Source organism: Urocitellus parryii, chromosome 1 (assembly GCF_045843805.1).
Source record: "Urocitellus parryii isolate mUroPar1 chromosome 1, mUroPar1.hap1, whole genome shotgun sequence".
In the NCBI taxonomy this organism is placed as follows: Eukaryota; Metazoa; Chordata; class Mammalia; order Rodentia; family Sciuridae; genus Urocitellus; species Urocitellus parryii.
In genome coordinates, this window is record NC_135531.1 from 257,500,419 (window position 1) to 257,644,597 (window position 144,179).

Below are 144,179 nucleotides of genomic sequence, written 5' to 3' on the forward strand. Positions count from 1 at the left end.
CAGAATGGCCATTAGAAGGCCCAGTGGAGTAGAATTTGCTACCTGGTCAAAAGAAGCAAAAACTAAAAAGAAGAGGAAGAACAAAGATGCTGGAATACAGCAAAGGAATTAAATGATCTTTTTCTTGCAACCCTGGAGAGGACTTTAAAATCTCTGGCCTAGAGAGTTAAACATGCAAATATTTTATTAGGAAAAAGTTCTGGAAGATAGATGAGAAGACAGATAACAAATAACAAACCAAAAGATTAGGAGAGCCCACACACCAAAGAAAGTCTGAGCCCAATGGGAAGGGGAGGATGGTCGGATGCACTCCACATTAGCATGGGGCCCCACACACTACCACTACTGTGTAAAGAAAGTTTAACAAGCCTATCAAGACCACTGGGGAGTTCTGCCAAAGTCAGACATAAGAGTACTGTGTCTCCACAAAAGGGTTCAGGTTAATCTCCCTGCTTCCTTGGGCCATCCCCTTGAAATTGTTTTCACAGAACATGATGATATTGGCACACATTCAATAACCTGGGACCCCGGTTCTTGGAGCCCTAAAAAAGAATAGGGTGGCAAGCAAAGCAAAGGTTTATTGAAAGGCAAAGTACGTCCCAGGAGAGCAGAGCGGGCCAAGCTGCAGAGTTACTCAGGGCCCTGTCTACACAGCGGAGTTCATTTTTATTGGGTTGTGCTATTTCTCCCCTGGCTGGATTAGGGGTTTAATGATACCTTGATTGACATCTGAGCCTGACATAATTTGTTTTCTACTATGCATGCTAAGTTTCTTTTTCCCCTAGAAAATGCATATGGGGGAGCAAACCACAACACTAATGATGTTAACTACAAAAAAAGTGAACTTTCGGTCAGTCCTTCAGATTATGCACATGCCAGATGGAGGACTTTCCCTTTAACACCTTGAATTCCCCACATGAACGTCTAGCTTCCTCCCTTTAACCAGAGATGGTTCCGTTTTCCTTTACAAAAGGGGCTTCAAATGGAGGGGATTCATTTTAGACTGCCGCAGCTGAGCCCTTGATGGATGACACTACCAGTAGTTGGTGGTCTGTAAAGCACATCTCATGATAGCCACAGGATCCTTAGGAGTGTATACATTTGGTATTTAAAATGCAATTTTGTGAATGATGCCTCTTACATTACTCTGTGATAGGGATCTGTATCTGATACTTTTCTGGAGTGAGTGAAAGAGGAATAATTCCCTTGCAATAACCCACAGGAGAGATTAATTAAAAAAAATTGTATAGAATATGGCACTAAAATGAACCAACATATCTCTAGAGTGGCCCTTCCGAGTTTTCTTTTCTTGGCTAGTGATCTCCAAAATGGCAGGGGCCACACTGGAGTTTGGGCAATGTATTGCAATCTACGCCAAGAGGGCACAGATCAGTGCTGATGAGCAGTCCCAGTTCTGTCCCACTCAAATGGTGAAACATGAGAAAAGTCATGTCACTTTGTTGGGCTTTGAGTTTTTCCTTCATTAAATGCTGGGGCTGGATTAAACTGCCATTGAGAACTCCTTTAGCTGGAAAAATATTGAGTTTGAAATGGTTTCTATGTGAATAACAAATAATAGTTCAACAAATTAATGTATTCATTAAATTAACTTGTAATTTAGAGAAGTGATAAAGATTTTATTAAAAGTATATAGAGGAGGCTGGGAATATAGCTCAGTTGATAGAGTGCTTGCCTCACATGCACAAGACACTAGGTCCAATCCCCAGCACCACACACACACACACAGGGAAAAAAAAAGTATATAAAGGAAATGAAGAATGTTGCCTTAATTATCCACAAAACTCATCAGGTTGTGTAGAGTCTGGAGAGGAAAGGGAAATGTAAGTTACTTCAAGTAACTGAAATGGGTTTCTAGTCGATTAAGTCTGTTCCTGCCTGAGTAGCACAGCAAGGAACACCTGCTAAGGTCCTTCCTAAACATGTACAGGCTACACTGTCTTACAATTTTTGATGTGTAATTTTTATTCCTAAAAATCTTTCTCAATATACAAAGCCTAATCCCTGACCACACATCTCATCCACAGCCCAGTTATGCCAGGCCAGTAGAGTAAATTGCAGACAGGCCAAAGAAAGTGCCCAGAGACAGCATGGGAGACATATCTTCTACTGGGGAAAGCTCATAAGAGATCAGAAACTGCTCCAAGAAGAGTTCAGTGGTGACAGACAGACAGATCGCACCTCTGTCCCTCCTGGTGCTTTGCCAAGCAGCCCCTCCTCTCCCTCACAGTGTTTTGTTCAGTGACAACTGACTGGATGAGTGACACATATCCTTTCCATGGTCCCCTCAGTTCTGCACCTGTCCCTATTCAGAGTGGGGGGTCTATTGTTAGGTTGCAGGAGCAGTGACATCATCAGCGTCAGCTTGCTTAGTTTGACCAGCAACCCAAGAAGCAGCTGTCCTGCTGCACATACAAGAAAATAACTTTCCACCAATACACTACCTTGCCCTAGTTCCCAGCATGCATGAGCAAAACCCAGTGTTCTTCAAGGTAATGGACTTTCTAGCCTAGGCTTGCTCTTACTGTTCCCTTTGGTTGGCCAGGCTTTTGAGAACAGAAAAGGGGAATTCAGGCACATGGTATTTCACTGTCCCCATTTTCTTTCGTAGTGATACATTACATCATCAGAATAATTTTAAGAGAACATTTAAAAAAGTCTATCTTTTTTTTCTTACCTGATACATTTTTAAATCTAATATGAATCATTGACTCTAAATCTGTTATGACCTCTCCCATTGGCTGGCTGGTGTTAGAAAGATTTCGAGTGTCAAGACATTTTCTTGGGTGAATAAGTTGCTACAAAATTATCCTGAATCTATATTTGAATATGGGTGGCCGTTTTAAACTCATCAAATTTGATAAAGATTTAGTATGCCTTAGCTAAATTTAATGTTCTGGTTTTAAAAGATGTTTCAGATTTTCCTCAACATGAAGTACCTGTCATTTTTGTCTACTCTTTAAAAATAAGAATAATGTAATTCCAAAGAGAGAGAATGAAAAAAATTAACTACTGGAAATGACAGATCTAAATAATGAAAAATATTTTTTGTTCTTAGAAGTTTACTCACTTTGAAAATAATAATGAATAAAAGTTTTAGACAAAGACAACATAATATTATTTACTGGTGTATGGTGTAGGAAAACCTAATCAATACACATTAGTGACACTAAAACACTTTCATCATGAATTAAAACAACTAGTTTAGTGTAAATGAGCCCCTATAACAAACAGAAAAGCCTTTAGTGGGGGGATGAGATTCTCGCAATTCTATGACAAATAATGTAAGTAAAGAAAGCAACAGTTATTCATATCCACTTTGTGATAAAACATATCACTCATTTAGGAAATGAAGATATGTGCAACATACCTAAGATAAATTTAATGTCACCAAAAATTTTTACCAGGAAATAAACTGTGCATAGTATAGAAATCAAGTATGATTACAGGCATTGACAAGTTCACCAGTAACGGGCTAAAATGTGAGTGTATGTAATATTTCTCTGATTTTTCTTGGACCATGTTACAGTCCATTAGAGGCTCCTTGCTTATGTGACTCTAGGAACCCTGTTTCCTAGCTCCCCCAAACTGGGAAAGACTATGGTTTTTTAAAAAAAATGAAAATTTGCTTCATTTATATTCAAATTAAAATTGAATTTTTAATTTTTTTAATTTCTCCAAATTCTTGTTTGTTAATATTTAATTTGTATATACTTCCTTTGTTTGTGTATGTGTTGTTTCTAATATTTTTGCCTGCTAAAATGTTGTGGTTATCATTATCTGCTCTCTTATTACAATATTTTATATAAATATCATCTCGATTTTCTGTTCCCTTTGTTAGATCACCTCTACCAGTAGACAAGTCCAGAAGAGTTGTGTGCAGAAGCTAGTTCGTTTGCAAGGTTAACTAGATTTCTTGGTCAGAAGTCATGTCTTCTATATTTTCCTTTTGTTGGAAGGTGTGTGTGCATGTGTTAAAGGAAATGTTGGTATTAATTTGTAATTCATCAGTGTCTTTCATTTCTCTAGGGAAATTCCCATTCTTTTTTTTTTTTTTTTTTTTTTTTTTTTGCAGGAAGTCTTTCCCTCACCACAGGATCTCCACGGGCTTCTCCTCCTTCATTGTCAAGGTAACCCTCTCTCCTTAGTACAGGACTGTCTTCTCAGGTCCCATGTCTCAGAACTTTCATGGTTTTGTTTTGCCCAAAGCCAATGATCCAGAGTATACAATCTTTCTCAGTATTTTCCCTCTTGAAAGAAGACTTGCTTTGGAGGGGGCGTGGAGGTTAACTGTATCTGGTTTTACCATCCCCTCTTCCAGGTTCACCATATCTGACTCCTCTTTTTAAAACCATCTTCACATTTTCTGAAGTCTTTCTATGCAGATGTGAGATCTGGAGGTGGACTGCTGGATTTGGATATTCAATTTGCTGCTTGTAGGTAACTGGGAGAAAATAGTATATTTTTATTCTTAGGTTGACTAAGGCATAGGCTGTAGGTTAAAAAGTCGTTGGCTTTTTTTTTTTCTCTTACAATAATGTTCATGTCTCATTTCTGCTAGCCAGCCAGGTTTAAAATGGATTAATTATACTTTCATTTCTTAGAAGCAGAAGTTCTACTCTTCAAATGCAACCTTCTTTTTTTGGGTCTGGGAAAATCATAAACTTAACTCAGAAAACTCAACATGATCAGAAGGTAAGAGCACAAAGAAGGAAGATTAAGAAATTATCTTAAATTTCTTCAAAACCCTCATGTTTATTTATAGTATATTTCAGACTTTGCTGACCAAAAAATGTGAAGATGGTTTTAAAAAGAGGAGTCAGATATGGTGAACCTGGAAGAGGGGATGGTAAAACCAGATACAGTTAACCTCCACGCCCCCTCCAAAGCAAGTCTTCTTTCAGGAGGGAAAATACTGAGAAAGATTGTATACTCTGGATCATTGGCTTTGGGCAAAACAAAACCATGAAAGTTCTGAGACATGGGACCTGAGAAGTCAGTCCTGTACTAAGGAGAGAGGGTTACCTTGTAGGTAACTGGGAGAAAATAGTATATTTTTATTCTTAGGTTGACTAAGGCATATGCTGTAGATGATTTTATTTGTTGTTCTTATTATTTGTATATGTTTGAGAATATGAAGAGACATTAGGATTTAGGTGGTACCATCTGGCAAGCTAGAAACTAAACATGAGAGTTTTGAAGAAATTTAACCTTTACACTCTAAAGGGCCAAGTGTAAGTATTTCAGACTTTGCTGACCAAATGCTCTCTGGTATAATCACTCAAGTGTGCTGTTGTAAGTTGAAGTCAGCTAGAGACAATATGTAAACAAATGGAAATGGCTATAAAGCTTTATTTGAAAAAGATTATTTACAAAATTATATTTAAAAATGCTGGCAGTAGTCTGGATTTACCCCTGCCCCAGGTAAGGGACAACTATATAATATACTCCAAAGTACCAGCCTTCCACTGAGATTCCCCTAATCTGATCCACCCACACACCCAGGAAGGTCACCAACTAAGGAGTCTAATTTACAAATCAAGTTTAGCAGAACAGAATTACTTTCAGTTGCCTAAGACATGCGTTTTATATTGTAAACAAATCAAATTTACAAATATAAATTTCTAAACTTCTATAAAGAAAATTTTCTCACAATTTAAGAAAACAAAGAACTAAGGAAAGAATGAAAGAGAATGTGTTGCAATTCATTTCATGTGACCCTATCCTTAGACACATTTGTGAAACTGTAGGTCATCTGAAATTATTTTGTCCATGTAACTGGTAGGCAATTTTATTTTACCTTACTAGATTTTCTATAAAACTTGGCAAGAATAAATGTCTTTTGAGAAAAATAAGAATTGTTAATTTTATTTTTTATTTTTAATTAATAAATATAGCTTATGATGTATATGGTGTTTTCACCCAGAACAAATAAATAAAACATAGTTAATTCTGGGGAAAAAGAAAATTGAACAGCAAGTAACTTATTCTGTAGAAGGTTGACATATAAAAGTATATTTCTGAAAAAAAAATATTCTCTAGTATATTAACTGAACTGTCTAAAAGGAACATACAGCTCAAGGAAAAGTTAAGTAAAATTTACCTATGCTTTCTAAATTATCCAGGAATATAAAGTTTATCACTTGTCATTTTTCTGTAATGGACATGTGTGTACACTTATAATGGACACAGGCAGCAGCTATTCCACCTTCTTCTTTCTTAACTGATCAATAAAGCCAATAAGGAGAGAGTAATTCTCATATCTGATCAGTTCCGTGGCAATTCCATTCCCCTTTTACTGAAACCTAGACTAATGTCAATCAGAACATGGCATTTCCCTAAGATTATCATCTTTCTAGACTGCCCTTTATTTATATAAAGATGAATGCCCTTTTTATTTTTTATCAGTTTGAGTCAGTTTTCTGTTGTTTTTGTTCATATGTCTCCTATCTATACTCTATTTTGCCAACAATTCTTTGATGCACTATTATTGCCTGATGTGTTTTATAGCTAATGAAACTGAGGTATTCAAAGGCCATATGACATTAAAATTCTGGAGCTGCTTTATTCAACACTTAAGATCTTCCATGCTTATCAATATATAGTTGAAGTGCAGTGCTGTAATACATTTTCATTTTGCATGATATGTATAGTGTTTCATAAAGTTTTTATTTAGAACAATGAACTGAGTTATTTACATATTAGTCAAGCATTTATTTATTGCTGTGGTAAACAAGCTAAAACCTTGAGTTAGAAATACAATTCTCACTGGGCATGGTGGCATATGCCTGTAATCCCAGTGGCTCAGGAGGTTTACGCAGGAGGATGGAGAGTTCAAAGCCAGCCTCAGCAAAAGTGAGGCGCTAAGCAACTCAGTGAGCGCCTCTCTCTAAATAAAATACAAAATAGGGCTGGGGATATGGCTCAATGGTGTACTGCCTGCAATCCCAGTAGCTTGGGAAGCTGAAACAGAAGGCTCGCAAATTTGAGGCTAGCCTCAACAACTTAGCAAGACTCTGTCTCAAAACAAAAAAATAAAAAGAGCTGGGGATGCAACTCAGTGGTTAAGCACCCCTGGGTTGAATCCTTTGTACCAAAAAATAAATAAATCTGGTTTCTATGGTTTGTTGGCTGTGATCGGGACCAAATGTATAATGTGACCACCTGTTTTCTTTATCTGTTAAATGAAGAACAGTAAATATCTGCTACATAAGCCTGCTGAGAATATTAATGGAAGTAAGTCACATAAGGGATTTGCACAGTGCCTGTTGTATAGCTTTTTCAGTAAATGTGAACTATTATTTTACCAGGTTAACACATGAAATAAATATGACCTGATTTTTTCAGTACATACAAAGTTCAGTCAAATGTCTACAAATGTGAATGGTTTATCTCTCAGTAAGCACTTGATGGTATAGAGCAAGGATAGGACACCTGATTTAGGTATAAAAGAATGTGCTTTGCTTCAAAGCAGCCCCCTTTTCAATGTCCTACATTATTTCTCAATCTAAAGACATGTTAAAAATAGATTAACGGGTCAATCTCTTGTGTTTCCTGAGTCTGCTCCATCCCTGTAACTCTAGTAGTTCTTTTTGCATCACATCAGTTGCTCTTTCTATGAAACCAAATGGGTGACAAGTAGTCAACAGGATTATGTATTCATCAACCTCAAGCAATATAGTCAAGTCTTGTTTCCAGCTCTCCCATTATGCCATAATTTATTATAGCAACATTATTTAGCAATAGTATATAGCAATGGATTCAACCACTAGGTTTTATAAGCCTGTCATGACACTTTAACCATGCCTTTCCATATAAAAGGAGAATCTAACCATGACCCATCATTTGTGGAACACACATAGCATACAGATTTCTTATTAATCTTTTGCAGGAGATCATTTAGTGTAATTGGCTGTCAGAGAGTACATCTGAAAATTGCTACCACCTCAAGGTATGGAATTTCGTGACTGTTTCTCAAACATTAAGTACTATTAGAAAAAGTCTTGCTGCTCTCATTAAGAAGATACAAACCAGAGAACCATAAAGTCTAAGAAATTGCAGCCACAGTCTTAAGTCAAAGGCAGGTCTAAACCAGTAAGTTAAGAGAACAATTCAAACTTTCCAGGTCAGGAAGGTAGTTGGTATAAGTGGTGTAAACAGCCTGAAGGAAGCCTGAAAAGAGGGGTACTCACTGCAACATTGTTTATAACAATAAAGAGTTGAACACTACCTACTGGGGCCTGCTTGAAGTACCAATTATAATACTTCCTTATGCTGGAATAACATTGAGTCCTTATGTACTGTACTTATGTACATAAGAAACTCCTTATGTACTGTACTTATGGAATGATCCCCAAGACAGAGTGTTAACAAAGCCAATAAGAAAACAGTTCTAAGAAAAATACCTGCTGTACACGAAGAACTATAAAGTGTATAAAACACTGTACTACATGTGCAAAAATAGATATCATAAAAGGTATAAAGTTATAAAGGTATGACACTTTTAAAGTTATTTATGAAGTTACATAGTTTGTTTATCACTGTTTGTAGAAAGGTAACCAAGCGCCTGATTACACCGATTGAGTCCAGGGAAGGGAACTAGATAGCTCAAGGACAAGGATTTGGCGAGGAGGGTTTGCACTTTGCTTTTCACTTGAATTCTGCATCCTACAATTTTACCACAAACTCAAATTATTAAATGGAAATGGCAGTTTAAAAGAAGCTTAGTTCAGGGCAAAACACCATCCATGCACTACTTTCTCATGACTTTCAGAGGTTGGCTTATTTCCAGCTCACCTTTCAGAAACTCCCCTTTTTCATTAATTTATTATTAATTTTTTGTTATAAACACCATCTCTAGAGAGAAACTATCTCTGTTGATGCCATCCAACAGGACACTAACAAAATGTCTTGTGCACATGTGGTCAATTTTTTTAAAATAATTTAAAATTACAGTTTCACTTGGAAAACATAGAAAAGCATAAAGAAGACATTTACTCCTTATCCACATGTGTAGCTTGTGTCACATTGTCCCAATATTCTTTATATTTCATGTCATTTCTTTTTCTCAAATTTCTTGTCTCTCATGGGACTTTGCTCTCACTGCCTTTCAGGTGGGGATTATCCTCTGATTTTCTCTTTCTGCTGTTGATTAATTCTATCACATCTTCTTTCCTGCTCCTGGAGAAGGCTTCCACTGTACCCTGAGCCATAGACAATAAGGCTGTTTTTTTTTTTTTTCCTGCTATTTTTGTATTGGAACACCCACTGAAGATTCAGTGATTATGTTGTGGACCAGAAACGTGAAAAATAACATAAGGCACCCAGAACTCCAGATTTCTCTGATAAGCATGAAATTTTCATTAGCTTCTTATATGGAACTGAATATCTATGATATTAATAGTCTTACCTGAAGTCACTAATGGGCTACTTTTTCTTTTAATAAAATATATTTTTTTCTGTATGCAGGATTTTTTGAAAAATAGCGTTGTTAAATAATAATACTGAAACTTACTGAAAGTTCCATGCTATACATACAAATGTGCTACCTTTTATGCATGTATTATGCATGGCAGTAGGTTAGGCACTATAGTTCTCTGTTTGGCCCTAAGAGACAAAATGATACAGTAGAAAGAGTGTTAGACTAAAACTGAAGAAAACTCAGCTCTATTCTGAATTTTGACATCAATATTCTGGACCACATCTGCAAAAGGAGGATGTGCAGCCAAATGATTTCCAGTATGCTTTCTAGTTCCAAAATTATCATCATGCTCCTTTGCCCCTGAACGTAGAGAAGATGAGTTTGAGCCTCATGGAAGTGTTCCCTAACCTACAGTGAGGTGAGGCATTAAATGCTTTCCCAAGGGAAGTTAAGAATTCTTTCCCATAGGAGATTCAAAGGGAAAATCAACTCCTTAGACTAGCATATGTACACTCTTTTGAAAAGCATGAAGATGGGTTATTAGAGACACTTTTAAGGTCCCTAATCAGGACATCTTCAAATTCACTTGTAACTGTAGTAACAAAGGAAAGCCATACTCTAGAGCACAGGTCTGCTGGGTGACCAAGATGCTTAGTACAGCCAGCTCCATGGAGACAGGAACCTCTCTGCCCCCTGCTTTTCAGCAAGAGTGTCTATGCTAAAATATTCACCAAAATCATGGATCATAGTTTTCTGACTTTATTACACCATCATTTAGTCGGACAATTAAACACACACACACAGTAGAAGTTTATTGGATACTTGGGAGGTAGGCAAGTTGCTAGATTATTTTATCATCTAATCTGCATAACAACCATCAAGAGCAACATTCCTCGGTCTTCTCATGTATAAAATGGGGGAGTTAAACCAGTGGAGTTTTATAAGAATCAATGAGATAAAACTCACAAAGCACTGTGCACAGTTAACTTCATATTAACTTGGTAATGAGGACATGTTTTAAATATGCCCACTGAATTAACTCCAACTAACTGCAGATAAATGATTTTTATTTCCTGCACAATTGCCAGTGAACTGGGTTAGTTTTGTAACAAATTTTTCAGTAAACAAAGTACAGCACATTCCAGGCCAAGCAGGAAAAGTAATGCAGCTGAACACAGTTGTTGAGATTAACACATGGACAGCGAGAACGTGCAACAAGAGAGACCTGGTTCATGTGGGAGTAGCAAGAGAAGTAAATGGAGTGGGATGTTCACTAGTTCCATGCAGTGGAGAGAAGGGATATATTAGTCAAAGTGGCCAACCCCCCCCCCAAATTTTCAGCATCTTAACACTCTATAAAACTGATGACCACTTTAAAGAAAGTACTAAATAATATATATACTCCTTCCCTCATATTATAAAATCATTGATCTATAGTTATCCCAGATATATTTTTGGAGAAAAAAAAATAACACTCTATACAGTTTGAGAATACATTTTTAATATTCCCAGTCTTTTCTCAGTTCATTATTTTTAATTTGTTTATTTGGAAATACATGATTGAATCTCTCAGGACTTTAAAAAAAAAGAATAACAGAGAATTATACACACAAAATATATTTGGCATGAAGTATTTTATTTGTTTTTAATAGGGACTGGTACATTCTTTGGCATTTCATAAAGCTTTTCTGTGTATTTACTTTCTATCTTTTTTTGGCTATTGATAAAAGAAGCCTCATTTGTAAATACCTTGGAAATTGAGTGCTGTTCTGGAGGGCCAGTCTTTATGTTGTGAATTGGTTCAGCAGGCTGCTTTTGTTTATGTTCAGTGAATGAAACATCCTGGCAATCTCCAATCAGTATTATATCTCAGGTTTGGACTTGTTCCTATTTTACTCTCACTTTCTTTTAAAGGATTGTTCCAGATCTTTATCAGCAGTCATGATGAACAACTCACCTTGTGGTATCATGGCCCTCTAAGTAACTGTGACTGTTCAGCTTCTGGGTGAAATACCCAGTTGACTCAAAATTCCAGCTCAAGTAAACATGAGCAGGTAGATTTAAAATGAGGCCACAGCAGGTGACATGAATTCCCTCATTTTTCTTTCACTCATTGTAAGAATGAAAAAGATGCTAAAAGAGAGCAGTAAAATGAACTTTCATTTAAAAAAAGCATACATGAAGGCTTTAAATCCCCTCATGAAAGGATGAATATGGATTTATAGGTGAGGGTAGGCAGAGCAAAATAGGTACTTCTCACTAAGTGATTTCACTCTGTTTCCTGCTAATTTTTAAAATATTTTTACATTTAAATGAATTTAAATCTAAAACAAGACCAGGTGCAATGGTACATGCCTATAATCCCAGTGCCTCAGAAGACTGAGTCAGGAGGATTGCAAGTTCAAAGCCAGCCTCAGCAATTCATCAAGACCTTAAGCAACTTACAGAAAACCTGCCTCAAAACAAAAAAGTGGTGGGGATGTGTCTCAATGGTTAAGCACTCCCGGGTTCAATCTCTGCCACCATAAAATAAAGAAATAAAATAAAACATGCCATTTACTTTTATATAAGAATCAGCCAAGAAACTTTTTGCTCAAATGTTTTTTTTTCTTCTCCTATATTTGAAAATGTAGGACCAACCCATACATAGAAGCTCAGCATCTTTCTCCAATTGAACTGAGGGTACAAGAAAACTTTGTCTATTACCTTGTCTATGTCTATTACCTTGAGTGTGTGATGATGTTATAGGTGCTTGTGCATATCTAACTACATCAAATTGAACATGCTAAATATTTGGAGTTCTTTGCATATCAATTATGCCTCAATAAAGCTGGTTTTAGAAAGAGAATAATAGGAAGAAAACCATGTTTGTAAAAAATTTTAGAAATTAGATATTAACGAGGGTAAAACTGTGAAAAGAAATATTCAATTACTTTACTCAAGACTGCTATTTTATAAGATGAGGTAGTTTAATTGTCAACATTCACTAAAATGATGAGAGTCTGAAAAGAATTTCTCTAAGGAGCAATAGTTCTATGCTAATGTAATTTGCATCAAGCAAACAATTGACTTGCCTGTTAAACTACGTAGTAATCTGAAAAATCAGGCAATTCTAATATATTCCTTTCTGGTGTACTAATTTCCAGTTAAGAAAAAATAAAAGGATCATAAAACCAGTCTATTGTTGTACCTGCTGATATTTACTTTTACCTTTTTAGTAGGAACAAGAAATGAATAGATTTTTGTGTGTGTGTGTTAAATATGACCTCTAAAAGCACTGGGATATCTACACTGAATACTCTGAATACCCTCATTTTGCAGAAAAGGAAATCAATAAGTTTTTGTGAGTTAATTACTGTTATAGAACTAATTATATGTTAAAGGCATTTAATGCACTAAAATACATCATAGGCCAAATGTTTTAAAATATATTACAAAACCATTAGAGCATTTTAGTAATATTTTCTTAATTTTAGGATTTAGCCTTTAAAAAAATTTAGCAGACAATGTTTTTTTTTCTGATTTTACTATAGTAAATAAAAATCATCTGCTATTTTTTAGATATCTAGGTCAACTATATTCCTGTTTTTCATTTCTCTTAGAAAAAATATCAGACTAAATTTTACTGAGAAATCAGATTTGCATTACCTAGTGTTGATTTACAAAAGGCTTTTAGAGAAAGAAACATAGACAAACATTTTCCCTGAGTTACAATATTCTTAGATTTTTTTATTACATTTTATCAAAGAGATGGTGCTTCATAGGACATGAAATGGCAACCATACAAAGAAATGGAGAGCAGGATATGAATCATAACCTCTATAAAACATTTGTGTACTTACATTTAATTTCTTTGGGCCTCAATTAATTTATTTTAGCCAGAAGTCTGCTATAATAAAGAAAGGTAAAGACTAAACTTGTTCCAGTAACAAACAAAAATAACCACTACTTTTCCTTGAGTGCTTTTTAAAATTTTCTTTTCCTCTTATTTTTACAGAATTATTTAAAAACAGATAAAATGGTATACACTTTAATCTCTTTGTTGGAAAAAAGTTTAGCAATTTTAAAACACAAAAGTAATCTTAAACTTTAATTGTAATTTTATTTCTTTTCCTCATATTTTTGAGTTAAGAGTTCTTTTTCATATATATGTATATATTATATATGTATAAATATATAAAATATGTAACAGACACATATATATCTCTAACACATACACATATATAAAACAGAATATATCTTAAAAATCTATGTGATCTAATATAGCTCTACTTTCCTCTTTTTCTTGTCTTGAAATTGCAAATTTTACTTGTATTTAGCATGGTAAAATGAATGACAAATGTTTTGTACATTTTTGTATAATCTGCATTGCACAACTGCTATCACAAACTACTTTAAAAATGAATTGCCTTCAAACTATTTTTTCACTGTTAGTATGAATGCTACAAATTTATTAAAAGAAAATAGTTGCATTAAATGCAAAGATGGATTGTAATGTAAGGCCTTAATGGAAGAGATCTGTGATGGACAGAGTTACTTTTTCTGCCTCAGAAAATTAATATTCATCCTAATAACACTTTGTATTTATTTGCCAACCTTCTTTGAGAACCTGGGTACATTTCTGTGATCAGTGTTAGGGAATTGCAGCTGCCTCTTATTGAGACAAATTCAATTACAGAAGTTTACTGTATAGCATATGATTTAGAATAGAAACATAATGTGTTGCCTTTAAATATTTTATTGTTAGGATGACGTGAAAAGGCTTCACAAAGGAACACAGATACCAGGAAATTTATTATTTGGATCTTGTCTTGGGAATAAAGAGCTCTACATTGATCAAAATTTCAAATAACAAAACAGTCAGTTGGAAGAAGTAGGTTTTGTCAAATCCTTATGGGAAAACTTGCTATTAGCCTTTAGGAGAAAGTAGTTTGGAGAAACTGGTGATTTGGGTTTTTTCTATTCTCTTGCCAAAAACACACTCAGTAATGCATTCTTTATTAAATAGTGGTTCAATCCCTCATTCTACCTTGCATCATTTTCTGATGGACTCTCCACCTCCACTCCATCAAAGAGCTTGGAGGGAAAGCATACATTCTTTAGTAAAGCTTTTCAGAAAGAGGACAAAAATAGATTATATTCCTGTTAAGATCTGTGCTCACCGTTTCCTACACTGTTGTCTTCTTTTTATTCATAAAGGAAAAAAAAGGTTTTGACCTCACTATTGCTTAATATACAGAGTGATGACATTTGTTTTCAGTCTCCTATGAAGTTTTATTTAATAAGAAATCTGGAAATATTGCTCAATGGTAGAGCACTTGCCTAACATGTGTCAGGCCCTGGGTTTAACTTCCAATATAAGTAAATAAATAAAAAAGAAAGAAAAGAAATCTGCTCAGCACAAAGTTTTATAGGTTATAAGATTGAGAGTATAGTTGAGTTTTTATTACATACATATATTTTTTAATTGTTGATAGACCTTTATTTTATTTATTTATATGTGTTACTGAGAAGCAAACTCAGTGAGTGTCTCACACAAGCCAGGAAAGTGTGCTACCTCTGAGCCACAGCCCCAGGCCTGTGTAGTTGAATTTTAAAAGCACCACGAATAACTATATTAATCATCAATAGTTTTTTTTAAATAAATAAACCAATAGTTCATTAATTCATCTTGAAATAATGGCTAGAAAGAACTATTTAGAAACCTTTAATACAAAGCCCCAAACTGAAGTCAGCATCTAGATCAGGCGGTGACTTTGTCAAAGCCCCTTTCTGAGCACGGCTCTTTGCCAGCAGTTCACAGCTTTTCCTGGGCCCACATTTATAGGCTGATCCCTGAATGTCCAGAACCTTCCATATGGTATCACCCTCATTCTTGTTCTCTGTGGCACAGTGTCCTGACCCCACTTTTCCAGACTTCATTATATCATATCAAAGGTTATTAGATCTATCTTTCTTTCTATTAAGATCTTTCTTTTCACAAGGAAATACCTAGCTATTCCAGGAGACTCACATAAACATCTGTAAAAGGTGACAATGTCACTATGTGATGTAGTGAGTAGATAATGTATTTGTATTTTTAAGGGTATCATAAAAGACATGATGGCTAACAGCACTGGTTTTAATATGTTTATTTTTAAAACATTATTAAATAATAAAGTTCCATTTTCAAGTAAGGTTTTGTATAAAATACAAAAAATGCTCTGACTGGAGTTGGGGGCATGAACAGTAGTATTCCCCTCTCTTCCTCTGTCTAGCACTCTGAGTGGCCCTAGTACATTCCTGAGAAATTTCTGCAGTTCCCCATACACAGTCTACACACCAGCTGATGAGTGCAGTGGAGAAACAAAGGGTGTGCCCATTAAACTAGTACCACATGCTACATACAACCAGTGGCTCACAACAGAGGTTAATTTTGCTTCCCACCCCGCAAATGTGGGCATTTGGCCATGTCTGAAGACATCGTGGGTTGTCATACCTTGGGAATACTGAAGGGTATGCTACTGTGGCATCTTGTGGGGAGAGGCCAGGGATGCTGGTTAACATGATGCAATGCCCAGATCAGGGCACAGAGAATTTTTAGGCTAAAATGGCACAATAGCATGGTGTGGAGAAAGCTAGCTTTAAGGAGTGTGGCTGGAGCACCAGGAACTACTGGAGAAAGCTGGGTAGGGAAAACTCCAAGCCCTGGAGCCAGAATTAGAGAGCCAACAAGATCTGCCCCAGGGCTGTGAGAACAGAGAAAGCTCAAGCTTTGCAAGATTGTGGGATGACGAATTTTGTTACATACCAAAGTTCACTTGCATTGAGATTCCCTCTGGTCTCAGGGAGCAGAGATGAGGCCAGGGTTTATCAGGGCTTCCTCCTGGCCAACCTCCGGTCACAGCCTCTCCATTAGTTATCTGATCCTTCTGCTTATCAGCACATAGGATCACAACAAGGTTATCTTGGAGGAAAACCCCATTCTCCCTTAAGCATTCAGTGGAGAAAGTAAATTCATCCCCAGGTGCAACATTTTCACATGAAAAAAAAAAAAAAAAAAAAAAAAAAACACTCTCTAATCTAAACGCCCCCTGCTGTGGCCCATTCTAACATCAGACCTTGTCACTAGCTGCTTATTACGGAAAACGAAGTCATTTTGAAATCTTAAAAAGTAAAGAAAATATTTAATTTCAGTTATTAACTCGTTAAGCATCTTAATTTTCGTTTCCCAGTCAGGCTTCATTTAAAGGCCCGAGCGGCATCAAGTGACACTGCTAACCAGGTCATCAATTCGAAAGCTCTGGAGATTCTAAGAGAAAACATACAACAACCCCCCCCCCCACGGTCATTCTATAGAAAAGAGAGAGACCTGCCCCTGCCCCCCGCGGGCCCCTTTTGTGCTGTTCTGCCAACGCAGCAGCCCTCCACTATATAGACCGCCCGCCGCGGCCCCACACACTGAGCTCGCTCCGTCCGCCTCCACCAGCCATGGGCAAGGTGAGCCCGGAGGGCGCCCGGGGCCCGGGGAGGGGCGCTGGCACCCGGGGACCCGACGCCGCCTCAGGCCTCTGAGCCCGCGCCTGGCCTTGCCTTGCAGATCACCTTCTATGAGGACAGGGGCTTCCAGGGCCGCCACTATGAGTGCAGCAGCGACCACTCCAACCTGCAGCCCTACTTCAGCCGCTGCAACTCGGTGCGCGTGGACAGCGGCTGCTGGATGCTCTATGAGCAGCCCAACTACTTGGGCGGCCAGTACTTCCTGCGGCGGGGCGACTACCCTGACTACCAGCAGTGGATGGGCCTCAGCGACTCTGTCCGCTCCTGTCGCCTCATCCCCCACGTGAGTCCGGTGACCTGGTCCCTTCCTGCCCTGTGATCCAGTGATCCAGACGTGTTGTCCACACCATGGACTAAGGGTGGGATGGCTGTCGCCTTCTTTCTGGCCATAACTATAGTCGCTCTCTGTTTATTAACATCTTCAAGGTTTCCTTCCACTGAAAAGTATATGGTGCAAAGCTTTTAACTGGACAGTTTGTTTTTACTTTGCTAAATCAAATTCCGCTCTGCTGGTAATGCGTAATGCAAGGTTTAATTCAGAACGTATTGGCCACAGGGGATGAATGGGCAATAGATAACTTTGTGCCATCAATTGGCCTTTAGGCTGGTTACATGGCCCTTTCTCACTTTCTTCAGATGGCGAATACGGGAGAAAAGGAGGTTCAAGATAAGGATGAAAGCAGGTTACCTGACACCTGGCGAGTGGCCCCTCCCTCCCAGGTTAGAATTAACTCTTATGAACATCAAGGTTCTCTGGCCTTTTGATAAGACCAAACAAGGAAACAGCAAGATTCAAAGAGCTCCTGGAAAGCCCTCTGTTATCCAAATCAAGTCCCAGAGCCAGGAATTCCACAGTGGATTCTCTAATATGGAAAATGAACTACTTTTGTGAAGTTTGAAACCCCTCAAAGTGTATAATACCCAGATAGGACCTAGAATGCAATTAGGAGCCTAAACACCTACTGATCGCCCTGCTTATCAGCACATAGGATCATAGTGAGGTTCCTTTAGAAAAAAATCTGGGTCCTTTTTTAAGCACCCTGTGGAGAAAGTAAATTCTTCCCTAGGTCCCATATTTTCACATGAAAAAAAATGCTGTTTAGTCAAAATACCCCCTGCTATGGCCCCATTCTGACCTCAGATCTGGTCACTACCCTCCTAATTAGAGAAAACAAAGTCATTTATAAAATTTCCACTTTTTAATCCTGACTTGTGACTCCAGGCTGTAAGCTCTGGACTTCATTTTCTTATAAAAGAAGGAAGGGCTTATCATGGTAGTTCACACATGCCAGGCTGTCATACAGATCCAATTTGGCTGCACACATGTGAGTCCTTTGCAAGCCATAAAACACTAACCCTAAGGAAGATACCTTATGAGCAATCAGTTATACCTCATACTGAGTGGTTTATGAGAATCCTGCCTTGAGGACAAAGAAGAAAGACACTGAGACAACAGGTGCCTGCTGGGAAGAAACAAGCAAATGTAGGAAGAGCAGGAGCTCAAGAGAGAGGATTTGCTCAGCACAAACAGCCTCACTTCCATGTTTCTAAAAATTCTATACTTTTGACCCTGTACAGGCCTTCTTCATGAGCTTGAACTTAAGTTTTTGTCCATCACCTGAAACTGATTAGCAGAAGCCTATGTTAGAGCAGGGATCCCAAGCCCAATCTTGAGATACATTTGTTATCCTGAAACAGAAAGGGACAGCAGGGCTGCCCGGGCTGAGCTTTTTTCCTGAACTGCAGCCAGTCTGTGCCTCTTATAGGAAAAGCAATCTGACTTCCTCTCTGAGATTCAAAATGATGCCTTTTGCCAGAGGTATATTTGTCTTTTTACTCTAATGTCTAATTATTTTGTATGGCATGCAAGGAAAGCCTTAGTTAGACCACCACAAATCTAAGACAGAAAGAACAAAACAAATACATAAAAATGATTACTTCAAAATGGTCTTGAGCATGGTTCCTGCAGCTTGTGGTACCAGAAAACTCTAAGGAGCATCCTTCATGTCAAAGGACTGGTGGATGGCGCCCTCTTGAGTTTCACTTTTGTAGAGGTGCTGGTTTGGGCAGTCTCTTAATTTGGTCACCTCGTTATGAAAAAGTAAAGAAGTGCCCATACGCAGGGGCGGGTGCGATAGGTTGCTAAAATGCGGTCAGGTTTTCTGATGTCCCCTCGTCTGCTCTTGCTGGACCCACAGTCCAGTTCTCACAGGATCAGGATCTATGAGCGAGAGGACTACAGGGGCCAGATGGTAGAGATCACCGAGGACTGCTCCTCTCTTCAGGACCGCTTCCACTTCAGTGACATCCACTCTTTCCACGTGCTAGAGGGCTACTGGGTCCTCTATGAGCTGCCCAACTACCTGGGGCGACAGTACCTGCTGAGGCCGGGGGAGTACAGGCGCTACCTCGACTGGGGCGCCCTGAGTGCCCGAGTGGGCTCTTTGCGGAGGGTTATAGATTTCTATTGAAATATTTTACTATTTTCTCCATCTGTAAACTAATAAAATATTTCCTGTGTTTCATGCAATAATGGACTCTTCTGGTCCTTTCAGCTTCCTTAGAAAAGCTCAGCAAAAATCAAGCCAAGAATTGTGTGGGTTTTATTACAAGCGTCTGTAGAAAAAGCAGTGTGAGGTGACACTTATCCAACTATTTACTAGTTATGTGTGATAGGGCAAGGCACTTAGCATATCTGTGCCTCCGTTTTCTAATTTGTATAAATGGGAATAATAACACTCTTCTCCCAGTAAATTTCCGCTATAAATCAAATAGGTTATCATTTTCACATTACTGACTTTAGCTTGGCATATACTAGTTTTCCCGGGAGCTATTTTGTAAATTTGTATGTGGAACGTCTGGTTACCACTCTTCTTAGTTGATTGGGTGATTTCGTTAAGGAGGATAGTCAAGTGAAACCGCATGGGAGGAAGACAGAGTTATAGATCTATTTGTTAACCTAAGATGTCTAGCATATCTGAGATCTAAATATATGTGAGTGGCTAAACAGATTTATTAATATTTTATGTGTCTAAAACACAAATATAGAAATCAAACACCACCTCAGTAAAGAGCCCAAAGACTCTTCTAAATGTGGTTCTCCTTAAGAGAGCTAGACAGCACCATGATGGTGTTCCCTGGTAAAAATTAGTATTCACACAATATGCGAGTCAAGGCTGAAGGCATGTGATCAAGAAAATGAAATGCAATAATGCAAAGTTTAGAAGTGAATTATCGACTGAACAAATAGTTTCCCTTATTGGATCAATCATTATGAAACCTAGTTCATGAATCAGCATTTGATACTAATCCTAACACTAGGAAAGAACCAAGAAACTTTGGGGGACTTATTATTTAATGAAATTCAGTATATTTTTGCAGGAGGAAGGAGTTTATCAAGTGAAATCTAAGTAGGCATTCTATTATAGTGAAGCTTTTCTTGTGAGAAATACCAGACATTGTGTGTTTACATGGAATAGAGAAAAAAATAAATTGCTACTCAGCCAAGGCGTTTGCCTTAATTATAAAACTAGCAACCTCTTGTTGAAATAAGTTCATGGTGAACTAAATGATGATGATTAAGAAAGAACCACTGGAAATAATTTTCTACTTGAATAAAAATGTCAATCATCTAGCAAATATATTATTTTCAAAATCCCAAACATTAAAGGAATAAAATTGCTAGATTATTTATGCCTAACATTTTATTTAATAACATGCACAATGCTCCAAGATATTTGAAGAAGCTCTGAAGAAATTTTCAAACTTCTCTGTCCAGTGCAGTAATTACTAGTCACATGTGTCTGTTGAACACTTGAAATGAGTCTAGTCTGGATGAAAATGTATCTTAAGTGTAAAATACTCACTAGATTTCAAAGACTTAGTATGCAAAGTTAAATGTAAATATCTTTTAGTATAGTTTTATATAATTTAATGAAATAATAACATTTTTATATATTAAGTTAAATAAAATATATTTTCTGTGCTTTTCAAAAAAATTTAACATGGTTACCAGGAAATTTAGGATCACATTTATAACTCTCATTACATCTGTATTGAACAGTGATCAGCAAGATATCCAGCTAAAAGAAAGATTGAAATTTGTATTCAAACAAAGCTCAGCCTTTGGCATTTTGGTTCAAGATATTTTGAAAACTGAGTATCCTATAAAATTCTGGAAATTAAGAGACAACAGATGCCATGTTTAAGTTTCATACAATCACAAATTCCCCTATGAAGAGATGTTCAATTAAACTTAATTTTTGCCTATAGCTGATAGAGACAATGGGGCTGGAGTGAGTCCCACCCACCCTATCTCATTATGTGGTTGTGACATCAGCTACATAGAATTGAAACTTGAACAGCAAATATTGATTCTATAGGCACAAACCACTTCTTTTCTCAGCTAATTCTCCTCTCTCTCTCTCTCTCTCTCTCTCTCTCTCTCTCTCTCTCTCTGTCTAGGGACAGCCCTACCCCATTTTCATTCTGGAGACTAGTACATTTGCCTCTCCTACATTCTCACCTTGTATAGATAACATCTCAAACACATCTGTATCCTCTAAAAAGCTCTAGCAGAGTATGCCTGGTTCAAAGCAAGCCCAAAGGTGATGAATGAAAACATCCAGAAAAGGAGAAAGCATTTGTGAATTGGTGGTGTCTGAGGAGTTTGTAAGATATACAAAATGTTTTTGAGAGAGAGGGACCTGGCCTAAATGAGGCAGGAGGGCTAAACCTAAATGCCCCCAAGGCCAAGAAGGTAATAGGAACGTGGTGAGCTGCTAGTAGACACAGGCAAGAAACCATAGGGCCAATCCAACCAGACAGTACATGACCTACCTGAAGACATTGTGACTCAACAATTCTCAAGAAGATAGAAAATGTGATTCAACAGAATCTAAGGACTACTCAGTTGCTGTCACTGAACAGATGCGGTCTTCCCTGAAAATGAATACCTCAGGCAGAATGAGACAGGATGATGAGCTTTCACAAAGAGCAATCGGAATTATCCTTTGCATTCCACTATGGTCTGGTGGCTATGGAATCTTCCTTACTGTGACTGGTTTCTCGTGTGTTCAATCCATTCTCCACAGAAACCATCTATAGCCATAATTTCTAAGTGGAAAGAAAAATCTGTCATTTACTAACAACTATAGTCAGGCAGGAAGGAAGTGGTCACTCATCTGTCAATATCTGGCTTCTATCCCCCCTGGTCTATTTGGTCTGCAATTTACATCCAGAAATGAGGGCAACAGAGGACACTTTGAGTATCTTTTCCCAATTCACTTTTTGTTTTATCTCCACCCTGTCCTTCTAGTTCTTATTTCTATTCGTTCACTTTATTTTTTTCAACTATTGAAAAAGATGTGACAACACAGAGTCCAGGCTGGGAAGATAATTAAATCAGAGGGACCCCTAGAGGCTTTCTGCCCTACCTATGTTCTGACACATCCATAGATTAGATTTAGTTAGATCTAAAAAATAAATTCATATTCCAAATAGGGGGTAATGGCAAAATCCTGCATTTCAGTTACAGGGGAATTCAAAGAGGCAGATATTCCCTGCAATATGCAAGCCCTGATATTTTGTAGCAGTGTTTGAAAATGTTTGTCAAATAGATGAGTGAGAGTAGCTTTTTATGAAATTTGAAAAACAAAACCTAGAGAATTTGGGAAGCCCATGAACTATTTATTAACATGCCCAGCAGAAAACCTGAATACTGCAGGCTGTTCTTTGTGAACAAAATGCTAATAGATCAAAGATAAAGGAAAAGGCATATCATAAAGGGATACTGTTTTTTTCTAATGAGGTGATGGTTTTCAAAATTCAGTTGGAGTCGTTTTTTAAAAAGATAAAGCCTGTGAAAAGTTTCCCAGAAATCTGAACGTGCAATTATATTTATCCTGACACATTTGTAGCCAGAGAGATAGGATCTGTCAGACTGGCTGACAAGGAATTCTCAAAGTCATGGAAACTAGAATTTTGATAAAAGACTGAATGCTGAGTGATAAATTCTTTATAGCACTTGAGAGATAGTTACTTTAGTAAGAGTTTAGGGTACAAATAATTTCTTAGGAAACCCTCTACCATGGCCTGCAGAGGAGGTATACATCATACTTGCTAATTAAATGAATGCAAAAGCTAAAACATTTGATTTATAACTAACATACAATGATAATAGCAAAACCTTACAAATAGTGTACATTTCACACAAGGACTGTGTCTGATACACGCACACTGGGAATGCTCACTTGAAGTTTATTTCACACATTAGCCAAATCAATTAAAAAATACCAGATTAAAGGGAGAAAGAAGGAGAACTCAGAAAGTAGAGTAGAAGTGCCTGTAGGATGTATTACTTCTTTGCAGTTTTTATGTTTACTTTGTGAAAATGAAGATGGCGGTATAATTTCTAAACTACTTTCTCAGAAATGCTTAGACTGCCTCTTAACGATGAGAAGAACACCACTGCTCCTCAATCTACATAAAAACTTATGCCTTCCCCATGTCTTTGCCTTTAACTGTAGATGTTTTGCATTTTTGCAAATCAATATTCCCAGTTATGAATAGTTCATCTCCAATAAACGTGCCCACCTGATAGCTCAAGTTGTTGCATGATGCAGTGAAGTGAGAATATTCCTTGTGGTAAGAAATATTTGAATGAAACTCCTTGCTTCATGCACAGACATGCATCTTTGAATATATTACTGAACCTGTCAAAGTCTTGATTTCTTTGTGTAATGAACAAAGTGAGAACTTATATGTATTTGCCTTGTATAGAGTCAAGTGCAGACTACAATTTAATAACTGTGGGTATTTTTTCCTTTCCTCACTGAAACTTATTACTTATGTTATGGTTTAGATGTGAGGTGTCCTCCAAAAGCTCATGTGAGAGACAAAGCAAGAAAGTTTAGAGGTGAAATGATTGGGTTATGAGAACCTTAACCTAATCAGTGTATTAATCCTTTGAAGAAATTAACTATAGGCAGTAAGGTGTGGTTGGAGGAAGTGGGTTGCAAGAGATGTGCCTGGTATATATTTTTTCCCTGGTAAGCCAAGCTTCCAGTCAGACTCTCTCTCTCCCTCTCTCTCTCTCTCTCTCTCTCTCAATCTCTCCCTCCCCCTCCCCCCCACACCCGAACCCGTCTTTCCCCTTCCTGGTGGCCATGTCCTGAGCTGCTTTCCTCTTCCACCATGATGTTCTATCTCACCTTGGACCCAAAGCAATGGAGCCAGACATCTATAGACTGAAACCTCTGAAACTTCTCTAAAATTGTTCTTGTCAGGTCTTTTTGTCATAGGGAGGAGAAAACTGACTAAAACACTCTAGAAACCTAGTGGTTTATGGTAAAAAGATTTACTATGTTGAAAAATCTTAGATTTCAGAGATTCATATTTCCTTATTGGTAAAATAAGGGTTATGAGAAATGTGATACCACCTAACATTGAATCTGGTATGTAATAAAAGCTAGTTCTAATTTCTTTGTTTTTATAATTTAAAAGGATTAAATATTTGGATTTGGACTCATATTTGACCATACAGATTTACAAAATATACAAATCTGAAGCTTCTACTATTGTGATTGATTTTATCAATTGAGTTGCCATCAATACATTTTTTTAAAAAATTCGAAAAATATTGTAGAACAGAAAATCTGGGCTCTCAGAATTCTAATCTTTTTCACTAGATATTAATAGGATCATACCAAATGTCTCCTATTTTAATTCATTAGTAAATTATTTCAGCCTATGAAATATCTTTAGAGTATCATAAAGCATCTACTTTCACAGTCTCACATTTTCCTTTGTCAAAAACATGGCAAGCTGAACAACTGAAATTGGAACAATGGCAACTTGCTTTGATTTGGGAAATAAGCTTCTGGGTTATTCTGTCTCTCCGTGTTGCAGAAAATTTATTGTCAGTCAGTACATGTGATAAGAACCACATACCAGGGTGAAAGGAGATTTCCCTTTGGGGACCAGGAAAAAAAGCACTGGACAAAAGACAGATCATGTAGTAACTGAAATGGTGTCTTTCTGGGCATCATTGTTGACTGAGGGAGAGGGCTGAGGATTTCATCAGGATTTATTAATGCTCTAAAAATATCACTGAGTGTTATTTGGACTCACAAATAATGTTCCATTGCCTCTTCTCAGGAACCATCAGGATCAAGGTACAGAAGTGACCAGGTAATTACTAGTGGAAAGGGGCAAATGGATGGAGGTCTGTCGCTTCTTTCATCTGGCTCATTTATTTATTCTCATATTTTATCCTACTGTTCCAAAAGGGGAAATATAGCTGACTGTGAAATATGGTTTTGATATCATAGAATCAAATAACAATACTGATATTGATTATTGTAAAATCAGTCATTATAATTCAAATGATACTATTGTTTCTGACTTCAAGGCCCACCATGCACATGTAATTAATGTCATTTATTTAACTCTTATTTTTATTCACTATCTCCTTCTGTTGTGGAAGACAGACTATCATAGTCCAGCCCCTCCAAGAGCCATGTTCAAATTTGAAACCAGGTAAATGGTAATTCTGTTGAGTATTTTGACAATAAATTTTGCTTCAAGCATGCTGTTTCTGAAGTACCATACTTTATTCAGGCAAATTTTCTTGCACATTATCAGTCAATTGTTTGAGGAAGAAAACTACATGTTATGTGGATAATTTATATTTTTATTTCCTATGACACTCTCTCCTCTTCTCCTCTGAATTTATTGACAGTATGGTGTGGAAGCGGTAAGTGCTCTTGGCTGACGCCCCAACATCTGTCACCTCCTTGCTTCTTCTTATGAAACACCAACTGTGCTCAAGTGTTTAGCCTGTCTGTTGTGTTCATTGCCTGCTTTCTGTGTTCAATGATATTCAGGGAAGCCAATGTCCATCCCCAGCTTAAAAGTGGGGACCAATCCTAACTCCTTCAATACTGCCTGTCCATCCAATAAAAGAAGTCAGTTTTAAGCCATATGGCTTGTGACATTCTCCTGTGGCTGATACCAGACAAAGGTTGGCATATGGCCTAAGTGGCTCAAATCCTGTAATCGAAGCAAATCCCGCTATTTTATTGTGGTAGAAAAGCTCTCCCTTTATCCTGTGGGGTTACCTGTGTTGCTATCATCTTGGAATCTATTTGGGTAAATTGAGCATTTGAAAATTCCAGAGACTATTCCATTTTAATAAAGCCAACACATGGAGAAAAGCAAAGCCAAGAAACGAAATTGCAGAAAAGCCAAAATTGTATTTTAACCACGCTTATAGCTTGTCCTCTCTCTGAACCTCCTATTACATGAGATACTAAACATCCTTAGGCTGTGAACTAATTAGAGGTAGAATTTCTTTTACATATAGCCAAAGGCATTGTTAATTATACAGATAAAAAATGAGAAATCCCTCGTGAGTTTAATTGAATTACATTTGTCCAAATCCCAGGCACCAGGGAGTTCAGATTTGGGCATATCACCAGGTTTAACTTATTATATTGAAGAGCTTCAAATCTGCAAATTTAAATTTTTGCAGAACTGAACTTTCTTTTGATTTCACTGGATATGAATGAAAAGCCAAATAGCTTTGGACTTTTCAAACACTCGATTTATCTTTTTTCCTTATGCTATTTTGAACTGAATTTTCTTGTCCTTGCATCTAAAAGCATTTTACATGAGATTTTTCTCTAAAAAATACTAGTTTGATTATATTTCTGATTGAGTTTTCGTATTTGTGTCTGTGATCAGCATCCTAATGAATAGAATTATTTGCAAAAGTATTTGCAAGATCTGAAAAGGCTAGAAACCCATTCATTAAAACAAATTATCTCTAGCCAGGAAATTAAACCCAAGGTAAAAAAAAAAATAAGAAGCATATTCTTTATCTTTTCAAGTTTACAGTCCGTGGAGCACCTGTCCTGGTGTCCTTCTCTTGCACAATTCAGGCATGGACAGTAGCAGATTGGCAGCCGCCCACTGAGTTTTCTAAGATAACAGGGGACAAGCCTGAGAAGTAAGAGATTTCCTTGAACCCCACCACTGTTGTGTGTTTTCACCTGCCTCAGAGGCATAAGCAATCCATGCTCTACATTAGAAAAATAACAAAAGTTAGTGCTTGCACAATTTTTGTCTACTGATATGACTTATATTTTGAAAATAAAAACACTAAAATTAGTGCTTTTTTTTCAAATTAGTTCTACTTGGGAGTAATTTACACTTTCATAGTGATTATCCCATTGTTAAGAAATATTTTTAGAATTATTCTCTTTTTAAAAACCTTCGATAGCATTTGATATATTCTTTCGATAATTGCAAATTATCAAATTGAGTAAATTTTCTATTAAATATGCAACCAGCTTATTCAGCAGCACCAATAATTAGGTGGAATGAATGAAGTGGATGATGAAATGGGGAAATACATCTTTTGACTTAAAAAAAATGAAGTGAAGCTAAGAAAAGCCTCATTCAAGCATACAATGAATACATTTTCTTATTTGAAGAATCCTGCTACTAATCCCAGAGGTGTAGGGGGAAAATGTTCCAAGAGCCCAAACAAAATTTCCTAAAAGCATGCCAGGCTAGTATGAGAAACATATTCTTGTGATTATGAACATTTTCCCTTTGTTAAAATTATACAAACAACAATAAATGTTGGTGAGGATGTGGAAGGAAAGGTATACTCATACACTGCTGGTGGGCTGCAAATTGGTGCAACCAATATTGAAAGCAATATAGAGATTTCTTGGAAAATTGGGAATGGAACCATCATTTGCTCCAGCTATCCCTCTCCTATCCATTCATCTATTGAAGGGCATCTAGGTCTATACCCAAAGGACTTAAAAACAGTATACTATAGGGACACAGCTACATCAATGTTTATAGCAGCACAATTCACAATAGCTAAACTGTGGAACCAACCTAGATGCCCTTCAATAGATGAATGGATAAAAATGTGGCATATATACACAATGGAATATTACTCAGCAATAAGAGAATAAAATCATGGCATTTGCAGGTAAATGGATGGAGTTAGAGAAGATAATGCTAAGTGAAGTTAGTCAATCTCAAAAAAAAAAAACAAATGCTGAATGTTTTTTCTGATATAAGGAGGCTGATTCATAGTGGAATAGGAAGGGGAAGCATGGGAGGAATAAATGAACTCTAGATAAAACAGAAGGGTTGGAGGGGAAGGGAGGGGTCATGGGGTTAGAAATGATGGTGGAATGTGATTATCCAAAGTACACGTATGAAGACACAAATTAGTGTGAAGATACTTTGTATGCAGCCAGAGATATGACAAATTGTGCTCTATATGTGTAATAAGAATTGTAATTAATTCCACTGTCATATATAAATTTAAAAAATTAATTTAAAAAATGTAAATATTCTGGAGGGGCAAAGTTGAGGAGTAACCTGTGACATGAACACTTGATCAAAAATAAGGTGATGAGAAAAGTGGGGATGGAAAAGATAATAATAACAAAGTGATTGTTGGAAGGACAGAGGTTGTATCCAACAGAGAAAAATATCTGAGTTCAACCTGAAGCCTTTCCTGGGCCTTATCCACAGGGTAGGAGAAGAATGGGTACTGCACTGGACTGCCAGACCACAAAAGGCTCTGACAGGTAAGAGGAGTGGGGACACTGCAAATGACAGAATCTACTGGACCTCACTTTTGAGTAAATTAAATATGCCTTCTGCTCTTTACCTTCTTGTCTTTGGACTCCTAAGATTCAGTTTTGTTCAAGACAATTATGCCTTTATGAAAAAACTATTATGCCTTTATGACTTAATACCCCACAGGTAGCCTTAGGCTTCATTCTCAGGCCCAGCGATTTTCTATGGCATAAATGGAACAAAAAGTGATCTTTTTTTTTTTAACTAGATAAGGAAGATTTGACAGAACTGTTTGCATATTTTTCAGGATTTTTCCCCAAATATTTATCATGTCTGTTACAAAAGTAATGGGGATGAGATATATATATATATATATATATATATATATATATATATGGAGAAAGAGATATTTAAGTCTAAAACAAACCCACTCCCATTTGCAGGCAAAACACAGCACTTCAGTTGAGTATACTTCAGGCATTTTAGACAGTGAATTAATTGTCTCCAAGTTCTCTGGCATCTACTGGAAATAAGGGAAACATAATAGGCTACATAACTTTTATTTCCAGCAATATAAAGTGATTCATTCATTTCTGGAAGTAGATTTTTGTTTCGAATGAAAACCCCAGCTTAAATTTACCCTGGAAACTTTTGTTCACAAATAGATTTTTTGTTGTAGAATACATAGCCAGCAGAAGGCTTACAGGGAATAAGTGGATGTTCCCTTTAACCAAGTCAGATAAAATCTATGCCAAGAATAACATGACTTGAAAATTGGGGGGAAACAGATAACTATTCCAACTCAATTGAAAATGCAAATAATTGAATTTAAATTTTAAAAAATATCTGAATGGATATTTCTCTAAAATCAAATGCCAATAAGGATACGGAAGATGCTCAATATCACCAGCCAATAGGAAATGCAACCCCAAAATATAATGAGATAACACCCCATACCCACCAGAATGCCTATGAAAAAGGAAAAAAAGACAGTAATAAGTGTTGAGAGATATGGAGACATTGGAACTTTCATTCATTGCTGGTAAGAATGTGTAGAAACTTTGGAAAACAGTCTTGTAGTTCCTCAAATAATTAACTACAGATTTATCATTTTATCAGAAATTCCAGTGCTAGATATTTACAAATCATTTTTCCACACAAAAACTTGCAAACCAATATTCATAGCAGCATGATTCATAATAGTCAAAGGTGAAAAAAATACAAATGTTCATCAAATGATGAATGGATGAAGCAAATGTAATACATTGATAATGTAGAGTGTTATTCCACAATAAGAAAGGAAGCAGATCCATGTTACAATGCAGATAAACTTGAAAACTTTAAACTATGAAAATAAGTCAGTCACAAGGGATGATATTATGTGGTTGTTACTATGAAATGACCAGAACAGATATATCTATAGAGACAGAAATTAGATCATGGTTGCCTAGGGCAAAGTGGATGAAGAATTGGAGGTTATATAAGCTATACCTTGATAAAGCTGTTAAACAAGAACACAGAAGAAAGTTTTAGGGTATATATATGGCTTACAATGAATACTATGGATAAAAATCATCTTATAATTTTAAAACAAATTCTTCTTATATTAATATCTTTCTTTAATTTCCTCCTCTACAAGTTTCTTATGTTTAATGCTTTAGTAGTAAGGTTGATTTTTTTAAAAAGATAATTTTTTTTCTGAACAAATGGATATGCAGAATACATAAACCATTTATAAATATCCAAAGTCTTACACAATCAATAACTGATGTGCTAACAGAAGACTAGATCTGATTTTTAACCCAGGACTTTTTTCCTAGTAACCCAACTTTCCAGTTACCAGCTCAAATACTAAAGCCCAGAATTTGAAATTGTACAAAAATGCAAGGAAATATGGGGATGTGCTATTAAGATAAAAATGTATATATTTTGACCACAAATATTTGGAAAATGCGATATAAATGGGTCAGAACTCATTCAAGTTAAAGTTAATGGCATCCTTTCTCACCTCAAATTGTGATTTTACAAAGATCTGTTTCATATGCTTCATCAGGGAACAATTTCTTAAAAGAAGACACAAACTGTTTTTTGAGTAATTTTTCCCCATTTCTCACACTCATTGATTTTAAAATTATATTTTGAGGCTCAGTGCATTATTGGGATAAAGAAATACTGAAATGGAATAAGAGGCCACAAAGAACAGAGTGCTTTAAAACAGACAGGGTTGCTGAAGGTTGAAGAGGTCTTTTGGGTGGTCCATTTAAACGTTCATTTCAACCAGTATTGTCCTTTTTAATAGCTCAAAATCAAATGAATTCTGCAAAGGAAATGGAATGTTCTCTGGTTGAAAAGAGGGAGAAATAGGCAAATTTAAAAAAAAGTTCTCTTTCTTTTAACTTCTTATTTTCTTGTTCCCATTCAAATTTATTTTGTCTGATCTCCCCATCAATGTCTGAGCTATGCTTCAAATTTCTGGGCTATTTACCATGTAGGAGAATTCCCTCTACATAGTAGAAACTCAAAAATGGTAGTGTTCAAGGTGCTGGTCATTTCTAGTATGCAGTGAGTTTTCAATGCCCCTGATTTTATGCTATCAGCACTTAAGTTGTCAGCATTCCCAGACTTACATCTTTGTCTCTCTCATTTCTTTTTACAAAACAAATTGCATTTCTACTTATGAGGATTCACCTCTATTTTTGGGTCATGTTTTGTTTTTTATTAAAACCAACTAGACAAAAGTATAAATATTACTTTGTAGTTGTTAGACTTGGATGCCTTGACATGATAGGAGAATGCAAAGGACTTGGACAGGTAATCTATAGAAAGAGCATTCTTTTGAATTTCAGAAGGAAAGGAACTACTAAATGCATGTTTACATGTTGCTTCAATTAACCATGTCTTTGCTGTGTACATACTTCACAATTTGTCTGATCAACAATGACCAGGTAAATCTTGACCTCTGACAACTGAAATTAAAAGGAAACTATATGCATTCTCTTCACATCTCCGTGATTCTGCCAAGTAGTAACCATCAAAATTTGGCAACACATTTTTTTTTTACTTCAAGCAGAAAAAACAGAAAGGATGAATATTTGAGCTAAAGAAGAAAATAAAGCATGTTAATGGCATGTGACAAAACCTGTAGTGACAAATTTTAGACAAATAATTTTGCAAAAGAATATGTGGTCACATTTTCTCATTTTTAACATTCCTTTTTAAATTGAACTCTTGTCTTCTTGTTTTTATAGTATCTGTCCTTTTTTAAAATTGACAATTTCACTTTACTTTTGGAAATATAAATAAACTTTCAAACAATAACTATCAATATCAATAAATTTTAAAAGTTTTTTTAATGAGGACTCATAGAATGACAAATTGCTCTTATATTTAAAAATTGCTGTGCACATTTAAAACTCACCTGAATACACCTGGCAATGTTTTGAACTATTTCTTCTATTATTACATCTAAGATCTACTTCACCCTTTAGAAAGCCAAATTTTGCTGCTGTTTTGATCCTTCAAAAGCTAGTTTTCAACCCATATCCCTTACAAGGCTTTTCAAACTAATCATTGGCAGCTTTTTAAAAATTCTCCTCTTGGCTTTCAAACTCACATTCCTTCTGTGTGTGGGCGGAGGTTTTCATGCATGTTAATCGATAATTAACTCTTCAAAGAAGTGAGCACCTGTTTTTCAATAATTAATTTTTTATAGAAATTTTACTTACCAAAACTCTGCTTCAAGGGCATTATGTAAAATGTTTGATTTCTTTAGCTACTTTACATAGCATCTGATATTTGTGTTTAGTTTTGTGGAATGTCATCTGTTTTCTTACCATTAATTAATTAGTGTTATAATACCTTCTGGGGATTTTTTTTTGTCAGAAAAATAGTTATCTATGTCAGTACTATTATCTTTAATAGGAAGGTTAAGAAAGATGAAGATATTTGCTTCAAATTACATAATAAGTGGCAGAGCTAGGATCTTAACTTAGGTCCACTTAATCAAAAAGAACTTGGTCGTAACCAGCATGAGGTCCTCAGAGAAATAGAGGTTTATTTCTTGGGGAAAAATGTGGTTGTTATGGTTAGGATTAGGTGTTCCCCTAAAATCTCACAAGTGAAACAATGCAAGACAGTTCAGAATAGAAATGATTAGGTCATGAGAGATTTAATAATCAGTGAATTCATCCTGATAGGGATTAACTGAGTGGTAAATGGAAGTAAGTAGGGAGTGACCTAGAGGAGGTGGGTTATTTGGGGAGTGCCTTTGTGTTTCATATTTTGTTTTTGTTGAGCAGAGATCTCTCTCTCTCTCTCTCTCTCTCAATCTCTCTCTCTCTCTCTCTCCCCCCCCCCTCTCCTTATGTGATGTCCTAAGCTGCTTTCCTGTGTCACACTGTTCTACTATGATGTCCAGCTTTATCTCCAGCCTCAAGGAATGGAGTTGGGCATCTATATACTGAGACCTCTGAAACCATGAACCCCCAAATAAACTTTCCCTCCTCTATTTTTCCATTTAGGCCATCTGGTCATGGTGGCAAAAAGCTGACTAAGACAGTAGTACTGAGGCCAAATCAATGGCAAAAGAAATACATTAAATAATTATTTAAAACATTTTTTGAGATCTTGATGGGCCTTTACTTTATTGATTTATTTTTGTGTGGTGCTGAGAATTGAATCCAGTGCCTCACACATGCTAGGAAAGTGTTGTACCACTGAGCCACAACCCCAGCCCATACATTAAATAATTTTTACAAAAAAAAAAAAATTGAATCATCTGGAGGCAGAGAAAGGCAGGGTCAGATTTTAATAAAATTGAAGGTCAAAGCCAGAAGTCAACTATTACTAAAGTGAAGAAATTACTTCATCCTTACAGTGAAGCAGATGAATATATGAACTTGCCAGTCACATATAACTTAGAAAGTCTAGACTGCATAAAATTACATTTGGATATAAGTCAAAACTCCTCTTTTCTCAATTTTGGTTCTATATTTTAAGTTTAGATCACTTTAAACTCACATTGAATATTCAAGAAAATATAGACTAAAATATTTCTCATTAATACTAAAGCAAGTAATTATTTAGTATGAGAAAATTTATAATCTAAGCCACCTCAGAAACTTTTAATATGCAGTATTTGACATGTCAAGCATGTGTACCCTTTTTTATATCCACGTTTATGATTTTTATGACTTAGTTGCCTATGGTTATATCTAGATGAATAAAAAAAATTCTGCTTGATTGATTTTTAGCAATTTAGAGACAAAGGAAAAGTTAAGTTAAAAACTTGAGGCACTATTTATGTTTTGGAAATGCTAATTTAAAAAAAATAAATTAATAAACCTTAGAATTTCTCCAACTTGAAAATATACCCAGGATATGTTTCTTCCCCAGGAACATATCCTTAGTATCACACTGACTTGCTCTCTGGTATACGAAAATGAAAAACAATATATTGTGTTGAGATAGTAAAATCAACTCAGTATCTGTTTTCTTTAGAATAATCGGATGCATCCAGAAACATTGCATCCAGACATAGAACAACATACATTTTTGCTATTATTTTTACAAGCACAGTGACCAAAACAATCTATGTTATTATGCCTCATCAATCTCAACTAGCTTCCTAAATTTAACAAATGTAAATTTTAATTTAAAATGTTTGAAAGAGCTGAGTGAAGTAATGCATGCCTGTAGTCCCAGCAACTCAGTAGGTTGAGGCAGGAAGATCAAAGTTCAAAGCCAGCCTCAGCAATGTTATGAAGTGCGAGGCCCTGTCTCAACATTTTAAAAAAGGGCTAAGGATATGACTTAGTGGTCAAGCACCCCTGAGTTCACTCCCTGGTACCTAGATATAGATAGATAGATAGATATAGATAGATATAGATATAGATATAGATATAGATATAGATATATAGGGAGAGAGAGAGAAAGAGAGAGAGAGAGAGAGAGAGAGAGAGAGAGAGAGAGAGAGAGGATCTCTGGGACATTAATGATTAAAGGTCTGCTCTGAAGAAACAAGAATATAATACTTAGAATTCGCAAATGTTGTTTGGTTCTTAATTTTGATATGTATTTATTAATGTAAGGGATTTTAGTTTGTTTCAGGAACAATATGTAAACTTATCTGATAAATGTTATCCAGGTGAGTTTTTCCCGAAAAAAAAACCAGAATGTCCTGTTTACTTGTGAGTTTGTTTAATGCAATAATTTTTCTCTTTGGCTAATATTTCTTCAACCTGTCTTCATGTTCTTTCATCTGTTGTGTTCATCTCCTCTGCTGATAAGTCTAACTGAAGAATTTTTTTTCACCCTTCATATTACATATGTTTATTTCCTAGCATTTCTATTTAAATCTTGTAGTTTTCTCTCTGGTAAAATTTCCTTTATTTTCATAATTATATTAATGTTCTTGCTTGCCAACATCTGGCTCATTTTTGGATCTGTTTTGTTAATTACTTTAGCTCTGACTGTGTTTTCCCTGTTTTCTCATGTATCTTATAATATGTAATTGAATGCTAGACATTTTTGTTAATGAGTTGGTCAAGAGAGATGTAAATATACTTTATGCCTAGAAATTTAGATCCCTCATCTTCTGTGAGGCTGTTAATACAGAGAACAGGCAAGGTAGTCTGTAGTTGACAGAGTTTAAGTTTTATCATTGTCATAATTACTCTCATAGCACCACAAATGTCAAATATCTCCCAAAGTGTTCTACACTTAATTTTTTTTTGCTCTGAAGTTCCAGAGAGTTTATCTAGGTATTTATTCACCATCCTCAAATGTGAAGAGCGGTGACTCAAACCCTGGTCTTATTCCCTTATGGCTACCTTTGCACTGGGAGCTGCCTATGCAAAAGTGCACGGTGAGATGCCCCGGTTGCTATGGTAACACCAGCCAGAGGTGGCTATGTGCAAAGATGCCCAGCTTTAACCATCAGAACCTTGGATTCAGACCCCAACTCCCAGAGGCAAAGAATTCTGGGCATAACAAGATGACCTCCATGTCTCACAAGTTTTGCTGCATCCTTCAGACTGCTTGCTTTGCTAAAACTTTTCACAAATAAACTTCTAATGATAAAATCTATATAATAAACATGTTGAGCTAGCTCTGGTGTCAGTCAAGCCTCACCAGAGCTTGGCTGAACTACCTGGACCCAGCTTTTTCTCTATGTGTTTTTGTTTGTCTTTTCTTTATCCCTTCATTGACCCTTCAGTGCAAGAGGAGACACTCAAAGCTTAGAATGTCCTGCATATCTGAATCGCCAAGGATTTTGTTCCATGCTTTTGTTCTCCACCCAATCTTAAATTGCTATGTTAATCTATTTGTCAGTCTATTCAGCAATCTATTCAGCAGTCTATTCGGTCCTCTACTGGGTAGTAGAGGACTCTGCAGTTGTATTGCTCCAGCCTCCATAGGGACAGCTTGATATTGACTGGCTGCCATATGTATTTACTAATACCAATATCTTTTAAGCAAATACAGTGCCATATAGAAATTCATTTAAGTACTTATATATTTTTAAATAACAATAATTTATTTGTAACTACTGTAGCTTTATCTAACATATTTTTACTCCCAAATTTCAGTCTCCACACCATACGTTTTTCTAAACTCTGTACTCAAATATTCAATACGTGGTCAATATCTCTGCTATGCACAGAATATTTATGAACTCCAAAGTTCATATGTTGAATACTAATCCCTCTCAATGTGATGCTTTAGGAGGTGGGGCCTTTGGACAGAAATTAGGGTTAGATGAGGTAAAAAACTGGACCTTTACAAATGAGATGAATATCCTTAAAGAAGTCCCAAGAGAGCTTGTTTCTCTTTGCTCTTGTCCATGTGAATAAACAACAAATCCAGCAGGGTGAAACTAGGAAAAGAGCCCTTCCTGGAATTCAAACATCCTGAACTTGGACTTTCAGACACCAGATCTGTGAGAAATAAATTTCTGTTGTTTATATAACACCCAGTGTATGGTATTTTGTTATACCATGACAGATGAAGACAAAGATAGTGACTTCATTAAAAGCAAGTTTACTGTACATGCTGGGGTTTACTTCTAGGTTCTCTATTCTGTTCCATTGTTCTATGTGTCTGTTTTCATGCCAATACTATACTGTTTAGATCACTGTAGCTTTGTAATTTTATTTGAAATCAGAGAGTGGGATGTCTTCAACTTTCTTCTTTTTCAAGATTAATTGGGCTATTCAGAGTCTGTTGTAGTTTCATGTGTGTGCATGTGTGTTGTGTATTCACACACACATATATATACATATATAAAACACATGCATATACATATGTACACATTTATACATATATGGATATATGTGTGTATGTTTGTGTGTTTAGCTGCTCTGATGTTACATGCAAATATATTTATAATGATTTTATTTTCTTGCTGAGTTGTTCCTTTTATCATTACATAATGTCTTTCTTTGTCTTTTGTGACCAAATTGGCAGTATTTGGCCTAAAGTCTATTTTTATATAAGAATAACTATCTCTGATATTTTTATTACCATTTATATGGAATATCTTTTTCCATATGTTTATATTATCTTCTCTGTGTCTTTAAATCTAAAGTAAGTCTCTTACAGACAGAAAATCACTAGATCATTTTTATGCATTCAGTCACTCTAAGGCTTTTGAGAGGGGAGTTCTATTCATTTTCAGTCAAAATAAAAGTTAATAGATGATGACTTACTCTTCTATTTTGTAGATGTATTCTATCTCTTTTAGTGATATTTAGTTTTTTTCTTTCTCTCTTGTTTTACTTTATAATTGATGTTTTCTAATAAATTGCTTATTCTTTTCCTTTTAGTTAAGGAGCACTTTTAAGCATTTCCTTTGTGGTTACCACGAGGCTTGCATAAAATTTCTTGTGGCATTATTTATGTCTATTTTAAGCTAATAAAAACTTGACTTCAATCACACATGACAAATTTACTCCCCCTACCCATTTGCTTTGTCTTCTTGTAGTCCCAGTTTACTTTTTTAAATATTATGCACTCCTTTAAAAACTTTCATAGTTTTTTCTCAATATTTTGTCATTTAGATTTTATATTTGTATTAAAGGTTATTTATACCACTATTATAGTATTGCAGTATTGTCTGTTTAGCTGTACATTTATGTTTGCCCATTAATTTGTGCATTTGCATGTTTTAATACTGCTGTTTAGCATTTTTCAATTTCAATTTGAAGAATTTTCTACAGTATTTCTTATCAGGTATGTCTACTGCTGCCATACACCCTCAGTTTTTGTTTGTCTAGGAGAGAATATTTTCTTTTCCATTTTAAAGGGTAATTTCAATCCCACTCTCCCTGGGTCTACAAGGTTTTTGCCAAGAAATCTGTCCGTAATCTTATGGAGATTCACTTGTATGTGATGAATTGCTTTTGTTTTGCTACTTTCAAAATGCTCTTTTTGTGAAGAGACAACCACAGTGTGAGAGAAATGTTTATAAACCGTATACCTGATAAGGAGCCAATATAAAAACTACATAAGGACTTAGAGCAGCTCAATACCAAGAAAATGGCCTGATTTAAAAAATGGATAAAGGATTTGAACAAACATTTCTCAAAAAAAGATATGCAGGTAGCCAATGGGTAAATGAAAAAAGGTTCAACATCACTCATTACTAGGGAAATGCAAATTAAAATCACAATAAGAATATAATCTTATACCTGTTAGATTAGGTTTTATCAAAAACATGTAAGATAAAATGTGTTGTGAAAATTTGAAGGAATGGAAACAATTGCACATTATTGGTGGAATATAAATTAATACATATATTGTGGAAATCAGTGTAAAAGTGCCTCAAAAAATGTAAAACTTTGACTCACAAATGATTCAGCAGTCATACTTCTGAGAATATATCCAAAGGAACTGAAATCAATATGCTGAATGGATATCTGTATATTCCTTTTTAAAAATTTATTTGAATTGGTTATTCATAAAAGCAGAATGCATTTCAATTCATTGTACACAAATGGAGCACAACTTTTCATTTATCTGGTTGTACTCAATGTATAGTTGCACCATATATGCAGTCATACATGTACCTAGGGTAATGATGTCCATCTCCCATTCCACCATCTTTCTTCCCACATATCCCCTTCCTCTTTGCACGAAGTTCCTCCATTCTTCCCATGCTCCCACCCCCCACTATGGATCACCAGCCACTTGTTGGAGAGAACATTCAGAGGGTTCATCACTAATGTATAGAAATGCATTTGATTGGAGTATTTATTTTATATTCTACTACTTTACTGAATTAATTTATTAATCCTAGAAGTTTTCTGGCAGAGTTTTTTGAATCCTCTAAGTATAGAATTATGTCACGGACAAAAAGTGATAGTTTGAGTTCTTCTTTTCCTTTTCATATCCCTTTAGTTTCCTTTGTCTGTCTAATTGCTCTGGTTACATTTTCAAGGACTATGTTGAATAAGAGTGATTAGAGAGGGTATCCCTGTCTTGTTCCAGTTCTTGGAGGAAATGCTTTCAATTTTTCTCCAATTAGAAAAATATTGTCCTTGGGTTTAGGATAGATCACTTTTACAGGATAGCTGTATTTTCATATTTAATACAGCATTATTCACAACAGGAAATGTATGGAATCAGCCAAAGAGTCCATCAACAGATTAATGGTTAAATAAAATGTTATAATTTAATTTTAATCTTTCCCCAGACAAATGATATGTGGTATGATACTCTCTAGTGATTCCAGACAGCAGCAATAAGCCACAGCTTCCATTCATCCATGTAACCTTGAAAGTAACAACTGATTCTCTATAATGTACTCTATTGCATTAAAATGTTATTATTTAAAATGTCTGCACTATTATTTAACAAACTACAGTAAACATTCAGCCCTTTCTTTCAAAATAGGCTTTATATTAGGTGATTTTATCTCACTGCCAATGTGTAAGTGTTCTGACCATATCTAAGTTAGGACAGGCTAAGCTATAATGATCACATTAAAGGCATATTAAATGCAAATGGTATCAACTCCATCAATTTATTGGGATGACCCCACCATAAGCCAAGATGAATTTGTATTTCTGCCTCTGTTGAAATTCATTTCTTCATGTATTGTTTCTTTTTTTTTTAATTTCAGTAACTTGTCTGTGTTCTCTTTTAGCTCACTATGCTTCTTTAAAATAATTATTTTGAATCATTTATCTCTGTTTGGTTATTGTATGCCCTTGGTAGTGCCATATTTCCCTGATTTTTCAAATCCCTTGTAGGCGTCTGTTTTCCTCACATTTGAAGCAGTTGCCTCTTCCAAATTTCATAGTCTGGTGTAAATAGAGAAAACTTTTCTTCTATAGGTATATTGAATGTGATGCATGGTTGTTCTGGTTCCAGAGCTTTGTCTAAGAATACTCAGGGACAGTTCTAGTGAAATGTGGTAATGTTGTTTCAGGAAGACAGATAAAGGCTGGGTCTGGTGGTATATGTTGTGCATATGGTTGCAGTGGTCCCATGGATGCACATGCTCAGCTTTTGCAGGCATTTGGTTCCTGGGTTGATGTGCACAGCTGTGATGGGATCCAGGTCCAATAGACACACACATGAGCATGTTTATTGGTGGCATAGAAGTTACAAGATCTATGTGCAGGCACATTCTTCACAGCAAGTTCCTGTTCTCATGTATGGACATTGGCAAAATTACTGAAGCTCCAACCAGCAGCAGTTCAGTATCAAATAGGAAAGTGGTTGCTTGGCATCTCTTGCTCCAAATGGGTTTGCATCAGAGGTCCATATCAACAAAGTCCATAAGAATCCTCTGCAGCGGTAGCTAGGTTTCTGGAATCATGGCTGCTGAAGTCAGCCCACTACTCACTCTCCCCCATGGAGAGAACTTCTGGCCAGTGGGATTCTTTATTGACATTGTGTCAGCCTGGGAGCGGGGCAACAGCTCCTCACTATACTCTCAGCAATATCTTTGTCCATAGATAGTTGATTTAATCATACTTTTTTGGAAGTGAGGACTTGGATTCCCTACTCTGCCATCTTGCTCATACTTGCTCATGTCATTCTCCAAATAAACTTTAAAACTTTTCCTGTAGCTGTATCCTTTTCCTGATATGTTCTTCTCCAAAACTCTTTTTTTCTAAATCTTTTGTTTATTTTGACACAACATCTTTATTTATTTATTTTTATGGGGTGCTGAGGATTGAACCTAGTGCCACGCATGTGCTAGGTGAACGCTCTACCGTTGAGCCACAAACCAGCCCCTCCAAAACCCTTTTTGACTAGCAATATCACTACCTTCAGCACTTCTCAGAAATCATCTTCTGATCATCCTTATTTCACATTGCAAGCTATTCCAATTCATCTTCCAGTTATAATTGTTCTACTTTACTTTTTCATTTTTGAACCCATAGCAATTCGCTACCTCTGTCATATTTTAAATTACCTATTTACTGTGTCTGCTGTTTCTTACCCACTAAAATTAAGCTCCCTAAAGACAGAAGATTTTGTTTTAGACATTGATAATTTCTCTTGTGAGTGCAACAGTGTCAAGTGTGTGACAAATGAACCAATTAATGAATTTGTTAAGACATTCTGTCACTGAAATGGAGACTTCAGTAGTTATAGTTCATTATAATCAGTTGTATTAAAATATATTTCCTTCATTAAACTATATTGATAGCATTCTGTTGGCTAGTTGATACCCATATGTGTTGTCATCCTTTATGTCAACATAAATAAACTGTCTAATATTCACTTATGGACCAATGGATTTTTAAATAAAATTATCTATTTAAACTGTCAACTGTTGTACCAATTCTCACACAAAACAAGAGAAATGGGTGATTAACCTCCATGATTCATCCATACTTTTTTTATATGAAAATAATGTTCCTTTTTACTCTCTTATCTCTGTTCTGTCATTTTATTTTTATAGGTTCCCCATTTATCTGCTTTTGAGGTCTTTCATCCAAACTTCAATAAAACTATTTGAAATAAAACAAAGATCAAATCAAATCAAAACAAACAAAATACTTTTTTTTTTTAATTTGTGGGGGATACTGAGGATCAAATTCAGGGCTTCATAAACACTATGCAAGCACTTTACCACTGGGACATATTCCCTGTCCAACAAAAAATTTTTGTATCACAGTTTGAATTTTATATGAAATATTAATTTTTACACCATTATTTTTTCTTTGCATCTAAATGTAGGCATTTTTAAGTATGTGAACTAGAATTTGTGTGTTAAATTTGTGTATGTGTATATATGTGTGTCTGAAGATAACTTATTTCATATTAATATATGTACATTTTAATTTCACATGTTCCTGCTATGAAAATTTAAAAGACAAAGTATAAATGAGAGATTAAAGTCACACAATCCCACCGTTGAGAGATAATTCTGCTTACAGTTTGTTATTTTACAGTTTGTTATTATATATCTCTCTATCCTTTAAAAATATTTTACTTATTTTTCTCTTATTTTTTATTCAAAACTTAAAATTCTACATGCAACCAAACCTGTCTATGCTTTTTGTCATCAGGAGAGTGAAGAAAAATAGAGAAAAAATCCTGGAGTATTTCTTTGGCTTCTCTTGTCACAAAGGGAGGAATATGAGAGAAAGCTGGCGGCAAAGGAAACTGAGGAGTGGATGGAGGGAGGAGGATAGGAAGGAAAATATATTATCTTGGAAGCCAAATGAAGAAAACACTTCAAAAATACGTTGAATGCTGTGTTAAATGTGCAGCAATTCACATAAAGGTAATATGGACCTTATTAAAACCCCATTCCTTTGGTCAAGTGACAAATATCACTAAATATTACGCTCCTCTGCAATTTTAGAATTTTTGTATTTTTTTTATAGAACTTCATTCCTTTATTATTTAGCAATAATAATTCAGGTTAAGGGGATTATTATTTAGCAATAATAATGCAAGTTGAGAGATGCATACATATGCATACATGATATATATGATGACATATGGTACCTGCTATTGAGGAATCTTCAGCCAGATAATGATTTTACTATTAATTCAATGACTTTTATTAATGAGTTGTATCATGAGAAGTCCAGGTGATGATAATATAGTAACTCCTTAAAATGAAATTTCAAATATTTCCAGTATTCTATTCTCAAAAAAGGCAAGTGTCCTTTGGAATTGAAATTCAAATTTGTAACATGGATTAGAAAGAAGTTAAGATACTAAACATTAATATTGCAAAGAACAATTCTCTAAAATAATTTTCTGGGATTCAACATCAAGTGGTTGCTTTTAGCTTTTAATTAAACCTTAATGTGATTGTGACAATTTGATAGATTCAGACAATTTTCAACCCTCCCACGGTGATTCATCATTCTACCCTTTTGACAGTGACTTCTTCCCACACAGAATTTAAGGCATAGGGGCATCAGTTGAACAAATAAAATTGATATCACATAGGCTTCAATTTCATGATTAAATGCATTTAAAAGAAGTATTAATGGCGTCAAAATAATAAAGAAGTAAAAAATAATTTTTACTATGAAGAACAAGAGATCACAATATTTCAATCATGTCTTTGGGAAAAGCACAGCAAAGAGAAGACAGCAAATAAGGGAAAAGGACAGAGAAGAGGAACAAAATAAACCTTACTAAGAGAATTTTTAATGCCTTGTATAGAAATCTCTGCCCCACCTTTGCTCTAGTCTTTTTTTTCTAACCAGTTACCCTTCAGCATCTTTAGAATTCTGTAGAAAGGCAGATAAAATTGTCATCCATTTTCCAACCCATATTAGAATACCCCTAAGTCTAGTTAGGGAGAAAAATAGAGAACTTGTTGCACATTGCTCAAAAAGCCACCCCACCAGTCTTCAGACTTTAAGATACTCTTAAGTGACAGACATGGTAGTGTGTGTAGGCTCAAAAGTTTTATAATGTCATTTCATTTCTTCCTGGAAAGACATGCAAACAATTGTCATGATTTTCCTGCCTATTTTGAAAGGTAAGTTTCTATATTTAATACCATTGTTTTCATACTGAAAGCAAAAAAAAAAAATATACAAGCCATACGTAAGAATTTCTGCATTCAATTTAACTTTATGATGAAAATATTGTGAGAGTCATTCCAATTTGTTTTTTCAATCTTCCCTTGAAATCTGTTTTAGCGTTGTACAGAAACATTATTATAGGGGAGATACTCCCCAAATCAACTAAAATATTAGCCCAGTATATTACCACAACATGTAGAGATGACTGCCTTAAAGATTTTGTGCTCTCAATTCCAGATGACTTAATGATCTATTTGAGGGCAAAATTGTAACAGTTTTAAGTAATAATAAAGGAGAAAATTTCAATAATATCTACTTTCAGTTCACATGAGAATCAAGGAGAAGATCTCTATGGTATTTCTCTTTCCTCAATGGAAGATAAAAATTTAATGAGCAAGACACAAAAATACTAATCCTAAAGAGCCTAAAATTCACAGTCATACACATCTTTTCATCAAAAGACATCTTAAGAGTTTATGATATATATGTATATATATGTATATATGTGTATATATGTACATATATATGTATTTGCTATATGATAAATCATTTCAAATTCTAAGTGTCTATCTTAGAGACCTGAAAGCATATTCATACAAAAACTGTATATGAATATTTATAGGATCATTATTTGCAAACATCAATAACAGGATACAAATGTTCTCTAAGTGAATGAATCAACACACCATGAAATGCATTATAATGAATGAAAGAAATTAGACTCAAAAAATTATCTGTAGGATAATTACATTTATGTGACATTCTGATAAAGGCAAAAATATAGAAACAGGAAATCTCCATTGTTAACTGAAGGCTATTGGTTAGTCTTTAGAGAAAATTATTGTAAAACTACCATCTGTTACTTAAACCAGAAAGCCCTGGACTATGCTCTGAATTTGTAATTAATTTAAAACATGTATTGTGTCTATTTTTCCTCCCTAACTCTCTCAATCTATGACTAGGTGACTCAAAATGGTCATTTGTCTTGATGGATTACATATTAATTTTGCCTTTATTCTTTTCTCTCCTGTGTAACAGTGGAAACCTACTTCCTGAGCTTTTCCATTAAGTGGTGCTAAAAAGTATCAGAACCTCACTGACTATAACAGATTTTTAAAAATTAATCTATTTGGAGTGTTACTATGGAGACAGGCAGATACGGCCTTGTAATATTACTAAAGACAAGCTAATCACTGCTCTCAGTCATGTACTTGGAAAAGCTCTAGAGGTTAGTGGGCTAAGAAAAGAGCTATTGAATCCCAGGGAATGGGAATATCTAAATGTGTTAGATAGTGGGGACTGTAGTTTCTTTACCTAGAAAGGCATTACATTCATCCTATGACAAGATATCGATCATATTTTACGTTGCTTTCAAATTCCTTCTCTCTCTCCCTCTCTCATTTTTGTCCTTAGTCCATGGCCCACTAACATCAGTCCCTTTGTAAGGTCCCCTTATTTGACTCATTTGTTCCCTTTTATTTCTGTTTCTCCATCTCATCTAACTCTAACTATCTACCATAAGTATCTAGAAATAATATGTCTGGGTTTTATGACATAGTTATTCTTAGTACGATCTACTGCAGCGGATGGGGTGCAAAGTTTATATCAGAACTGAATTTCTTCAGATAATCCAATAGCCAAATACTATGTATTCTTATTACACATGTGCTTGATTTTATATATGTGCTTTAGATTATTGCCATAGCCCATCTATGAAAGTAGACTGCGGGTGTTCTGCAACCCCCACCTCCTGCCCGAGCCCCCAGTTGTTCTGATTGCACCATTACCCCCAGGGCTCTGTGAAAAGAAAGAACTTGTTAAGCTTTCCATGGTCTGGATCTTTCCTGGCCCTCCTCTTCCAACAGAAATGTAGCTACTCTCTGTAGGATCTTTTTTTCTTTTCCAGATAACAAGTAACTCAATGAATTAGTGCATGCTGGTGTGTTCAAAGCCATCCATCTGTTCCATGTCTGCTTGCTTTGCTGGAGATGAGTGCCCAGAGTGCCTACTACCCTGTGCGACTGGTTGATGGGGCTGCAAGTCCCGGGCGTGGGGTGAGCCTTGAGCTATATATCTGGCTGCCACATGGGGGTGCTCTTTCCTAGTCTACCACATCTTCACCTCAGGCTGAACTGTGAACATCATAGGTGCATCTAAAATCACCAGAGGCTCTGAAGCCTTCTTACATGGGTATCTATTCCATTTTTATAACAACAATTTTAATATACAACACACAATAACAATAGATAGAGAATAATATTGAGGCCCTACTGTCTCTCAGAGGTTTTACCAATATTCTTTCTACCTCTCACAAACAACTTTTATAAGGTAGGTGATATTACCTCAATATAAGATGAAATCACCATACTAAGATTATTAGGAAAATTGGTAAACTATGAATTAAGCCTATAGTTTAATAGCTTTGTAACCAGTGTTAGTGTCTTAATTTTAATAAATGAAATAGAAATTTTTTTTAATATTTATTTTTCAGTGGACACAACATCTTTGTATGTGGTGCTGAGAATCAAACCCGGGCCGCACGCATGCCAGGCGAGTGCGCTTGAGCCACATCCCCAGCCCCTGAAATAGAAATTTTTGACAAATTTTATGGTTTTATAACAACTTAAGTTTATAGCAAGCTGGGCAAAGGGTATACAAGAATTTCACACCATTTTCTAAACACATCTATAAATCTAAAATTGCTTCAAAATTAAAGGTATTTTAAAATTCATGTTAAGAGACTTGTTCAGGTTAGTATTGCACTGTAACTTGAAACACAGCAATAGAAATATCACCCTTAATGGCAGATAAAAAGAGGACTCCTGGTTTAGAAGAAATAAGATTAATCATCTTCTGCTACTGGCAAATGAAGGGTGTGGGAAGAACCTAGCTTGAAAAACAGACTACGGGAGGCACTGGGCACATGGGGGTCAGAGAAAGGAGGGAAGAAGCAGAAGCAAGGAAGGCGTCTGGAGATGGATTTGGGAGGGCAAGACTCCTGTTTGAATTCCTATTGGCATTTTATGCTGCTGATTTAACTACTTTCCCATGGGAGCAGATTTGGAAGTTCCATCAAAAGCACTGGAAAAACATTCAGTTAATGCGACCTATAAAAACAATTTTTACATGCTTTTCTTTCCCAAAATAATTATCTAATTTCCCCTCAAGAATTGGTGAGGGGTGAGAGTGCATCCAATTAATATCTTCCTATAGTGATTGGGGGAGATTGGAATAAGTTTCAACCCTTAAATCAGGCCAGGAACAGTAGGGGATGTACCAGAGCAGTTCTCATTAGGTTCCCAGGGCTTATAGACTATTTAAAATTTGAAAGAACTAAGTGTGAAATACACCCACCACTGAGAGTGAGCACTGAAAGAATATTAAAAATAGAATTTATAAGGTACAACTTCCTAATCTGTTAAAACTTCGTATATCACCAAACTGAAATTTAAGAAGAAAATAGCATGTTGACATTGATGGTACCCCCACACACAGAGAGAAAAAAATATACTAGCATTACAGAATTTTAAATTGACTATACTCTAAGTAATAGCAAGAATATGAAGCTTGTTATATTGTTTTTCCAAATATTAGGGTGTCATAGATAATTGTTTTTTATTTTGGTAAATAAAAAAACATAAGTTTTACCCTTCTAATGTGTTTTAAGTGTATAGCACAGATTTGTTAATGATGTACACATGTTTTGCAACAGATCTGTAGAATGTTTTCATTTTGTGTGACTAACATTCTGTACCCCTTAAACAAAAACTCCATATCTCCTGCCTCAACCTGGCAACCACCATTCTATCTTCTGTTTCTGTGAGCTTGATTGCTTTAGATAACTCATAAATGGAATCATGCAATATTTGTATTGTTGTGATCAACCTTTTAACTTAACAAAATGTTCTCAAAGTTCATCTGTGCTGTGTTAAAGGTTGAATAATATTTCATTATAGTATTCACAACATTTTCTTTATCTCCTCATCCATCAATAGACTTTTACCTTGCTTCTCTCTCTTCTGGCTGTTGTGAGTAATGAATGAACACAAGTGTGCAAATATCTCTTAGAGATACTGTTTATAATTTTTTATTCTATACCTGGGAGGGGAATTGCTGGATCACTAAGTAGTTCTGTTTTTAATTTTTGAGGAACCACCATGCTGTTTAGTCGTTCCATGGTTCCACCGTTGTACAGTTGCACCAAGAGTGTTCAAGCATTCCTGTTTCTCCACATCTTTGCCAGCACTTGTTATATTCTATTTTCTTAAAAAACAAACAAACATTTTTTACCTTCATTTTATTTATTTTTATGTGGTCCCGTGGATTGAACCCAGTGCTTCACATGTGCTAGACAAGCACTCTCCCACTGAACCACAACCCCAGCCCATATTCTATTTTCTCGGCAGTGGCCATCTTACTGGGTGTGGGGTGACCTTCATTATGGTTTTGATTTGCATTTCCTTGATGATTAATGATATCAGACATCTCTTTGTATGTTTGCTGGCCATTCATGCCCTTCTTTGGAGAAATGTCTACTTAAATTCTTTGCCCTTTTTTAATCAGGTTTTTTTGTTACTGAGCAATATTGTGTTTTGCAACTATTCTGGATATTAATTGCTTATTCAAAACATGGGCTGCAAACATTTTCTGCCATTCAGTACAATGCATTCCACTGTTGATTCTTTTGCTTAGCTGAAGTTTTCAAATTTCACGTGCTACCATTTTTATTGCTTTTGTTGACAATCTAATATCATGAAGCACATTTTTCTGTCCTTTCTTTTAAGTGTTTTATACTGTCAGGTCTTCCTCAGGTCTTTAATTCATTTTAATTTTTTATACACAGTGTAGTACATCTTCATTCATTTGCATGTACTACATGGAAATTTTTCCCAACACTGTTTGTTAAAGAGAATATTTCCCACCTTTGTTAGTTTTGACACACTTGCCAAAGATCACTCACCATATATGTGTGTGTTTATTTCTCACCCTTCTATTGCATTGGTCTATTTGCCTGTCTTTATGCCAGCACCATGCTGAATTGAATACTGTAGCTTTGTCGTGTATTGTGAAATCAGGAAGTGTGATACCTCTGACTTTGTCCTTAAGTATTTTATTGTTGTTGTTTTGCTTTTTGTTTTGTTTTTACTATTCTGGTCCTTTATAACTCCATATGAATTTTAAGATTTATTTGTCTATTTCTGCCTTTAATGCCACGGGAATTTTGTAGTGATTGCATTGAATCTGTAGACTGCTTTGGGTAGTATGATTTTAACAATATTAAGTCTTCTAATGTATGAACAAGTCTTTCCATTTATTCATGTCTTTAACTTATGTCTTTCCATTTATGTCTTAATTTCTTTTAGCAAAGTTTTGTAGTTTTTCAGTGCATGAGTCTTTCCCCTCTGCCGCAGTCTGGCTGGGCACAAAATCACGAGCCACCACACACCTTGTAGATTCAAACAGCAACTCTTTATTCCCGAACTCACACTGGCACTCTATAAGCACGTTCTGGGGGAAATCCACACTTCCACTGGGCTCTGATCCCAAAATACTCTCTGAATCCCGCGAGAAGTCAACGGGAACTCAAAGAGCCTGGAGGCAGCAGGATACGCCCTATTCCCAGCAGGATACACCTTAAACCTGGAACCATCCTAAACCCTGATCCGCCCTGGTCCTTGAGCAAGGTCACCTTTCATGCAAGGTCACTGCAAATGACCTGGGTCATGCCATGCGTCATTGTTACTTAGCTATGGCTCTCAACACTCCTCCTTGGTGAAATCTATTTTTAAGAATTTTATTCCTTTTTTAAAAAAAAAAACATTTTTAGTTGTAGATAGACACTACAACTTAATTTTGTTCATTTATTTTTTTATGTGGTGCTGAGGATTGAACCCAGTGCCTCACACATATGAGGCAAGCACTCTACCACTGAGCCACAACCCCAGCCCAAGAATTTTATTCCTTTTAATGCTATGGGAAATGAGATTGTTTTCTTCAATTCCTTTTCAAGTTATTTATTGCTAGTGTATAGAAATGCAACTGTACCTGAGTACAGGTACTAAGTATTGTGCTTTAACTTTCTCACCACTGTCTCATCTCCTCCAGACACCAATCTTGTCATTTCACACTCCACATGAACAAAGAGGCTCAGAGAGCATAAGTGCTTGCCCAGAGCTCAAAAGAAGTGGTGGACCCAGCCTTGAAATGTGTTTGGTGTTATTAAGCAAAAAATAAATGAAGAATTTATACCAAAATTTATACATACCATATCATAATTATTTTTCCTATAATACTTATTAGACATTAGAATAAACTGAAAAAACAGCAATTTTTTTATTCTATATTAGATTTTGAATTTTTCTTTCATAGATTCATCCATTCCTGCAAATTAACTTTGCCTCATCTCACAAAAGACACTAAGATTTACGCAAAAAAAGTGTTAGAAAGTATGTAAAAATAATTTTATTCTTGAAACTCAAAAAATATCACCAGGATATATCTAGGTGTTGCTTTCTTCATGTAAAATTTAAAGATACTCTGTGAGACAAGTACTCAGACAGAGAAAGCAGGTTATCTATAAAGGAGCAAAAAGTTAGACTGATATCAGATTTCTTTCTTGTAACTCCAAATGCCAGAAGACAATAAAACAATATATTCAGAGGTTTAAGGGGAAATAATTTTGAACTAAAAATTATATATCCTTTCAAGTTATCATATTATCATTTCAGTACATTCTCAGATATGCAGGGAGTAAGGAAGTATAATAAAAAGAAACTTCCTTGAAAAAAATTGCCAAATGATTTTTCATAACCAGCAGAGAACATGAATTAACATAAACAAAAGTAGGGAGTCAGTCATTAAATCTTAGGGAAGAATTCTTATAAAAGAATTAATGAAAAGCATTAAAACTAGTTAAGAAGTATTACAGATTGGGTGTGAGGTGTCCCCCAAAGGCTTGTTAATGGAGGAGGTAAAATGACTGGATTTGAGAGTTAGTTTAGATGGACTACCTGGGTAGTTACTATAGGCAGGTTAGGCATGGAGGAGGTGGCTCATTAGGGGTGTCCTCTGGAAGGGTGCATCTTCCCCACCCCTCTTCCACTTTCTCTGTCTGCTTCCTGGACCTCCTGAACCTTGGTTTTCCACTACACCTTTTCACCATGGTGTTCTGCTTTACCTCAGGCCCAGAGCAATGGAGTTGAACAATCATGGACTAAACCTCTAAAACCATGAGCCCAAATAAACTTTCCCTCCTCTCAGTTCTTCTTGTTGGCTATTTTGGTTATAGAGACAACAAGCTGACTAACACAAGGAGCAATAAGTTTAAAGAGGCATATATAGTACAATAAAACTAAATTAAAAATAATTTGTAAGCTAGGTTTGAAATTTCGGTTTATATAGTTTTAAACTACCTTGTTTTTACCATGAAACACTTGTAGCTAAAGACATGTATGTCCTTAAATTAAACAGAAGTGTAATAAGAGGGTTTGACACTGTGGACAAGTAAAGGCATGCTACATATTAATCTGATGAAATTGAAAAACAGTTGGTACAAACTTATTTCCCTTACTTTTAATTAGAGAAAAAAAGTAGCAAGTTTATCATTAATATTGATAATATAAAAAGAGAACTTCCAAACTACTCCTTGGGGAGTGGATAAATAAAGCATTGTTTTAAATACATTTTGTGTGTGAAAAAACAATAATGAAGACATCAAATAGTAGTTTGAATAAGCAAATTGAGATAAGTGTTATGGACACAAACAAACACACACACACACACATATATTCCAATTTTTTTGATTGAAGACAAAATCATAAAAAGAAAACAAAGCAAAAGAAAATCATCAAGGAAGCATTAGAATGAGCATTAAATAAATTGGTAGGCATGTATGAGTTATCTTACTTATAAACTCATTAAATTTCTCCATTACAAATATTCAAACTGGGGCCAAAAATCAGGCTCTATCCTCGTATTTGTATAAAATAGAGAATAAAAGAGTTTTAAGATAATGGAAACTACAAATTGTAAAAATAGAGTACAGCATTTTTATTAGACAGAATTCAAGCATGTAACAAGATTTTTGTATTTAAAATACATATAATGTAAGATGTAACATTTAAGGGACCTGATTCAGTAAGTAATGTGTCATTCGTATGTAAAATCCATATCTCCATATAGGTGGTAGTTTTACAAATGTAAACTAATATACGTGTATTTTTTAAATTGTGCCTTTCACATTAGTGCATTTATGTGCTTAAAATGTATGGAGTAATTCTTTAATTAAAAACTAAAAAGAAAGCATACCAAAAAACGTTAGTTCTGATGTTCAGTGTGATTTGTTTTCTGTACATCAATCTTGCATTAAAATGACTGCTAGAAAAAAAAAAGTGCTAGAATTAATTCATCCTACCATACTCAGTTTTATAGAACTGTACTAATTAAAAGACTTACATTGGTCCTTCAGAACTCCCTTGTGTATCTGTGTGTGTAACTTAGTGTGTGTGTACTTAACACACACAGTTCAACATCTACCATTTTCATTTTCAATTTTTTCAAAAGACCAGCTGAGTATGAAAGCTTATCTTTAGCTTTTCAAAAGAAGATAGTGTGCATGAAAATAAGTTTAAGAGCTTTACATGTCCTCATGCACAATATTGTATTTTAGCAAATATTGTTAGATATATGTTTTGATTGGAAAGCAAAAGCAAGGGCGGGGGTTGTGGCTCAGTGTAGAGCACTCACCTAGCACGTGTGAGGCGCTGGATTTGATCCTCAGCACCACACAAAAATAAATGAAGAAAAAAAATAAAGGTATTGTGTCCAACTACAACTAAAAAAATATTTTTAAAAAAGTAAAAACAAAACATACAAATTTAAATACTAAATTTACTATAAAATTAAAATTACACTCCATGGACTTCCTTCTACTGAATTTGTGTATAAAGCAAAATTAAAGCAAATCAGAGAATCATAAGTTATTTATTACATTCCTACCTTAATAGGAATAAGGTGGCATTCTGGAAAGAAAATATATTTTAATAAGTAGAATGCATTTGTTTTCTATTGCTGTCATCACAAATTATCACAAATTATGGGATTTAAAAGGACACATATTTATTTTCACCCAGTTCTGTAGATCAGAATAATGGATTGACTCAATTGGTTCCTTTGTTCCAGGTCTTAGAAGGTCAAAGTTAAGGTGCAGATAAGACTGGCCTCTGATCTGGAAGCTGTAGAGAATAATTCTCTTCAGTTTTGGGCAGGATTGAGTCCATTCTGACACAGAGGTCCAAAGTCTGTACTTTGTTTGTTGCTGGTTGTCGTAGATCCTATGTGCTGCCTCACACTTCAGGTCTCTCTGACTTTCTCTTCTGCCACTCGTCTCCTACCTCCAGTCAGAAAAAAAAAAAAAAAATTATCTTTTCTTTGTGCTCATGTGGATAGTTTGGGCCCAAGTGGAGCATCCAGGATAGTCTCCTTATCTTAAGATCTGTACCTTTAATTTCATCTGCAAAATCTCTTTTGCCATGTGACAACATATTCACAGGGTTCAGAGAATAAGGCATGGGCATCTTTGGAGAAGGGTGGTATTTTATTCTGCCTGCCACAAAGAAAAAATCAATAAAGATAAAATAGTCCAACAATTTCTTGAATATGGAAACTCACATCTGCAGATGGAAATATTAATTTTATGTAGTGGAATAAGAAATGAAAGAGAATGAGACATATTGTTTTAGATTATTATGCTTTCTAATTCTAAAGAATTCTAAAGGAATGAGTTAAGCCTGGAGAAAAAAATTCATACTGCTTTCTGTAGCTATATGAATTTATATTCTTATCAACAGTGTACAAGGGATCCAATTTCTCCAGGCTATTGCCAATGCTATCATCTTCTAGTTTTTGATAATAGTCATCGTAACAAGTGTGATTTGCATTTTGACTGCACTTCCTTGATGATTAATGTCTCTGTTCATTCCTAAACAGGCTTCCTCGTTCCTTTCAGTAGACCTAGACTGAGAATTCAAATTTTTAAGCTCTTCTTTTGATTAACAAGTCTGTCTTTACATCATTTCTCTCTTCTTCTACTTTATTATAAAGAAGTCAAAAGAAATCAGTCTTCTCCCTTAACACTGCTTAGATATGTTGTCAGCCAAATGCCAAGTTCATGGTTCACAAAGTCCTATCTTGCACAAAACACAGAGTCGCGAACATTGCCCAGCCAACTTGCTTGCCAATTTATCACAGGGATGTCCTTTTTGTTCTCCAATAATGTCTCCCTCATTTTCATCTGAGAACTCATCAAAACCTTTTTCACTTTCTGTATTTCTACCAACATTCTGTTCACTTACTTAGAATCTAGGAAGACGGAGGCTTTTTCTACAACTCGCCCCTTTCCTTATTGGACCCTCACCACAATCATCTAAAGAGATGTTCATACCCATGTAGGCTTTTTCCAGCATGTACTTGAAAATCTCCCAGTCTCTGCCAGTTCCAAAGCCACGTCCACACTTACATGTACTCATTACAATAGAAACTCACCATTTTCTAACACAGCCATGGGAGCTGCTTTAACATGATAACATAAACTGAGTCGCTTATAAAGAGCAGAAATTTATTTCTTACAGTTTTGGAGGCTGTAAAGTCCAAGACTGAGACACTAAGAGACTCAGTGTCTGGTGAGGACCACTCTCTGGTTCACAGTGATAATTTCTAACTGCATCCTCAAATGATGAAAGGTGGAAAACAGTTGTCTGGGAACTCCTCTATAAAGAGCACTAACTTTGTTCTTGAAGACTCAACCATAGTGACCTAATCACCCTCTTAGACCATCCCTCTGAGGGATAGGATTTCAACACATAAATGTGAGATGATATAGACATTCAATATATTATGATGAGCAATTTTCAGCATCTTTTCATATACCTATTGGCTATTTGTATGTCTTCTTTAAGGAACTAAGTCCTTTGCTCATTTTTAAAATCAGGTTAGTTTTTGCTCTTGGGTTACAGGTACTCCTTATATATTTTAGTCATGGGCTCCATATCAGAATACAGTAAATAAATATTTTCTCTCATTCTATAAGTTGCCTTTTTACTAGCTCAGAATTTGATAAATGTTGATTATTTCATTTGATAGGCAGAATTTTTTAGTTTGAGGTGGTCCCATTTGCCTATTTTTTGGTTTTGCTTCTTATGTTTTTGATGTCATATCCAGAAATCATTGCCCAGACTAATGCCATGACATTTACCCACTTTGTTTACTACAAGGAATTTTACAATTGTAGGTCATAACTAGGATAGCATCCAGAAATTCTACTTTGGGATATACCTTCAAAAGAATTAATCTCAAATATCTGCACTCCCTGTGCATTGCCATACTATTAAGAGTAGTCTAGATTTGGAAATAACCTAACCTCTTTGACTGATGAATGGATAAATAAAATGTATCATATACATACAGCTGATTATTATTCACTTTTTAAAAAGAAGGAAATCTTGCAAATATGCAAATATGCAAAAATGTGGATAAACCTGAAAGACGTTATGCTAAGTAAAATAAGCTAAACATAAAAGTAAATACTGCATAATTTCATTTCTATGATGCAAGTGAAATGGTCAAACTCACAGCAACAGAAAAGAGAAGAATGGTTGCCAGGGTTGGGGTTAGGAAAAATATGAGAGTTTGCTCTTTGACAAGTATAAAGTTATAATTATGGTAGAATAATAGTTTCTAGAAAACTTCTGTCAATATAGTATCTTTGGTTAGCAGTATGGTATTGTGCATGTCAAAATTTTTTAAGAGGGTGGATCCCAAGTTACGTTTTCTGCGATACTTTAAAAAGAAAGAAAGAACTCTAAAGGGATAAAGGCTTAAAAATGGTGAGGGGATAGCCACAAAAGAACCTAAACTAGATGTGCTTTAGACTCTCAGTACTAAATTTTGTAAGACAAAGGACTTACTAGTTCAGAATTTGATAAAAAGAAAATGATTATATAATTCCATGCTAGTGAAGTTGTCAATTGTGCATCATGTCCACAGCAAATTTTTTACAGTGTAAATATAGATATATCTAGTTCTTGCTTTAAAAAATGCTTAAGGATATAAAATACACAAACTCCATATAAGTAAAAGAATCTACCCTCAATAACAGAACAGGTGCTAAGACAACTAGCAACATTAATTTCAGTTAAACATAATTATTCCACTAAATAACTTTTTTAGATTATCCATATTAATGATGTTGGCTCAGGAATTTACCCGGATGCCAGAGGATCTGATATTGATCACTAATATGATCCCAGCATATCATTCAAATTTAAAAAGCAAAATATGTTAGCATTTATAATCTTTATCCAGAATCTGGTTTTGGACTTTCCTAGGGATCTGGTCTGGTTTGATAAGAAAGTGTTTTCTCTGATATAAGGAGGCTGACTCATAGTGGGGTAGGAAGGGGGAGCATGGGAGGATTAGATGAATTCTAAATAGGGAAGAGGGGTGGGAGAGAAAAGGAGGAGGCAGGGGATTAGCAAGGGCGGTGGAATGTGATGGACATCATTATCCAAAATACATGTATGAAGACTCAAATTGGGTGTCAACATACTTTATATATAAACATATATTAAAAATTGTGGTATATATGTGTAATAAGAATTGTAATGCAAAAAAAAAAACACCAAAGAACATGTATAAAGGCATGAATTGGTGTGAACATACTCTATATAAAAGATATGAAAAATTATACTCTATATGTGTAATAAGAATTGTAATGCATTCTGCTATCATGTATTTAAAAAATAAAATCAATAAAACTAAAAGAAAAAGAAAAGAAAGTGTTTCAGCATATCCACATAGTTTTCTATTCTATTTTGTATTTTTAACAATGGAAGTAAACTACCTTCTAAATTAAGGACTTCTTTTCAAAGTATACTTATTTTTGCAGAAATTACTCAAGACGTAATTTTATCTATTCTTCTGATTAATCCTACAGGTACTTTTATAGCTGTTCCCTCCTTCTAGATCCTGCAAGTCCAAATCCTAATAATTAAACCTCAATGACCATGTATTCTAATTAAAATGAGAAATTAAAGAGAAAAAAATTACCAAATAAACTAATTTAAAATGATGGACTACAACTAGTCAAAGATATACCACTTAATATTATGCAATCTGTCTTGTTCTCTAAACATTTATAATCATTTAAGAAAACTAAACACAAGAGTTGACATGATTTTTTATTCAAACTCCAGAGAATGATCAAGAACAATCAAATGAAAATTTTGAGGGCCAGGTGGGAGAAAAAATGTGTATAGTTTTTATATTTCTTTGAATACAGATACAATTTATGATTTTAAAACACAAAGAGGAAAAGTTAAATTCAAAAAAAGAATCAGTTACTCTTATCTTTTGTATGTACAATATATGTATGTAATCATACATAGACTGCAGTGATTAAGCAGGTATCTCAGTGAAAAATCCTCTTAGCTCTTAAATGAAATCATACCCTAGAAGTCTAAGCATTACTGTACACTGAATCTTGCTACCAGTCTTAATACTCATTAATTTTCCATTTTTCTATATGCTACCTCTCCCAGCCCCTCCTCACCTGGTTCAGCTGCATGCTGAACCAAGCAGGTAGCAAAGAAACTACATGGGAAGAATTAAAGAGAAAGAGAAAGGGGAAATGGGGGTACAGGGCATGGGTTTTAGAACCTCTTGTTTTCATTTACATAAAAATGTAGTGAAAAGAGCTAAATAAGATATTAAGTGATATCTCAAAGACCTAGAATTGGTTCCATTGGGTGAGTATACTAAAATGCAGAGTACAGATTCTTCACTTGTTTTCAGTGTAGGCTTGACCATTTCTTAAGAGTCAATACTATAAGTGCCTGATCATGAAGCAGGATTCTCCTCTTATGCGAATGTTATACACCAATGTTCCTTAAGCTCAAGTGAAATAAAAGATCCACATACTAATTTTCTAGGCTTCAAAAGTATTTCAAATGTTCTTCTTTACACATGTATCCAAGCTATTAAACTCTCTGCTAGGGCTGGGGTTTCATGAATTCACTTGTTGTCTGCAACACTATGTTCCCAGTATCTGCAACATAAACTTTAATGAAAAAAAATGGCAAAGCAAGAAACAAGGAAAATTAAGTAGTGTTTTTAATCTCCCAGGAGTATTCCCTGCAATTGGTCTAGGCTGCTGATTAAGAGAAAAATGGTGGAGTTGAGGAGTAGCCTTAATCCATGGGGACAGGAGACTTATAATTGTTTTTAAATAATTTTACTTTAAAAATAAGAGTCAAATAGAACCACAAAAAAACTAAGTTTTTTTCTAAATGTGGTAAAAAGAAAAACTCTTTATGTCACTAAACTGAAGAACCATAACCAAATTTTCTGGATAGAGAAAGTTCTCTTACACTTGGGAGATTATTTTTGTTCAGAAAATATACAGGAAATGTGATGGACTCAACTGTGAATGCATAAGGTCATGCCTTCAGCCAAAAACCACCACAACTATTGTCCAAAGGGCTTATGGAAATATCCGTTAAATATCCTTTTAATACAGAAGATGCATGCCCCCCATTTTGGGGAGTGCAGTTGGTAACAATGTATAACTGAGCCTCTGAAACTGGCAACTCTCTGTGCTGAAGAGTCACCTAGGCCAAGCCCATGACCCTTTCCAGAGAGAAGCCAGTATTCAATAACAATTTAATGTGAGGATGCAAAGACCAAGCCCTGCAAATTCATCCCAGCTCCAGAGATCCTAGCGGGATCAGCTGAGGCCTCTGTTCCATCTGCATCAAAGTTCAAGTTCTCCTCAGTCTAGTTGCTTCCTCTACTCTCCCATTGGGTCTGTTGATCTCAAGAGCACTCAGTCCCCAGTAAACATCCTTCAGGAAAATCTCTAGCCTGATTCCCTTCTCAGGGCAGCTGGACCTGCAACATGGAACATCTGAAGAATATATGATAGAATTAGTAGAACTGCCCAGTGTTGTGACCTTCCCATACACAGGGGAGCCAGCATCACAGACTGTGACTTAGGTGCCTAAAGGATAAAGGGAGAATCAGGGCAGTTGAAGCTGTCCCTTATTACTGACTTTGACTCTGTACTCCAGAATAAGCCTATGCATTAACCCACACCATGTAACATTATATAATGAATGCTGAAACTCAGTCAGGAAAAGGTGAAGAAAAAATACCTCCACCTGCAAAAATATTTTATGAAACAAATTTTCTATACATTTTTCATATATTGGGATATCTAATTTAAAATTGTACCATCTTTCTTATACAAATAACACACATTTGTAACTAATGAGCCTATCTGTATCAAAATAAGTGTGGAATGATAAGTAGCATTTTTGTAGAAGTAGACACTATCAGTTACACACTTGGATACTTTGGTATTTAAAATAGTTAGTGTACAACTCTTACATTTATGAATATAACAACAGTTACAAGGCCTAATTTCTTTCTGCCACTCAGAATTATTAGAATTATCCATTAAAGGACTATTTGTTACCTATGTAAAACAAAATCTTCAGAAATTTGTTTGAATTACAATTAAGAAGTAAATATGCTTGAGGACGTGATATAAAGTGCTTTAAGTACATATAAATGAATTTCACGTCACTGGTTACCCTTGCTTTATCCAGACAGCAGAGGGCTCTTTGCAGTGCATAATGATAGACAGGTTTAGTTGTAATTCATGAATTCAAACACTATTCATTATTGTTGGAGGAGCAACAGTGTAGTTCAGATTCTGGTTTTATACAAAGACATGTTAAGAGTCTCATTTACTAAGTATAATAGGAGCAGAAGCCATTGGCTCCCACACTTGGAGAACTGAACAAAGGGGTAAAGGTGACCATTACATATGACTGGTCAGAAAACTGTTCAAGAGCTGGGTAATTGTTGGACTCCTGCAGTGCCTCTGATCAGAGCCTTCTTCCTAAGACTTAGGAGAAAGGCCACATTTAGTGGGTAAAAATGGATTTACCAAGCTTCTTACCATAAACCTCTTCTTGAGAAGAGACTACCAATTATTCCTGGCTATCATTCTAACTCAGTATGGAAAATAAAATCAATCTTAAAAATGCAAATTTGTTTTACAGTCCTCCACTTTTGTTGTAATCTGGGGGAATATTACAAGAGTATAAATCAACGAATGTTTCAATGGAAGAACACTATGAAGGTATGAGGAGTACTAAATTTAATTCCTATCTTCCTTGGATCAATAACCCTGGAGAGCTGCTTATTTTCTTATCTGAAAAATGTGGATTGTGAAGTTTCCTGGGTTCCTTTTGGACTAAAAATCTCATGTGCATTATTTGCCATAAGTAATTTATCAAGAAGCTGATTTTATATCTATTCATAGCCATTTCCTTTCCTTTGTTCAGATACAAATATGTTCATGCACAGCCTTCTCTAAGTTCTCTATGTAGTCACCCTCTCCCTACTCTTTATCCTCTTATCCTGATTTATTTTTTCTAACTGGTACTTAATCATTACCTTGCATAATAAAATTTATATGTTAAATTTGCTTTGCCTTACTTGACTAGAAAGCAAGCTTATGAGAGCAAGAACTTGGTTTTATTCACTGCCAAATATCCCAGAGTCTAAAATTCAACTTAGCAAATAGAGATTCCTTCAATGACTAAGGTATGCTAAACGAATGGATAGGTTAATGAATCAAGGGAGATTGTGAGGATAGAGGACAATAAAGGAAGGAAAGAAAGGAGGAAGGGAAGGAGTGAGAGAGGGAAAGACAAAGACATTCATTTATTTATCACATAGATGGGACCTCAACTCCTACTTCTCTTCCCTTTCCACATTACACACCAGCCACACTGGTCTTTTTCTTAAAATGTGTTAGGCATGTTCTCAATTTATGGCTTCATGGACAAAATGATTTGAAACAACTCATGGATATAATCTGCTTGGGATGTTCTTCCCCAGATATTGATGTGTCTATTCTCTCATCCCCTTGAACATTTGCTCAAGTACCATCTCTGAATGAGGCCTCCTTGACTGGACTTGAAATTCTAATCCAACCTGTACCCCACACTTTCTATGACTATCATACCATCACTCTGGATAATTTTACTTAAACATTGATTTTTTTTCACTTTTTCACTAAGACTATATAATTTCCTAACACTATATAATTAACAAAATATAATTTATTTACTTATTAATTATTGTGTTTAATGTTTTGCCCTTAAACACAATAATATAAGATCCATAAGGAAAAAAAGGCCTCACTAACCTTTATTGTGTATAATCTCAGGAAACACATGTTAAATAAATATTGTTGAGATTAAGTAGAAATGAATTAAAAATAAGTTAAACTTACTATTGCTCAATCAGTCTTAGGTTTAAAGCTAAAATAAACTCACAGAATTGGTAAACACTAATCATATTAAAATATTAATTTTCCCTTCTGAAGAGTTTAAACAAATAAAAGTTTTTATTTTATTTTGCTTAAATAAATCATTATTGTATTGACAATGATGAAAGTAAAAAAGCCTCATGAGATTATTATCAGGGATAGATTACAATGGAATTTTGTTTATTCCGAATAAAACTTTTAAAGCAAGAAATCATTTGGTATTAATGGAATACTTAAGAACAATAAAATACTTTTTTATTATTTTACCATCATATATTTAATACATATTTTTAAAATGTATTCAATGATTGCTTCCTTTTTAACAAAAAATGAAATTTGTAATAGGTAATGTTTCAAAAATCAGAATAGTCAAATATGAACATATATGCAGTTATAATTCTCCATCCCACCTGTGTTCCCTTTTACCTCATTATCTCAGCCTCACATGAGTAATATAATATGTGTTAGTCGACTTCCCATAATGGTTGCAAAATACCTGAGATAATACTTATTTCTCTTACTACACAAAAACAGAGAGCTTAAAAAGATATTGTCCCTGCAGAAGTTTACCCTGTTGGAAGCATTCTCTGCTATAAGGAAGGTGACATATACAGAGTGAATACAAATTGATCAATGAGTCACAGGCTACAAAACTCTTTGGTTCCATTCTTTTCAGTTTTTATTTAATTAGATATATATGACAGCAGAATGCATTCTGATTTTATTGTACACAATTGCAGCACAAATTTACATTTCTATGGTTGCAAACAATGTATCATCGTGCATATGTGCAGTCATACATGTACCTAGGGTAATGATGTCCATCTCATTTCACCATCTTTCCTACCCCCATACTACCCTCCACCTCTCCCTCCCATTTGCCCCATCAAAATTCATTTATTTTTCCCATGTCGCCCGCATTATGGATCAGCATCTACTTATCAGAGAGAACATTCGGCCTTTGGATTTTGGGGGATTGGCTTACTTAGTATGATATTCTACAACTCCATCCATTTACCTTCAAATGCTATATTTTATTCTCTTTTAGTGTTAAGTAATATTCCATTGTGTATATATACCAGAGTTTCTTTATCTATCTATTGAAGGACATCTAGGTTGCTTCTACAGTTTAGCTATTATGAATTGAGCTGCTATAAACATTGATGTGGCTGTGTTATTATAGTATGCTGATTTTAAGTCCTTTAGATACAAACCAAGGAGTGGGATAGCTGGGTCAAATAGTGGTTCCATTCTAAGTTTTCTAAGAAACTGCCATACTGATTTCCAGATTGGTTGCACCAATTTTCAGTTCCACCAGCGATGAATGAGTATACCATTTCCCCAACATCTTTGCCAACATTTATTGTTGTCTGTATTCTTGATAACTGCTATTCTGACTGGTGTGAGATGAAATCCTAGAGTAGTTTTGATTTGAACTTCTCTAATTGCTAGAGATATTGAGCATTTTTCATACATTTGTTGATCAAATGTATATCTTCTTCTGTGAAGTGTCTGTTCAACTCCTTAGCCCATTTATTGATTGGGTTGTTTGTTTGGTTTTTTTTGTATTAAGTTTTTTGGGTTCTTTATATATCCTGGAGATTAGTGCTCTATCCCATGGATAATTTCTTATAGAAATAGAAAAAGCAATCATGAAATTCTTTTGGAAAAATAAGAGACTCAGAATAGCCAAAACATTCCTTAGCAAGAAGAATAAATCAGGAGGTATCACCAGACCTTAAACTATACTACAAAGCTATAGTAACTGTAGACCAATGGTACAGAATAGAAGACACAGAGACAAACCCACATCAATACAGTTATTTCATATTAGACAAAGGTGCTAAAAACATACATTGGAGAAAAGATAGTCTCTTCAACAAATGGTGCCAGGGGAATTGGAAACCCATATGCAGCAAAATAAAAACTAACTCCCATCTCTCACCATGCACAAAACTCAACTTAAAGTGGATCAAGGACCTAGGAATTAGATGAGAGGCCCTGCACCTAACAGAGGAAAAGGTAGGCCCAAATCTTCATCATGTCGGATCAGGCCACAACTTCCTTAATAAGACTCCTAAAGTACAAGTAATAAAATCAAGGATTAATAAATGGGATGGACTCAAACTAAAAAGCTGATTCTCAGCAACAGAAACAATCAATGAGGTGAAGAGAGAGCCTACATTTTGGGAGCAAATTTTTGCCACATGCACATCAGTTTTTAACTTTTGTGCCTTACCTCAGCAATCTTCCTCCTTAAAGGAAATTCAGTATATTTCTTTATAGTGCATCATTGCCTTAATGATAGTTCTTCATCCTAAGGGTGCCTCTAAAAATACTAAGATCCAGTTATACAATTCTAACACTTAAAATCAGTTGTGCTTAGAAGTATACCAAACCCAGTTTTATATTAAAATATAGGAAATTTGTCTATTTGGATTTACATGTAAAATTTTAGCATAAGAAGAGCAATTGATTTTCAGGTATTATCTAAGAAAAAAATGTTGCTGATCTTGTTTTTCATTAATTTTACCGTATTCCTACTTTTTTTTTTTATCAGCATTCATTTATCAACACAGCTCAGAAAATACCTTCCACTCATTGTACTGCTTTTGGTATAATTATAAGATTTCACTCTGGTCCTCTATATCTGGAGATGAAAGTAGGGAATTAGAATAATTTAATCTCATAAAGCCCTCACCGGCTATTTTGCTGAGTACTATTATCTCAATTTTTAGATCAAGAGAGTTCAATGTTATATTACTATGAAGTTGATGAGCAGACTCAACTGAGTCCAAGAATAATGTCCTTACCTCAAACTACCTTCAACTAATTAAATACTCTTCTACAATATGAGAGAACATAGTGGAACAGAAAGAATATAAACTTGCCTTTAGAGAGATTGATTAGGTGATCTTGGCAATTAACCTCAGAAGGTTCAATGGGCATTTTCCACATATTGAAAGGGAAAACTGTTCATGTGATGAAATTATAGATGTTAATATTTTTTAAACGTTCTTTGTTATTATATCATCTATTCAAATAAACATTTAAATACATTTTAAGAAGTAACTGTGTGTTAGCGTTTTGTTGCTGTGAGCAAAATACTTGATGAGAATAATTAGAGGAAAGTTTAAGGGCTCGGAGGTCTCAATCTGTGGTCAATCAGCTCCATTGCTCTAGGCCTGAGGTGGGGCAGAACAGCATGCTGGAAGCAGATGGTGGTAAAAGCTACTCAGCTCTTGACAACTGAAAGCAGAGAGAGAAGAGCCAGGGAGAAGATATAATCCCCAAGGGGACATTCCCTTTGACCTACTTCCTCTAACCAGGCCCACCTGCCTATAGTCCATTCAAATTATTAATCCATTAAATAGATTAATCCACAATCAAGTTACAGCTCTCATAATCGAATCATTTTACTTTTAAGCATTCCTGCATTTTCTAACACATGAGTTTTCAGGGAACATTAAAGGTCTAAACCATAACAAACTATTTAAAAGGTTAAGAAAGGAAATTTATGCAAATTGGTTAAATGTAAGTTTTGTGTGACATGAAAGCCTTCATAGGAAATGAAAACCCAAAGTTACAGGTAAACCTGTGTATTTTTATGATTAGCTTTGTAAAGGGTGGACAGTCATGGAGAAATATGTTTGGAGGACAAAAAGGGAAGATCTAATGGTGATCAACTACAGGGAACTTAGCAAGGTTCACTTGTTCAGATTCTTCTCTGTGCCCTTGTTTCTCCAGAGATAAGGCTGTTCCTTTCCTCTGGGTATAAGGAGGACACCTTTAGAATGAGGATATCATGACCTGTTTGGGGGGAAAGGTAGGAGCAGGTCACAGAGTGATCTTCCTAGGTTCTTGACCTGCTTCAAGAAATAAAGTGTGGCGAAAAGGTCAGAGAGACCATCCTTCTTCTGGAGTTTTCTCAAATGTCAATGTACCATTCTTTTTTTTTTTTTTTTGGTATCAGTGATTGAACCCAGAGACATCCACTGAGCCATATCCCAAGCCATTTTTTATATTTTATTTAGAGACATGGTCTTGCTGAGTTGCTTAAGGGTCTCACTAAGTTGCTGAGCCTGGCTTTGAACTTGTGCTCCTCCTGCCTCAGCCTCCTGAGCCACGGGGATTATAGGCATGCACCATCTTGCCTGGCAACGTACCATAAGGCAGAGTGTCCTGAACCCCCATCAATGAAACATAAGAGAATAATAAAAATAAACAATATTAGTTCACATGAATTGACATTTGCTCAATATCAGAAAGTAATCCAAGTTACCTGTATTAACTTATTGGTCTTCACACTGTTTTTAGAAAACAGGAGAAAATTGAGATATAGGGAAGGTAAGCAACTTGATCTAGGAAAATTCTAGTTCATGCTGTTAGGAAATAGAAGAGTTTGAAGTTATACTCAAATGGACTGTTTTGAAATCTTGGGCTCTTCTGACCATTTTCCTCTATGGAGGGAAAAAAAAGGAGGAAGAAAGAAGGGAAGAAAGAGGGAGGGAGAATGAAAGAGTTGGCTAAAAATTGAACATTAGCATTTTAAAAACATCAGAAAAATCATATACAATAAAAATTATAAAAAGGACTTACATTTTTTAGAAGAGCTAAATTAAAAATATCAACATACTCTTGACTCTTGTTTTTATAATGTGGCTCTTACTTTATCCTAAAATTCTCTGAATACTGAAGGCATTGTGTTCTCCCAATTGTGTGAACCAGTTTCTCATGGATCCTGGTTTTCCAGGATTTGGTCTCTACTATTCTAGAAGAAATCAAGAGTAATTCCATGTTCAGAGTCAGGATGGAAAAGATCAAAATAATTTTGGAATATCTTATAAGGGAACAAAGATGCATTCAAGGGTGTTCGAAGTTATGCTAGAAAAACATCTGAAGAAAGGCCAGCTAGTGTTCAAATAGTCAAACTTAGAATATGAACTGGATGAGATGACCCTAAGAGCTATAAAGAAACTTAAGCTGGAAGGGTAGCACAAAGCCCTGGAAAAGGCCTTGACATCTGTTTCATCCTGGCCACTCTAGTTTCCTTCCTCAGGCTCCAACCTGGTTCTGGCAACTGTTTCTACCCCGGGCTTTGCATAATATGTTCTTTCTGAGTTGGATTTATATTTGTTTGTTCTGTTGGTGGTGATGGTTACCTTCTATTCTTTGCCAAGGTCTCTATGTGCAGGTCCTGTTCCCTAGGATTTTCCTAGACTCCTCTCAGATGGTTTAGGTTCAACGGCTATGGTCTCTCTTATGAGGATGCTGCTGCCATTTTAACTTCCACAGTGCTCCAATGTTTCTCTTCTCAGTCCTACCAGCTACCACTTACTGGGTAGGTTTTGCACACTCTCTAATAGAATTAAATGCTTTGTATCAATTAGTCAATTAAATCATAATGAAAACTGAAAATGAAACAGATGCTATATTGTCTCTTTTTTACGTTAAGAAAAGTTGGACATATTATTTGCACATCTTCATAACTAGAATTTAGTAAAGTTGGAATTTAAAGTTAGTGAAGCCTAAGTACCTACCTTTCTTTATGTTTTCTTTCTTGTTAAAAACAAAAAAATCTAATGTTTGCCTTCTCTGTTATTCGGGAAGCTCTGTGAATGCAACAGGATCTGTGTTGTAATTGTTTTAACATTAAGTTTCCAAAATTTAGCAGAGGTCATGATACTTTTTATTACAAAATGCATGTTTCTTGAAAGAATGCAATAATATTTGGGCATAATTTGAAAACTTGGTAGAAAACTGAAAACTCAAAATCAAGTCTCATGTTAAATAAAAGCTCTAGAAGCTAATGTAAAAATAAATGTTGTTGCTGAACATGAGGATGTTTAATTGTATTTCATTAATTTAAGGTAACATTCAATATAATTATATTGCCAAGTTAAACTGCCTTTTCATGATTTAAGTTTCACTCTAACAGTGGAGAGTTCCTACCTGATTACCTTTCCAATATCTTTTCTTCCTGTGATTCATTACTACAATGAACAAGAACAATATGAAAAATGAACATTTCAGTGTTCATTCATCATTCATCCCCTAAGGACACTCAGACAATTGGGGGACTCTGCCCAGAGTCCATGTGAAGCCAATTAAAAGCTTTCTCTAGGCAGCCTGTGGACCACTGAAGAGGTGAGTGGAGTGGTGAGGAATCAGTCTGCCTGATGTTTGCCATGCACAGTGGGAGGTATGCTATCACGACTGAGATTTATATAATAACCAACCTTACCAATTACTGTTCCACTGGCCACATCCAAATGCTTATTTAGAACTCAGAATTTTAAAAAATGCTTTCACAGATGGAAGTTTTCCTGACACTGCAAACTTGCAACCTCAGCCACAAGAAAATTATTCTCATCTTATAGATGTGATGACTACACTTGAGAAAGGACCATCGCTAATAAATAGAAAACAGTTATTCTCAGATTATATTAACTGAGTTGGTAACAGCTCAGTAAATAATATCAATCAAAAATATGACCAGGTAAATCACTATGAATCAACACTGCACAGCCTTCCAGGGCTGAATGGAGTGCTTTAGTCACAAAAAAAATAAATTTGTATGAAAATCCAGATTATTTTGGTGCTGCTCAAGTGGAATTTCTGGTTTTATTGACAACATAATATTCTTTTCCCTCTCAATGATTCAGGAGACACAAACTTTTATATAACAATCACTGAATGATATAATGTAGATATTTAGTGGTATAAGAATTTAGTAAAGAATAAAATTATATACTAGAAATCAAAATTTCAAGGATGTTTTAATACTGAAACATTTAAATGTCATAATTTCCATTTTGAGCACTGTAAAGCACAGATATTTCATATTAAATTTTATATTGCAAATGAGAAAGAACTTGGTTAGCAGATAATGCTATATGCAAGCAGTATGAACACACAACCTTGAACTCACATCTTAACAAAAATGTGAATTTTTGAAGAAGGCATGATCGGTGATAATGTGTTTTCTTACTTTAGAAAGTTAGAACCAATCAGTGGAAGGACAGAAGGGTAGACATTGTAGTAAGGAAGTTTCCAATTAACGTAAGAAGAATTTTCCAAGTACAACACGTATCATACAAATGTTCTTGTGTACTCCTGAACCCTGAATATGCTAAAACTGTTGTTTTACTCGGCTTTGCACTGCTGTGACCAAAATACCTGACAAGAACAACTTAGAGGAGAAAAAGTTTATTTTGGCGCACAGTTTCAGAGTATTAGTCCACGGTTAGTCAACTCCATAGCTCTGGACTTGAGGTGAGGCAGAACATCATGGTGGAAGAGAGTGGAGGAGGAAAGCAGCTCAGGACATGGCAACCAGGAAGCAGAAAGATAGGTCAGCTTACCAGGAACAAAATACAAACATTAAAGGCATGCCCCCACCCACCCACCAGTGACCTATTTCCTCCAGCCACATCCTACCTGCCTATAGTTACCACCCAGCTAATCCATATCCATGGAGTGATTCACTCATCAGGTTACAGCTCTCATAATCTAATCATTTGACACCCAAACATTATTGCACTCTTCCTCACGTGAGCTTTTGGGGGATACCTCACATCTCAGCCATAAGCATGAGTGTCAGTGTCCTTATAAAGGAAATGCCTTTAAAATTTTATAGGTAGAATTCCGGAAATATATGAAAATAAGAAGGACCATAAATTTGTTTCCCCACCTATAAAACAATTGTATTGGTGAAACCCATCTGATTAAACTATTTTGGAATTCCAGAGTTTATTGAAACCTTGAAACTTCCATGGAAAAGCTTGGATGGTAGATGGCAATTAATTTCAAATTCAGCTCTTTGCTCAGCAGTAGCTACCTACCCCCCCCCCACACCCCAACTCCATGGCAGTCAGCTTTGTGTGTGTCCTATAGCAGTTCATACATGGTTTGCCAGAGCCAAAGTGAGCATAACGTTCTCGTCTTCCAAATATTAAGGTCCTGTGTTCTGATCACTGCTGCTTCTGATCACAGAAGTGTGGACACAGAGGTGGGCACCATTAATGTATTCCCATCATTACCACAATGAAAGCTACTCCTCCTCCTCCATCTGAAACAGGTGGTTAAGGGAGGTTTGTTGTTACTTTTACCACTCTTTTGTTTTTCTCTTCTTCCCCTTTAGAAGCCAGACATTATTCCTGAGTTTACAACTGCTCAATAAATAATATCAATCTAATATTAAAGAGTAGGCCATTCAAAAGTAATCTCATAAATATATGTGAAGGGGGCCAGAGATATAGCTCAGTTGGTAGAGTGCTTGCCTCCCATGCACAAAGCCCTAGGTTTCAATCCCTAGCACCACCAATAATAATAATAATAATAATAATAATAATGGAAATTAGAAAGTCATTATGTATACCCACACAAAAGCAAGGTTCAAAAAGCCTGAAGAGAACAAAATTCTATACTTCAAACTGATCCTGGGCACAGAGACAGGGAGAGAATCTGAGGATCAAAGTCACTACATTATAGCATTCAAATGTCCAGTATTCAACAAAAAGCTACAAGGCATACAAAGAAATAGGAAAATATGGCCCACTGAAAAAATAAAAATAAATCAATAGAAACTGTCCCTGAGAAAGACCAGATGGCAAACCTAATAGATAAAAAAAACTTTAAAAGAACTATTTTAAGATGATCAAAGAACTAAAGGAGACTTGAAGACAAGGAACAAAATTATGTACAAATAAAATAGAAATATCAATAAAAAGAAAACTGAAAAATAGAAATGAAATTATAGAACTGAACAATATAATAACTGAAACAAAACATAAGTAGACCAAAAGAAGGATTTACCTATTGATGAACCCAGCCTAATTCCATTTTAAGATTGGGAGCTATCTCGTCAAAAAAGTCATTGAAAATTCATTTCCATTTTACTATAAATTACTGTGATTTCTAAACTTGTTTGGAATTCCTGCCCATGCCTTGAACTCACCCATGCCTGGCTTTCCCTGACCAGATAACAACCCTCTCTAAAACCTGAGTGGCTCCTCATAAATCCTAATTCCCTCTGACCAGATAACAACCTTCCGAAACCTCAGTGGTGCCTCATAAATTCTGATGCTGGGATCTGAATTTACTCCCTACCTTAAAATGTCATGCCATGTAGATCATTAACCTGCTGTCTGATTTTGTATTATGCTTGTCAAAATCCTGTTATCTGTAAGTTTTCAAGACACCTCCCTTTGCAACTTTTTGTGCTATAAAGTCCTGTTCCTGGAAAGCTGGGGGACTGATCTCTAGCTCAGGGTTTTGGGAAGAGATAGTCCTAGCCAGCTCCAGGGTATACAGATACAAGCTTGCTTTTTAAAATTATTATTAGTTGCACAATGACAATACAATGATCTTGACATATCATACATTTGAATCAAATGGGGTATAATTTCTCAGTTTTCTGAGTGTACAGGTTGCAGAATCACATTGGTTATACAGACACGTATATACACACAGCAATACTAGTGTCAGAGAGAGAAGTGATGGGAGGGGAAGGGGGGATAGGAAGGGCAGCAGAATAAAATAGACAAGCTTGCTTTAATGTGACTTAAAATTGGAGTCGGTGGTCTTTTCTTTGCATCAGGGTTTAACACCTACCTGACAATAAGACAATCGGAATTGTTGACACCTAAAGAGCACAAAGTGAGAAGGTAAAAGCCAAGCAGCCTTTCCTAAAGGAACAGCAGGGGGCCGGAAAGGCTGAAGGACATGGCACAGAGGAGATTAGAAAATAAAGAAAATTCATTTCTCCCCCTTGTATTATTTTTCCCTTTCCCCTCACTTCCTGGGGAGGGGAGGGGAGGGGGGGATAGTAGAGGATAGGAAAGGCAGCAGAATACAACAGACACTAATACGGCAATATGTAAATCAATGGAAGTGTAACTGATGTGATTCTGCAATCTGTATACGGGGTAAAAATGGGAGTTCATAACCCACTTGAATCAAAGTGTGAAATATGATATGTCAAGAACTATGTAATGTTTTGAACAACCAACAATAAAAATTTTAAAAAAAAGAAAAGAAAGAAAAAAAAGGTGAACAGAGAGAATATCTGAAGGAACTCTGGCAGAAAACTTGCCAAGTTTGATGACAGACATAAAACCTCAATCAATAACAAACAGCATGAAGTCAACAAGATCAGCACAAAGACACATTATAATCAAACTACCAAGAGACAAGGAATTGTGACAGCAGCAGGAGGGAAGTGACTCAAAACATACAAGAGCGCTACAGTAATATCATCTGCAGATTTCTCATCTGAAAATTTGGAGGTGGCTATAAGGCAATTAATTGATACATTCCAAATGCTGAAAAACAAACAAAACAAGAAAACAAATAACAACAACAAAATAAAACAAACAACCAAGACTGATGTATTTCCAAAGTGAGGTAGAAATTAAGACACTCCCAGATGATAAGAAGCCTAAGGGGATTTGTTTTCACTAGACTTGCCTTTCAGGAAAGGCTGACTGAAGCCTGTGGATTGAAATGAAAGAACACTAGAAAATAAGTCAAAGTCATATGAAGAGATACACATCTCAAAATAAATGTAAATACAAGGGCAATCATGAAACCCAGTGCTGCAGTGATGGTTTGTAACTTTACTTTTGATTTAAAGTATTATTGTGATCAAAGTTAATTGATTTGTACCCAACAATTTGTTTTCTGTATAAATTAAAGAGATCAATGCATTTTTAAAAATTAGTTTATGTTTTGGACACACGAGAAAAAACACAATTTTGTGAAATTGATAACTTAAAGTCGTGGTGACAGAGCTATAAAAAGAAGGGTGTTTTGTATGTTACTGAAGTTACAGTAAACTGGTAAAAGTTCAAATTAAAGTATAACGACCTTAGTATGTTAAATGTAATCCCCAAGGCAACTGTGCAGAAAATAGTTATAGAATATAAACAAAAGGAAATGAGGGAATTGAAATGTTTCACTAGAGAAAATAAACACAAGAAAGGATAGAATTGTAGGACATAAAGTAGGAAAAAGTGATATGGCATACAGAAAACAGTTAAATTGACATAAATAATTCCATTAATTTATCATTAATTACATGTCGAAGAATTAGATCCTCCAATAAAAAGACAAACATTGGCAGGATGGATTTTAAAAACATGATCCAACTATACATTATCTACCAAAACAAAACAAAACAAACAAAAAAAAAAACCACTTCATTTTAGCTCCAATGACACAAATACATTGAAAATGAGAGGAAGGAAAGAGAGATTCTTTGAAAATATTAACCAAAAGCCAGGAGAGATGGATATGCTAATAATAGACAAAATAGATTGAGTCAAAAAACAATTGTACAAGATAAATAAGGGCATGCTATATTAAAAAATTCAATAAAGCAAAAATGTAGCAATTAAAAACATTTATGCACACAAAACATGAAGTAAAATTGACAGAATTGATGAGAGAAATAGTTTGATCTCTGTCAAAATCCCAGTGATTTTTATAAAAACAATGAGTCCATTCTGAAATTTATAGTTAATCTCAAATACCTTGAAGAACCAATTATGAAAAAAAAGAACAAATTTGGAGAACTAACATTCATTAATGTCAAAATTCACTTCAAAGCTACAATAATGAAAACTGTGTTACTGGAATAAATGTAAACATATAGACCAATGGAATAGAAGAGAGAGTTCAGAAATAAACCCCTGCATATAGGATTAAATGATTTTCAGTAATAGTGCCAAGACCAGTTAATAGGAAAAGTACAAACTTTCAACAAATGCTGCATAAGAAAATTGAATATCCACATGCAAAAGTATGAATCTGGATGTTTACCTAAGATCATATTTTGTAAAATGTCAAAGTAAATCAAAAACTTAATGGAAGAGTTAAAACCAGAGAACACTTAGAAAAAGATATACAGAAAAGTTTTGTGGCATTAGGTTGGTAATGATTTCTTGGGTATGACACTAAAGTTATAGGCAATAAAAGAAAGAATAGACACATTGTACTCCATAAAAATGAAAAATTGTCATGCCTCAAAGGACACTATCAGCAGAGTGAAAAAGCAGCCTACATGAGAAAAAAAATTTTTGCGAATCTCCTATTGGATATGGGGTTAATATTCAAAATACATAGAGAACTTCTAAAATATAACAAAAAAACCCCACAATTTAAAAATGGACAAAGGACTTGAAATATGTGCCCAATAAACACACACAAAGATACTTAATGTCACTACTCATTAGGAAAAAGTAAATAAAATGCACAAGGTAATATCTCATTTGTATTAAGTTAGCTATAGGGGTTTGGGATGTGGCTCAAGTGGTAGCATGCTCAGCTGGAATGCATGAGGCACTGGGTTCGATCCTCAGCACCACATAAAAATAAAATGAAGATATTGTGTCCATCTAAAACTAAAAAATAAAAATATTTTTTAAAAAGATGGCTATAATTTAAAAGAGAAAAAGAAGATAATAAGTATTGGCAAGGATGTAGAGGAATTGAAGCCCATTGGAGTACCATTGGTAGAAATGCAAAACTGTGCTGCTATCAAAAACAATATTAAAATTTAAAAGTTTTAGTTTTAATTAAATTTTAAAATCAAGTTACCATATGATTCAGCAATTCCACTTCTGATTATATATTCAAAAGAAATGAAAGTAGGGCATCAAAGGGATATTTGCACATCCATGTTTATATTAACACTATTTACAATAACTAACATGTAGAAGCAACACTGTTCATAGATAAATAAATATGCAAAATTTTGCATACACATAAACAAAATATTATTCAGCCTTAACAATTTTGTCCCATCATCCCAAATGTGGAATACCTATGAAAAATTTAAAGTAATAACAAATACATCACCTATTGTAATTCTGAAATAAATATTGTGTTTTTAGAGTTTTGTTCTTTTAGGAAAAATAATAGGTGAATGGTTAGAGCTTTTGATATTATTTTTAAATTAATCATAAAATGGCATATACTTTGCTGCAAATGTTACTTTTATCAAATGTTCAACTGAGCAAAATATTAACTGTGTAACGTAAGAAAGGCACTCATGAAAGTATTTTCTAGAATGGGGTTGTAGCTTTATTTTGAGAAATGCACTCTATTTCAAATTATCAGTGTTCAAAAGTAGCTGTCCTATAAGTAGGACACTGAGAAAATATACTGCATAGGAATGCATAGGATATGCACTACTGTCTGACAAATGCTAACCTCTGTTACCACTTGTGGGTATTTGTTGACAAGTTATGACCTGTGTTTTCATACTCCAAAGAACATATTAGAGAAAACATTTATTCTGAATGCTTGAGAAAAACAAAATGTTTAGTAAAATTTTGGTATCCTTGAAGAATATTTGATAGTGGATGAAATAATTATCAGATATTATGGAAATAGTTTGCTTAAATAGTTTATAAGAGGTAAGCCCATAAGATTTGGTTACAAATTTTGGGCACTGTGTGAGATATCAGGATATTGCTATACTTTTGACCTGTATTGAGAAGGACGCACTGATGATTTTTTGCTTGGGAGTAAGATACTTCTACAAATGCTTGGTGGGATAGAGAATCCATAATCCTATTTTTTTCTGACAATCTATTCATTGGTTATGATCTGTTGGTATGTCTTTATACTGTAATACAAGTTACAGGCACCATGAGGAAAAACAGACTAAACATCTGAACCTTGAAGTCTGACAACATTGGTGAAAAATAAGCTCATTTGACTTGATAGAAATAATGAAAATTTCATTATAAAATGGTTAGATAATAAATGTGTCATTGTTGAATGAACTACAGGACACTTGGCCAAGTTCAGTGATGGAAAAAAGAAATAGAGTACAATGAACATGCCTCAGCCAGAGGTAGTAGAACCTATAACAGTATCAGTTTTGGTGTTGACAAACATGATTTGTTGATTTTCAAATATCCCACTTCTATTAGTGGTAAAAAAAAAAAAATTGTATTGACTTTTGTTCACTTAAATAATTAGCATATATGATAAAGGTGTGGATTATTCACAATTTGTGAAGAAAGAAAGATCTTATAAATTTGTTGGATTTCAAAGAGACATCTCAGCATAACTAAAATGAGGCAATGAAAACCCACCAAAACAGACACTAGTATGGCAGTACGTATAAACGTGGCTGTGTAACCAATGGGATCCTGCAATTTGTACACGTGGGAAAAATAAGAATTCATACCCCATTTGAATCAAATGTATGATATATGATATGTCAAGATCACTGTAATGTTTTGAGCAACTAAAAAAAAATATTCTCAGACCTATTACTGTCCAAGATGATATCAGATCTGACATGATAAACAATATTCTCACATGGTTAAGAAAAATCACATGTCAAAACAAACCATTTTGTGCAAAACCAATGACATATTATCAAACATAATTTAATGCTTTTTGAAGCTATGTTTGAAGTTATTTTCTCTTTTCCACCAACATTAATTGTTGAATAGGTAATGAAAGTCACTTCTTGTATACTGTGTGATGTATAAAGGGATATCATATTTTCCCAATGTCCTATTCTTAGCATGGCTTCATATATGTATGATATTATGTTATCCTAGTACTCTATTTGTAGACTATGTATTTTCTTATTTTTAATGATCATAATAATTGATATATAAGTTCTGAATTATTATTTCCAACCTATCTTATTGAAATATTTACGGAATTGAAAACTTAAGACTCATGGGTTAAAAAGGAAGGGAATTCTGGCATATGATAAAACATAAATTAATCTTTATGATATTATGCTAAGTGAAATAAACCAGGGACAAAACAAAACAATATTGTGTGATTCCACTTATATGAAGTAGGTAGGATAGTCAAAATCATAGAGACAGAAAGTAGAATGGTGTTTTTCAACATCTGAAAGAATAGATATATGATAAATTATTACTTAGTGAGAACGGAATTTCAGTTTTGCAATGTGAAAAGAGCTCTGGACATACATGATGGTGGTGATGGTTACACCATGTATGTACAGGAAGTTATGAAGTCAGAACCTAAAGTTGGTTTGTCTGGGTTCAAGTGCTGGGTTTGTTACCTATAAGCACAGAGAATTTTAGCAAAATTTATAACCACCAGGCCTCTGATTCTTCCTTTACAAAATGCAGATGATAATAGTGTCCACTTTATAGTGTTAGTTTATAGTGATGTTATGGGCCATAAATGAAATTTTATTTGTCAATCTCTTCAAATAGTGCCTAGAAAAAAATGAAGTTGCTCTTAATAAAATTGAATTCAGTTTACATTTTTCTCTGACCATTAATACTCCACATGCTAAAAAAATGGCTTTTTTGAAATGTAAATTTACTCCCTTTACATCCTGTATTAGTCAGCTTTTCTGTCACTGTAAAAATACCTGAGATAATTAACTTATTATGGAAAAAGGGTTATTTTGGCTCATGGTTTCTGAAGTTTCAGTCTATGATTGCTTGCTCCTGATACTTTGGACCTCTAGCAGCATAAAATATCATGGTAGGAGCATATGGTAGAAGAGGCTTTTCATCTCATAGCCACAGAGAGGCAAAGAAGAAGATGGGAAGTGGCCAGGGTACCAGTATCCCCTTCAAGGGTACATCTCTATTATTCCAACTTATTTCATTTAGGCCTTATCTCTTAAATGTTCTATCATCTCCCAATAGCACTGTGATTGAGGACCAAGCCTTCAACAAATGGGCATTTTGGGGGACATTTTATATACAAACTCTAGTACCTCCAATGTCTCCTTGTTGATTTTAGATTATTTTATTAATTTCATCTTCTCCACTAACATATTTTCCTTTAGTTTAGTAATGGTATCCCAGGTGAGCCACATTTTATTCTGCAAAAGTGTAATTTATTTTTCATCCATTTTTACTGTTATGTTACAAAAAATACAAGTACATAAAATTTCTTCACTACAAATTGGTGTGAATAATGTAGTTCTGAGAAATTTTCTGGCAGGATGAAACTTAAAATTTTAACTGTGGAGTCCATGTAACAGATAAAGCAAAAAACATCATAGCAATTCCTTTTTTCTTTTCCTAAGGAAACCAATAAATCAAACCATTGGAATAAAGTTTGAAACTAAATCCACTATGAATTCCTCAAAGAATGCTGCAAAGCATCTGTCATATTGGTCATTATAGTTTCTTATGGGATTTTGAGAGAAATCCAAGTAAAAACAGCATACTTAATCGCATAGCAAACAGATTATGCAGCCTCTCATGGATGATATAATCAAATTTTAAAATCTATTACTGAGATACTTTGGAATAACTAAATGGTGGCTGAGTAACAAAAGCAAAGTAAAACTCTCAAAACAAGATCATTACATATTCCAATTTATAATACACTATGCTCTAGAGCACTATTAAGGAACAGAGTTGCAAAAAATAGATAAGTAAATAAACCATAATCCAAAAAGATGTGTTACTGATATAGACATTAGCTAGTTACCTGACTGTAATATTGCATGTAACACAATTTTGAGTGTATATTTAACAATAGCAACTTACTTTTACAGTTTATTGTTAAGCTGTCTGATAAATAAAAATGTCAAATAGTGACAGCTGGTAAATTTGGTCTCCACTGACCATGCCTGCATTTTTGAGGAGAAATTAATAAAGATGTAAATAAGGTGTGCAATTTAGCAGTACATCCAATCTCTCAATATTATGAAAGTTTGTAGAGTCATAAAAATAAGAGGCAGAAGAATATTCTCCTTCTTTTCTTTTCTTTTTGTCCCATCATATGCCTTAAAAAGTATAGAATTAAAAAAAAAACTTAAATAACTCAGAATGTCAGTAGCATGCCTTCTTAATTTAGCCACTATTATAATTTAGCCATGTAATTTCCTGAGCAACTGCTTTTTGACCACTTTTGTGCTGCTAAATAGAAAGAGCTACTTAAAGGTTACCTCCTTATTCAGTAGATTTGCCATTTTATTAAAGAAAAAGGAAAAAAACAGAGTGATACCATTTGTTTAAGAGAATTTTTAAAGAAGAGATACCGGGAAACAGTTAAAGATTTCAAAATCCCAATAAAGTTAATAATTACTGATGTAAAAATAAGACTGCATATGCATGTTTTTAAAATATATGACTGGTTTTCTGTCAAAGTTGTAATACTTTAGTATTGACCATGTTTCAGTTGAATTCATATTTATATGAATTTAACAAATTTCTGTTTTATTCTCCTTGTGGTCACTTTACTTATTTTTTTAAATATCTTTATTTTAATTATTTATTTTTATGTGGTGCTGAGGATTGAACCCAGGGCCTTACATGTGCTAGACAAGGGCTCTACCACTGAGCTACAAGCCCAGCCCCTATCACTGTATTTCTGTTTTGTTTTGATTTCATTTTCCTTGATTGAAATCTTTCATGAAGTGAAGCAGCAGCAAGCTTTCACTAAATCTAAAGGATAACATTGACCCAAAACACATTCAGTGAAAGTCAGCCAGCTCAGATTTAAAAAAAATAAATAAATACTTTCTCTATCACTTCATTGGCCATGACATATAGTTCTTGTAACTTTAATACACATAATTTTTGATCAGATGAGATGGCTATATTAGACATTATTTAAAGATGATAGCAGGCTTATCATCCATAAACTAGAGTTTCTGGGTTTTTATTTCATAAATATTTGCTATTTTCTAATAGTTTTGGATAGTATCAAAGCAGTTCAGGTACTGGTGATATTTTTCATAAAGATGAGACAAATAATCCAGGAAAATGGATCATACTTGTCAGACCACTGGCATTTAGAATTTGAGAGTAACAAGATTCAGCTCCTACCCTGGCCCGATCCAATGCCATAGCAACCAGAGTGATTGCCTAGACTTCATGCCTAGATGCTGATTCCCCTCTTCAGTATTCAGCCCAGGTGTGAGCAACTGGAAAACAGCTGCATCCAAGAGGAAGAACCTGATTTATAAAGATCAGGAGGCTGATTTTAAGCAAGAGTGATGCGGCAAGATCGTAAGTAAAAATCATCATAAATCATAAAATCAATAATATCTTAAGTTTTGCACATTAGAACCCCAGCTCCTTGTGCACTGTAACTATCACGCCAGTATTTTCAGAGCCAGGCATAAGAGAACTTTTACCAAGAAGACCTGAGATTTCAAGAGCTCACTGTGGCCACTTGACAATGGAGTGAAAGCTGGAACAAAAGCTTGGTTTTCCTAATTTTCAACATATGGTCATAGACACAAAACCACATCAGAATTTATGGGTGAAAAAGGGGGTGCCAAGAGTGGATGTTTTCTTCAGCTTTAGAGATAACACTATAAGAAACCAGAAAGGTAGATGGGAAGATGGTGAATCAAACAATTGAAATATCTTATAAAAACAAAAGTATTTTAAGGAATAAGTCTGTGAGATCTTCCCTGAAGCAAAGCAAAGTGAGTTCAGACAGGACAAAAGGTTATTTTTGTAATTTGGGAACAACCTTTAGAAGAGGCTTGGGAGACGAGACACAGGAAGCCATCTAACATGAAGATGGTTACAAGTCCATTCCCCTGCTAAAGAGAAATCATCTTCAGAGGCAGCATCCATATAAATCCCTAAGATTTTCAACTTTATAAACACTGCTGAGAGTGTTGGAACTTAAGGTCCTAATCTCAGGTAGGCGTTTCCCATCTCTGGTTAGTACACAAACGTGGAATTAAAAGGCAGAAGTACCCAAATGATAAATGTTTAAGGACAAGAAAAGTTAATAGATTAGTCAGGAAGACACTATGAATTCAAGAGTGGCAGCAAAGGACACACCTCTCTGTTATAGTCAATTCATCTGTGTTTTCCTCTAGAACACAGGTTTCTTTAGGTTAGGGGCCATGTTTTAATTATTGAACACTCACAGTCAACACAGTGCTCAATAACTCAGTACAATGTGGTGTTTTGAAAATGGGGAGACCTAGGAAAAAAGATATTTAAGTGAGAGTCAGTTGTTGCCTGTATCCTGGACCTAATTATACTGTGGCATTATAAGGTTTTTTTTTTAATTCAATCATTTCACAAACATAATATAAAGCAGCATGGCAAAAGATGGATGGACAAAGCCAAGGTTGCGACCATCAAGTAAGAGGCATGATACATTCTCAAGCATTTGTGACACAAGAATTATATGACAACTTCCATGTCAGATACCAAACAGCAAGAGACCTACAAACACAAACTTACTAATTTGTTGGGTAATGGTTATATGCAACAAACTTTGATTTGGTAGATATTTTTATTCTGCAGGAAAAGCACCAGAGAATTCTGTGAGCCTTCTTTTCACTTGATATTTCTTCAGGCTTTCAGATAGCCCCAGGCAGTGTTAGTCAATATTAAAAAAAAAAAAAAAGTGCACTAAAGTTTTGCATACATGGAGACCACAGGCTGCTAAGGACTTTTGTCATGCAGCTATTACTCATCCAGGAAATGAACTGCCAGAATATGTGATGAGACTAGAAGTTACATTTTGGAACTCATTATATGAGTGTGTCTTTCTGAAACTGAAAACCACATTCTCTTGTAGTGTAGGCAGAAAAATATGCAAGCTTACATATATCTTATGCCCACTCAACTGGACAAATATATGGTAAATAAAGAAACGGAAAAATTCTCTCCTCTAAGAAAGAGAGGAACCCAACCACGTAAGTAACACAAGAAAGAATATTCTTATAGGGAAATTTTCCTCAGGTTATAGTTTGCTTTAAATCAAGGAACAGTAAACAGCCTATCCTGAGAATCACATTACATATAAAATCTGTCCTTATTTTGCCAGCTAAACATTGAGCCAGGAAGTATTTAAGATTGTTGATTTGTTTTCTGAATATTTTACTCTGTTACTGATGTGTATCATATCTGCATCAAGAATTTCATACACATTTGCTAAAGACATGGATTGACTGTGTCCCTCCAAATTCATATGTTGCAACCCTAACTCCCAGTGTGACTGCTCAGGGATACAGAGACTGTGCTGTAAGATGATGGGGGTTAAATGAGGTCATAGGGGTGAAGCTCTAATCCATTAGCATCAGTGCCTTTAAAAGAGTTGGAGACCAAAGCTTATCTCTCTCTCTCTCTCTCTCTCTCTCTCTCTCTCTGTGTGTGTGTGTGTGTGTGTGTGTGTGTGTGTGTCCCTGCATAATGATTCTGTAATTCTGTAATGATACAGAAAAGGTGGCATTTGCAAGCCAGGAAGAGAGAGTTCACCACAACTGAATTGGCTGACATCTTGATCTTAGACTTCCCACATCCAGAACTGTAAGAAAATAAATTTCTTTTGTGCAACCACTCAGCCTATGACATTGTGTTGTGGCAACTCGAGCACACTAATACAACCAACAACTGTCGATCTGAAGTTCAAAATGACTTTATTACTATACTCACACAGACATTATCTAATATTTGGTGAGTGTCTATGAGATGCCAGCCACAGTGAGCAAATTACTAGAATCAGTTCTTAACCACTAGTAGTAGTAGGGCATCACCAATCTAGCATGAGCACAGGTGCTTACTGACAAATGGTACTGGCATGTTCAACAGCATAAAGTTATGGCACTGTAATTTGAATGACATTATTAAATAAATCATAAAAATTTAAAAAAGAATCAGTTCTTGCCCTTAGCCCAAAGCCCTTAAAAGCCTAGAGTAGGAGCACAATATCTTTCATTTATAGAAGCGATGAACATCATTTATGTTCAAAAATAAGTGATGCACACTTTGTGATTCTAAATTACATTTTGTGAATTTTCAATTCAAAATTATTTGTCTGGTAATTATTCAAAGCTTTCTTACATTTAGCCAAAACAAGTTAAGAAATAATATTATATGACTACCAAAACCAGGAAGAAACAGAATTTTTTTTTCTTTATAGACAAATGCTGGTTATCTGACCGACATACGTACGAGGAAAAAAAAGAGAATTTTTCCATAGTGATTTTTAACCAATTATTTTGTAAAAGATAAATGATGATGAAGTGGTTAATTATGACCAATAAAACATAATTACTATGTGTCAGTCACTGACTAGGTTAATTGCTTTTCACAGAATGTTCCGTGTAATATTCACAGCATTCTAATGAAGTTCTCTTTTCTGCTCTAACTTTACAAAACTGAGTTTTGGGGGGTTTTGTTGTTGTTTGTTTGGTACCAGGGATTGAACTCAGAGGCAATTAACCACTGAGCCACAACCCCAGCCTTTTTTTTGTATTTTATTTAGAGACAGGGTCTCGCTGAGTTGCATAGGACCTCACTAAGTTATTAGAGTCAGCTTTGAACTCAAGATTCTCCTGCCTCAGCCTTTCAAGCTGCTGGGATTACAGATGTGCACCATTGTGCCCGGCTCAAAACTGAGTTTCAGAGACATTAGGTGATTTACACAGAGATTCACCACTAGTTTGTGGTATAACCACACTCAGGGTCACTTGTCTGACATTATAGTCGACAACCCTGGAATTGGATTTATTATTATTATTACTCTGTAAGCTTTGCTTTCCTTTATTTGGGCTTGAAAAAAATTCTATAAGCCAACAGTATAATTGTTCAGGCCAATATTTAGCCTGTTCTGTATGTCAGTTAAAAGACATTTTAAAATGTCATGGAGAGATGCTTTATCAGAAATACACAACTATTGCTCCGTGAGAGTTTTTATGCTCTAGGCAGGCCATCGTCTGTACATGGTATTAGCCATTTCTTTTCCTTAGAACACAATTCACTTTTGAAAATAAAAACTGAAAATGATTAGAGACTTAAATTTCAAATGGGATTAAGGAGGAAATTTACAAATTTTCTCTAAATACATGGAGTACAAACTTTCTCTTTCAAAAATCCACAGAGCACCTATTAACAACCAAACTGGAGTCTGCTAATTCCCACAGGGGTTACCAAGTTGTTTTTGATCTAGCACTAAGTAATCTTATAGAATTAAGGTCTACATCCTTCTCCAAAAGAACTTATTTAGTTAACTGAACTTTCTTCCTACTAAACTTACTAATACTCTCATTCACACATGTGGTTTCAGTACTCCCATTGAATTTCAGCATTAAATCCATGCTTCAAATCCAGCCCTCTTTCTAAAATTCTAGATCAATATATTCAAATTCATCTGGATTGCTTCAACTAATCTACTCAAACCTCAAAAATTAAATGCAGCATCTTCTTCTTTACTCATCACCACTTCATTCTTTCTAAATTACTGTACCTTGTAATAATATTCACCAATTATTATATATTAAATTTTTATTCTGTACCAATCCATACCTTATATATGACTTCCTTTTGGAGCTTTCAAATAGTGTGCTCAATCAATTTTGAAGTTATTTAAACCAATAGCATTAATTATGTACTGTCATAAGCTAAGTAAGTTTGTTAAAAACTACTGTATTTGCATTGAAAAAACAGAAACTAAATCATGAATTATAAGCAATACCTCTGAATTATCCAAATTGTATATTATCTCAAAGTAAATTAAATTTCAGAAAAAACAGGAAAGTTTTAACATTAGAGCTTGAGAATTACAAAGCTGAATAAAGATTAGTATTCCAACAACGTTTCAAAGCAAATACACTAATACATAAATATCAAATTAATTTAACACTTAGATTTTTTTGAAATGCTAAAAAGTTGGTCATATGTCACATATTATCATACATTTTTACTTTATATGATTCACAAGTTATAACCATAAATACACATCAGTTTGAAGTTATTTTTAGAAAAATCATTGTTTTTGCATTATAGTTTGATATTTAAAGCTAGAAGCAAACATTTATAACAAATATAAATCTTATATGTACAATGTTGTACTGATTTCATTCTTTGCTTAAAAAATAGCAACTCCCTATTACTTGGAAAAAGGATATTTTAGATGGAGAACTTACATTGTTGTAATTCTATTATTACATCTATGCAAACTGTTTTAAGTATTTACAGATACATAAATCATACTTAAGTAAGATAACTTGATGATAATTTTTTATTATGAGGTATCCAAATATCCCATGAGATATAAAAAAAATTTAAGAGTCATCTTTTTTTTTCCTATCAGTTTCATAGTAAATTGAGTACCAAATTTTTATTGATAGATTTTACCTCTTACTAACTCAATGGTCAATTTCAGTCTAAATTAATTGAGATTTACAGTCAAGAGTCTATTACACATACAGTTAGCCAATATGTTGAAAGTTAGTGGCCTGACTTTAGAAGTACTTTTAAAAACTTTTTGACCACAATGGTTAAAACCAAAGTAGAGATACTTTTCTGTAGTACAAATAATTTGTGTTTTGGATGACATGTAACTTAAAAAGAAATCACATTCTCTGGATAACTGAAGTTTTATTTAGTCATCTGAAAGCCAAATATAGTTCTGTAGATGTATCCCACCAGTATATGAATTCATTACATAACAAGGCCCAAGACCTGACTTGGGTGGTCTTGGCGCGCCCCCTATAGTCCACAAGGATAAAATTAAAGGCAACTACAATAAAATGGCTTGCTTTCTTTAGGCATACAATATCCCTCAACACACTTCCTTCTCGCTCACCCAAAAAGCTTAGTGCTAACCTTACATTTTGCATGGTTTAATGGATCTTTAGATGAGCAATTATTTTCAAATTGGAGAGGCTCTGTTCTGAACTAATGCTGCACACACATTGTCTAAAGTCCTTATATTATGAAGAATGCTATCTTCACTATCATCGTTTACAATACACATTAATGATCAGTAGCCACAATGTTGACTACATATTCCCAGCACTGTACTTGATAAAATAGATGAGAGGTTATAACTGAAAAAAATAATACTACTTAAATGTCCTGTTAAAGATGTCTTAGTAGGAGAAACAATATAGATAACAATATGAATAACAACCAATAGACTTCGAGGCATTATATGCATTAGGATATTTTGCAAATGAATTTTCAATTGTATTTGTCAGAAACTCTGGACTTTCAGCAAAATAAGATCATGGAGTACATTTGCTTAGCAAAATAATTCCATTGGGGCTGGGGATGTGGCTCAAGCGGTAGCGCGCTCGCCTGGCATGCGTGCGGCCCGGGTTCGATCCTCAGCACCACATACCAACAAAGATGTTGTGTCAGCCAAGAACTAAAAAAAATAAATAAATATTAAAATAATAATAATAATAATAATTCCATGACTGCTGACAAACTAGGACATATTTATAAAGATACATATTATAATGTTAAAACCATGATGTAGCAACTGAAGTATATTTCTTTGACAAACATTAAAAGCTATAATTATGAAATCATGAGTAAAAAATCAATTGCATTGATTTGCAGAATAACATTTGCCAACAGAACAATTTAGTTTCTTCCTTGGGGTCTTTTTGTACTAAGATCTTTCCCTTTGAGCTTCCCAAGTCATCCAATGGAACTACCAAGCCAAAAGTGAGGATCAAACCTCAGCATGTTTTGGATCCCTTCAATGACTGATACTCAATTTTTGTCAATATAGACAGTTGAAAGCTAATGAATGTTTCATAATGTATTCAACTGAAAGAGAGAGAGAGAGAGAGCCCATTAACTCCCTATGTCCATACAACTCTCCCATCTCCATTGCTAAGTTTAATCAGAAAATTAAGAACAAATAAATGTGTGTTTGCTTTGAAAAAAAAAAAGATCTGTTTATATTGAGGTATCTTGATTTGGGCTCAGGAGTATGGTTGCACTTCCTATCCAGACTTTACATGTTTTCAATATTTAAATCCAAGTTAACAGCAATATATTTCAAGTTCTTTTTCTTATAACTCTAAGATTTTGATTTTTTTCTTTGTTTTGTGTTTTTTCAATAGAAATTTTTACTTTGAGATAGTAGTAGTTCACCTGAAACTGTAAGAAATAATACAAAGATTCCTTGTAACCCTAAACCAGTTCCCCCAATGGTAACATCTTACATTAATTATAGTACAGTAGTACCACCGAGAATGCAATTCACAAGCTTATTCAGATTTCATCGGTTTTTCATGTAGTCTTCTGCATGTGTACGTAGTTGTATGATTAGGTTACATGTTTAGATTCACATAACCACCATAAAGAATGGTTCCATTATCGTGAATATGCTGTCTTTTTGTAACTACACACCACCACACCCTAACTCCCAATAAGCACTAAGCATGTTCATCTCTATACTTTCTCTCTTCATTTTGAGAGTGCTATAAAATCAAAGAGTTTATAAACTTGTAGGATTTGCTTTTCTCACTCAGCCTAATTTCCTGGAGAGTCATTCAACTTGTTATATCAGTATTAAATGCCATTTGATCTCTGAATAATAGTCTATGGTGCAGATGTACCAGAATTTGCTTAACAATTCACCTATCGAAGGACACCTATTATATTAGACATGGTTCTCCAGAGACTAATGTAGGTAGAAAAATAGATACATTCATACATACAGATATACATATATGCATACATCAGAGGAGATTTATTATGGAATGGGAATTGGCCTTCAAAATTATGGAAAATAAAAAGTCTCATAATATGCTATCTGCAAGCTGGAGAACCAGAAAAGCTGGTGGTGTAATTTGATCTGAGTCTGAAGGCCTGAGAACCACAGCAACTCATGGTCTAACTCCCAGCCTGAGACCAAATTCCTGGGTACCAGAATGGTGCTGGGGTGCTGGCACAAGCCCCACAATCTGAAATCCCAAGAACCAAGAACTCTAAAGTGAGAATGCAGGAGAGGATGATGTCCCAGGTCCAGAGGAGAGAGATCACCATTCTTCTGCCTTTTTGTTCTAGTCAGTTCCTCAAGTTATGGGATCATGCCTGTATCCATGTGGGCAAACCTTTGCATCGTCTACTGATTTAAATGCTGATCTTATCTGGATTACCTTCATGAACACACCCAGAAATGTTTCATTAATTATTTGGGCTCTCTTTCACTCAGTCAAGTTGACATATGAAATTAACCATCGCTGGATGTCTCCATCTCTTGGCTATTACAGATAAAACAGCTGTGAAGATTCATGTTTTTGTGTGGGCAGAACTTTTTATTTCTCTCAAGTAAATTCCCAAGATTGTAATTGATGAATTGTATAATAATTATATACTCAGTTTTATAAGATAGGATTTTTATTTGGCAATGGCATTTATTTGGTTATTTTCTAGTTCATAGGAAAATATTTAGGAAGGGTGTTAAAGAAAAAAAATTGATATTTTTAAAACAGTATGGAAGACTTTATTCCAGACTATTGTAATGGGGTCCTGCAATAGAAGAGAGAGATGGGACTCAACTCTGAATACAGCAAACACAGCTGGAGATTTCTAAGAGAAAGGGAAGAATGAGGGGTTGGTAGATGCAGAATTAAGAGAGGACATTGAGGGTAAGGGGAATTCTTCCTAAGATACCCAATCTTGCTGAAGGCAGATCAGGATAATCAGACACCAAGGGTGGAAAACCATTTCTAAATTGATTTAGCAGGATTCTTGCCATAATTTTACTCAGCAAGGATAGACAAAGAAGTCCAAGGTCAAGGCCTATGAAGAAGAGGTCTCAGAGAAACCTAACTGAAGTTTGATCAAGAAAAGAATCTTTGTCAAGTTTTCCTCATTATTATTTCACTATATTCTAAATTGTGAGACTCCAAAAGATTTTTATTTTACTATGTGGGAGACGATTTTAAGCACCGAGGTTACTGTCTTTAGCTCTCCATTATTTTACTCTTCTTTGAAGACTTAACATTTTCAGAAAATGTCAGGGCAGCAATTAGACAGCTAGTGCCTATTTTGTTTCCACAGTTAATAGGTGGGGAAGTGGTGTGCACTGGCTGGGTGCTTATGGTGACTCAAGATTTCTTCACCTTGTGAGTTTTAGGGAACCAAAGAATTGCAATGAGGATAGATTCTTTTAAAATCCTTTTGTAGAGGAGAACCACACTAGGAATAGCCAGGCTACGTATTAAGAATTTCATTTTGTTTTAGTCAACTTTTCTGCTACTGTGACCAAAGACCTGGGAAGAATAAGTTTAAGGAGGAAAAGTTTATTTGAGACTCATGGTTTCAGTGATCTGTCCATAGACGGCTGGTTCCATTCCTTGGGGCCTGAGGTGAGGCAGAATATCATGGCAGAAGGGTGAGGTAGAGCAAAGCATTTGGGAACACAACACTGAGAAGCAGAGAGAGAGAGAGGGAGGAAGGAAGGAAAAGAGAGAGAGAGAGAGAGAGAGAGAGAGAATATGAATAAGAGAGCTCTGCTCAGTAAGAACATATATATATACTCCAAAGTTAGGCTCCTAAGGATCTACTCCTCCAGACACACCCTATAGTTACCACCCAATTAATCCCTATCAAGACATCAATGCACTGATTAGGCTAAGGTCCTCAAAACCCAATCATTTCACCTCTAAACCTGCCTGCACTGTCTCACACATGAGTTTTGGGGGACTCCTCACATCTAAACCATAATAAACTTACAACTCATCCAGTAGAAATTCAAGAGGATGCAATAATTTTGATCTAAAAGAAGGCTGGATTCCTCTCACCTGATAACAGATTAATTACTATTAATTACATTGATAAAGAAAGAATAAAAATTAGGATAAATAATATATATCTGAGAACCCACTGGGGGATAAAAAGGATAGCAAGAGAGAAACCATAGTTATATGAAAACAGAAAACTACCTCAAGATACTTATTACATAAATATGAAAAAATTGAAAACATTTTGTTTTCCTCAATAGTATACCATACATTATGTTCTAAAAAAGGAAATTAATTTAAAGCTATAAACTGGTGATTAGAGGAGAACATAAAATGAGAGGCAATGACTATAGCCAGTAAGGTGGAAGGTAACAGAATAACCTGAAGAGGGAGTGAGATTTCCAGTAACAGAGATGAAACTCACATGGCAAATAGTAAAAAGTAAAATTAAAGATTTGCAAGTATCAAAGGAAAAGGAAAGGCAAAAGTGGGTCCCCTTCCTCTCTTGTTATGTCCCTGTCTCTTCTCACCTCTGCTCTCCACCAACACCGTATTTCAACTATGTTTTGCTTAATTCACTCCCTCATCCCAACATTCTTTTGGTAATTATAAGTCATCAGAGCATATTATAGTAGTTGCTTTGTTCAAGAATATATCTTTCACACTTCAATGCATAATATTCTCATGAACAGAGTTCTATTTTCTACCCAAGAGATATTTAGAATATTTTTTAAATTAGAAACAGTATTATTTACATGGAAAATTACCAATGCCCAAAATAGTTATGGGCATTGTTATAACCTTTTAAAAATAGGTAGGCTGAAAATCTAATAAAAATAACTTGCATAAATAAAAATTTTATAAATGTTTACCAAATATTATTTATTTCAATGAAAAATTTGAAATATCCATGAATAAGGAAATTTAAATGTTATTTATGATACATCAATCTGATGGATTATCATGAATTGATTTAAAATCAGATGTTCAAAGACATACTGGTGGTATATGAAAATGGTCTATGAAAAAAAGACAGAAATTGAAATACACATTTTAAAACTATATGAAAAGAAGAAAAAGTATGTGCAAATATGAATTGTAATTAGCTCTGGGTAATGAGAATGCTGTTTTCAATACAAATTTGATATTATGCAGTCATAGGGAATTGTTTAATATAATTTCCTACTTTATATCACATTTTTCTGTAATTATATATTAGGTGAGAAATAGAAATTATGTACAAATATTTTTTTTTCTAAGCAAAAGGATTTGAATTTTGGTTCTGTTAACCACTAGCTGCCTGACTTGGATGTGTTACTTGTCTTCTGTATCCATCAAACACTTGGCTCATTTTAGAAGTGAGGACAGAGTTGGAGCTATAGTTCAGTGGAAGAACATATGCTTACCATGTACCAGGATGGGTTTGATACCCAGTATCAAAACATTAAGAAATAAAAACTAAAAATGAAGATATAATACTTTATACTATTGAAATGTTGTGATAATTAGCATGAATTGTTCTAAGGTGAGTATATGACATGCTAGCATTAATCAATAATTAGCAGTATGTCCCAGGTAGGGCTAGAAGGGAAAGTACACTCATGTTAGCAAACAAAATATTTTAAAAGCTATACAAATTTCATGACTTTACATTCTGTGTGTGAAAGATCATTGATATACTGCAGAGTTTTAACTTTAAACCATAATTTATACATGTGCCTTTTAAAATTGTACTACACAAGTCTTGAATTTATAGGTAGAGTAACAACCTGGTTACATACTCTCTGCTTCTTGAGTTCTGGATGCTCAACATTTATAATTTTGTGTCTATTTAGAAAGCACTACATATTGTCAAAAGCAATTGATGCTGGGTATGCTGGCTCATGCCTGTAATCCTAGGGTTACCAGGAGGCTGAGGCAGGAGGACCACAAGTACAAACCCCGCCTCAACAAAAGTGAGACACTAAGCAATTCAGTGATACCCTGTCTCTAAATAAAATACAAAATAGGGCTAAGATGTGGCTTAGTGGCCAAGTGCTTCTAAATCCAATCCCTGTTACAACCCCCCACCAAAGCAATTCATAAATGGTATCTAGTATGATTTTTCAAATCTTTGTGAAATGGAAAAAACAGATATTTCTAATTTAGACATAAACTTTGGGAAGGGTAGGAAATAATTCAGAAATAATTCAAGACTTACTCTAGAAAGTTCTGTTCAATAGAAATACAAGTCATACATGTAAGTTAAACAGTAAAATTCTACAGGAAAAATTAATCATTGTAATATCTTTTATTTCATTTGAAATATTAAAATATTAATGAGATAAAACATTAGTGAGATTATTTTATATTTTTTATTTTCATATTATATTCGCAATTCAGTCTTCATCTTATACTTACAGTATATTTCAATTCAGATATTACATCTGCATTAGAAATAAATTTCATGTGTACAAATTAAGCAAATTTTCTGTCAAGTTAATTCAGTAATATATGAATTAAAAGCAGTAATGCATAAATGAAAAGCAGCCCTACATTTATATATATAAACAAATTAGTCTTCAAATTTTTCTTGTGGAATTGCACAGCAAATTTACATATGCTGCTGATTAAAATTAAAATCTTCTGCATATTGATGTTAGAAAAGGTTTAAAATAATTTTTACTGATTTATAATATGGGACGTTTTAATTTCACCATAAATTCCTGTATCTGTCTAGTAACTTAAAAATAAGCTTTCCTTTCTTGGAGTTCTTAAGTTAGCTGATTTATCAGCAGTATGAAAAAGATGTGAAGACACAATCTCACTTCTTTTAAACTTTGAGTATTGAATGTTTGTCACACAGTCTTTTACTTCCAAGCAAATGTTGCAAACTTCTTCAAAAATGTAACCAATGAACACTAGCAAAGATTACAAGATCATTTAATAAGTCATTTATTTATTTCAACAGCTTCATAAATTACGAATGGTTCATCCCGTTTCCACATACATACTGGAAGATTTTACCAATCTAAGACATTTGCATCCTTTGCTTCCATAAAACTAGGGGCAAATATTTTGAATATCACACAGTGAAATGTAGTCATAAGGGACACATCAGTGTTTTGTTTTTAAATTTCACTAAGTAACTCTTATACCATCCTTAGTGATTTAAAAATTAATTTTACATGTATAGTTCAAATTCTTCCATCGCTCAAGAGATTAAAAAATGCCTACATCACGAATTCAGTATTTTAGGCCACAGACTTACAATTCTCTGTAACAGGTCAATTCGGATTTGTTCTGATGGAGACAGAACTCTTAGTGATCTGAAGACTGTTGAGAGAACAGCAGCAGATGCAGGACTCGCCTGGTCTCAAAATCCTATTCACACTGTCTAGGGGCCCTTTGGCTGATGGTCAGCTCGCGTCTTGGCAGCAGAGAACTTCTGGACCCTTCTGAAGGACCCAGGGTTCCCCTAGAAACGGTGTTGGGACCTGGGACCGATTGGAGAAAAGCAGAGACCATGCCACTTGCTGGTGGAGGCAGCTGCGTCTCTGGATGGGGACAGGTCCCTCTCCACCACCTCCTCCCAGAGCCGGCCAGGAGCTATTCTGCAGAATAGAAGGCAGAGCCAATCTGGAGCCCCTGCAAGCAGGATCCAGATTCCAAGACCTCGCTGTGCAACCCTGGGCATCCTCAATCAGTGGTCTAGGGCTCCGGCCTCCTTAGGCCCCTGTTTCTGTCTCCTGGCCACAAGTTTTCTCCATGCCAGCCAAGTTAGAGAGTACAGAAGGCTTTAGCATTGATTTTTATTTATTTTACCATCTTTGAGGATTTTATTTCACGTATGGATTGAGTACTTTTATTTCTTCTTTTTGAATCACCTCTACAAGCCCTTTGCTTGAAAGGAAAAGCAGTTTAAATGAACATTTGTTTAAATTTTTTAAATCACTTTTGCTTTAAACAATTTTGTTTTTCAAAGAAAATGAAATTAGTTTCTTAGGAGTAGAGTCAGCAGGTTAGTTTAACTTCTTAACAAACTTTATTACCATTAAGAACACTAACAGAGGGCTGGGGTTGTGGATCAGCGGTAGAGCACTCGCCTAGCATGTGCCAGGCCCTGGGTTCCATCCTAGGGACCACATAAATAAATAAAATAAAGGTATTGTGTCCAACTACAACTAAAAAAAAATTTTTTTAAAGAAACCTAACAGATACAGCACAGCTTGGAAAATCACAAATCCAAATTGTTGTTGTTGTCCTCTAATTTTACAAGGTACAAAAGAAGTATTCTTTCTTTCCTCAGAATGGTGGTGGCAGATAGGATATTTTTTTTAATGGTCATGCTGTTTCTGTTTTTATTTTCATAGCTCAGGTCTCAGTACTTAAACAAAATAAGATTGTTATTTTTCCTATAAATTTGGTTATTTTTATCATATAAAACTATGATAATTTTGTTATTATTTTTAAAGCTTTAGTATTTTACAAATCAATTCTCTTCTTTCATACTACTCTATTGAGAACAGAATCGTTATTTGGGGAGGAGATAATAGATTTGCACAATAGTTTGGGTTTACTGTATTTTTTATAAAAAGAAAAATCATTAGATCAAACTTTTGATAAAGACCTTTCATTATTTAACTTACAGGTTCTAAATTTCAGTGGTCCCTTTGCAAGATGATAATTATGATCCTCCATATTTTGTCTTATCTACCAAGATTTTCTGACATAAAGTTTCAATGTTGTTTTAGTCAGCTTTTGCATTGTTGTAACCAAAATCCCCAACAAAAACCACTTAGAGGAGGAAAAGTTTATTTGGGGCTCAGAGTTTCAGAGGTCTCCATCCACACATGGCCAGCTCCATTACTGTGGGCCCAAGGTGAGGCAGCACATCATGGGGGTAGGGCCCAGAAGAGAAAAGCTGCTCAACTCATGGCAGAGTCAAAAAGCAGGAGCCCGGGAGGAAGGAGAATGGAGCCACAGGGACAATGCACCATTCCAGGGCACACCTCCAGTGTGTGATCTACCTCCTCCAGTCACACCCCACCTACCTACAGTTCTCAGTGGTTCAAACTAGGATGGACTGATTAGGGTACAACTCTCATTAATCTAATCATTTAGCCTCTGAATAGTCCTGAATTAACAGATTTGGGTACATCTCCTGTCCAGACCATAATGAAGGTCTACAGACACAATCTGTTCTTGAGAAAAGGTGCTTCCTGATCCGTTTCACCAATCCAAATTCTTTAAGGCTCAGATTAATTCCCATCCTCTCTATAGACTGTCCTTAAAATTTCAATTCCCCACAGAGCTCCCTCCAAACTGCTGTTTGAGTTCCTCCCACTCTGCTTGATCCATGGTTCCTTTTTTTGGGGGGGGGGGTTATATCTTCTATACAAACTGAACCATAGGAAAAGTCTCCCTCATTTACAATTTCAATATGGTTCATCCTCATCGGAAAAATCATCTAGGCTTGTCCCCACTATTCACACCCCAACTTACTCTTCTCTAAAAAGAAGCCACTTAGCTGATTGGTGGGTTAAAGGCAGTAAAAAAACATTGTAGTTCTGCCATGTTCTCTCTGCTTCCTTTTTATTTCTGTTTCCCTATAGAGAGAATAACATATTTTCATCAGCTCACAGCCTTATGGTAACTATAGTGGAGCGGCACACTTTCTGTTCAGCTGTTGATGGACATTAAGGTTGATTCCAGATCTTAGCTATTGTGAATAAAGTCTCAATGAACATGAGAGTACAGATATCTCTTTGAAATATTGATTTCAATTCCTTTACTGGGGAGTGTGGCAGGAGGGAATGGGGAGTTGCTGATCAAAGGGTACAAAAAATCGAACAGGAAAAAGAAGTTTGAGATCTCTTGAAGAGTAGGATGACTTTAGACAATAATCATGTATGCTTTAAAATAACTAAGAGAGGAGGGGAGGGGTGGGGGGAGCAGAAAAGATGGTGGAATGAGATGGACATAATTTCCCTAGGTACGTGTATGACTAGATATATGGTACGGTGCTACATCGTATACAAACAGAGAAATGAAAAGTTGTGCTGCAGTTGCATACAATAAATCAAAATACATTCTGCTATCATAAATATCTAATTAAAATAAATAAATTAATTTCAAAAAAGAAACAACAAGATATATTAATATGTAGTAACAGACTCCTACAAATATCAGTATTGATGATAAAAAACAGTAAATTTTAAATGTCTCTCTCATCATAAAAAATGACAAGTAAACAAAGTGATGGATATGTTACTTAAATAGATTCAATCATTCTATTTTGTATGCATACATCAAAACATCACTTTTTATCCTATAGATGTGTGCAATTATGAACTGTTAATTAAACTTAATAAAAGTTAAACCATAAAAGTGCATGTAAAGCAATGTATTATTTCTTGTTAAAGAATTATATTGACTAGTGTCTTGACATTAGACTTGCTTGACTTTATGAATACACTGCTCTCCATGTTGTGATATCTCTAAGTTCAAATCTATTTTGTATATCACTGCCAGAGTTTTTATTATAAATCTGATTATATCATAGTCTTTTTCAAATATCTAAGGATGAGAGATTTGTATAACTTTACATGATTCATGACCCTTTACAATTTGACTTTAAACCCATCTCTCCCTATCTCTGTCTTATCCTATCTCCATGAAGTCATCCTAGTCATACTGGGAAAATTTCTTTTCTGTAAGCATTTGGGAGTTTGGTTTCTTACTCATAACATTCTCTAACCTGGAAAATAAATCCTCTTTTGAAATTTATTCATTAAACTTACATACTTTCAAATTTAACCTAAATGCTGTCTCTACCAAAAAGATTCTGAAAGAATTTATTATAAATTGATTCCTTCTCAGCACATAATCTATATTCCACTGTTGGTATTTATCTGCCTACCCAGCTATTTATTTATTTTATACTGGTATATAAAAATGTTCCTAATAAACATATGAAGTATATTTATATAGTTGATATAATATAATAATATATACTCTTTTGTTACTTGAATGCCTATATATAAATTTAAGTAATGAGATCATACATTCCTTTGAGTAGTAAGCCTATATATTAGTCACTTACATACTATACTTGAATAATTTTATATGTTTTATAAAAAGCCTACTGACAACATCTATCCAAATAATTTTTCTAAACCTTGTGATTTTGGGAAGAAAAATGATTTATTTTTATATATTTTTACTGGTGCATTATAATATGCATCATAGTGAGATTCATTGTTGCATTCTCAAACACACACATGATATAACAATATAATTTCATCAATATTATTCCACAATACCTCTGCTTTCTCTCTTCCATATCTCTTCATCAACTCTACTGATCTCCTTTCTATTTTCATGAGATCCCCCTATTTTTAAAGAATAATGATTTAAACTTTCATTAATAAATTATTCTGAAAATCATTTAACACCCTTTAAGAGAAAACTTTTATACTGCATAGAAGAGAGGAATAAGAACCTTGGAAATTTGAAGAAAGGAAGAATGCTTCATCTTGCAGAAAATGAAAAATGAAAATGAGGAAAGAAAGCATCAGCAAGAACTTTTATATGGCAAAAGTTGCAAAGCTTACTTGTTAACAGCCAATTTCTAATGACTTTTTGTTTCTATTTCAATGGAAATGAGGGTTTGGAAACTAGACAAAAGAAATATTAATGACTCTTTTTTTCCTATAATAAATACTAATGGAGTATCTGCGGGGGAGAATGTAAAATCTTTCAATGAACATTTAACCAAGTAATTTGTTATTGTAGCTTTAAATCTACCCTAGATTGGGTCGGCACTATTATCTTTATCATGATAATGATGAAGTATGAACTCTAAGTACAGAGAAGCTTAAGTACAGAGAACATGTCTTTACGTAAGCTGAAGATTTACCACTTGAAGCCGAGAATAGTATTGATTATTTCTGTTCTAGTACTACAGGAAGTAATTTTCTTTTACACTGACTGCCTTTAAAGCTTCCAGACTCATATATTAAGTTGAAGTTCAGCTAGTCTCAATCAATATGTTCCTCAAGCATTGCTTCAATGCACTTTCTATCTCAAGGTCATTTCCTGTGTTCACTTATAAGCCTGAACAAATTTATGCAAAGCAGTTTAAAATGGGTTTTTCTCTGTTTGCTGTACATTGTTGGAAGATTTGGAATCATCACTGAATGCTGTCTTCTGTGTACCAATTTATATATAACACTTAAAATCCTGACTCAGAATAAATATCTATGAATCATTTATCTGGATAAGACAGCTTTATACAAAACAGAGAAGCTGAGGAATACTCAGATGAAACTGTTCCCTTATCACAGAGTTAAATAGATGGCTTATTATGAAGAACTGCATTGAAGTTACCCAGTAATTTCCAATGACAAAAATTGGGTAGGAAAAATACTTATGACTTAAAACTTCTCTATGCTTATATATGGTATATGGGAATTAAAGTAAGTAAAATTGCAAGTTCAAAATGCTTTCAAATAATATGTACAATTGTTATTTTAAAAATTGGGATTCATGAGTATATAGCATAGAAAAGAGAAGACAAGCAATGAGAATATATACTTTATTCTATCTGATATTCACAAAAATAATTTAAAGCATCACTATCATTTACATTTACTCAAAATCACACAATTGATTGAAACTGGGAGAAATGTGAGTGGAGCCCAGGAGATTTAATATTGTGATGTGTGCAGTTAATTTTGGGGGGTGAATTTGATTCTCTAGGCCTAGAGTCTTATCATCTGTGTTTTTTAAACTTTTTCATAGGAATCTCAGAGAAAAAAAAAATGTGGTTTTGGGCCAATACCTGGAATTATTGTCTAAGTCTCAAAGAAATGTCTCACCTCCCATTTTAAAACTGTTACCAGACCCAAGTCCATCTGCTAACTGCTCAAAAGCCAATACTTGGGAGACAAGAGTTGCTGGGAGAGAAATCAGGTTTATTCAAGAGCAACCAACTGGATTGGATGGGGGAGATATCATTCCCCATAAATCTTCAAATCTTCTCATCCTAGAGATATTGGGTATGCAAGAGGGCTTTTATAGGGAGGAAGAGGAAGATGGGGGCAGTTGCCATGAAAACTACTTACAAGGCATAGTCTTTATCATCCAGGGTGTGATTGTGGGTCTTTTTCTTTTTTTTTTCTATTTTTTTTTTTTTCTGTACTGAAACACTGCAATTTATCTCAACCACCTGGGACTAGTTTCTGGAATTCTTTAGACAAACATGACTTTTCTACGAGTTAAACATGACAGCAATCTCCATGCTTTGTGTTAGTGGCTGCACAGCACAAAAGATTAAGAAGAGGCATTACACATTCTGGTGTTATCTGAAAGTCACTAAGATGTGCTGGGTTCTGCAAATCTGAAGAAAAGTTATTTAGTGTTCAATAACCTAATCATGGGTGAAAATTTTCTATAGAAATTAAAACACTGGGCAAAGGGAGGGGGAAATAAGTCTGCAATGGATGACTCCCAAGAGAGCAGCCAGTGTTACAAAACAATACCTGGCCTCCACTCAGAATAACGAAGAGTAGCCTTCAGCTTTCAGGTCTTTCTCTTTGCTCACAGATGCCCCTGGGGTAAAGCAAAAAGCATGCTCTCCTCAACATTCCTAGTCAGGTCTTTAAAACGTCCTCATTTTTATTTTTACTCTAGTTTTTTTTTTTTCTTTATCAAACCCTAAGCTTTATAAACAAGCATGATACAGGCAATTTTAAGATACCATTAAGGCAACCTTTCTTTGAAAAAATCAACAACGTATCTTCTCCAAGGTTCTCCTCTGAATTTAGAGATGTTTTGAATCAGGATATTTTTTTTAAACTGGAGCAAAATTTACATGGAGTGAACTTTATCGTTTGCAATGTGCACAGTTAAAGGGGTTTTAGCAAACACGTATAATGGTGACTTCTTCCATGATAAAGATACAGAACTTTTCCAACATCCTGGAATCCTTGATCTCCACAGAGAAAAGATTGTAAGCTTAAAGAATCCATCGGAAATCATCTAGAAGGCTAAGGAACTAATGCTGGGCTCCTGTATCTGTGAGCAGTTTGAAAAGGTGGACACATACTGTGAGCTGTTGGTACTTGACTTGACTCCAGCTCTTGGAGGTTAGACTTGGTTGAGAAAGAGCATTAGGCTTTCTGAAACTTGAAACTTAGCAGGAGCTGGGAAAGGAGCAGAAAGAAGAAGAAAAATCCCTCTCTACAAAGTTCTTTGATATTGGGTGAGTTTCTCTGATTCATAGATATTACCTCAATATGGGCCATATTAAAAAAAATAGGCAATCCTAGAAGATGGATTATTTTTCACAGAAAGCCAAGAAAATTCCTTGGAAGTTGAGAATGGCTAGGAAGGCCCAGGAAGACTTAGAAACATGCAATATCTTCTATTTAAAGTGTGATTCCTAGACCAGCCCTATCAGTATCACTGGCGAGCTGGTTAGAAAAGCACCAATCAGCACCAACCCAGACCTACTAAATCAGAATATGATTTTAATAACATCCCTGAGAGTTTAGTATGACACGAACATTTAAAAACATTGGTATAATGTCAGGAATTAATTGACTGATTGATTTGCTCATATATGCAATGCATAGATTTTTATAGAGACTCTATGTAACAAGTCAATATATAAACTTTGGATATTCATGGTAAGCAAAACAGTGACCAGTTTCTGTACTGGAGTCTGTATAGTGCCTGAAAAAACTGTATTGTGTATACGTAGCATAACTCATCAAGAGTGCTGTAGTAGTAATATCTTTATGAGAATAGACAAAAATCACTTTATTTCAAAATCAAACATTCAGGGGAATTCACAAGAAGAAACATACTGTAATTTATTGCAAAGACAAGAAAAAAACATTAGAACCAGTTAATTTGGACGCAGTGCAAGAGCATCTTATTTATGACACTGTTTTTCCCACCTTTTTAGTGAGCTTTTTTATTGCTGTGACCAAAAGTCCTGACAAGAACAACACAGAAGAGGAAAAGTATATAGCTCAGAGTTTCAGAGGTTCATTTCACTGTCAGTGGACACCTTAGCTCTGGGATCAAGGTGAGGCAGAATATTGTTGCAGAAAGGCATAGTGGAGTAAACCAGCTCAGGAGTTGACATCCAGGAGTCAAAGAAAGAGCTCCACTCACCAGGGTACACAATAAATCCCAAAAAGCTACCCCAGCCACCTACTTCCTTCAGTCACACTCTACTTGCCTACATTCATTGTCCAGATAATCCATATCAAGAGGTTAATCCACAGATAAGGTTATATTTCTCATAATCTGATTATTTCACCTCTGAAGATTTTTGCATTGTTTCATGTGAACTTTTGAGGAACATCTCATATCTAAACCATAACACCCACCAAGTAATGGTAACTTTTACAACCAGGTCTAGCTTCTAACCGCTAGGTCAAGTACCAAAGGCACATAGTCTGTGTCTACCTTTTCAAACTGCTCACAGATCATAGGAATACATTAACTGCAAATCTTGTCAATTAAAAAAAAAAGCCTAATATTCCAGTGTGGTTAAATGCATATTGAGCACCAATAGTCTATGGAAGCCTCGAATTGTTCTATCCTTACCATTTCATTTCTAAGATGACCTTTAAAAAGAAGAAAGTCATAAGACTTATCATAGAAAGATATTATGCAACCTACTTGGAAAGATGGGTACTCAAAGTAAATATCACTACATGCAAGGGCTGGGGATGTGGCTCAAGTGGTAGTGTGCTCGCCTGGCATGCATGCGGCCCGGGTTCGATCCTCAGCACCACATACAAACAAAGATGTTGTGTCCGCTGAAAACTAAAAAATAAATATTAAAAAATTCTTTCTCCCTCTTTAAAAAATATTGCTATATGCAAAATATGACTGCTTTCCTTTTTAAATTTTATTTATTTATTTTTTCTTTTTCTTTTTTTCATTTTTCATTGATGCATCGTAACTATACATAATAATAGAATCATTGTTACATTTTTGTACATGTGCACAATATAAGAATATAATTTACTACTGGGTAACAAAATTGACCAAAAATGGCTGTTTTTTAAGTGTCACTAAAAGTAAATATTTAATAAGTGAAATTAATTTCCACTGCTATAGTTCATCTGTTATAATGACCATCTATACAGAGAGACATTGATAAATAATGCAGACTTCTCACAACTCTTTCCTTGGAGACTAGTTAATCTGTGCAAGTTCAAAGAAGTCATTTCTGCATATTGCTGATTGTCATTAGAAGGAAAAATTTAGGGGGAAAATTATAGAATTATGTAACCATGTTCATAGGGAAGAGTCAGATGTTAAAAACAGGAATTGGAGCCAGGAGCGGTGGCACACACCAGTAATCCCAGGAGCTCCGGAGGCTGAGGCAGAAGGATTGTGAGTTCAAAGCCAGCCTCAGCAACTTAGGGAGGCCCTAAGCAACTTAGCAAGACCATATCTCTAAATAAAAATAGAGAAAAGGCTGGGGAAGTGGTTCTGTGGTTACACACCCCTGGATTCAATTCCCGGTTACCACCGCCCTATGAAAACCAGAATTGATATGTTGAAGAGGGTGTGCCTCCTGTGCTCATTGCAGCATTATTAACAATGGATCTGTCAATTAAAGGATAAAGAAAATGTGGCATATATCAAAGTGGAACACCATTCAACCTTTAAAAAGAAAATTCTGTTCTTTGCAGCAACATAGGTAGAACTGGAGGAAATGGTGCTAAGTGAAATAAGCCATGAATGAAAAGGCAAATATTGCGTAATCTCACTTATCTGCAGAACCCACAAAAATTCAACCCATAAAAACAAAAATGAAAATATATTTGGCAGAGGCTAAAGAGGGGGAGAGTAGGAGTACAAAAAGGGAAGATATTGATCAAAAGAAACAAACTCTAAGACTAGAGAAAGAAGTTTTAGTGATCTACTACATGGGGGACCACAGTTAATAATACATACCATATATTTCAAAATTGCTAAAATAGATTTTTTTTGTTTTCATCATGAATAAAAAATAAATTGATGAAGGCCTGAATATGTTAATTTTCTTAATTAACTCTTTAGATAATGCATACACAGTTCCAAACATTACATTTCACCCTACAAACATACACAATTATTATTTGTTTACTTAAAATAAGATATAAATAAACAAGGAAAAAACAGGAATCAGTTTCTCATGAATTTCAGTACCTTGACCTCTGATCTTCAAAAAGTTACACTTCTCAATTATTGATGAACTCTTAAGTACAGGATTTTCATAGTATTATATTAATTAAATCCCTCTCAGAAGAAGAAAGTATTTCCACGGTGTTTTTATAGAAACTACCAAAATTAATTCTGCTTAGATTATCACAAAAATTCTCAATATTTATTTGACATAAAATTTCTTTCCAATAAAAATGAATATCATTTTAGATTTGTATGAATAATACAGAAAGTAGCAAGTAATCTCTATTCAGATAAGTTCTAATCACGGAAAATGTGTTAGTTCAGAATTACAGTCTGCTCTCTACCTTGCAAAGTGAAAGTACACTGATTTTCTACTGAAAGGAATTGGATATTGAATCATTCTTATCATTGAGAAAGTATCTCATTTCTTTAGCAGAATTATTAGTTCTACTAACCCATCTCAAAAAGGATTGAAGGCAATTATCACATGGAAAGATAGGCAAGTATCACATAAAAGAGGCCACAAGGCCAAACATATTTCTGATTCAAAAAGACTAAATAGCTCATATATCCACTCATATACAACAAAATACAAAATTTCATTCTGTTTAATCCTGTGGCAAATTTCTTACAATTAATTTTCTTTTGAATCTTAAACATCCCTGGATGTATGAGTACTTATCATAAGAAGGAAGCAATAAAAACTAAGGAGAAAAAGAAATTCTGGGTATTGATACAGAGATCTGATCATTCTTGTCATTGGAAAGCATTTTATCCCTTTCACAGAACTGTGAGTTCCATTTCCCTGTCAAAATAAGGTTTTAATACAATTATCCCATAGAAAGATAGGCAAGTATCAGATAAAAGGGGTCAGAAGTCCAAACATACTTCTGATTTAAAAAGACCAAATGGCTAATATCTAATGCCATTTCAAGAAAAGTTAGACTTATGTGTGTATATAAGTATGTGTGGGGTAGGGAGACTAGGGATTGGACCCAGGGGTGCTCTATCACTGAGCTACATCATGAGTCCTTTGTGTCGTTTATTTTGAGACTGCAGTTTCACAGGTGTCTGTCTAGTGCCAAGGCTGGCCTCCAATTTGAGATCTTCCTGGCTGCACGTCCCTAGTCTCTGGGATTACAGGTGTGTGCCACTGCACCTGGCTTAAGTATTTCTCTTATTGGTTCATTTTCCTAGTGATTTTTTTTATCAGCTAAAAACTGTTCATGATTATTCAAAAACATTTATTGACTTGAATGTAAAGTTTATGAGAATGGCACATCATTTTAAAATTTATGCTCATTCAACATTTCAGCTCTAATGCATAACAACATTTGAAGACATTATGAAAAAAATATTATGCTTAAGAACTCTCTCAGGAGAGTAAATCTGCATCACTCTGCAACTCTGCCATCTCATCATGTTGGAGGCTCTCAGGTTTGCCTTTGCTCTCTCCTTATGTGGACATCTCTGTGATCACATAGAGGCAATGGCATAATTATTTATATTCCAGTTATTTTTGTTTGTAAAAGAACTGAGGAAAGCTTACCTGATGGCAGTAGGCAAGAATTGGGCTCTGACATAGGGCCAAGAAAAATCAGTTTGCTCAAAATCAAATGATTTTAAAGTTCAAACTAATAAGCACAGTTCAATATTAATTGTAAAGAATATGCTACGCTAGACAGTTTGGAATGTATCATCTCCAAAGGAAAGCTGATGAAAATATAATACAATTTACATAAAATAAAATGGTTTTAAAAAATCATGGCATTGGGGCCAGCAGTGTTCCCACCATCCCACCTCCTGCCCTTCCCAAACATCCCAGCTGAGCTTCCTGTAAATCTTCCTGCATGCAGCACTAGCATCCAGGAAACCCACCTGGGACAGTATTGTACTGTAGCACAAGCTTCAATTCCAACGTAGGAGACTTTTTAAACTGTGCCTGTACAATAACGGTATAAAAATGCAAATTAGGTAACTATTCTGAATGTGAATTTGCTATTTATTCTAAATGTCGATTTTTTTACCCTATTTTATTATTATTTTTATTCTAATTTGTTATGTATGACAGCAGAATGCATTACAATTCATATTATACATATAGAGCACAGTTTTTCATATCTCTGGTTGTACACAAATTAGAGTTACATCATTTGTGTCTTCATACATGTACTTAGGGTAATGATGTCCATCTCATTCCACCATCTTTCCTACATTCAAGCCCCCTCCTTCCCCTTTGCTCTATCTAGAGTTTGTCTAATCATCCCATGCTTCCCCCAACCCTATTATGAATAAGCATCCTTATATCAGAGAAATGTTGATTTTATGTGTTAAGTGATATTGAACTCAAAGCCAAATAAAAGTTTGAATTATTAAGAAAAACATTGCTATTAAGTATACATTGTACATTTATTAAGTTTGATGATGATGTGAAGCTTATATCCATAGTAACTGCAAAGCAATCTAAATTAGGTATCATTTAGAATTATATAAAATAAGATATTTTATATTCTGTATGATGTTTATTATATCAACATCACCATACCTTTTAACTGTCTTAATTTTCAATTATTCCAGTTTACATTCATCAGTTTCATATTTCAATACATTAGTTTTCTTTGTGTTTAAGTTTCGTTTACAGTGCCTTAATGTTTGAAAATAATTTTCTGTTTAACAACAAGCCATTCAGCTTTTATATGTGTTTTACTTACATGATTATGATAAAATTCATGAGTTCCAGTCTTCAAAATTAAATCAGAACCTCAGTAAAATGAGGATATAAACATGAATTACATGGGCAACATGCCCAGAAAACAGGTCTGATGACAGCTGAAACTAAACAGAAACAATTTTTTTCAAATGAATATCTAGGAAAAAAATGAGGGTTTGAAATACTCAGAGTTGAAGATGGTGTTGCTGTGCCTGCAGACCCAAAGCCCACCATTTGCAGCAGTTAACAGCACTTATGAGCCAGGTTGCCTGAATTTGGTTGGATACCTCTTGGTTTTACATATCCATTAAGCTGAAAAGGAAAAAAATATATTCAAGAAAAGGATACCCAAAAGATTAACGAGCCAAAATTTTATGAATATTTTCTGTAGCCTTCATAGCAAAAGAAATATCCATTGTGCTCTTTAATCCTGGAAATTAATACTACTTTGTTATGGCATTTTGATAAAAATAAATGGCTATTTCATTTTTCTAGTCTCATGAATGCTATTTTCTTTCAAATCATATTATCTTATTATTTTTTTTTAAAAGTACACTTATACCCATATAAAGAGTATGGTGCATCAATTACAAACTTTATAAAGTCAGAGACAATAGCATAATGAAAGCCCAATGAAGTTCAATAAATGTTTGTTGATTGAATAATCCCTTAACAGATACTGCACATAATAGAATCACCTGAGTGTCTATGTTAAACAAAATGCCTTTGTTGCTCAAATATAGTTCTGTCTTATGGCTTGAGATGGGAGTCCACCAACTTGCACATAATCTTCAGTAAACAAACCATAAATGAATGAATAGAAAGGTATGAGAAGTACATGTGAAGAAAGTTTCTTTCAAATTGAAGTCAAAACCAATATTAACTTCTAACTGCTACAGATATTTAACTAATCTAATTTATTGCTCATTTGCAAGTTGTATCCCTTCATCCTCGATATTAATTTCCCACCTATCTGTACCCTGCTCTGAGGCAAGAACGATTTCTCCTCCAGACTCCTTAAGTTCTCTGCCTGGCTGGCTTCCATTTGGGTTCCACCAAAAGGAGCCAAAGACAGGAGGGTGCAAGGAGGGAGAGTTCAGGGCACCTCCCATCATCCCATCTCCTTTCCCTTCTCTGGTGAAGTTACTCTGGCTGAAGCTTGGTCCCTGTACTGCTCCACTGGACAGCTCCTGCTCTCACTAGTTTCTGGAAATACTAGTTTTCTCTGAAGAGTCTCCACTCCCAGCTAGTTGCTGCTCTTGCTAGTCTCTTGATGCCTCAACATCTTGTTTGGTTCCATGTACCTTTGTATAAGTGGTTTCAGTCTTGAAGTCTCTTTATTGAAACCATCTGAGTTATGGTAGAATGTAAAGATTGAATGCTCTTTTCTATTGAAAAATCTAAATTTTTTTGTGTTTATAAGAATCTCATAATTATGCTGTTTAAGATCAGGACCACAAAGACTTAGGAAAGAAATGAGAATAATACATTATTTAATTTCCAATGGACAACTTTATATCATAAGATAATTCCTTCTGTACTCACTACATGCTATATTTATTTCTGAAATCTTTTTTCTTATTTCTTCATAGGTATCACATCTTCCTTTGATATATAGTTTTTTGAATTTTGTCGTTAGCAATTGTCTCAATGATATTCATGATAAAAATCCCCAACTCTGTGGCTTAACCCATAACAACTTCTGCTTTTAGATCTGCAGGTCAGGTGGGGTTTGGTTGATCCAGGCCATGCCTCACTTGAGTGTCTGTCTCACTGCATGCCTCTGGATAGGTTGATGTGACCATGTTTCACGTGTTTATTATCCTCCTTCAACCACTCAATTAGGTGACAGAGGCACAGATAGAAAACAGAAATATGCTTAGCATTTAGGCTCAGAATGAACACTTTGCCACTAGCAAATTTTCTGACTAGAGAAAATCACATGACCAAATTATGCAAAATTATGTATCAGTTAGAGGGATGGCAAAGGATGTGGAGATAGTAAGGAGTGAAAAATTGGGCTTAATGATTTTCTAATACTGTACGGGTCTTGGAAATCAGGATCGGGTCCTTGCTCCTCTGGTGTTAAAGATTAGACACCCAAGAAACACTGAGGCAAGCAGAGAAAGCAAGTTTTATTTAGGAAAGAGAAAAAATAGAACTGGGCCTGAGCTGGGCCTGAGCTCCCACGCAGTAGACTTTTCTGGAGATAAGTTGGCCTTGCCTGGTGTTTGCCGAAAGGCAGGAAACAACAGCCCAGAAGGTAACCATGAGCAACTCCTCCTGGGATGGTAGAGAGGTGTTAGCAACTGATTGGTGAGGGTAGTGCTCCATGGTGTTAACATCCCATTTCCTTTGCTTTGTTAATTAGCCCTAGTCTTTTTGACCTGATCATTCACTATCTACTTGACTACCTGTCCTTTGCCCAGTCTCAATTTCTTCCCCCTTCTATATTGGCAACTTGTCTCTTATATGCTGATTTCTCCATCTCTGTTAATTCTTCTACAAGAATTCAAGTATTAATAAATAATATTAATAATCCAAGTATTAATAAAACTATTTTGGAAGTATATTTTGTGAGGTGTGGGTTATAGCTCAGTGGTAGAGCACTTGTCTAACATGGGCAAAGCCCTAGGTTTGATCTGTAACTACAAAAAAAAAAAAAAAGAAAAAAATTAATTATCTTTTCAAGTTCCAATTTGTTTGAATAGTAATTACTAGAAGACAGTTTAATCTCATACATTTACAGGTGGCAGTACAATGTTTGTTCAATGTAATACATTCAAATTTAATTCTAGAATTAAGTGATTTTTTTTACCCAGTATTGGGAATTTAACCGATTGGTTCCACTCTACCACTGAACTACATCTCCAGTCCTTTCTATTTCATATTTTGAAACAGGGTCTTGCTAAGTTTCCAGGCTGTCCTCCTGCCTCAGCTTCCAAAAATCACTGGAAATATAGCCTATGCCACCATGCCTGCCTAGAACTGAGTACATTTATATAACAGAGCCCAGAACTAACTAAGAATTTGTTGAAATGAGTTATATATCATAATAAATCATGAAAAGATGTTTTATTTTACAAGGATTAACAATGGGAACTTTTATGACTCCAGTGGGAATGGATCTAGAAACATACTTAAATAGGTGATTCTAATGTTTAAATAAAAAATCATGGGCTAGGACTCATACAAGGGAGCATGCAATGGGAAAAGAGTTATTTGTGAAGTGTTCATTCTGTGTGTTCACCCTTTACAACAGCATAGTGTTGAAAGTATTATTCTCTCTACTTAGGAATAAGGACACTTGAGTTCAGAAAGCCCATAAATCCCGGAGCTAGTAAGCAGTAGTCCAAGAAACAAATCTCACAGTTTAAACAATAGATATGTGAACAAAAAAACTACAGTGCAAATCAATCATGTAATATTTTGGAAAGAAAAGAAGAATGGCAAGCAGGCAGGCAGGCAGGCAGGCAAGCCAGTGTAAATTTCTTCAATTAGGAAACTATATCCATGAGTCCATTGAAGATATGTTCAAAGGAAAGGTGTGAAAGGCTTCCATAATCTCTAGGCAGGCTAATTTTTGAAAGTCAGTATAGAGGCCAGTTCAAAAAAACCTGGGAGAAGTGGCAGTATCTTCAAATGCAAAAATGCCAATGCAAAGCATCTGGACAAGGGAAGAATGAGGAAAACATGGTCCAATAAAATGAATAAAATAAAATAAAAGTCAGTTTTTCATTGCTGTGACCAAAATACCTGACAAGAACTACGTAGAGGATGGAAAGCTTATTTGTGGATCATGGTTTCAGAGGTCTCAGTCCATAGATAACTGGTCCCTTGCTCTGGGCCTAAGGTGAGGCAGCACATCATGGGGCAGGGGAAGGGGGGACCCAGCAGAGGACAGCTAGGTGGAGTCATGGTGGGGTCAGGAAGCAGGGGTCTGAGACCAAGACAAGAGAAGGGGTGTCAGGGAAAATGCACCCTTCCAGGGCACACCCTCAGTGATCCACTTCCTCTAACCTTGCCTTACTCCTGAGAACAACACATTTCACTAAATATTTGAGGTTGTCACTACCAAAAAGAATTAGTGATTCCACCCTGCTTACAAAACCGTGCCTGGACAGTTTCTCCATTTCTTGTGTTTATACTTACAGTTTGTATTTCTACTGTCCATCTAGAAAACCAAACAGTCCAAGAACGAGATCAGGATAGATTCTTTAACCTCCTCTAACACAGAGCTTTGTCACTGAGTAAGAGGCTCCTAGGTTGCTGGACTCTCTTATATCCAGCATTCAGTCAATAACCATGCTTTCTTCAAAAGCCCTGAGATTACAGGCTTGTATTTATGGGCAAATTCATCAAGTTGAGGGTCTCAAGACAAAAGAGAATAGCAATTCTAGAGTGTGGTAAAAGTGATTTGCTCCCAAGAATGTTCTCCATCCTAAAGATGGTACTGCATCTAATTATGTACGTCATTGTGACTGGTGGCTCCATAAACACTGAGAGGTTGCACACTGAACCAACTAACACAACTAGAAGGTCTATGTAGTCATATTATCTATTCTGCTTTCCTGAAGTTATTAAAGTAACTTCAGGAAGGAGGAAGCCACTGGATTTTTCAAAATCATTGCAAATAATACTTGATAAAAGACTAGCTTTTATTTCCATTAAGAAAACTTTCTTTCAAAATCCAACATAAATAACTGACCCAATTACAACTTCAGTACATCTAACTGGGTATATTTTGGCTTGACTTTATTTATTTATTTTGAATACAGCTACAAATTTATACATTCTTTACAAATTTATTTTATTGTGACACTGTTGGGGAAAATATACACCTATTTTGCCAAGATATTTGCTTATTATCTAATATTCACAGAAATGGATATCATTTGCTAAAAAATGAAACTAAAATTAAAATTGGACAGTCTTATTTACTGGAATTATTATTCTATTTCTTATTTATTTGCAATGTTGATAGAGATGATGATAATGGCAGCTCAATAACAAAATATTGTGCAATACAATGTTATATAAAAAATACTGAGAAACAGGGTTTGTTATGATATTCATATATAATGTTTAATACAAGCCCCAAAATATATTAAATAAATTATGTTCATACAATATACAAAATGGATAGAGTATACTTCACTTTCTCTATGGACACAAAAAACACATTTCAATAGATTGTCAGAATTACAGAAAACCTGTTAACATTAACTATGCACACAAACATTATAATCCGAAGTGGTTTTGATATCTGAGTATAAGAAATAAAATTATTTCTAGTGATATTTATGCAAATAACAATGTATGACATTCATGTAATTGAAAAACATATTTACTTTATTTTACCAACACATTGTCGTTTTGTAACTAATTTATAATTTCAAAAAGAAAAACAAATACCTACATGCTATAATGATAATCATCAGCATATTTCCCAACTAGTGACATTAATTGCTTTGGGCTTATGCTATAATCTACTTACATTTTCTTCTTTTCCTATGGCATTGATTAATTTTTATAGAGACTAACACATGACACAAAAATCCTACATGAACAAATTAAATGATATATTGAAGTATCTTAGAAGCAAAGCTGTGTTGCAAAGAAAAAAGTGCACTTCAAATAAAATAGAACCTTGACTATGAGGTGAAGGGGTGGTAAGTGCTGTTATCCATGACAAGGTAATTTTATAAAGCTTTAACTCTCACAATTGTTATTCTTGCTAAAAGTCCTAAGAACAATGTCCAAATATCTATTTCTCAACTGCTGTAAAAAATATTTGATACAATATGAGACTTGAGAATTTCACATTCCTTTCCATTTGTATATCAAGGTAACAACAATATACAAAGTTCCTCCTCGTGCCTTGCTGGGAATCTAAACCATTAGTTGTTATGGTTTAGATATGAGATGTCCCCCAAATGCTCACGTGTAAGACAATGCAGGAAAGTTTAGAGGTAAAATAATTGGGCTATGAGAGCTTTAACCTAACCAGTGCATAAATCCACTGATATGGATTAACTGGGCAATGACTGTAGGGAGGTATGATGTGGCTGGAGGAGGTAGATCACGGGGGGCATGCCTTTGGGGTTTGTATTTTATTCCTGGTGAGCAGAGCTCTCTGCTTCCTGATTGACATGTCCTGAGCTGCTTTCCTGCACCATGCCCTTCTACCATGATGCTCTGCCTTACCTGGGGCCTAGAGCTATGGAGTTGGCCATCTATGGACTGGGATCTTTGAAGCTGTGAGCCAAATCAATTTTTTTTTCTGTAATTGTTCTTTACAGGTCTTTTGGTCACAGTGAAGAAAAAGCTGACTAAAATATCAGTATATGGTATTTTTAGGCAGCCAGAGCCAACTAAGATATTAGAGTATAATAAACTCAAACTTTTGAGAGTTATAAACCACATCAAAATGTTATTGTACAAGTGTACCAGTGGCTTGAGGTTTGGGCTCTATACAACATACCTTAGCAATGCACTCCCTACGTGTAGCCTCAGTACTAGTACATAGTAAGGACTGCACTTCTGCTTTCATTGAAATTTTACTGGGCTAGGCAATTGCCAGAAAGGCAAACAAGAGCACAACATTTCAGTACTGGCCTTTAACCCACTGGAAAACAACACAAATACATGTTCTAAGCACAAAATGTTTTTTAAGGGATTTATTTACATACATTTATTTTAAATTTTAAATGTTCATGATTAATATGTATTATTAAAATACTTTTTAAATGTGTATGCAAATAGGAAAAAAAGCAAAATTATCTCCACTGTCACAACCCAGAGATAAATAGTTGTCTATATCACATAACCTTCCCCAGTCATTTGTTCAAACAATATAACTTAATTTGCACCCTGTACAATAGCCATCTTATTTTTTCATTAAACTGTAATAAAACATTATTTTTATTTTTTCATATATTGTTTCCCTTTAATACAAGAATATTTTTGAGACATTCTAGCTACACTTATGTGGTCATGACATGTGTTGCTGAAAAACAGCAAATAGATTTTTAAATACACTACAAATTTAAAAATCCAAAACTCTTGTAATAAAACAATTTAAATGCATTCAAAAGGTATTCATTGGGAACATATGTGGTCTGCTTGACTTCAAAGTCACATATTTTATTTCTATACAATATTGATTAAGGAAATGGCAGAGCCTGTATCAGATCCCAAAGATGAAAATGTCTGCCCTCAGTTTCATTCTACAGTAATTATGATAAATACATATTTGTCTCTATAGAAAAAAATGAGTGGAAATGTTAGTTCATAGTCTCCTATATGTGAAATCATAGTGTTAATTTTTGCAAGTTGTGAGCAATGTTGACATAAAATATAAAAGCTTGCTGGGTGTGGTGGTGCACACTGTAATCCCAGGTGCACTGGAGGCTGAGGCAAAAGCAAGGTGCTAAGCAACTCAGTGAGACCCTAAATTAAATACAAAACAGGGCTGGGAATGTGGCTCAGTGGTCAAGTGCCCTGAGTTCAATCCCTGGTAACCCCCCCCACACACACACACACAAACAAATATATATATCTCAATACCATGGCCATCATAATGAAAACACATCCTCACTGTATCACAAATACTCCTTTTCAAAATAATGCAAAAGTAATATAGCTCAGCTAGCTTACCAAAATTTGGATTTTCTAAGGAGTAATGATAGCATGTAATGTTTCATAGCAAAAAAAAATAAGAAAAACATATTTCTTAAATAATACATAGGAAATTGTGCATTTCTAATGTATTAATTCAGATATATTTATTATCCAAAAGTATTCATTTTATTTATTAAGTATTGTCATTATTCTGTGCTTGTTGCCTTTGCTAACATCTACTAAATTGAGATGATGGCAGTTACTTTCTAGGTAAATATTCTATGCATTATTCATTTATTCTGTTCTAGAACGTTCTTCTTAAACCAAGGTGAAATGTAACTTCAGTTTCATAGGTCACAGACTTCAAGTATCTGAGAGTTCCTTCACACGTTTTATGAAATGGCCTTGGCCAAAGCACCTAATTGTTGATTTTACCACAAAAGGATCATATTATCTTCATTAATATTCCTAAATATAAGGGAGGAAATATTTGGTCTACTTGATGCTAAAAACACATTTTATTTGAAGAGTTACACAAAACTTCAAACTATTAAAAAGGAATCTATTCTTTTAATTTTTTTCTTTTTTTAAGAAAAATTAATTACACTCTCTGGTAATGACAGGGCACAAACTTAAACATCCGCTTTTTCCTAGTCATCCAACTTCTTCTCCTTTAGAGGACTAAAATTTGACTTGTGTGATTTAGTGAGGCTAGAGAAAAAGAAGTGGGTTTGGTGGGTTCCTACTATTTGGAGCCACTACTCCTGCAGAGTGTGATCTCTGCTCCTCTTTCTCTCTGGCAATTGCAGCTGGGAGAAGATCCAGGCACTGCTAACTCAGGCAGATATGAAGTTCTGTCTTTCTCTGTCCTGCCTAACATGCCTACTAGCTATGAAGCAATCAATAATTCTCTTCATGATTTTCTGATAAATCTGTTCTGAAATTTCTATTGGGATGGGATTTCCCAAAGGACAGAGGTAGGGGAAGAACTAGGTCTCTGGGTGTGGCAAATTCTATCTGTCTGGATACTTCTTAGTTGATCTCAAACACTGGGAGGAAATAATATTATTATCACATCTGCAAACTTCAACATGAATATTCGTTGGTAAGCAGTCTTGCTTATACAACTTTTTTTTTAGGATTCTTGTGTAATGCCATTTATGTTTGAAGTTAGGACAAACTGTCAAGACAGTTCATCAATAACTTTCATGATATTTAAAGTTAACTAACATTTTCAAGGAAATATGGTTCTTGGAATTTTCTGTACTGGTCAAAGTTAAGTAGATTTAAAATGCATGAAGATAAAATTTTTGCATTAGCAATGTGGACATCTTAAGAATTTAAAATGTCCAAAGTTACTGGTGATGAAATGTCAGATGGTACAGAAATAGATTCACTCCCATGACCCACTGTATAGCTAACCCCTCATTTCCTCGACTTCCTTGAGCACAGACCATATCACCCCTTCAATTTTCATGAACCAAAATTTAACAACGAATGTGATATGTAGGTCAGTGGTAGATTGATTGCCTCATATGTGCAAGGCCCTGGGTTCAATCTCCAGTACTGGAAAAAATAAAATAAATAAATAGAAAGAAAGAAGGAAGGAATGGAAAGAAGAATAGAAAAGAAAGGAAGATATTAACAGCCATTGCAACTGTAAGTGAAGAGTCTTTGAAAAATGCTTTAGGACTTGAATCTATAGGAATAGTCTACTTGTTTATAGAACTGCTGTGGAATAAAGGAGGTAAAATAACTGGAGGGGAAATGGCTTTGTAAAAGTAATGGAACTATTAAAGCTAAGAGTCCTTTGCTTTCTGCTGGTTGCTTTTGTGGAACACAGCACTTTGACAAAGTACTCAAGAGCTTTTGCACAACTTCCATACAATTTTTCCCTACAATAACTTCCTGTTCACTTTTTTTTTTTTGCAGCAATAATCAGTTTATTTGGGGAGTTGTTGTTGCCTGTGAAATGTTCTTTTCTTTTTTCACCAGAACTTATTATTATAAAATATTGTATTTTATTTAAATCACAAATTGTTCTTTTTTAACAAAATGTTGCATTTGTTTTTAGAAGAGGAAAAAGCAGACACAGTGGGTTGGCAGGCTCACAGACATCAGAGCAGGAAGAAGACCCTACCTTTGAGGAGGAAAATGAAGAAATTGGGAGAGGTGCAAAAGGTAGACAGGGTAGAAAAAAAGGGACTTTTTCTGAAAAATTACCATGTATGATGTATGAGTTTGGGGATGGTCAGGATCCTTCCACTGAGTCACTGGATATTCTTGAAGACCCTGTTATTGAGTTCACCACTGAAATGACACACAAGGCAGTATCAATGGGAAGACAAGGCCAAGGCCAAGTTGAAGATACGGACTTCTTGATTTGAAATGACAAAGGAAGTTTGCTAGGGTTCAAGACTTGCTCACTATGAATGAAGAACTGAAATGAGCTAGAAAAGCATAATGAAGCAAACCATGGACCTTGATTCCTTTTGTACTTTATGAAATTTCTTTATCTTCTGTGAAAACCATGCATAGTAACTGTGTATTTTCTACAGTAATGCCCTCACATCTAGGCATGTGGAAGATGGAGAAACAAAGTTTTCACCATTCTTTTCATGTCTTTGATTTTAGAATGATATTTAAGTCTTTAATTGTCTGCTGTTACATTGCATACTCAAACTACTGAGTTTTAACGATTGAACATAAGTTAAAGTACCTTGCAAATTCTCTAGTTCCTTCTGGATAATTTGCAAGGTAGTTTTGACTATCTAAAGGGTACAGTAGTATTTATGTGCTACATGATTTTGTGCCATTATAAGCTGTACCATAGCTGTTGAATATGTGAAATCTCAATGTCATTTTGACTATGACAGCTGAGACATATGCATTACATATTCTGAAGTTTTTAGACAATAGAGGTCTGACAGGTTATTAAAGATAGTGAACTGACTTGTGTTCCTTTTAAGGATAATATTAGAAAATACAGGTTTTTGAAAGAAAGTTTATGTGTCTCAAAAGATAATATTCTTTCCTAAAGAGTGACTTATTTTTAGAAACTAAGTTTCATGTCTATGTTTTCATATTCAAAGGCTTTTTTAACTTAAAACCTTTTTGGTCTTGGATTAGTTTTTAAAGTTTTATAACTAAAACAGATCATCTGCTTTCAGTAGGAGAAATGGCAATGCTTAATGCACTGATGGCAGGATAAGCATTTGGGGTAGTGTTTTATTAACATATTTTTAAGTTCTTGTGGAAATGAATAATTGACTAAAACCTTACGTGGCTTCAGAAACGACTTTTGTAGTTCAGAATATACAGATTTTGTATTTAGCTTACTACATTAAAGTAAGGATTACTGCTTAAAGTAAGGATTAAAATTGGATTTAACTAGATCACTGAACATAACAGTTCGTGAAACTGGACTTTGGATGCCACTTATAAACATTATCTATAAATAAGTACCTTTCTTAACCTATTGATACAAGGAATAAAGTATGAAAAATAAAACAGAAAAAAAAGGAAAAAGCATAGTACTTTAAAAAATATAGGTAGGCTAGGCAGTAGTGTATACCTATAACCCCAGCAAAGGCAGAGCCTGAGGCAGAAAGATCGATAATTCAAGGCCAGCATCAGCAACTTAATGAGACCATGTGTCAAATTAAAAAATAAAAGGGACTGGGGGTGTAGCTTAATAGTAATGTACATCTGGATTTAATCCTCAGTACCAAAAAAGAGGGGGGGTATTCACTTTTGTGAAATCACCTGTTGACTAGAGGATATTGCAAATTATCTTCTTTTGGAAAAACACTTTTGCACCTATCAAAATAAAATTTATTTTCAACTTTCTCTTATAGCCTTGATCCAGAATGCATTGTAAAAACACTTAAAGATCAAGTAATGTCCATTGGATAAATGACAAAATAAGGCAAATATATTCAAAGAAAAAAATTGAAAACATTGATATATTATGATAGTGCTACTCTAATATTAGTAAAACATGAGTCTAAAATTATGCAAAAATAAAAAAACTCTTATGCAGGATGAAGTATATATAGATATATAGATAGATATAGATATGTATAAATATGCACACATCATTATCTTCATACATAGTTATGTCCAGGATTTAATATACACATTAAGATAAATTATAAATAGCTATGAATTTTATTTGAATTACTTGCTCATTTACTCTTTACCTTAGATCTAAAGTTATAAAGTATAAAATAACATGAAAACATATGAAACACAAATTTGTAAATTATCTGAAAATTTTTGTAACATATTAATGAATAAAGACACCAGAAATAAAAAAATGCTCCAAACATGCAATATCAAGATAAAAAAAGTGTTGTTTTTCAAGGATACAGTGAGGAAAGAATAAATTGAAATTCCTACTATAGAATTTGAGTTGAGGCTGTTTCTTCTAAACGCACATACACACAAACAATGTATGTGTAATAGAAATGCTGATATATACGTTTTAGACAAAGTCTAAATGAAAGCCATAATTTTTTTCTTTTTCTTTATATTTGTTCTAATTGGTTATACATGACAGTTAAGTGCATTTTGACACATTGTACACAAATGGAGCATAACTTCTCATTACTCTGGCTGCGCAAGGTGCTGAATCATCCCAGTACAGTAATCATACATGTATATAGAGTAATAATGTCTGTCTCATTCCACTGTCCTTCTCATCCTGACCACCACGCCCCTCCCTTTGCTCCCCTCTGAATAATCCAAAATTTCTTCATTCTTCTCTACCCACCCACCACTATAGATCTGGGAAAACATTCCATCTTGTTTTGGGGGGATTGGCTTATTTCACTTAGCATGATATGATCTAGTTCCATCCATTTACTTGCAAATGCCATAATTTCATTCTTCTTTAAGACTGAGTAATATTCCATTGTGTATATGTACCACATTTTTTTACCCATTCATCTGTCAAAGGGCATCTAACTGTTACATGAAATTATGTCTAGTGAACATGACTTTGGAATATAAAATCAGAGGCTTTAAGTTATTAAAGAGTTTTTGTCTCACTTCATAAATATTGCAAAGAATGGTGTATGCACACCTTTATTTGATGTCAATTTTTCATTCAGAGAGAAAAATACAACATGAATTAGGTTAGTATATAAATTGTCAAGGAAATTTTTTAAAATGTTATATACTTGAATGTAGTCAAATGCAGCATGAGTCATAAATTAATTTGCTTAGCAGGGTCAGACCAGCAACTAAAGGAGAAAAGTAATGAGGGATGAGGGAGGCAGACCTTGGTAAACTCAAGAGGGCATACCTGTTATAGAGGAACATGTTACTTTGTTTTGCAGCTCTGGTCAATTGTTTCCTCATGGAAACTTAAAACCATTTACTTTTGATTTTTTTTTTTCAAAATATTCTAAAAGTCTATATTTTTATGTATGATTTCTTGGTATTCAAAAGCTGTCAATGGATGGCTATCTACCCCAAATCCATTCTCCCTTTTCTCCTTCCCAGCAGAGCACAGGATTTCAGTCAGACATCTAGACTTTCCACTTGCCCCCAACACACACTTAGAGCCCCAGAACATTAGGAGGACATGGCCCCTCTGCTCATACTTTTGATGATTTCGTTAGCCTTGGGATAATCTCATTTCATTCTCAGCTAGAAATCAAACAGCACTTAGAATACCCTGGAACAATTGATGATGGAGCCCTCCAGGCACATTACTTGGCTGCCAGACTCCAAAGTACAAACCTTGGTGGGGTCTCTGGGCCACTAATCAACGGACTTTGAATCCATGCTATTTCTTGAGTTTCCTTACTGTAAGACAGCACTTTTCCCTGTTTAAAAGTCCAGTAAAGAGTTCTGCTACTTTTAACTAAAATTGTCCAAATTGATTCAAAATCAGATCGAAAAACAACAGGATGAGTAAGGGTCAAACCTAGTCACAGACCCTTCTGTTATTGACAAGTAAAATACATACAGACAGGTTGTCTGTTTGCCCACATCTTAATTCCTAAAACTTGTAAATACATTGCTTTATATTGAAAAAATGGATGCTGATTTTAATTACAGACTTCCAGATAGAGAGATTATCCTGGATTACCTGGGTGGGTCCTATCTAATCACATGACTCCTTAAAATCAGAGAATTTTTCTCTGGCTTTAGTCAAAGGAGAAGTGACAACTGAAGAATGGTCAGACAACATCATTACTACCTTTGAAAAGGGTAAATGGCAGCTGCTAACCAAAGAATGTGGACAATCTATAAAAAGGTAGAAAAAATGAATAAAATGTTTTTTCCTCTAAGCCTCCAGAAAAGGATGTAGCCCTTCTTGACCCCTTGATTTTAGACCAGGGAGGTAAGTGCATGTCAGCCTTCTAACCCGCTAAACTTCAAGATGAGCAATTTGTGCTGTTTTAAGCTACTAAATTTGTGCTGATTTGTTTATAGCAGCAACGGAAAATGAATGCAACCATTTTATTATAATTTTATTTTTTAAAAGATGTGAGAAAACTCTGAGATTGGTTTAAATGTCATATGATTTTAATAGGCAGACATTTATTCAAAGAGCCTTTTATGTGCATCTGTTTTCATATGGAATAAAAATACCACCCCATATTCATTTACATTTGCTATACAATAGCATCCACCTGCTACCCACATTCTTTTAAATTGAAATGATGGCACTTAGGCTGCTGGTTAAATGTTCTAAATTTATAAAATGCTAACTAACTGCTCAAATTCTAAAAGATTTGTCATCTTTACTTAATAAAATAGTACAGTAAATGAAATAAAAAAAACATCACCCTATTCCATTGTTCCTAGTTACTGACTTAACAAACAACAGGAAAGCATTCCTGTACAGTTACTACCTTGGGGTTCCTGTCTCGACTTGCCAGTGTAAGTACTTCAGACTGAAGAAGCAGATACACAGAACCTCAACCAAAGCTATGATAAACGTAGCCAACTTATATAATATTTTACCAAGACAATTTTGTATGGAATCTTACATGGAATGAAAAGAACATCCACTGTTTCCTTTCCAAAATAGACACAGAAGATTTCTCCCTGAGGCCTTACATGGCTCTCAGAAAACAACCTGTTAGAAATCTGTGTGGTAAAGCCATGGTGACGCCTGAAAAATGGAGAGAGGAACAGCTGAACAAGAGGTTGTGATCCAATCCAGTGACTATTCATTTCCCATCTCTAATTTAGATTACTATCTTTGTTATTTTTCATTTTTTTCTGATGGATTTTTCAAGAATCTAACTAGGAAATATCTACCAATTCTAATGGTCTATGGTTTTTTAATTATTAATAACGTTGGTTAAAATATTTTTTCTTTCTCTGCTGAGCACACATTTTGAAAATGATTTGAGTTGAGTGAATAAATCATTTATTTTATTTTAAGATAATTTTATAGCTTAAATTTTCCCATATGTACAGCTTTGTCAGGATAAGTAAGGGTTTGTCAACGTGTCAGTTTTTTAGTTTCATTTAAATAACCTGATCAGATGGGTTTTACTTTCTCCCCAACTCAAATATGCCAACTGATTTTGAATTCTCAAATAAGTTGCTTTGGGTTAGCCAGATCCTTTATGTATTTACTTTTTAATTGCCAGCTCCCTCTAGGAAAGATGGAAAAATATATTGAATTCTGAAGTAACAATACTAGTATTCTTTATAATTTTTCTTTTTGAAATGTATGAAATCATTTGCAATGAAATTCAGTTTGTAAAGATTTTCCATTATTATTTCTTTGTTGATGTATGGCTCTTTTGGAGATGTAAAATAGTTTTCTAGGGAGAATTGCTATAATGTAGTAGTTAAGTGCTCAGATAACTTGGGTTGAAGAAGCTTATTAAACAAGTTAATTACCCTATTATTTCCTTAAATTTATTTCTTGTAAAAATTGACTGTACATATTTTCTCACTGTTAGTATTTCAGTGGCTTTGAACATGCAAGTTTTGAAAAAGTAGCATTTAGTTACTGAATAGTTTTATAAAGTTGGAATTTCTATTATTATTACCTAGATGAGTATCTATTCATTTTCACACAGAGAGGATTTATAATATTATATTATAATTCATAATTATAGTCAGAAAACAGTATATATTTTTTGGTTTCAGATAAATATGTGCTAAAATATTCACTGTTTATTCTGAATTTCTAAATTTCTTCTAGTAACTAAGTCACTATTTGCTTCATATATTGTGAGTCTATATTGTTAGATACTTATAAGTTTATGGTTACCATATAATGACAATTTTATTTCCATAATTATCTAATTAAGAGACTAGTCATTCAAATTGATGATGGATCAATCTCTATACTAAGAACATTTTATTTTGAGCTTAAAGTATATGGAAAATGACTAAATTTGCATACCACCTGCCCGATCGCCAAATTTTTTGACAAAAAAAAAAAATAGAAACAACTTCACTTAATCAACTAAAGGAGAGGAGTTAAGCAGACTAGGAGCTATTGGAATGAAGGTGGTGGTATTCAAGGGCCAGGAGAGTGAAGGAAGAAAATTTGAATTTTCCTGTATATATTTTTTGTTAGGACTGTAAACTGACATGGGAATGTCCAACAACTACTTAAATTATTGGTTTAAGTTATAGACGGAGGTAATTGGAGTACAGTAAACGAGGATTTACTTTTTTTTTTTTTTTAATCTTGATATTGTTGAAAAAAGTCTGGAGAGAGTTGCAGCTCAGCCATCAGAATAAAAGAACTTCAGATCATTGGAAGTCACAGAGTGAGAGGATAATGTGTTTGGCAATAGATACCTCTTAGAGTTAAAGGGGGTGAAAAGCAGGATGTTCTTGGGTTAGTCATTGAGTATATGAAACAACTGGGCCATGCAGTAAATAAGTTGAATATGACTACAGTGCTTTTATTTTATAATAATATCAGTTAATAGTGTATGCAGTGTCTAAATTAATATGGTAGTATGTGAGGAAAAATGAAATTCAAATTTGGATACATTTCAGGAGTACTAAGATCATCAAAATTATATCAAACTTAAAAATATTTACAATTTGAAAAACAATTAATATTATCTAACACATTGACAGAATAAGAAAACATGATTATATCAATTGATACAGAAAAACATTTGACCAAATCCTGCACCAATTCATAATAAAAACTTTCCATAAACTAGAAGAGAGGGAAACTTCCTCATCTTGAGAGAAACTGCCTACAACCTATAGCTAAGACATTTAATCTTGACAAAGTTTTCCTACTAAGATCAAGGACAAATAAATGGAGTACCCTCTTGCCATTGGTTTACAATATTATATTGGAAGTCTTAGTTAATGCAAAAGACAAGGAGAATAAATTTCAAAATACACAAATTGGAAGAGAAAACCAAAACTCTTTGCTTATAGACAAAATAATAGTCTACATGGAAGATCTGAAAAAAATTGACCAAAAAATGCACCCATAATTAATAAAATAATAAATCAGGGTTGCAAAATACAAGATTAATATACAACATTCAATAAATTTCCTCAAAGAGTTACAATTTTCAAGATACCAGTTCTTCTCAACTTGATTTATAGATTGAATGCAATCCCAAACAAAATCCAAGTAAGTTGTTTTATGTATATTGATAAATTGATTCTAAAGTCTCTATGGAGAGATAGATGATCCAGTGGAGCCAACTCAATATGGAAAGAAAAGAGCAAATATGTCAGGCTGGGATTGTTGCTCAGTGGCAGAGCACTCTCCTAGCACATGCAAGGCCCTGGGTTCGATCCTCAGCAGCACATAAAAATAAATAAATAAATAAATAAAGATATTGTATCCAACTACAACTAAAAGTAAATATTTTTTAAAAAGAGCAAATATACCATTGTTCTTATAACATGAGTAATATGTTTCAAAATCTGTCCCACTAGTAAAAATATTTCTATTTTTTTGGAAAGACAAGTACCATATTTTAAGATTTAGCTATTATTTTAAATTCCTTTGTATCCTTATGAGAAATGTTGCCCAGCCTTGCTGGGATTTAGATTCCCTAAAGTGACAGGCAAAATTACAAAGTAAATAAGCAACAAATATGTGAAAAAATGTTCAACATCTCTAGCGATTAGAGAAATGCAAATCAGAATGGCAATCATCAAGAACACAGGCAACAATAAATGTTGGCAAGAATTGGTGAAAAAGGTACACTCATACATTACTGGTAGGACTGCAAATTGGTGCAACCACTGTGAAAAGCAGTATGGAGATTGCTCAGAAAACTGGGAATGGAACCACCATTTGACCCAGCTATCCTACTCCTTGGTTTATACCCAAAGGACTTAAAATCAGCATACTATAGTGATGCAGTCACATCAATGTTTATAGCAGCTAATTTGACAATAGCTAGACTATGGAACCAACCTAGGTGTCCCTCAATAGATGAATGGATAAAGAAAATGTGGCATATATACTCAATGAAATATTACTGAGCTTTAAAGAAGAGTGAAATTATGGCATTTGCTAGTATATGGTTGGGGTTGTATAATATTATGCTAAGCGAAATAAAGCCAATCCCACAAAACCAAAAGCCAAATGCTTTCTCTAATGCGTGGATGCTAATCCACAATAAGGCAGGGGGCACTAGGGAAGAATAGCGTTACCTTAGATTAGATAGAGGGAAGTGATGGGAGGATAGGAAAGGGGATGTGGGGATAGGAAAGATAATAGAATGAAACAGACATTATTACTGTATGTATATATGTGACTACATGACCAATATGACTCTGCAACATGTACATTTAGAAAAATGAGAAATTATATTCCATCTATGTATATCAAAGTGCATAAGTGCATTCTACTGTCATGTATAACTCATTAAAACAAATAAAAAAATTAAAAAGTAAATAAGTAAAATACATAAATATTTTATAGAATTGATGTCAATGCCAACTGGTATAGTTTCTTATTAAAATTTAAAATACAATAGATATTCTAAATAATAAAACATAAGGCTTAATAAACCAATGATAATCATTTTATAAGCAAAGTAAAAAACAGTTGTAAATGCTGGGGTTGTGGCTCAGAGGTAGAATGCTCACCTAGCATGTGCAAGGTGCTGGGTTTGATCCTCAGGACCACATAAAAATTAATAAATAAAATAAAGGTATTGAAAAAAAGAAGCTAGGCCTTTTAAAGGCTTTTCCTCTCCAAAGAATATGAACAATGATCAAATTTACTAGTATAATGTAGGAGATTGTACTTATATTTAAACATTTATGCTAAAGAACAGAGCAAATAGTCATGCAAGAAATAGCAGACATTTCAAATATCAGTTGATATGTAAGAGAAAACAAATATAAATGAGCTTCATAATAAAGGAATGTGAAATAAGGCAGCTCACCAGTTTTAGTCTCTTTAATACTTGCCTATTTGTTTTTATTAAATTGGATTTAATTTCCCCATATGTTGGGCTTTTTAAAAGGCTCTTTACAAACAGACTTAATATTCATGGAAATTTGAAGAATAAGGTGATTTTTTAAAACTAGTAGGTCAGGATATGAAGGAATCACAAGAGGATTGCAGTCAAACAGTATGAATGGGGAATCTATAAACTTTTTTTTAAAAAATCAATAACCTAGAGATTAGGATTATAAAATTCATCATATCTAGTTTCTCATTTAAAATAAAATCAAATAAGAAGGTTGAAGAATGGAAGGCTTTAGATGAGTTATTTTGTGTTTTGTTTGCCTTGCAGCCTTGAAATAATGGAAATCACTATAAGCAAAGTGATTTCTTGCCCTTTTTCCAAGAGTGCACATATATAATCATTTTGGCAAAGACTATAATTTTATTAAATAAGAGAAAACACAAAACTGAATGTTATTAAATACGTTCCCAATGTTGAATTAACATTTGAACTAAGATGAGATTGATTTCTTCCTAATATATTTGTGAAAGAAATTATTGAAATAATTTAAAAGGGAAAAAAGAAAAGAAATTGAGAACACAAAACTATAATTGTGGGATAATAAATATAATAAATTCTATTTGGTTGATTTGAGAATAGATAGGAAGTAAAGTTCATGCTATAGAGTAGCAATAATATTCAATAATATTTAAATAGTGTTTTATAATTCACAAACAGTTTCTTATGTAGTCCTTCTAATTCACTTTAATATTCCAAAGTCAATTTTACTATTACTGTTTTAAACATAAAGAAACAGAGAGACAAGTGTTAGCAGGTCCATAATAGACTTTTAAGTATTTTAAATATTTCAAGATGGATAGTATGTCATTCATCTGTTATTTAAGCTATGACCTCAGAGGAGAAAGCTGCCCTCATCAAAAATCTACACTTTCATGTGTGTTAAACTAGGATAACCTAAAATGAAAAGTGTACATATTGTGTGCATCAGCAATCAACTTCTTTGTATCTTCTCCAGAAAAATAAGTTAGAGAATCAATTTATTGTATACTGTTATGATTTGGATATTAGGGATCCCCCCCCCAAATTCCTGTGTTAAAGCAGAAATATTTAGAGGTGAAATGATTAGATTATGCAAATCCAAATATCAGAAACTTCCTACAAGCCATTTTATCTGCAGTTTTTGTCAATGGTGTTGCTAATTAGCATAAAGAATGTTAGAATTTGGGGTGGGATTGTGGCTCAGCAATAGAGCGCTTGCCTAGCACATGAGAGGCCCTGGGTTCTAACCTCAACACCACATAAAAATAAATAAGTAAAATGAAGGCATTATGTCCAACCATAACTAAAAAAAATATAAAACAAAAAAAAGAATTCTAAAAAACCTCAAATTTACAATAATTGTATATGCACTATTTTCACTGGATGAATTTAACAGCACACTGGAAATGTAAAAAGAAAAACTTAATAATATTAAAAAAAATAGTGTTTGAATTTGGATGTGTTTTTTTGGTCTAGTGAAGCAAGTGGCTTGTTAATCAGCATTATGGGTGTCAAAATTAGTTTTCATCAAGGGTATTGAGTATTAGAAATATGAAGATTCATTACAATATTTCATAATATCCTCTCACCTTTTAATGAAATCAGTCCTCTCTAGTTATATTCTTAGTGTGATATCTTGGACTTGTTACATAAATGGAATTCTATCTAGTCATTGTGTAAGGGGAGTCTGACTCCCTAATGCTACTTGTAAGAGTAGCTTAATGGAGTCTATAGGATGGCTGTCCAATGCAATAGCCACCAGTCGCCTAACATTTGCATGCATTTGAAATGTGATTAGTTAAATGAAAATGTGTTTTAAGTGGAATATACATACCAGATTTCAAAGACACAGCTCTACAGATAAAAGATTAATATCTTGTGTCACCTGTAACCTGTGTGGGGAGGGAATAGGTAATCCTTTGGATATTTTATGGACTGGAAATAAAAAGTTTAAAAAAGTAATATCAAGAAATAAAGCAAGGGGCTGGGGTGTGGTTCAGTGGTAGAACGCTTGCCAAGTATGGGTGAGGCACTGGGTTCAATTCTCAGCACCATATATAATTAAATTAATTAAATAAATGTTCATCAACAAATAAGAAAACATTTAAAAACAAAAAGAAGTACAGCAAAAGACACAGGAAAATATTTTTTGAGGGGCAAGTGGGGGGGCTGACGGATAGAAGAGACCTAATGGGTCTGATTTTAACAAAGGGGAAAAGCCCTTGAATACTTTATTTATAGTGAAACACACCAAAGGAATTAATTGTGTGGAAGGATTCTTCAAAGTAAACAAGAAGTGAGAAGCTGTGGGGAAGTTGGCCTGGTTGGGGACTGATCACTTGCACAGTAATTCTTCCTCCTCCAGGCAGGTGGGCCACAAGGCTGGCTGGATGCACTAGTACCTCTCTCTACCTCTGTGGAGTTGCATTTGAACCTAGGGCTGTCTGAGCCTATAAATTCCAGATCACAGAATTCTCTTTGAGCAGAACATTTGCAAAGGCAATGAAGTAGTCTCAGATCAGTGAGATTACTCAGAGAGTTCTCTGTGGGGCACACCTCCCCTTAGAGATGGCTCAGACACACCCACAGTTTATTAGGAGATTTCCACAATCTCAAATATACAAAGAATGCACATACTCATTATTCAAATAAACACAAAAATTACATTTGAAATGTAGGTTCTTCTGAGTAGAAAAAACACAAATGGCCTATAAGCTTATGCTGAACTTCACTATCAATAAGACATACAAAATTAATCACTGTTAGTCTTCCTATCGAGATTAAAAATGTAAAGACATTGATAATATCTTATTGTGACACTACGAAGAAGGTTATTCTCACTGGATTGGATTATAAATGAATACAATCTTATGTAACATCAAACCTTAAAATTTAAAATGTATATAGTGAATTCCAGCAGTTGGGGAGGCTCAGATAGGAGGATCATGAGTTCAAAACCAGTTTCAGTAACTTAGGCACTTAGCAACTCAGCAAGACTCTGTTTATAAATAAAATTTTAAAAAAAGGAACTGGAAATGTGTCTCAGTGATTAAGCACCCCTGGGTCAATCCCTAGAACCAAAAAATAAATAAAATTTAAAAATAAAATTATATATTCTTCCCACCAATAGTGAAGTTCTTTATATCTTCCTCCAAAAAGTAAATTGGAGAGTTAATATATTATATATTATTACAGTTTGGAAATGAGGAGTCTCCCCCAAAGTTCCTGTGTTTATACAGGAATGTTCAGAAGCAAAATGATCAGATTATAAGAGATTTAACCTAACCAGTGGATTAATCCACTTGATGGATTAATAATTTGGAAGAACCATTGCATGGTGTGGAAACTATAGACAGTTGAGGCATGCCCTTCTACCATGAGGTTCTACCTCACTTGGTCCCAGAGCAATGGAGCCAGATAACCGGGTACAGAACCTCTAAAACTGTGAGCCAAAATAAACTTCTTTATCTAAGTTGCTCTTATTTGGTATTTTGGTCACAGTTACAAGAAGCTGACTAATACATATACTGTAAACATTATTCTAATAATTACCTTTAACCTTGAACATGAACTCTTATCTGACTCAATTATCTGTCATCTTCCATGATTTTCCCTTTTTTGTCTCTGAAATGTTTTCATATATTCAGTTCTAATCAGTCCTCTTACATTCAATGTTCAAGTCCATCTGAGATTTATTACTAGTGATTGCTATATATTATATTCTCATTTGTATTCTGGTCAGCTTCTTCATTCTCTTATTTTTTGATTATTTGTTATTTCCTCTCTTCTCTGCATTTGTAAAACAATATAGAATTTAAGTGGATTCATAGGTTATTTTATTCATATTGTAAGCAGTCATCAACTTTATGACTGTTATCACCTATCGTTTTCATTTGATGCATTTTAGAATACAGTAAATGTAAAGTAGAATAAAGTAAACGTCAAATTTTATAAAATGATCTAAATGTCATAAATTTCATATTTAAGATTTCCACTAGGATTGCATTAGATTATAGACTAGCTTAGGATAAAATGGCATATCTATACTCTAGGCAGATGCATAAATTATTCATTTCCTTCTATGTCTTTAAGTAAATATCTTGCAAATTCCTTGTGTATTTTATAAGTGCAAACTAAGGACTCTGTCACTGAGCTAAACCCCAGCCAGAGCTCGGTGAATTTTGATGAATCAGTGTACCCACATGACCATTACTTGGATTAAAATCTAGAGTCTAAGAATGTGTCTTCATGCCCCTTCCAGTCAGTGCCTCACCACACACCCAAAGGCCTCCAATATTCTGATATCTATGAACACAGATTCAATTTTCTTTTCTTGAAATACACTTGTATAAAACCCTAAGCTTCGTGTGCTGGCTTACTTCACTCAACATACTTATTCATATAGTGTAGGTATCATTATCTAATTCTTCTTATGCTGCATAGTATTTTGTTATATGAATAAATCACAATATATTTATCCATCCTCTTGACGATAGTTACTTTTATGTTTTTGATATTGAATAACCATATTCTTAAATATCAGGCCCATTAATCATACTTCTCACTGTTTTCTATATTGTTATAAATTTATCTTTTATAGAAATTTCTTCTATTTTTGAAGTACTTGTTGCAGCAGGTAAAATGACAGCTACTAATTCCCAGTGTTTTATCTCAATATTTCTACATTTTTAAAATTCAGTAGGCCATAATATGAAGAATTTAGGACTGCTATATAAAATGAGGTTCTTAAAGTGAAATAAACAGTCACCCACGCCTATCAAATAGATCAAACTTTATGGTATAATATGTCACATACAAACTTTCAGTCCCTGTGATGTGGAAATATCAGGGAAATTGAAATTAGATAAGCTTTTCTTTTTTTAATTTCAGCCTGTGTAGATAATATACCTTACTTTACTGATTTCTTACATAGAAAATATTTCTACAAATAACCTTGGGATATTGTCTGAGGATTAAAGCGGATAATAGAAAATACAGAGCTCAACAAATACCATATTAAGAGCTCAAACAAAATTCTTTCCTTTAATTTTTGCTTAGTTTGTTTTATTTGAATAAAAAACTCTAGAAATTTCTGGTTAAATTCTATATTACTTGCCATCAGCATGACACTAAAATGCTAATATTTCCTAGTTTACAAAAATTTATAAATGATATTTTATTAGAATCTGAAATGCTTCATTGAAACACCAGGGCTTAGTTTTGAATTTCTAGTTTTAGGAAACTATTTCTACTATTTTGTGAACAGGAAGTTGAAAAGAATGTGGCTGGATCCACCCATCTCTATTATCACTAGTGAAGAATCTGAAATTTCATTTCCTACAGAGAAAATGGAATGATACGGTTCTGATTAAAAAATATGCGGTCCATTGCAGAGAATATGAACTCCTAATAGTTCAAGTTCACTGCTGTTGTGTCATCCTTAAAGAAAAAGGGGACAATAAAATACCATGTCCCTGAATTGCCGGGCTCTGTCCTTTAAAACTTAGCCAAGTAAAGGGAACAATAAAAGTGGATCTGGGCCGGAATGTCCAGATACATATTATCTTGGAGGATATTGGCTTTCTCTCATGTATGCTGGGAATGAGGGCAAGTTCATGTTATCTGTAGAAACTCATTTTCTTGCCTGCATGCCCATTTCCCTGGGGTGATAACCATATAATGGAACAAAGCAAGCTAAGCTAAGGGTGCTTCTGTAACCTAATCTGTGAGCCCCATCCCTGTGGTCTGGACCAGAGGAAAGTGCTTGTCCAGGTAGCTGCTCCTGGACAGTGTTGTCAGGGGTAAGAGAAGCTACTTTCTGGTAAGGTATAGGGACAGAGCATGGAGCGTAGGTTCACATGCCCAGCTGTCCTCCAATGAACCGCCCCTATAACTATTTCTCAATATATATCAGATATATATCCCATTTCCAGGTGTCTTTCTTGGTTTCCTTTCTTGGCAGTCTATTCCACTGCTCTGGACCAACTGGGAGGTAAATATTACAACTGTTATCTCCTCAATTCCAAAGTGTATTCATGGGAAACAAAAACTTTCTTTTCCCTCTCTCATACACTAAGCTTGGTGAAGTTCTCTCTTCAAACCCTGTCCAAACCCCTAAAAACAACACATTTCACTATATATGTTTTTATTGGTGTCATTACTAAAAAGAATTAGGAAGGTAAATTCAGACTCATTTTAATGAAGAATAAATAATAAGTTAAAATGACTATAATGAAGCAATAAGATTCAGGACATGTTACCCCAAAATATGCCATCTCAGCATTTGACAAGAAAGTCATTGTGCTAGTCTACTTTCCATTACTACAACAAAATACCCAAGATAATCAACTTACAAAGAGGAAAGGAGGGCTGAGAATGTATCTCAGTGGTAAAGCACTTGCATAGCATGTGCAAAGCTCCGGGTCCAATCCCCAGTATTGCAAAAAAAATAAATAAATAACAATAACAAATAGGAATTCTTTATTTTAGTTCATGGTTTTGGAAGTTCCAGTACCTGGTTAGTTGCTTCTGTTGCTTTTGATGCAGCAATTCCCAAAGCTCAGTCCTTATCCCCAATGTTGATCCCATAAAGAAGACAAAATTTTGAGAAAAAAAAAGAAAAGTGTGATTGTTTTATTAGCAAATTAGATAGGTAACAGACTCATATCACAGAGGTTACCATTCTAATGGCCAGGGGTAACAAAAGACTTTAAAAGTGGGGGGCTGGGGATGTTTTCCAGGTATAATTATCGGTATACCTGATTAATATTTAACTCAAATCCTTGAAAGAGCTGTTGATCCAGTTTCCAGGTAAGGCGTTCCTTTATTCTTGTGGACAGTGAGTGGAAGTCCAGGTAACTTGGCTTAGGACAGGAAGTATGTTAATCTTGCCCCTGCTCCTTCCTTCCCTGGGGAAGAAGAGGAGAGAAACAAACACACACACACAAAAGGTCAGTTTTAGAATAAGCCACCAGTGGCCAAGCAGCAATGTTTCTGTTCAAAACATGAAGTGGAGCCTCATTACATAAAAGGGACCCCTGTTTCAGCAGTAGAGGATGGTAGGGGTGTGACGTGCAGGAAACTACTCCCCTCTGTGACCTGAAGGAGAAAGAGACAACGGAGTTGTAGTCCCAAGGTCCCCTTCAAGGGCATGATTCACATAATTTACATGTGGAAATAAAGTAGATTTGGTTATTGAAAAAAGTCTATTCAAACCTGAGTAAGTGAAGGAGTTTTTGATATCTCCATATGCCAGTAATAAATATTTTCTGCTAATTAGAAAAAGAATAATGTTATCTCAATAAAGTAGATAACATTTTAAAATAATATTTCAAATTTACTATGAAAGTGTTAAATTACTGGAGGAAAAAATGTGTGTGTGTGTGTGTGTGTGTGTGTGTGTGTGTGTGTGTGTCTGTATGAGGATGCATGTGGAAGAATTGGCTTCTTCAACTATTTCATTTTAAAAGGACTGAAAAATACCATGATTCTTTTGAGATAATATAGACAATTGCATAAAGATAAAAATACTTATTTGGACTTAAGTCACATCATTTAAATGGAAATTCAATAAAGATAACCTCCCCCAAATCAAAGCTGAGTTCTTGCTAATAGGATAGCATGTGATGGTAGAGGAATGGCCAGGGAGTTCCTACCAAACTGATGAGATTTCAGTAGTCATCTTTTCTATTTAGTGTCAACTTTCAGTGTTTCCATTGGAAAAAAACCCTATAGTGCTTGTGCACTGACAATCAGGCAGAATTTAATTTATTTAATATCTTATAATTTTTATGGGTTGAACCTAGGGCCTTCTGCATGCTAAGCAAAAGCGCTATCACTGATCTATATGCCCAACTCTTTTTATATTTTATTTTGAGACAGGGTTTTGCTAAATTGCCCATATTGACCTTGAACTTGTGATCCTCCTATCTCAGCCTCCTCGGAAGCTGAAATCACAGGCATGGACCACAGCATTCTTCTCAAATGCGATCTTTCTACTGTGGTTAAGAGAGACTTAACTGAATTTTAATTTTAGTTCTTTTTGTTTTGCTTTGTCTTTTTTTTTTAATTTTATTATTGGTCGTTCAAAACATTACATAGTTCTTAATACATCATATTACACGGTTTGATTCAAGTGGGTTATGAACTCCCAATTTTACCCAGTATACAGATTGCTGTATCACATCAGTTACCCTTCCATTGATTGACATATTGCCTTTCTAGTGTCTGATGTATTCTGCTGTCTGTCCTATTCTCTACTATCCCCCCTCCCCTCCCCTCCCCTTTTCTCTCTCTACCCCTTCTACTGTAAATCATTTCTTCCATTTGTATTATCTTGTCTTACCCCTCCTTTCCTCTTATATGTCATTTTGTATAACCCTGAGGATCGCCTTCCATTTCCATGCGATTTCCCTTCTCACTCCCTTTCCCTCCCACCTCTCATCCCTGTTTAATGTAAATCTTCTTCTCAAGCTCTTCGTCCCTACCCTGTCCTTGTTTACTCCCCTTATATCAAAGGAGTCATTTGGTATTTGTTTTTTAAAGATTGACTAGCTTCACTTAGCATAATCTGCTCTAATGCCATCCATTTCCCTCCAAATTCTATGATTTTGTCATTTTTTAATGCAGAGTAATACTCCATAGTGTATAAATGCCACATTTTTTTTATCCATTCATCTATTGAAGGGCATCTAGGCTGATTCCACAGTCTTGCTATCGTGAATTGAGCTGCTATGAACATTGATGTAGCAGTGTCCCTGTAGCATGCTCTTATTAGGTCTTTAGGGAATAGACCAAGAAGGGGAATAGCTGGGTCAAATGGTGGTTCCATTCCCAATTTTCCAAGAAATCTCCATACTGCTTTCCAAATTGGCTGCACCAATTTGCAGTCCCACCAGCAATGTACAAATGTACCCTTTTCCCCGCATCCTCTCCAGCACTTATTGTTGTTTGACATCCTAATGGCTGCCAATCTTACTGGAGTGAGATGGTATCTTAGGGTAGTTTTGATTTGCATTTCTCTGACTGCTAGCGATGGTGAGCATTTTTTCATGTACTTATTGATTGATTGTATGTCCTCCTCTGAGAAGTGTCTGTTCAGGTCCTTGGCCCATTTATTGATTGGGTTATTTGATATCTTATTGTCTAATTTTTTGAGTTCTTTGTATATTCTGGTTATTAGGGCTCTATCTGAAGTGTGTGGAGTAAAGATTTGTTCCCAGGACGTAGGCTCCCTGTTTATCTCTCTTATTGTTTCTTTTGCTGAGAAAAAACTTTTTAGTTTGAGTAAGTCCCATTTGTTGATTCTAGTTGTTAACTCTTGCGCTATGGGTGTCCTATTGAGGAATTTGGAGCCCGATCCCACAGCATGTAGATCATAACCAACTTCTTCTTCTATCAGATGCCGTGTCTCTGATTTAATATCAAGCTCCTTGATCCATTTTGAGTTAACTTTTGTGCATGGCGAGAGATAGGGATTCAGATTCATTTTGATGCAAATGGATTTCCAGTTTTCCCAGAACCATTTGTTGAAGATGCTATCCTTCCTCCATTGCATGCTTTTAGCCCCTTTATCAAATAGAAGATAGTTGTAGTTTTGTGGATTGGTTACTGTGTCCTCTATTCTGTACCATTGGTCCACCCGCCTGTTTTGGTCCCAGTACCATGCTGTTTTTGTTACTATTGCTCTGAAGTATAGTTTGAAGTCTGGTATCCCTATACCGCCTGATTCACACTTCCTGCTTAGCATTGTTTTTGCTATTCTGGGTATTTTATTATTCCACATGAATTTCATGATTCTTTTATCTATTTCTACAAGATATGCTATTGGGATTTTGATTGGCATTGCATTGAACTTATCGAGAACTTTTGGTAATATCGCCATTTTGATGATGTTAGTTCTGCCTATCCATGAGCAGGGTATATTTTTCCATCTTCTAAGGTCTTCTTCTATATCTTTCTTTAGGGTTCTGTAATTTTCATTGTATAAATCTTTCACCTCTTTTGTTAGGTTGATTCCCAAGTATTTTATTTTTTTGGGGGATATTGTGAATGGAGTAGTTGTCCTCATTTCCGTTTCAGAGGGTTTGTCGCTGATATACAGGAATGCCTTTGATTTATGCGTGTTGATCTTATATCCTGCGACTTTGCTGAATTCATTTATTAGCTCTAATAGCTTCTTTGTAGACCCTTTTGGTTCTGCTAGGTATAGGATCATATCATCTGCAAATAGTGATAATTTAAGTTCTTCTTTTCCTATTTTTATGCCTTTAATTTCTTTCGTCTGCCTAATTGCTCTGGCCAGTGTTTCGAGGACTATGTTGAACAGAAGTGGTGAGAGAGGGCATCCCTGTCTTGTACCAGATCTTAGAGGGAATGCCTTCAATTTTTCTCCATTCAGAATGATGCTGGCCTGTGGCTTATCATAGATTGCTTTTACAATGTTGAGGTATGATCCAGTTATCCCTAATTTTTCTAGAGTTTTGAACATAAAGGGATGCTGTACTTTGTCGAATGCTTTTTCTGCATCTATCGAGATGATCATATGGTTCTTATTTTTAAGTCTATTGATGTGGTGAATAACATTTATTGATTTCCGTATATTGAACCAGCCTTGCATCCCAGGGATGAATCCTACTTGATCATGGTGTATAATTTTTTTGATATGTATTTGAATCCGATTCGCCAGAATTTTATTGAGGATTTTTGCGTCAAGGTTCATTAGAGATATTGGTCTGTAGTTTTCTTTCTTTGAAGTGTCTTTGTCTGGTTTCAGAATCAGGGTGATGTTGGCCTCGTAGAATGAATTTGGAAGTTCTCCCTCTTTTTCTATTTCCTGAAATAGCTTGAAAAGTATTGGTGTTAGTTCCTCTTTAAAGGTTTTGTAAAACTCTGCTGTATACCCATCCGGTCCTGGGCTTTTCTTAGTTGGTAATCTTTTGATGGTTTCTTCTATTTCCTCTATTGTTATTGGTCTGTTTAGGTTGTCTATATCCTCCTGACTCAATTTGGGCAGATCATAAGACTTAAGGAATTTATCTATGCCTTCACTATCTTCTATTTTATTGGAGTATAAGGATTCAAAATAATTTCTGATTATCTTCTGTATTTCTGAAGTGTCAGTTGTGATATTGCCTTTTTCATCCCGTATGCTAGTAATTTGGGTTCTCTCTCTTCTTCTCTTCGTTAGCATGGCTAAGGGTCTGTCAATTTTATTTATTTTTTCAAAGAACCAACTCTTAGTTTTGTCAATTTTTTCAATTGTTTCTTTTGTTTCAATTTCATCGATTTCAGCTCTGATTTTAATTATTTCTTGCCTTCTACTTCTTTTGCTGTTGTTTTGCTCTTCTTTTTCTAGGATTTTGAGATAAAGTATGAGATCATTTATTTGTTGGTTTTTTCTTTTTTTGAGGAATGAACTCCAAGCAATGAATTTTCCTCTTAGAACTGCTTTCAATGTGTCCCATAGATTCCGATATGTTGTGTCTGTGTTTTCATTTAACTCTAGGAATTTTTTAATTTCCTCCTTGATGTCTTCTAAAACCCATTGATCATTCAGCAACCTATTGTTCATTCTCCAAGTGATGCTTGATTTTTCCTTCCTTCTTTTATCATTGATTTTCAGTTTCATTCCATAGTGATCAGATAAGATGCATGGTATTATCTCTACCCCTTTATATTGTCTAAGAGTTGCCCTGTGACATAATATATGGTCTATTTTTGAGAAGGTTCCATGTACTGCTGAGAAAAAAGTGTAACTACTTGATGTTGGGTGGTATAGTCTATATATGTCAATTAAGTCTAGGTTGTTAATTGTGTTATTGAGTTCTATAGTTTCCTTATTTAACTTTTGTTTGGAAGATCTGCCCAGTGGTTAGAGATGTGTGTTGAAGTCTCCCATGATTATTGTATGGTGGTCTATTAGACTCTTGAACTTGAGAAGAGTTTGCTTCATAAACACAGCTGCACCATTATTTGGTGCATATATATTTATGATTGTTATGTCTTGTTGGTGTATGGTTCCCTTGAGCAGTATGAAGTGTCCTTTTTATCCCTTTTGATTAACTTTGGTTTGAAATCTATTTTATTAGATATAAGTATGGCCACTCCTGCTTGTTTCCGCAGTCCATATGAGTGGTATGATTTTTCCCAACCTTTCACCTTCAGTCTATGAATATCTTTTCCTATCAGATGCGTCTCCTGTAGGCAGCATATTGTTGGATCTTGTTTTGTGATCCATTCTACTAGTCTGTGTCTCTTGATTGGTGAGTTTAAGCCATTAACATTTAGGGTTATTATTGAGATATGGTTTGTTCTTCTATCCATGTTTGTTTATTGATGTTACTAAACCTGATTTGTTATCCTCTTTGACTACTTTCCCCCCTTTACTGTCCTACCTCCCATTGTTGGTTTTCAATGTTATTTTCCATTTCCTCTTCCTGTAATGTTTTGCCAAGGATTTTTTGAAGAGATGGTTTTCTAGCTGCCAATTCTTTTAACTTTTGTTTATCGTGGAAGGTTTTAATTTCATCTTCTATCCTGAAGCTTAATTTCGCCGGATACACGATTCTTGGTTGGAACCCATTTTCTTTCAGTGTTTGAAATATGTTATTCCAGGATCTTCTAGCTTTCAGAGTCTGTGTTGAGAGATCAGCTGTTATCCTGATTAGTTTACCCCTAAATGTAATCTGCTTTCTTTCTCTTGCAGCTTTTAAAATTCTCTCCTCATTCTGTATGTTGGACATCTTCATTATAATGTGTCTAGGTGTGGATCTCTTATGATTTTGCACATTTGGCGTCCTGTAGGCTTCTAGGATTTGGGATTCTGTCTCATTCTTCAAGTCTGGGAAGTTTTCTCGAATAGACTGTTTATTCCTTTGGTATGGAGCTCTGTGCCTTCCTGTATCCCAATGACTCTTAAATTTGGTCTTTTGATATTGTCCCATAATTCTTGGATGTTCTGCTCATGGTTTCTTAGCAGACTTGCTGAGCTGTCTATGTTCTTTTCCAATCGAAATACTTTGTCTTCATTGCCTGATGTTCTCTCTTCTAAGTGATCTACTCTGCTGGTAGTATTCTCAATTGAGTTTTTAAGTTGGTTTATTGTTTCCTGCATTTCTAGGATTTCTATTTGTTTGTTTTTTATTACCTCTATCTCCCTGTGAAATTGATCTTTTACTTCCTGGATTTCTTTGTCAATGTGATCTTTCAGTGTCTGATTTTGCTGTCTCATGTCTTCCTTGAGACTCCAGATCATCTGAAGCATATATATCCTGAACACTTTATCTGACATTCCATCTGTTGCAGCTATTACCTCTTCTAAAGTTGAGTTGACCTGCATTGCTTGTGGTCCTTTCTTTCCTTGTCGTTTCATACTGCTCGCGTTTCTTTCTGCTTGGTGCAACTGTTGTGTTTTTGAAATTTACCCCCTATTTATTTATATTGCTCTTGTATAGTTGGGAAGTCTCCCTTGCAGGGCGGGTAGTGGCTGTGCTCCTCCTCTAATTAGGGCGATCTGTCTACCACTCTGATCGGTTGCAGGTCTGCCCCCCCTGCGGGCACGGTTGGCGGCTCTGCTCTGCCCCCACTCCAATTGTGGTAACGTAACTACCACACCCTGGGGTCGTTGGTCCTGATCTGGATGTGGGTGGCGGCTCAGCTGGGTCCCCACTCCAATTGGTGTGACGTGTCTACCACGCTGGCAGGCCTCTAGGCCAGTGGGTCGCAGTTCTGCACAGCCCCCACTCCCAATGGGGGTACCTGACTACCTCTCCAACGGGTCGCTGAGCCCCCTCCGGATCCGGGCGGCGACCCTGCTCCACCCCCACTCCAACCAGTGTGATGCGACTGCCTCGGTCTTACGTGTCCACCACGCTGGCAAGCTACCTGGCCTGTCTTTCCAGTGGGCCGCAGGTCTGCCTGCCCTGCTTGCTCAGATGTCAGCTCTGCACAGCCCCTACTCCAAATGAGGTTACTTGGCTACCGCTCTGCGGGGTCTCTGGTCCTATTCTAGGCGTGGGCGGCTACTCTCTTCAGCCCCAGCTGCGTTTGGTATGTCATGATACCACGCCGGCGGGTCACTTGGCCTGCTCTGGGCACAGGTGGAAGCTCCACTCTGCCCCACAGCACCCAGCAGGAGCCTGACTGAGAAGCAGTCACCGCTGGTTCCCTAGCCTTGGGCCGAAGCAGCTTCGGTGGCCAGAACCCCGCCTCTCGGATCCCGATACACTCTCCGCTGGGAGCTGGCTCCAGCGAGTGACCCCCACGGGTTCCCCAGCCCCAGGCCAAAACTGTTCCGGGAGTCCGAACCCAGTCGCCCCAAGCTCAGCGCACGCTCCACTTGGAGCTGGCCTCCACCGGCAGTCTCCGCAGTTTCCTCAGACCTGGGCCAGGTTAGCCCCGGGAACCAGAATCCAGCTGCTCAGTGCCCGGCGCACGCCTTGCCAGGCACAAGCCTCTGGGAGTATTCTCCACAAGATCCCCAGTCCCGAGCCTGAGCAAGAAATCTGTCTGCTAGACACAGGCAAGTACCAGCCTGAAATCACCTGTTCCGTAGCTGAATGAGCTGAGATCAGTAGAACATGGGGATGATTACATCATCTCTCCAAAATGGCCGCTGCTGTCCTCCTCTGTGGTCCGACCGGTGTCTGGAACCAATCTGGCCCACTTCTCTCCTCTGTCTCAAAGCCGGAACTCAGCACTCAGCACTGCCAATGTACCACTGGCGGGAGCCCCCCGAATCCGTATCGCTGCTCCCCCGCTCCGGCACCTTGCCGCTCCCCAGCACACGCCACAGACTCCAGCCTCGGGGCAATTGCCTATCAGGCTATGCGACCCTCAGTGCGGAGAAATGGAGCTCCCGCAGTTGAACTTTGCACTATGGAAATCTGTCCACTAGATTCTGGAGCACCTCAATTTCACTGGAAATTCCCAACAAGATAGCCTTCAGGCGATTCACATCGTCTTTCTCCTGCTCAGTGACGCGGCGCACTGGGGTGATGCACTCCCTTCGCCGCCATCTTCCCTCCTCAGGACTTGACTTCTGCACCCGCCGCAGGGCCACCTGTGGAGCCGGGTAGCTGTGGCCGCGTGGTTAGGAATCGGGCGGGTGAGGCGGCTGCTCCTAGAACGAGCGCTAGGCCTCCCAGGGGAGCCTGGATGGCAGAGGCCGACTGCCGGTTTGGGCGGGGAGGGCCAAGCCGCTCCGGGTGTCCACCGCTTGCAAAAGCGGATGCTGGCTTCAGGACTTGACTTCTGCACTTCTGCACCCGCCGCAGGGCCACCTGTGGAGCCGGGTAGCTGTGGTTAGGAACTGGGCAGGTGAAGTGGCTGCTTGCAGAGCGAGAGCTAGGCCTCCCGGGGGAGCCGCTTGCCGGAGGGGCTGATGGCTGCGGCTGTGGGACTAGACCTCTGTGCCCGAGTGGCTGTCCAAGATCCACTTCTCTGGGACAAACTGTCACTTCCAATAAACCTACCAGTTCAAGGCTGCTCTCCTCTTAAGGGAATTATGCTAGAAGTTCCTCCGTAGGTAGGCTGCAGCTGTTCAGGTGGGTCTTTCTTATCCCGTTAAAGTGGAGACGTTGGAATTGCTGCTTCCTCGCCGGCCGCCATGTTGGATTCCCCTTGCTTTGTCTTTTTCTTTCTTTAACTAGAATAGAAGGATAACAAATAGATCACCGTGAAAACATTTCACACTTGTCAGTTACTTTAGTATGGATAAGTTATTATCCATAAATTATTATAATAACTTATTCATAATAAGGTAATAGAATGTAACAGAATAACAACCTTGGAAGAGTTAAGATTCTGCTTAATAAATAAACTCAGGCACTGGTATTTTCATTGCTTTGTATTTTATGTTCCTATTTTTCTTATTTATTCTGTCCTCTGGAGCTATCCTCTCACTGGAAGCTCAGGAAATCTGAAGAATATGAATACTGCTTTATTGTATAAAATAGTCATTATTCCCAACAAAAGATAAGTGTTTGTTTACTGAGCCCCAAGCTTTAACCACAGGACTCAAAGTTCCTGGTTCAGATGCAATGAATGTAAGGAATAGAAAACACTTACACAGAATGGTCCCCGGACCGGCTGGGACCTGATTCAAACTCATTCTTACTCTCCGCTTGATTTAAATAATACCCGGCACTTTTAAGAAGAGCAAAGAAAAAACAACAAGGAGCTACCAGGGGTTCTATGGACAAAGAAGTCAGAGAAGTAGCATCAATTTTCAATCCTCAATTTTCACCCAGCAGGGAAGACACATGCCTGGCTCAGGCACCTTTCTTCAGATGAACAAGGCAGCAGATGTCTGTGTTTTCCTGACCCTTCTGGGCGGAAGACATGGCTGCTTTAGAGGCCCACTTGGGGATCTTGTTAGCTTCTGATTATACTCTGCAAATACAGGCTCTTCACCCCACCACCACAATTCTCCATCAGTGTTGGGCCTTGCTCTGTCCTCTTACAAGCTTCCTATTGCAGTTCCACCAGACAGGCCTTCTGAAGGTTCCTACTCCCCAAGGCTACTGCAGCAAAAGTGAGACCTCACTTTGGAGACCTTTCCCCTTGTTAGGGTTTAGATGTGAGATGTCCCCCAAAAGCTCATGTGTGAAACAGTGCAAGGTTTAGAGATTCAATGATTGGGTTATGAAAGCCTTAACCTAATCAGGGTATTAATCTCCTGACAGGATTAACTGTGTAACTGAAGGTGGCTAAGGCAGGTGGGTAAGATGTGGGTCCCTGCGGGGGGTGGGGTGCCTTTGGGGTAGATAATTTTTACCTAGCAAGTAGAGTCTTTCCCTCTGTTTTCTGATTATCATGTGAGCTGCTTCCCTCCAACACACTCTTCTCCCATGATATTCTGCCTCATTCTAAGCCCTGAGGCATGGAACCAAGCTGTCTATGACTGATACCTCTGAAACTTGTGAGCCCTCAAATAAACCTCTGCTAAAAGTCAGGTCTTTTAGTCCCAGAAATAAAAAAAGCTGACTAAAACACCTTTAGCACCCAAAGGAGAACTCATGACTCAACCACTTTGTGCAACGTGAAAAATCATTTTTCTGGCCTCCCCACTGAAAACAAAATCCTTAATTCTAATCCTGAACATATCCAATACTGAGTTTTAACTTCTCCTTTTCTTAAGAACATGTAGTCATAGAAATTTGCTGAGAACCCTTTTAGGTCACCTCTATTTCCCCTTTTTTTTTTTCTACCAAAAGGATGAAATCACAGGTAGAATTTTAAAAGTTGTTCTGTGACATACATCATCAGAATGGGTTTGACAACATACTAGATTCAGAATCAACTAGATTTCCAACATTCTGCCAAGATAGTTTTTGATATTCTTCCCAGTTCCTTTTTGGGAGAAGGGAAATTTAATCTTTTGAGTTTGTTTATATTAGCTTAGCTACGTCATGAAAGAGTAAATAGCTAATAGATACCAGCACGTGTATATAAAATCTTGGACATTTTCAAGAAGTAGTTCTTATCTCCAGAACTAAGAAATTCTTTTCAATTATTAACTAAAATTAAATTTTATACTTTAAATAAAATTTGAAGTTAAATTTTAAATTTTTAGCTTGAAGGGGAACAATAATCCAGTTCACTACTATATCAGTGACTATGCCAATTATGCCAACATCAGTATCCATGGGTCACAAGAAACATGTTATCTTGTTTTCAATGTATGGGCTCACTTAATTCTTACAGTATCTCCATGCAGCAGACATCATTATATAACCACATTCCATAGCTAAGAACAGTTGGATGTTAATTAACCTCCCCAAAGCTACATAATTCTGACTCCCAAAATGAACATTTATAAAGCATACTCAATACGATCCCTTCTAAGAGCTTTTCCCAGAGATACAAGGTTGATCTTGCAGAGAAGTTGCCTCAGTAATATGGCCAAAAGAGTCTAGTCCCAAAATATCTACATCAAGTATCTGTAGAGAAACATAAAATGAATCTTTCAATCTGTATTAATTGGTTTAAAGGATTGCTCTACATTTTATATACCGTTTCTAAACAACATATTGAGTCTTGACTCTTAATTTGCTCTCTTTTCTCATATAACTCTCTTCCTTTCATCCTCTCTCAAATAAATATTCTTTCTTCTTGTCTAGGACTGTTGCAATCTTCTTTTGCTTCCTCTAAGAATATGGGTCTTGAATAGAGCTCCTGAATCCTCATTGCTGAATTCTGTCTTCTAAAATTCCCTCCATCTAAAACAACTTGGTCTTCCTGTGCTTCATTTGTGCCCATTTGAATAACAATTCCCAAAGCTAAATAATTATATAAAAGCATTTCTCTAGCATCTCCCTCTCAAATAACCACTATCTTTCTTATACCTCATGTCCCCCCCCTTTTTATTATCTGCTACCTGCAAACATAGGGAGCAACCTGTTGAATGAGAATATTGGGTATGTTTGTATTCGACTGAAACTATCAACCATCCTCCATGCCTGAGAGCTTCAATCAATCATCATGTAAGTCACTTCATTGTCTCCACAAGTGTGGAGAACTTTCCTCTATTATATAAACCATTTGGTTTGGAATGGGAGATTTGGTTATCTACCTTCATTGACAATGCACTTCTCCAAGTTTTGTGATAACATCTTAAGACTTTGCTAACAACAAAGTAACCCAAATGAACTAGCTGTCTCTAAACTTGCACTGGTGAATAAGACCACAGATAAGCTATGTGATAGATGCATAAGTTTTCACTAACATGCACTCATTAATAGATATGGCTTTACTCAGGTTAACTAATAAATTCTTATTTGCACTTCATCTTCAAGGAGATATTTATTATTGATTATCTACCATGTCATTCATGTAAACAGACAATCCTGTGGAATAGATTTTATAATACCCATTTTCTCTTTTACAAGTGAGAAAATCAAGAGAGTTCTAGTAATTTTATCAAGATGATATATTTTATGCAAGGCATGCATAATTAGATATCAGAATTGTTTATGCCCACAATCTTTCCACAGCACCATGCTTAAATATTCTTTGTAAACAAGAACTTGTTTAAAATTGCTTCTGCAAAAGATTGCTTGCTTGTTTTCATCTGTGGTTTATTCTCTAAACAGACATGTCACTGGGGATTAATTCAGTTGAATTAGCTTAAGCATGAGCATTAACTAATCTATGTGAAAATTCTAGTATCAATTTCAAGAGAAATTTGATGTCAAGACTAAGCATCTTGGTTCCAAATGGACTCCACTGTACCTATGTGGTATTGCCACATATGATTATTAATCTCGTTTTGTATAATTCCAAGGACAAAAGAAATTGAACTTCAAAAAAGCCCCATCATGGAATTTTCAGAGACTCCCGGACAATTGAAGGATGTGGAGTTTCCAATGTTACCTCTGTAGGAGAAATTTCCAGGGAAAGGAACCAATATAAGAGAAATCCCTACAGCATAAAAGAGCTCATTCACAGAACTGGAAGAAGCGTATTAGGGTAAGAACAAATAACATGGAAGTGAAGAAAGATGAAGTTGGATTAGTGAAGAGAATATTGTCCATTTGGGTCTTGTGAGCCATGAGAAGGCCTTATTCTTTCATGTAAAGTCAATAAAACGCTGGTGAGGGATCTTAAACAGAATCATTGCTTTTGTATGTTCAAGTTCTTGCATCCAGTATCAGAATGTGACTTTATCTGAAGATAGGGTCTTATAGAGGTAATGGGGTTAAAATAAAATCATGTGTTCTGATTCAATGTGACTAGTATCTTTCTAAGAAGAGGACATTTTGGGCACAAATACACCCAAGAAAAAGATATGTGAAGACACAAAAGGAAAACAGCCATCTATAAGTCAAGAAAGGAAGCTTCAGGAGATATCAATTCTAGCAACACCTTGATCTCACACTTGTAGTCTCTAGGACTATTAGAAAATAAATTTCTGTTGTTTCAGCCACAGTGTCTGTGGTATTTTGTTATGGTAGCCCTGGAGAAACAGTACACTGGTAATTTTAACAGAAGTAACTTTGGTAACGTTACAGAAGCAGAAAACAGACTTGAGTAAGAGGAAGAATTAAAAGGAAGCAAGAACAAAATTAAAGCAAGTACCTAGATGCTTCAAATTATACTTATCATATAAGAACCCAAAGAAGAGTATATGTCTTGGTTTTTATCCAGAATAAGCTTATACTTACCACCAAGTTTTCTCTTAAACATTTGAAAGCCCTATTTAAAAATGAAAAAGTAAATGTTATTTATGGATTGTTACAAAAGAAAAAAAAACTATTGAATTTTGTTTTTGGAAGCTATTTTATATGTGGATATTTGACTATGTGTTTAGTAGCAAGTAATTAATATTTCCTTAAGATGTTCTAATTTGGAATAAATGATCATTGAGATTGGGGTTTGTACAGAGTTCTTCTTACTTGCTATGAGGAATCCCCAGTAGATCATGACCAAACTTAGAAACTGTTTTCTAAATCAAATTGGCATACATTGTCTATCACCTGGTCTGCTGATAGGATATACAGTGAACATCAAGATAATTCTGGAAAATCTGTACCATGTGGTTATGTTACTATAGTTTAGAGAAGATCACAAAGATCTATAAATAGAAAAGGGTGAGAGGGAAGTAAAAAAATCATGGCCAATGTAAAAGGTACTGATTATGATCAAGTGATACTTCTTTCAGAAATAGAACATGACACTCACTCAAAATCAAAGTAAGATTGAGATAGACAAGTTCATCCCAAGCCAGAGAAGCAAAAGAATACTAGGTTTATGCCTACAATTTCCCAGGTCAAT

General features: G+C 35.2%; 1 protein-coding gene and 1 pseudogene across 2 annotated transcripts; both read left to right on the forward strand.

The window, feature by feature from the left end:
• Nucleotides 1–16,909: 16,909 nt before the first annotated feature.
• On the forward strand, nucleotides 16,910–19,449 carry LOC113193046 (gamma-crystallin E). Of its 2 annotated transcripts, XM_026403369.2 has the most exons (4): nucleotides 16,910–16,918; nucleotides 17,019–17,261; nucleotides 17,659–17,661; nucleotides 19,177–19,449. In XM_026403369.2, the coding sequence occupies exons 1-4, from the start codon at nucleotides 16,910–16,912 to the stop codon at nucleotides 19,447–19,449; spliced, it is 528 nt and encodes a 175-aa protein (XP_026259154.1). The 2 variants fall into 2 exon arrangements, with proteins under 2 accessions (XP_026259154.1, XP_026259155.1); XM_026403370.2 differs by lacking the exon at nucleotides 17,659–17,661.
• A 9,106-nt stretch (nucleotides 19,450–28,555) lies between these two features.
• Nucleotides 28,556–114,452, forward strand: LOC113193029 (transcription initiation factor TFIID subunit 13 pseudogene; annotated as a pseudogene).
• Nucleotides 114,453–144,179: the final 29,727 nt, after the last annotated feature.